Genomic DNA, 125516 nt, shown 5'->3' on the forward strand with positions numbered 1-125516 from the left:
CACCGACACTTTAAACAACAAGCCCACACCTTCACTGTCCCTTGTATTATTTTGCACAGGACTGTTTTCAGCAAGGGCGATCCATAAGGGCTGCTTTATTACAAACAATTTAACGAAGGTACCGCTGCTATGCCACATGCGTAAATGCATACATCACTCTCTCAATTTAAAGATGCACTTATCGTTTCCGCAGCTGTGTGATGCTGCAGGTATTTATTAAAGTCAAAGGAAAGAATCTACCACACATCAGCTGTGAGCAACAAACAGAACACCAGTACTGATGTTTCTGCGAAATCCCGGATACATTCAATGACCCCTGAATGACATCAATGTAAAATTCAGACAATCTAACACGTTTCAGACCTGCCAGTCACATTAATAGCTGTAGCCTATTCTGACAGACATTTCAGGAGATTACGTTATAGAAGCAAAATACATGAAAGTTGGTTTGTGATGGTGTAGAGCTGTGTATGTGCGCACCTCTGCTAATTAAAGCCAAGCACTTTGAGGCTTTTTGTGCTCTCTGCAGTTTTCGTTATGGACCAATCTGTATCCAAATATTCCAAAAAAGAAAATGTGCATCATGTAGCAGGTGGATGTGACTCTCGTTGAGACCTGCTAATAGACTTAACAGTGGAGCAGAGGAGAGAGACTGAGATAGCGATGTAACCGACCTGTGCACTGGTATTTCACATGGGGTTTTTTTTCTTATCAAAAACAAATAATTTTTAAAATATTTCTATAAAGCAAACATTTGTAAAAAAAAAAAAAAAAAAACAAAAAAAAAAAAAACATGATTTGTGCTTTTCCAAATAACGTATTTGTATTCGGGCATACCCCTAGTGCAGCACCATATTTCTTCTCCTTCCCCTGTCACTCCACTCTATTACATTAAAATACCAGTTTTGAGGAGCAGAAACATGTGAGGCTCGACTAAAACCATTCGGGGCAGTGGCACCCCGGACCCAAAGAGAGAGAGACATGATCGATCAGCCACTCCTCTGAGAGCAGAGAAAAGCTTCAAAGGTGCAACAACAGTGAGCTTTGTCTCCATTGTTTTGGCTTTGGGATCATAAGAAACAAGCAATGTCACGGTTTTCTACAAACAATAAATATCCTGATCATAACTGGGCATTTTTGTTTTGTTTTGTTTTGTTTTTGTTTTTTGCAGCATGAGCATTTAAGTAAGGTTTTGCTTGTTTTGACAGACAGAGGTGCATACAATCAGCTTATTTCACCTGCCATCCAATTTCTATTGAGTTATTGTGACAGCAAATGGTACACAGACTTTACTCCATCAAGCAACTCATTCAACAAGGACAGACTCATGCAATATTAATGAGAACAAAAGGCTCACACATTGTATCGTGAGGGACGTGCGGGGTCTGACTGAAAACTGGTCATAAGTGGAGCAGTGTATCAAATACCATTCATAACATCAGCATTTACCCAGAATCCTTAAATCAACTCATGTAAGAGATGAATTTCAGAGATAATTTTGATTTAGTGTGGTTAATGGTGCATTTACTGAGAATTCATTCACCACCAAAGGAAGTAAGTAAGTGTTTTCTCACATCCGATCATCCTGTGCTGTGGTTATCATCATTGGGAAAGCACCAAAAACACCAAACATCCTCTGGTGTCTTTGTTTTCTGTCCAGGATTGGCTGAGCAGGTATGGCTACCTTCCACCTCCTGACCCACGCACAAGTAAGCTGCAAACCAAGAAGGGAATTGAGAAAGCCATTCGTGTCATGCAGAGATTTGCATGCAGGTAACTTCTCATATTGGATCTGTCAAGTTGATATCTTCCATCTTATGTCCTGCATATCATGAGCACCCAAACTTCCTGTAATCTGCTCTTTTGTTTCGACATACTGTGTGTAATCGCTTCTCTTCCAGACAGCGAAACTCTCAAACTCATGGTTATGCCACGATGCTCTCTCCCTGATATTGTTGGAAGTGAGGACATGCTGAAAAGGAGGAGGAAGAAAAGATATCCTCTGACAGGTGATAAGTGGCCTAAGACAGACCTCACATGGAGGTGCGTTTCCTGTCATGTTACACTGTGGTTTTGTCTCTTCACAGAGCTTTGCTGGGGATCTGGTGGCTCTGTTATGCTGTTTCTCACACATCCGATCATCCTGTGCTGTGGTTATCATTATTGGGAAAGCACTGATTGGCCCCGATTATACTTGGCCCCCCTACTTCCGGCGCCAGTGCATAAATGTAACTAAATTTGCGTTTAGTGGCAATAAGTGGCAATAGAGTATGTTTAATCCTAGTTTATTTATATATTTGCAGGATTTTGAGTTTATTTTTTAAGTTAGCTGACTTTTTATTGCTGCTAGCCACAAGCTGTAGGCTAACAGAGGCGCAGCTTTAATTTATTTTCCTTCTTTTGTTTGTTTGTGCACAAAACACAAATAAGCAACTTTAGATCACCTCTCAAGGCTTTCCTTTATTTAACTGGGATTGCTGCTGTGTCCAAGAGGTGGTAGATTACATGATGATCCCAAATTATACCCACATTTTAAACAGTCTATGGTTCAAATAAAAATATATAAAAACACAGAATTGGTACCACTTTCTGATAAGTTAATATGGTTAATAAGTCATTTATAATGCATGACCAATGCAGGATTTTTAGGCTGATACTATATTGACATTGAGAGTTTAAAAATCTGATCTTTTTTTTAAAAATTGACACCTTCCTTGTTTTTTTGTATTAAGTCATCATTAAGTCAGCACAAGACATTTGATGGTTGAAAAACAAAAAATAAACTGACATCCCTTCTTACTTATCAGCCAACATACACCAATCCACATATATCTGCAATAAGTTATATCCATTGATATATCATCCTGGCTAATTATGGCACTTGCTTTGTCCTGTAATTGTAAAATTTATCAGAAAGATTCCTTCAAAGTCACTTTGACCACTTACTCTCTGGAAAATGGCTGAAAAGTGTCCGGACCTCTTACCTGTACCTGCACCAACGCGCACCACTGCACCTGTTCTGAAACATGTTTTACGCGCGTATGCAGATGCTGTTGCGTGACTAAAGACAGACACTTACAGAGACCAAGAGAGAGAGATGACTGAAGAATGATCGATAAACCCAGCCTACTCCTCTGAGAGCAGACAGATGCTTCAGAAGAGCAACAACGGTGAGCTTTGTCTCTGTTATCTTGGCTTTGGGATAATAAGAAACAAGCAAGAAGAAACAAGAAATGTCACGGTTTTCTACAAACAATAAGTATCCTAATGATAACGGAGGGTTTTGTTTTGTTTTGTGTTTTTTTTGAGATGGAGTTGGTGCCTCTGCTGTGGATGGTTTTAACCGTAACAGGAAGCACATCCCCAGTGCCTGATCAGTATAGTAGAGCTGTGGTGAGTAGCATTAATGAGATAAAATGTAATTTTATTCAAAGTTTTACATGTGTGTGGTTTGCCTTTAGCTGACATTTGATTATGTATTAATTCTGCAAGCCTATAATGTATGATTCAGTGTAATATCGAAATGGCATCATATTGTCTCATTTTCTATTTGTAAGCTAATTTTTGCTTAAACTCAGTCTAAGTCTGTAATTATAGGCTATATCAATGTATGGATATTTTTTCTTACTTCTATGCCAATTAATCATTTACTGTAAAATCCTAATTATGTCAATTTAATCATAAATATTTATACACCAATTGAGGGTGATTTCTCCAAACCACCAGCAGTTTTTGCTGAAGGCAAGGCAAGTTTATCTGTATAACACATTTCAACAACAAGGCAATTCAAAGTGCTTTACATAGAGCATAAAAGGCATCAAGACAGAATATAAAGGCAACACAAGTAAAAAGACATTTAAATACAATTAAAAAGAGTCAAATTTGGAAATAAAAAGAAGCTAAAAAAGAATAAGACAGATAAAACAGGAGAATAAAAGTGTGTAAAATATTAACCCTCAAATTTGGTTTAATAAAAGGCAGCGGCAAACAGAAAAGTCTTCACCTGTGATTTAAAAGAACTGAGAGTTGCAGCAGACCTGCAGTTTTCTGTGAGTTTGTTTCAGATATGTGGAGCATAAAAACTGAACGCTGTCTCTCCATGTTTAGTTTTTACTGTGGGGACAGAAAGCAGACCTGTCCCAGACGACCTGAGAGGTCTGGATGGTTCATGATGTAGCAGCAGATGAGAAATGTATTTTGGCCCTAAACCATTCAGTGCTTTATAAACCAACAGCAGTACTTTAAAATCAATCCTTTGACAGACAGGAAGCCAGTGTAAGGATCTGAGAACTGGAGTTATATGATCCACTTTCTTGGTCTTAGCGAGGACTCGAGCAGCAGCGTTCTTTTAAATCAGAAGCACAGTTTCGAAATCTCTGAGCTTCTCTTATTCCCATTTCCAGCTGACATATGCGCTTCCCCAAAATGACATAAAACAGTCATTCTTTTGCGCAGCCACATATTTATGAGCGTTAGTATGTCGTGTATATGAAAAAAAGAGTAAAATTTCCCTTCTTTCATGTAAGTCATCATGTCAAGTGTGCATCAGCAGGATGCTGCTGGTTTCTGGGCCTCCAGATGCATAAAAATCTGAGTGGAGTGAAAAAAGTCTACAGATTGTTTTACTTAAAAATAAGGTAACCTGCCTATTTCAAAATATTATCAGTCAAACAAAATAAATTTTAAAAAAAACAAAAAAACAATTGAATTTGCTGGAAAAAAAAATATTCTTTTTACTTGTTGGAAATATAATGCAGGGACTAAAGCTACACTGCTTACTGTAAGGTAAACATTTTTGTGGTGTAAAAACCCACAGAAAGACAACTGTTGATGGAGCCAACACCTTTCCCTTTCAACTCTAAGTATATGGGTGGAGGCGACAATCAGAGGAAGTAGAGCATGTTTAAATCACTGTTAAGTAAGGTTTTGCTTGTTTTGACAGACAGAGGTGCATGTAATCAGTTTATTTCACCTGCCATCCAATCTCTATTGACTTACTGTGACAGCAAATGGTACACAGACTTTACTCCATCATGCAACTCACTCAACAAGGACAGACTCATGCAATATTAATTAGAACAAAAGGCTGACACACTGTATTGTGAGGGACGTGCGGGGTCTGACTGAAAACTGGTCATAAGTGGAGCAGTGTATCAAATACCATTCATAACATCAGCATTTACCCAGAATCCTTAAATCGACTCATGTAAGAGATGAATTTCAGAGATAATTTTGGATTAGTGTGGTTAATGGTGCATTTACTGATAATTCATTCACCACCAAAGGAAGTAAGTAAGTGTTTTCTCACATCCGATCATCCTGTGCTGTGGTTATCATCATTGGGAACGCACCAAAAACACCGATTACCAAACATCCTCTGGTGTCTTTGTTTTCTGTCCAGGATTGGCTGAGCAGGTATGGCTACCTTCCTCCTCCTGACCCACGCACAAGTAAGCTGCAAACCAAGGAGGGAATTCAGAAAGCCATTCGTGTCATGCAGAGATTTGGTGGGATCCAGGAAACCGGAGTGCTTGGTAACTTCTCATATTGGATCTGTCAAGTTGATATCTTCCATCTTATGTCCTGCATATCATGAGCACCCAAACTTCCTGTAATCTGCTCTTTTGTTTCGACATACTGTGTGTAATCGCTTCTCTTCCAGACAGCGAAACTCTCAAACTCATGGTTATGCCACGATGCTCTCTCCCTGATATTGTTGGAAGTGAGGACATGCTGAAAAGGAGGAGGAAGAAAAGATATGCTCTGACAGGCCTTAAGTGGCATAAGACAGACCTCACATGGAGGTGCGTTTCCGGTCATGTTACACTGTGGTTTTATCGCTTCCCTATATGAGTCACAGAGCTTTGCTGGGGATCTGGTGGCTCTGTCATGCTGTTGGGGGTGTTTTGCTGGCATGTTTTGTGTCCACTTGTCCCATTGGAGGGAAGGGTCACTGCAAATCAATACAAAGCTGTTCTGAGTCATCACCTTTATGGTGTTCCTCAGCCTTGGCATTGATTCTACAAGCCTCTTGAACTCTTCTGGAGGGATGAACACCATTCTTCAAAAAGATATTCCCTCATTTGATGTTTTGATGATGGTGGTGGAGAGTGCTGTCTAACATGTCAGTCCACAATCTCCCATAGCTGTTCAACTGGGTTGAGATCTGGTGACTGTGAAGGCCATAGTATATGATTCACATCATTTTCATACTCATCAAACCATTTAGTGACCCCTCGTGCCCTATGAATTGTCATTCTGGAAGAGACCACTCCCATCAGGATAGAAATGTTTCATCATAGGATAAAGGTGATCACTCAGAACAACTTTGTATTGATTTGCAGTGACCCTTCCCTCTAAGGGGACTAGTGGACCCAAACCATGTCAGCAAAATGCCCCCAAAAGCATAACAGAGCCACCAGATCCCCTCACTGTAGGGGTCAAGCATTCAGACCTGCACCGGTTTTTCCTTAAATTTGTCACCCGTCTGTATGTAAAGCTGACCAGGGGGCACAATCATGAAATCAGAGAATTTAAAATTCAAATAAAGATATAGAATATCACCAGACATATCCTCAAACTTTGGGTTAAGCTGGAAAAGTAGCAAGGCTCCTGTAAACCAAAATATCCATATCCAAAATATACCAAAATTCTTTGAAAGACACAATCTACTGTAGATAAACTTTTGATCCTGTGTTATGAATTTAAATACAACTTTGTTTTAATACAAATTGTATTCCTGTTTGCAGTGTCCACAGCTATCCATCGCCTTCCATCTCACCCACCTTGCCTGACCATTTGGTGGACACCATCCTGACTCACGCCTTCAAAGCCTGGAGTGACGCGGCCCCCTTGAGTTTCCGTCGTCTGCCGAGTGACAACAGGAGGGCGGTAGCTGGAGGGGACATCAGAGTGTCTTTTTCCCGCTTGCTGCATGACGATGGGTACCCTTTTGACGGGCAGGGTGGCACCCTGGCCCACGCCTTTTTCCCTGGGAGGGATGAGGTGTCGGGTGACACACACTTTGATGATGATGAGATATGGAGCTATGGAGGTATTTACTGATTGAAATCATGGTGGATAGATGATGGCTGGAGAACCTGTTCTCAGGAAATGTGTGATAGTCTGCCTTAGAAAAGTGTAATGAGAGAGTGATCTGTAGTAATCAAAAAAGAAAACAGTCCTCATCTAATGAACTGGTTTTAAAAGTCAGAAAAGCAGAAAATACATCTGCATATTGAGTACCATCAAAACCCCAATTTAGTTGTTTATGTGGCCCAGTAACACTTTTACTTCACATTTCCTCAGGTAACAGCGGAAGCACAGACTTGTTCACAGTTGCAGTGCACACGTTCGGCCATGCGCTGGGCCTGGGCCATTCTTCATCTGACCCATCCATCATGAGGCCGTACTACCAGGGTCCTGTGGAAGACATTCGCCAATTCAAGCTAGCCCAGGACGACAGACAGGCCATCCAGCAGCTTTACGGTCAGTGACCAGTCGAACTAACTGCATTTTGAATCATAGAGTACATCTCAAACTGATGTCTCTGACATTTATTAGATCCAACTTACAGTATGTGTTGTGTGTTTTTCATGTCTGTCTTAAAGATTGAAACATGAAACTTGAGGAAACAGGAGGGCAACCATAAACTCTTCTTTGGGACTTAAAATGGCTTACTGGATATTTTGGCGGCTGTCTATTATGTTGCAGTGGTTTTATTCTGGTAAATTACATCACTGACATGAAACCTCCCACAAGGAACATATTAAAACGGGTGGGAGGCAAAAGTAGACTTGCAAGTTTATAAAATGCGGGGAAACAAGACAAAGAGTCTACAGCCATGCTAGCGGCCCTGTAAGGCTGTACTTCTAGTAGACACAGTGGTGCTTTGAGCTAAATGCTAACAGTGACTATACTAACATGCTGATGTTTAGCAGGTAATATTTACCAGGTTTACAATCTCAGTTTACTGTGCTCTAGTAGCATGCTAACATTTCTTAACTTGAACATAGTTTTGCAGGACTTAAGTCATGCAACAAAGTAATGAACAAAGTCAAATTTTGACTTGAAAAGTCAGGGGACCACCAAAGTCTGTAGGTTTCATCTTCTAGGGAACATGAATGTATGGAACCAAATTTCATGGCAATCCATCCAGTCGTTGTTGAGATATTTTAGTCTGGATAAAAGTGGTCCAGATTGGCAGACGGAGCGACAGACCGACATTGAAATCCCCGGTCCCAGAAATCTCCTTAAATCATTTTTTACCAGTTTATCCTGTCCAGAATTCTCATATTACTTGATTAATTGAGCTATAAAATAAAATAGTAACTGTTCATTTTAACTGCTAGTGGTTTATGATAGGCCCTGACCCTGTAATATTCTCAAAAATGGAGAAGTCGTGGCCATAAACTAGTAGGAAATGTTTCTGATTGTTTGGTTGGTTTATGTGATGAGCTTATATAATAAGTAAACAAAAAAAACATCTTTATTTTCCATTGCAAGTGTATTGTTTTATAGCTTAATAAAACATTCCACAAAGGATACAGATGTTCATAAAACCAAATGAAGAGGCAAAACCTGCTCTCTGATATGTATGTGAAAGTGCACTCATGCAACCGTGCAGCTTGCCTGTCTTAAAAAAGGAACATTGTGTGTTTGCGTCCTGTGTGTCAAACTCCTCTGGCTACTGAGAAGAATGTGGGTTGCTTGCAAAATTTGTGCTGTCATCAGCTTTCACCACCTCTTCAACGTTATCTGCTGTCACCTTTCCGTCGCAGGTGTGAAGGACGGCGGGCCACCAGGTGGTGTTGATCCTGACCTCCCACGCCTGCCGAGTCCACCTCCGCCAAGACCAACAAAGGAGTGAGTTGAGCCAGAGCAAGCAGGGTGATAAAAGTACTGCACATCCAGACAATACAAACTATGAATATCACATTGAGGCACTCAGTTTAGGATGGGCAAATGAGTGATGAGGAGTAATTTAAGACCAGTGGATGCTGATAAAAGCCTTCTGATCGATCCTCACTGTGACAGTTTGGTCTTGTTGCACCCTCTGGTGAATCTCTATCATACTACATCCTACGAAAATACAATTTCAACCAATTTTTGGCTAAACTTCTGCTGTCTCAGGTATGACCCCTCATTCCTCGAGCGCTGTCAGGGAGGTTTTGACGCAGTGGCCAATATCAGGGGAGAGGTCTTCTTTTTTAAAGGTAAGGAAAAACTATCTGGGATGCTCAAAACAGATTAATGTGGGAATCCTTAGACTCCAAAATAATTGTAATTGTCTGAATTGCTTAAAGATATTCAGAATTTGCTGGTATTTTATATGTGATCTATGGAGTGTACAGTCACACATGTTGGTGTCATGTTCACTGTCTTTTCCTGGAAAGGTGATCACTTCTGGAGGACCAAGCAAGACGGGTCTTTGGTCTCCTTAAATCCGGCTCAGATCAAAAACTTCTGGATCGGCCTTCCTCCAGGAACAAACAAGATCGATGCTGTGTATGAGAGGAAGAGTGACAGTCATATCATCTTCTTCATCGGTGAGAAGCAAAATCCTGTGCTTCTGCACGGCTGTGGTTTGAATCTAAGTTTGGCGATCACAGTTTTGAGTCTTGGTTCTTGGATGTTATTTTGAAGGCAGTGGATTTGAACACTAGAGTTTCATCGGACTAATAAAACCGTCAGCAGAAACACAGATAAAATTTGATTTGATTTGATTTGATTTGATTTGATTTGATTTGATTTGATTTGATTTGATTTGATTTGATTTGATTTGATTTGATTTGATTTGATTTGAACAGAAAGAATAAAAAATCCAGACCAAAAAACAAAGACTCAATCCAATAGGAGACATGATTGTATGAGGCCTCTTTAGTAAAAATAAATTAAATAAATCAAAATAAAGGTCTACAATAAACAAGTTATTACTTTTTATACTTAACCTGTTAACCATCAGTTGTTCATGATAAAAATGTGTGAACATTACAAACTTCTATTTCAGTCTAACTTACACAAGAAAATTATGAAATACTTTCTCTCATACTTTCTTATGTCTGTCAGGATCTCAGTACTGGGTCTTCAAGGACACGGTGGCCATGAGCGGTTACCCACAGCCCCTGTCTGAATGGGGAATGAGGACAAAGAGTGGGGTACCAGTGAACAGGGTGGATGCAGCCTTCATCTGGGCCCATAACGGCAAGACCTACCTGTTCAGCGGTGATGAGTTTTGGAGGTTGGACGAGAGCCGTAAAAATGAAAAGGTGACCCGACAGCTGGAGCCAGACTACCCGCGGGACATCAGCCTCTGGGAAGGAGTGCCCTCCCCCATAGATGACGTCATCAGCTGGAAAGGTAATATTGTTTTGTGGATAAATATGTGATAAGTTTCTGACACCATCACTAGATAAATAAACAAGGCCATAGAGAAGCTTATTTTAGGGTGATGACATTTTTCAACAGACACGCGCAAGCAGCTGAAAGGCATGAAAGCAACAGCAAACAACTGATCTATGTCGAGATAAGATGTTCAAACACCATAAGTCTACTATCTGGCTGGAATATTACCTTGCTATGCAGTCAACTTTAAAAACCATGAGCGTCCTGAGCAAATAGAGGACAAGTTCTGTATGTGCACAGAAAATGGCCACATCAAATAAATATCAAATGAAGATCAAATATATATATATATATATATATATATATATATATATATATATATATATATATATAGCATGCGCCCCCCTTTACTCTCACTGCCAGAGGGGGGAGACAAAAGTCCTGCACTCCAGCTTTAAAAGGGGCAATACCACAATGTAAGTATTATCAGCTAAATGTACTAGCAGTACCAAAACTAAAAGAACTCATTATACCTAATATCCCCTTCAGGGTGTTATATTGTTGTATTTATTATATTATTGTATTATTATTGATACATTAACATGTAAGCAGCATTTTAATTTAGGGTTTAATCTACAGTGTATCATTTGTCATAAACTAATTAGATGTTTTGAATGAAATATAACCTGGAAGTTGTAACTATGACTGTCAGATCAAATGTAATTAAGTAAAAAGTCCAATAGTTCCCCCTAGTGGAGTAATAATGTAGAATGTACTTTTATAAACTAGAACATCTAATGATAAAATAATGAAATGATATAATAATAAAAAATAAATAAATAAATTGAATTGAATTGAATTTCTATTCTGGTAAATAAATAGGCTAATGTTTTATTCAATATGTGATGAAAAAGACAAAAGGATGAGAATAACACTGCTGCTGCTGCTCTTTAGGAGACACCTACTTCTTCAAGGACAAACTGTACTGGGTGCTGAAGAACGGAGGACTGAACGAAGGTCATGTTTCTCCTAAATCTACCGGTGAAGACTGGCTCAAATGTCCAGCTCCTCCAGTCAATCCTCGAACCCCAAAGGATTGCATCTGCGACATAAAGGGATCATCTCCATCTCCATTAAGGAGCAGCTGGCTTGTCCTGATCTCTTTTTTATTGGTAATCAATCAGTTTAATAGAAAATAGAAACCTGAGTTTGAGATTTGTCTGATGTCTGTTCAAACCAAGAGGGTGTTTTTGTACTTGTGCTCTCATTCCACTGGAGCATAATAAAGGTTCTTTACATCTGCATTTATCACAACCCAAAAGCTGGCTTCAAATTACATACTGGTGTTATGAAAAGCCAGGGTTAAATACTTCATATGTTACTGTAAATATGTTGCCTTATCAGAACATATTACTCACTGTCCTCCCTTCACCCTGCTAGAGTTACAGCCCTCCTTTTTCTAGAGTAAGTATTGGATTACAGGCAGCCTGTATAGGAGAATGTATGGAAATTCAACACTGAAATCCAGCACTCTGGCTACTCTCTCATAATGAAGCCTTATACAACCACCTTACTGTATGTTTGGACAGTAAGTATCCCAACAGGTAACACAAACATACTAAAGTGCAATGGTCTGGCAATGCCTTTATCAAAGCTCATTTCTTAGAATTCAGAGAAGATTTGTTTATGTACAAAACAGACTATTCTTAAAAAGTAAATAAAAACTGTAGACTAACTCAGAAGGGCCAGGAGGTTTACTGTTGTCCCATTTTTATATTTTTGAGTTTCATGCTGGTTGTTATATGTGTAAATACATTTCAGAGGAAATAAGGACAATTTCAAAACATGGACATAGGAATGATCACAGTGTAAAAATACCCTTTTGTTTAATAATGAATGAAAAGTTCATGCTTGACAGTATTTTATACATTTGAGCTTTATTTTCCAAAGTTATAGTTCTTTTATACCAACTTTTAAACTGTTAAACATGACCATTTTATTTTTTATGTGATTATTCAAATTTGCTGGGGGCACGTTTTTAACTATCGGGTCCATCTGTCCACTGTAATGCTTTTGAAATGGAGCTGCTTTTTAAGTGGAGCTAAGCTTTGCAGATGTAATGCAGTTCAGTGACGATTCCTCCTGCAGATCCGTCTGCAGGGCAACTCGACATCGTCTCTAAAATAACCTTTGTTACCCTACTTCACTGTTACATTAATCATTCTTTGCTGTAAGTTAATGGAGTTTAGGGATTTTGATTGGCATGTCATGTTTTTCTCAGGTCAGGCCAGAGGTAGTTAAGCAAGAAATCAACAAATAGATCAATTTCTAAGCAAATGCTAGAAAATATCATTAAAATGTCACAAATTAAAATCTTCATATTAGTTTCTTTTTTGCGTTGTATCTTTTGTCCTTGACTAACCTCTTTAGTTTAGAAAATTATCTCTTGATCTCACCTCCTCCAGGCTGAAACTGCTCACATGATATGTGACGAGCACATGCTTGTCATTCTCCAGTAACGGTTCCCTATGTCTCAGCCTGGACAACTGATTTGTATGTTAATTAGGAACACCCCTCCTGGGCTTTGACATGCTTATCTCAGTGACAACAAGTCTTTTATATAGTGGAAGTAAAGCACAATGATAAGAATGTCTGATTGTCGTTTAGCCAGATGAACTAGTGTGCATTTTTCCTCATTCTTGCTTCACATGTTGGTTCAGACTCTCTTCAGATGGCTCAATATGACAACCATCAACTCTGATAACTCAAAATCAAAATCAGATTACATGTAAAGCCTGTTTAATCACGTGTTATATCATGTAAAATTAAGTCCTTAGTAAATAAAGAAGACTGATGCACAGGTGCATACTCTACCTTGATTTATGCAAACCTCTCCAAAAGGCCTTCATCTTTTCTTTTTAACTTGGAACACTTCATTAATAATACATCTAGTTAACCATTGAATCTATAATGCATAGCACATTCAAGATATACAAGGAAGTTTGCACAGGAATATTTATTCAGTTCCTGAAGTGGAAAATATTTCAGTACAGTGTAAATGGGACAGTTTATCTGCCTAGGTCAAACGATTGTGCTTGGCAAAAGCGCAATGAGGAACAATTGCATCCTGACAGGCACCAAGTATAAAAAAGCAAAGCAGCTTGGAATTAAATGAGCTTTGAAATAAAGTACGCCACTATGATAAGTATAGCAGGCTTTTATGTAATCTAATGTTTTGTCAACTATAATAGTAAGCACTCAAAAGCCAGGTTTCAAGTGTCCATCTCAGGTTGAGTACAAGTGCAACAATAGAGATTAAATTTGATGCTCTTATACTGTGCCATTCTTAAAAGAAATAGGTAACAGTAGTTTTTTTTGTTTGTTTGTTTTTTGAAATACATTTTACAACATTCCTTTATAACATGTTTTAAGTGCATTTGTTCCACATTATTGAAGTAAAACCAGGACTGCAGAAGAAAGTAATTGACAAATAATTTTAATTTACAGACATTTAACAAGATCAACAGTTCACAGTTCTGTTTCATGTGCAAATAGTGTAACACAGGACTAAACTGATAAATAATGGTGTTCATTCGATTGAGTGACAATCCTTCACTACACCAACTGCAAGAGGTAGCACAAGTTCCATTTTGAGTGTCCAGCTTGGCAATGAGTATCTGCACCGATGTACACGTCAGGGAATGAGCACAAATAAAAGCTAATCAGGTACTATACAATCTAAAAATACAAAAATATAACATTACCATATTCTGCAACAACTATTGGTAGAAACTCTTCAGACAGGTACATGCCAACATTAAGGCAGATTTTAATGTAACTAAACACTGTCACACTGAGATTATTGCTGGATGGATTTCTAAACTAGTGTTGCTACAAGTGATCAGTAAACCTAGTGCAAAGTACATCACCTTCTTCCAGGCACCTCAACCCAAAGACATGAGCTGTGCCTGAATTGTTCATACTACCAACAAAAGGCAAAATTCTAGTTAGTATGCAAATAGTGCAAGCATACGCATAAACATGGATAAAAATCTGATTATGGATAAATATTTCTTTATAACTTATCACACCCCTGAAAACAATATGATTGATATTAGAGCAGAGGCAGCCATCATTATGATTAATATGCATTTTAAGCATGTCATGATATGATGTTAATATATAGAGAGAGAGAGCTACATTGGGAGCAGCAAAGTTCTTATGGTGTTGAGGCTCAGTTTTGCAACATGTGAAAAGACTGATGTAATACACTGTGCATACTGAACTGAAGGCACTAATGACATGTAGTATTCAGCGCATACAGGTACATTTGATCATTAATAATTTGGAGATGGCTAAAGTCATATAAATCATGTGGAAAAGGCGATGAATGATGGTGGTGAAAAAAGTGTATTCCCATTACTAAACAGATTAATCTGCACCATAAGTTGCTGAGATACCACAACAATGCTTTTTTCCCCCCTTTGTGGCTCTAACCTCTCACCAGTGCAAGGCTCAGGGCAATCAGCCCTAGAGAGTAGCAGGTTGTGGAAGCCTGTGACGTAGACGTACCCTGTGTTCTGACTGGCTGGGCTGGCTGGATGTTTCTGTAGACATTTATCATAAGAGGTGATGTGCTGTTGGAGACGTGCGGTGTTGTGCTGAAGAGGTCAATCTGGAGATGAGACATTGAGCCAGTTAGCTGCATGAAGCAATGTTAAAGCATTTGTGCCCACTATACTGGCCATTTTAGTTAATATGAAAAAATATACTTTAAGACATTGCCAGAAAAACTCACCAAATCTTTGCTGACTTTGATTGTATCCTTAAACACTGTCCAGACCACAGCTTCATTGCAAGTTGGGGTTGTCAAGGAGCCAAGGTAACGATAATACTTGGTGCGATCCACTCCAACCAGGAGATCATCCAGTGAAATTCCAGATGCAATTGTAGCAGTCTGGCCTGAGAACAGAAACACAACCTATGAAGGACTGTAGCTGACACACTATAGTGATTCCAAAACATTACGTCAAATTCTCTGCTAGAAAACATGTAAAACATCGTCTCACCGCTTTCTGTGATGTTGGCCAGGTAGGAGGTCAGTGTGCGCCAGCTTTCAGGTTGTCCAGTTGCATCACCTGCCATTTCCTAAAAAGTGTGCACATTGTTTCATTAGACTTTAATAAATAGGAGTATTCTTTATTCAAAATGTGTTAACAACCCTTTAGCTCCCTTTAGCTTTTTTACCTTTAGACTAATTTGTACTTGTAGAGAAGGAGATTAGCATTGGGTTACCCTATGATTACAGAATGCCTAGAGAAAGAAAATTGAAGACGATACTAAGGGATCTTCAAAAAGCAGCTAAAGGCAGCAAGGGAGAAGATGAGATAAAAGGTATGTTTGCATTAGCAATGACCAGCAATGTCCAAGCTATGCTTATGTCCTTTAAAGAAAATATGGACACAGTCTCAGTCAAAACAGAGGTGTTATTTTCCTTATCACCCTATAAAATGTTAATCTTAATTGGGGATGTAGCTTTTTTTTTTTTTTTTTTAAAACAAAAATGAATCATTGTTCTTTGCTAATCAGGTGCCCTTTATGTATTTTTTCACCCCTGCCCCTCAGACAGCCCGAGTCTACCACTGTTGTGACATTTAAATGCATAAATTCTAACCTCAATGAAGAAACCAAGAGCAGCAAGTCCTGTTGAGTCCGCAATGGCTTGAGTCGTGTTCCCATGATAGGATGACTTGCTGTTAACAATGTGCAGCTGTGGGAGTGAAGTAAAAGCATTTTAATATGGATTTACTGAAGAAACACCCCATTCATAGCTCAACGTAAAACAAACTGTGTACTATACCTCCATGGGATATCGCTTCCCATTCACAGTGTGCTCGGAACCGGGAAAAGCGCTGCCATTACCCCAGTGCAAGTGGAACTGCAGGCTGTCATAGGCCTCGGTCAGGGCTCCTCCTGAGATCCCAACACCGCTTCCTAAGGCAACTTTGACTGAAAGAGGGTAAAAAATAAATTAAAAAAAACCACTTGTCACTTTTTACCCTGCAAGTCACTTGCAAGGTAAAACATAAAAACTAAAGTTCCATTATGATCACTTTGTGTTTAAAAAAAAACAAAACAAAAAACAAAAAAAACACAAAAAGTACATTCCTGACAACACCCCTGACCTAAAAAAAAAAAAAAAAAAAAAAAAAAAAAGGGAAACCTAATTCTATTGTAATGAGAAGGTAAATCCTACCTGCAAGGCTGCATAAGATATAGGCTAACAGAAGCGTCTAGCGCAATTTGAGAAGGTTCTACCCACACCCACTACTCACTTGTCTTGCCGGTGTTTTCGATCTTTTTTAGGGCGGAGGTGCTGCTGTAATTATTAAAGGTGAATGCAACCAGGCTGGAGTCAGGTTCGGCAGATGATGAGACGATGTTAATGGGCGACTGTCGAGTGCCGTTGCAATAATTAGCAGCAATGACTGGCCAGGTAGTGTCATCTATAAACAGAAACAAGATGAGTATCTGCAGAGGAGCAGCAGTGACAAGGATGTAGGCTGTTAGAGATAGGAGGGTTAGGATACTCACTGCAGCTTGGCTGATCATAACACCAGGCTGGAGAAGGAAATGAGATAAGTGATTCATTTATTTATATAGAGACGCATTGTTTGCTGTAAAAGTCACTAAATCCAAGATAACGCAAAGATGAATAATACCTACCGATAGCGTCTGAGGCGCAGTGGACACTGGGCACAAGAGCGCACACAGCAAACGCAACTATAAGCCAGTTCATCTAAAATTAAAGAAAGAAGAAAAACTCACCGTTTGTTCACCAAAAACAAACAACCATCAATATTAAATGCCGGGCAAGAGAATGCACCTGCAGCCATCCAAATGAATGAATGAGAGAGTGAATTCATCAGTTTACTAGACGTACATTTTTTTCTAGTGGATTCCAATTTGACTCATTGAAAGCGGCACTGAACAGTTAGGTTGCGCAAGAAAGCGGTGCACACTTAAATGTCAACTTATAAACATAAATTGTTTTTTGTTTTTTTTTAAATGAAATACTAGGCTTACATCTAATACTAAATTTCACAATGTTACACTCTAAAAACGACTAATCCTCTCAATTAAAAAATAATAATACAGGGTCCCTTTCAGTTAATTAAAGCAAGACTTTTCTGCTGCAGCTGAATTCAATTGTCCTGAGCAGCTGAGTGTCTTACCTTTGACGCACCTGTCCTCCTCTCTGTCGGGTAACAGCTGTGCAGCCTCATCCTCCCTCTTTTTATTGGCTCAGCACACCCAGCAGCGGGACTGAAACCGCCTCTATGTGGCATTTGGGTAGATTTTATTTCCCCGCAAGAATTCTCTTGGGCTGATGAGCAGAGATCAGTGTTTTTGATAATTTGTTCAGACTTTTTTGAAAGACATTCCAGACAAACAGTTATGTCTGGATTCCTACCATTTAATGTTGATTGATAGGAAGTATAAATATGCCTGTACAAGTTTTTTTTTTTTAATGAATTACAATTAAGTTTGTAGACTATTTAAAAATAAGATAAACATTTAGCAGCCTTTAAATTTGAAGCTTTTGTCACAAATATAAATGTTTACATCCTCTCAAAAAGTGTCTTTAATTTTAAAAACAAATCTGTAGATTATGTATTTCCACATCCACATAATGCAGGCTATTGTTGCTTTATTTACAAGGAGGAAAAAACATTTTGTAAGAAGAATGAGGGGAAAAATGGAAATTCAAAATCTTTTTTTGGCACCAGGAAATATGGCTGCGTTCGACTTGGTTGGTCATGTAAAACACATTCATAGTTCCTGGTGCCAAAAAAAATCTGCTAACAGTGCTGTATGTTTTGGCATGTAAGGTACATTTAATTCCTGGTTATTTCCAGAGAAGAGGTGGTTCCATTGTTCCAGACCTGTTTTTCTGTTCTCTGTCTGATGTGAATATGCATAGACATCAGACGATAGTTCTGCAAATTACATTTACATGAGCAAATTTTGTTTACATGAACCTGTTTTTTTTTTTTGTTTTTTTTGCAACGTGTTCATGAAAAGTGGTCCTAATATTTTGCCACTTAATTAGGAAGGTGACTAAAAAATTAAGCTCTCAAAACTAGATTTTGATATAGATCCTGACAGGGTCACAAAATTAGCTAATAATGCAGGACTCACCTTAGGGACTTTGCTTTATAAGAACAATCTCGGTATGAAAGGATAGGTTTTTCAAGTTTATTTTAAAACAAAACTGACATGCCCATACATTGGAAGGGATATTGGTTGCTGTTATTGTTTCCTCTGTGCACACTGTCCCGCAAAGAGATCCCTTCCTAAAACCATTTTAATGTAAGTGATGTGGAACAAAATCCACAGTCCTTGTTCTATGTAAAAATCAATTATTAAGTTCATCTGAAGCGAATATGAGGCCCCAGCGGTCTGAAATAGACATGGGCATCTTCCAAACCTACAGTCTCTTCAGTGAGTAAATTAACAGACATGTACATGCTGCTTTTTGTCCTCACCAAAAAGCAGCATCTGTCATTTGTTTAAATGCTTAAAATGCTTAAATTGACAAGCAACCTCTTGCAGATAATGACTGTTCTGTGTCAGTAGCAAAGGTTAAAGTGGGTTGATGTGTTCCATTGCACAGTTTCTTAAGAAGGAGGTTGGGGTGGATGACTGGGCTACAAAGAATGCGATATCATTGTTTCAAATGATTACATAAATGTACATACATACAGACAGGCAGGTAGATAGATGGCTAGATTGATAGACAGCAGACAGGCAGAGACAGATAGATCTGAGGCAGATATTCTGTATATTTTTCTTTAAAACCAGTTTCACTGGCTGTGTAATTACATGTCAAAATTTTCTTTGTTTCCAACACATTTCTTAGTGAGCCTACAATAACATAAAAATTATACTAGACTTAATGTACCAGCTCCATCCAGTGATGTTTATATAAAGGCTTACTGACTACACTGCTTTCAAGAATCCCATTGATCTGACAGGTCCTCGTTGAGAAGCAAAAGAAAAAAGTAGTAACTAAAAGCATTTTTCTTCTTCTACTTCTACGGATCGTCAACCACCAGGTATACTATATGTAAGTATGTCTGAGTTGGAAAAATGTGTTGTGTGTGTGTGTTACAGTAAATGTGATTTATTGTCCCTCTTATTGTATATAGTGTCATGTTAGATAAAGTTTCCAGTCACCTGTTTTCCTCAGAAATATTAGTCATGCCTTCTTTAATTGTGAGCAATAGAAACTGTCTCAACGAATCAGTCAAGTAATTAAAAGAGCACTCCCCAGATTTAGCAACACACTCTTATAACATTGTCAGAAAAACGATGGACAATGCAGTCACACATCATTCCTTGCATTCTTCTTCCAGGTGCTTACGTTACCCACAATGTAACACAACTACGGACAGTTCACTTGGAGATTTGGGTTCAAGCTGTGTCCCTATTCCATACAACACAATAGTTGTATACAGTATGTACTATGTACCAGTTGATATACAAGAACTCAATGTACTCTCTCATGTTGTACTAACAGGAATCAATCAAACTGACTTTGGAAAACTACTGCCAATTAAATTTCCAAAATGACACCAGATTTAATTTTGTTATTGTTGTTTGTTTGTTTGTTTTGTTTATTTTATTTTCTGAGGTGTTCCTGGGGTTGTTTCACCACCATTGACAATTAAGTTACAGTAAATTTTATCCAGCTGTGAGCTACTCCTCAACCTCATTTATGCAATGTAAAGTGGGACAATAGTGTATATCAAGAGCACCCACGCTTTTTTGAGCAGACATACTACAACTACATACTAAAAACCTGCTTAGAATTAAGTAGTATGGAATTGGGACACAACTTAAAGGGGCCTAAACAAACATTATGTTTGTGTAACGGCATGTGAGTGTTATTTACCAAAGTGATGAACCCACAGAGAATTATTACCTGACTCAGCAGTTTCCCTCAGCTCTACGGGCAGTTTTATCTCACACTTTTGGCATTCTTTCACTTTAGTTGAAACCTACTATATTGTGTGTGACTGATAAATTCAAAATGTGTTTCTGAACAGACCAAATGAGGTTCTTGAGGAATTCAAGAGCCTGATCTGGGTGTGCCTTAAGGTTTACTGAAACTTGCACAAATTATGCTAATATGCCTTCCCCCTGTTTTTCCACTTCAGCCTCAGTCAAACCACAAAAAACATCTTTACAACATCATGCTTGCATTCCTTCACCATGCAGTTATATAGTAATCAATACTTCCTGAAAATGCAGCCAAGGCTGTTTGGACGTGGAAGAATCTCACTCTGTCACATTTTACCTTTTGTCAACTTTTTGCCTGCAAAATATCAGCCGGAGTGAGTGTTCTGACATCTTGAGCTGCTCTCTCAGGAAAAATTACCACAGAAGTGGGAGCTTGAGGTGAGGAGGCTCTGTCAGGCAGTCACCTTTATGTTTATGGTTGTTTCCAACCTGACAAAATTAGCTATTAGCTGTTTTCAAAGCCAACTCATGGTACTATATCATTATATGTTGTATATTAGTAGCTTGTTCTTGCTTGATAGAATGATCTACCTCTTTTTTATGCATATGTTCTACTACATTTGATAGATATTTCCCACCAAAGAGAACTGGTCAGTGTTACCTCACTTTAACCCTCTGGAACCTATCGAGTCCACGCCCAGCAATGAGAGACATTTGTCAGTATGACTGCATTTTTTAGCAGATTCTATGTAAGCTAATGCACATTGCTAAAGGGGAGGGTGGGGTGTGTGTGTCACGCCTGAATGTACATTTATTTCATGCATATGAGAGCAATTTCAGCATATGGTAATGTAATAGTGCAATAGTAAGAGTAATGCACATCCCACTCAAGCCATTGAAGCAAGCAAGCAAAGTTTATTTATATAGCACCTTTCATTGACACCAGTCACAAAGTGCTTCGCAATCAAAGAAATGCATCCCCATTATTCAATTATAGGGAGCAAAGTTATGGTTTTGCTACCCCACTTTTTGTCTTTTTAAAAATAAATGTATCAACATACAAACCCTGCAGGTGATTACATCAATGATCATTTTACTATTTTCAGCAACTGACAAAAACAAGTAATAAAAAAATCACACATTTTTGGACCACCCTTTGAGTTGGTTCAGTTGAACCTGTCGCTGATTGTTTGCCACAGCATGCCTTGGCTGTCAGTCACGGTCTGTCAATCCACACAGGAGTCTGACTGTTTACACAGCTAAGAAACATGCCGGCTTAACTGCAATCATTGACTGAAAATAGAACATAGGAAAATATAGGCTAGTGTATGTTGAATGAACCTGCTTGGACCACTGACTCCAGCCAAACTTCAAATTAGCTAAAAGTTGTTGCTGTTGTTGCTGTTGCTGAAATACTTTCCGATTTGTGAGTCAACATTAGCTAACTTTGACAGCCCGCCCACCTAACATTAGCTGGCTGATCAGACAGGATTTGGCTGTGGAGATGAGACGTTTGTGAAGGAGCCGAATCAGAGTCAGCCCTTTTAAGTGTAATGTGGCTATTAACAGGGTTGCTGACTCTCACTTTCCAATTCTCAGGTGCACACTGTATGCTAAACACGCTGTACCACTATCCATTTGCATACAGAGAAGTCTGCACTCCATTAAGACAGAGACAAAGCCAGAGGTGGAAAACCCAACAGCAAAAGCCAGGCCAAGAATCTCTTTTAGCTGACATTTGGGCTTTTAAACTACTGTACTCCTTTTATGCCCTGAAACTAAAGGACCCAAATTGGTGATGTGAAACAACACAAAGGAAAGTCATTTTAAATATTAAAATATTTTTTAAATATTAAACATTGTTATATTATTACAATATAACATTATCTATTATATAGAAGAAAAATAATGTTTACACTGTATGTACCTATAAAAAATATTTTTTTATTGATATTTGTGTCTAACATTTTGTAACAGCAGGAAAGTTATAAGACATTTCTTAGGACATTTTCAGACTATGAACACCCACTTACCCAACACCCACTCAACCCTATATCTCTATGGCTGAATAAGTGAAACAAACAACATTGATAATAATTAGCAGTACAGTACAAAAAGGTAGGTTTATCAGTATACATTCAAAGAGTAAATACAATAAAAGGAATACATAACAATATCAAAAGAAAAAAATAATAATTAAAAAAATAATACATTAAAAAAAATGATCAGAAATAATAAGTTGGGTACATATATTGACAGTGGGCTTTATCTGTTGACATTTACTGTGCGTAATGTGTGATGTGAGAACAGTTCATAGACATTGTCTTTTGTTGATGCAGTGGGCTCCATGTTTTCAGGAACAGGTCTTGGTGTCTTGAGAGTCTGAATATGACTCGTTCATAACCTGCTATGTTGGCCATTAGTTTGATCCAGTGCTCAAATGATGAGGGTGTGACCAATTTCCATTGTCGCACAATAATTCTACACCCTGTAAACATGGCCAGTCGGCACCACAGCTTACTGAAATCACTTCTACTCTATCTATCTACAGTTTTTTAGGGAAAATACCCAACATACATAAGGCTGGGCACATTGAACAGATCATTTATCAAAGATATCATTTTCCCCCATAGATCCTTAACCATGTCACAGTCATATAGCATGTGTACCCTTGTTCTAACGTCTTTATGAAGGCAACATAAATATATCATCTCTTAATTTGAGTCTATCCATTCTGCTTGGGGTCCAGTAGCAATTAATAAGGATCTTATATTTGGTGAACTATGTCTGGACTTCTTGGCAGGGGAATGCCAGCCTGATACACCTTTATTCCATTGTCATTGTTCAATATATTCCCTAATGTCTCTCTCCAGCCCATCAAGTTTAGGTGCACTTGGATCTCTGATGGGGTCATAGAAAACTGATGCACCATAATTTTTAAGGCAGATATGTTGTAATATGGCTTTGAATTTCAGTGACTGGGTCAGGACCAGATCTCAGCACTGAAAGGAGGCAATGCCTGAGCTGGAGATATTTTCAGAAATGTGTATTTGCCAGATTGTAATATTGTTTCAGATATTCAAAGGTAACCATATGATCATCTACATATAGGTCCCTTGGATGCAGGATTCCTGCTCTATCCCACTGAAACAAGCAGAATGGCTTGCTGGCTAGCCTAATATTAGAAAATGTTAACACTGGGTTATGAACTGGCAAAGACCAACTTGTCTGTGTCCTTGCTTCAATCTGAAAGGATTGCAAGCAATGATACCAATCTAACCTAGGAAGGCAGAGTCCCCCACTATCTTTGAACACATTCATTATATTCTTCTAGGAGCTGTGCAGGAAGATAGAGTGGTATCATATAGGCTAGGTTATGTAGTTGACCTTTGGTATTATAATCATTTTTATTAAGTAAGCTCTACCCAATAGCGATGTATTCAGTTTACTCCGGTTATGTAAAAGGGACTCAATATTTCATATAAATTGGAGATTAGCCTGCGTTATTTTCCTAATGTTGTCCATAAGTTTGATGCCCAGGGGATCCATCTGAATGGCCGCCCACTGATTCTCAATGGAAAGTTACCTCAAATGACCTACTACCTTCTGTCTCAAGCCTTGCCCTGGGGACTGAGAGCAACAGCTGGTCTGCAGATCTGAGAGTACAGGCAGGGATTTAAGCAGCTATTCAAAACAAGCAATAACATTTTAAAACCAATACTGAACACCATGGGTAACCAATGCAACAGGTGCAACCAGTGAGGCAAGAATAGGAGAAATGTGCTCATATTTTCGAGTTGTTGTAAGAACCCTAGCTGCAATATTTGGAGGAGGAGGTGGTTGATGGATTTCTGGGGCAGTCCGGCAAATAATTAGTTACAGTAATCTTTCTCCAGTAGACTTGTCTGAACTAACTTCAATGATTTGTTCAGCTAAACCATCAACCTGTCTCTTAGATCCCATCCCAACTAGGCTGCTTAAGGAAGCCTTACCCTTAGTGAGCACTTCTTTACTAGATATGATCAATTTGTCTTTAGTAACAGGCTATGTACCACAGCCCTTTAAAGTAGCTGTAATTAAACCTCTTCTTAAGAAGCCTACTCTTGATTCAGGTGTTTTAGCCAATTATAGACCTATATCTAACCTTCCATTTCTATCTAAGATCCTTGAGAAAGCAGTCTCTAATCAGTTATGTGACTTTCTACATAACAATAGTTTATTTGAGGATTTTCAGTCAGGATTTAGAGCGCATCATAGCACAGAGACAGTCACAAATGAGATATGTGACAGTCACAAAGTCACAAATGACCTCCTAACTGCATCGGACAAAGGATTTGTCTCTATACTTGTCCTGTTAGATCTCAGTGCTGCATTCGACACAATTGACCATCAAATCCTTTTGCAGAGACTGGAACATTTAATTGGCATTAAAGGAACTGCATTAAGCTGATATGCTTCCTTTAGGTAATATTATTAGGAAACACTCCATAAATTTTCATTGTTACGCAGATGACACCCAATTATATTTATCAGTGAAGCCAGATGAACCCAATCAGTTAAACAAACTCCAAACATGCCTTAACGACATAAAGACCTGGATGACCTGCAATTTTCTACTACTAAATTCAGATAAAACTGAAGTTATTGTGCTTGGCCCTAAACACCTTAGAAACACATTATCTAATGATATAGCTACACTGGATGGCATTACCCTGGCCTCCAGCACCACCGTAAGGAATCTGGGAGTTATCTTTGATCAAGATATGTCCTTTAACTCCCACATAAATCAAATTTCAAGGACTGCCTTTTTTCACTTACGTAATATCACAAAAATCAGGCACATCCTGTCCCTAAAAGATGCAGAAAAACTAGTTCACGCATTTGTTACTTCTAGGCTGGATTATTGCAATTCCTTATTATCAGGCTGCCCTAACAAGTCTCTAAAGACTCTCCAGCTGGTCCAGAATGCAGCTGCACGTGTATTGACTAAAACTAGAAAAAGAGACCACATTTCTCCCATTTTAGCTTCACTACATTGGCTTCCTGTAAAATCTAGAATAGAATTTAAAATCCTTCTCCTAACTTACAAAGCCCTTAATGGTCAGGCACCATCATATCTTGAAGAGCTCATAATACCGTATTATCCCACTAGAACACTGCGCTCCCAGTATGCAGGCTTACTGGTGGTCCCTACAGTCTTTAAAAGTAGAATGGGAGGCAGAGCCTTCAGCTATCAGGCTCCTCTTCTATGGAACCATCTACCGGATTCAGTCCGGGGTGCAGACACCCTCTCTATGTTTAAGAGTAGGCTTAAAACTTTCCTTCTTGATAAAGCTTATAGTTAGGGCCGACCAGGCTCGCCTTCGATCAGCCCTTAGTTATGCTGCTATAGGCCTAGACTGCTGGGGGACTTCACATGATGCACTGAGCTCCTCTCTCCTCCTCCTCCTCTCCATCTGTATGCATTCATGTAACATCAATGCATGTCACTAACTTTGCTTCTTCCCCAGAGTTTTTTGTGCTTTCTCATCTCACAGGAAAACCTGAGTCCCGGGCCGAGCCTTCGCGGTCCTCCACAGTCCTGATGGCATCCTTCCCTGTCTATTGATGCTTGTGCTTGTTGTTGTTGTTGTGATTGTTGCTCTCCTGTCCCCCCTCCCCCTTTCCCTCTCTCTTTCTCTCTCTCAACCCAACCGGTCAAAGCAGATGGCCGCCCACCAAGAGCCGGGGTCTGCTTGAAGTTTCTACCCGTTAAAGGGGAGTTTTTCCTTACCGCTGTCGCCAAGTGCTTGCTCATGGGGGAATTGTTGGGTCTCTGTAAATTAAAGAGTACGGTCTTGACCTGCTCTATGTGAAAAGTGCCTTGAGATGACTTCTGTTGTGATATGGCGCTATATAAATAAAAAATTGATTGATTGAATTGATTGATTGATAGATGGCTAAAGTCTGGCTTACACAATCCCTGTGTGCTTTGGGTCCAAACACCATCGCTTCAGTTTTGTCATTGATCAGCATTAGGAAGTTACTGGACATCCAGGTGGTGAGGTGAGGTCTGATGGATTTATGGACAAATAGATTTGTATATTGTCGGCATAAAAATGTGAAGAAAAGAATTAAGAGGGGATCGGATAATATTTTGTGTATTGAGTTGTTTAACCCTGTATGCCAGCAATTTTCCTGCTCTCTCACCCTGTTAGTGTTGTTTAGTGTAAAACAGGCTAAATTCAGCTTTCTTTTGGAGGATACGAGTCATTTCAAATCTCAATATATTCATATTTTTCAAGTTGTTTTGATCTGGTTTTTGAACATATATAATGTAAGATGTGTCAAGTTCTCTAAATTAACCAATTTTTCATGCTCCTTCCTCTTTTGGTATGAGCAATGCCCAGGTCAGAGACAGAGCCTTCGTTATGTAACCAGTATTCTTCTATGACTGATTTTACTAAAGTACATGATGCATCATTTTGTACCAGTGAATTATTGAATTGCCAATGCATCATTTTCTCCTCATTATCTAAACTAGTTATCATTAGATCAACTGGTGCATGATCAGAGAGAACAATATTCCCAATTGAAGCATTCTGGATGTGATTAACAAGGCTCTCGGACACTCATATGGTCAATTCTGGAGTGTAATTGGTGTGGATGGGAAAAGAAATTGAAATTTGTCCGTATGGGGTGAAGAATATGCCAGATGTCTACTAAACTCACCTCAACATAATAACTAGGGTTCCTGCCCCTTTGGTGCTTGGACCCCTAATAAAAATCCAAACAAAACAATAGGGTTCCAACATCGTTGATGCTTGGACCCCTAATGATAAAACACAAGACATGGATCAAAGTGAATAAGAGTGCTTCATATGCTCTTTTGACAACAAAGTGTGCAGTTAATTTAGTTTGTTCCTCCATGTTTTGAGGCAAGTAAAATCAAATCATACTGTTCCCACATTGTTTTCTGTAATTACTGAGTAAGTACAATATATGCTGGCTGTAATATGTAATATGTTTCACTTAATTACAGTGTCATTACAATATATGCAGACTGTAATATAAAGTGTATATTGTACATCTTGTATCATTTAAAAAACAAAATCTGACATCCTTAACTTTGACTTAGAACCTTTATTTAACACACTTCTTATTTCAAAACAAATTTTAAAAAAACCTTGCATAGAAAATAGCATTTCGAAATAGCATTTCGAAAAAAAATTTTCTTGCTTTGCTTCCTCTTTTTGTACTGTTTTCCCTTTCCCTTCCCTTTCACCTCTGATGAGGATGACACGGTCAAGGTTGAGGCGTAGGAGAAGAAACAAACTATTACAAATACCTAATATGGTAGTTTCTTGTTTTGGTTAGTTATTTTAGTTAGAACCTCTTCAAAGGCCTTCATCTTTTCTTTTTAAGTTGGAACATTTCAACAGTAATGTTTCTAGTTAACCACTGAATCTGTGGTTCAGAGCACAGTTCAGATATACAAGGAAGTTTGCACAGGAATATTTATTCAGGTGTAAAACGTAATTCGCTAAGGTCAAACCATTGTGCTTTTATCAAGCACAATGGAGGAACAATTGCATCCTGACAGGGAACAGGTATGAACAAGTAAAGTGACTTTGAATTGCGGTGAAGGGTGATCTTTGAAATAAGGTACACCAATGTGAGTAACAGGCTTTTATGTAATCTAATATTTTGTGAACTAAAGGGTAAGCTCTCAAAAGCCAGGTTTCACATGTCTGGCTAAGGAGTCCAAGTGTAACAATAGAGATTAAATTTGATGCCATAACACAATAATAAATAATAATAATAATAATAATAATAATAATAAAGGAAAAAGATAACTCTGAAATTCATAGCATTCCTTTAAAACATGTTTTAAGTATATTTGTTCCAAATATTAAAGTAAAACCAGGACTATAGAAGAAAATAATTGACACAAAATAATTTTAATTTAGAGACATTTAAAAGATCAAGAGGTCTGTTACTTGTGCAAGTAGTGCAACGCAGGGCTAAAGGTATAAATGTAGTATATATCACTGTGATAAAAAAAAAAAAAGTGGGGTTCATTTCATTGAGTGACACTTCAATCCATTACACCAACTGAAAGAGGTAGCACAGGCTTCATTCTGAGTGTTCAGCTTGGCAATGTGCAAACATTGAATTTACTAACAGCATCTGCACTGATGTACAAGTTAGGGAATGAGCTAAAAATAAAAACTAAGTTTACAAAATAAACATCAAAGAAATGAGGAAACATCGAAAAATTTATTATTTTTTTAATCATTTTTAGGGGAATTTTAGATATATACAGTATCTTTATCCTTTCTGTTGTTGTTGCACTGCTGTGGGCTGGGAAGAACAGCATTTCAGTGCTTCATTTTAAGCACTTTTATACTACTGGTTGTGCAATTATTTATTGTTAGTTAATCATTCCTACCTGACAGTAAAACACATTTAAAGCACATGCTACTGGTTGTGTTTCCAACCTGAGAAAATTAGCTTCCTGTTTTCAAAGCCAATTCATGTTACTATCACATGTAGTCTATTTTAGAAGCTTGTTCTTGCTTGATGGAATGAGCTACATCCTTTTTTATGCATATTTTCTATTACATTATAATCCATAATTAATTAGTTTCCATCTTCATGACATTATAAATCTGTGTAAAGCTTAATATACACTCACCGGCCACTTACTTAGGTACACTTGTGCAATCTAATGCAATCCAATGCAACAGCTCTGCCATAAATTCTACATTTATGAAGCTTCTACAATTTCAGTTTTTGTTGGCATTGTCAGAAAGGTGATAATTCTCCTTTATGTTTATTATTGAGGTCGTAGTGGGTGATGGTGGTGTACTGGAGTGCGTTATATTGAATGGTGTTCCTAATATATTGTCCACTCCATTAACATACATGAGGAGGGCAAAATATTAAGAACACTTTTCCACAAGCCTTCCTGCAAATCTCATGTGATTGTATGGATATTTCCTCTATAATTATTATCTGACTTTTTAGATTTTATTTTCGATTTGATATTGGGCAGATAAAATAAACAACTGTCTGCCACTCAGTGCTGGGCAGGTCGTGTACAGTGGACTTATCAGAGCTTGTTGCCTAAGGGGGTACAGGATGGTAGCTGGGACTGAAGTATACTCTCTGTATGCAGGAACTGTAAAATCAAAAACAATGAGCTGAAAGTGGTGGAACTGTTGAGTTGGGTGGTAATTCTGTGTTATAAGTCCTAAGCAAACAAGGGTGGGGTGGGTCTTGTCACAGATTTTGTCCTAGTGGATTTACATGTGATTATATTCTTACATGTGTTTGGATTTCAATGTATTTTCCCATGGTGCAGCTTCCTGAGTAGCCTGTTAGGGCCTCTTAGTGACAGGAGTCTTTTTATGACCTCTTACACAGTTTAGGCTGATCCTGATTATTAATTGTTGTGTATTTTGATCATACAGGGTGTGATAGTGTTTACCAGTTGTAATGGTGTTTTATTAGCTTGCATTGATGTTCTCAGGTCAGAGGAAGGTTAACATCTGGTCGACCATGAGATGTTCTCTGCCCTCAGGTGCTTTTTACCATAAAGTGTCAAAGATTTTTCTAATACACATCTGGCTGTGTAACAGTAGTTCTCCAGTCAGGTTAACAAATGTTGTGGTAGCATAAAGGTTTGATCACATTACACTTTCCTCCAAATGTTTCCTCTGTTTCCCATTAATTTCTATTTAAGCCTGTCCGACGGATCAAACAAGTGTACGTTTCCTGTTTCGGTGCAATCTCGGGTGGGTTCGCAGGTCAGAGTTCACCTTTGTTCAACTTTGACCACATTGATGTGTTCAGTTGGCCAATAGAGACACTGCTGCACTGTATTTGGGGAAGTTTCTATACTAGTGTGTTTCATCAACATTTTAGTATATTATCACACAACCAGACCACAAACTGTAGAATTGCTCTCATACACTGTTTACAGTTTGTGATCTCTCTGATCAATATTTATTCATATACCCACCTCAAAAACATCACATCACGTCCTTTTTCAGTGCCAAGTGCAGAGGAAATTTAGTTGAACAGAAATGTAATGTAGCCATACTGTATCTTTACACTTATCGTAGTTCCATCTCAAACTAAAAAAACACCTTTAGGTAACCTATTATTTTTTCAGAGTTAAACACTCAAAACCTCAGATAATCACCAGGACTGTGTGGGTTTGGTTTGATCAGATTCGATTGACAGTTGCCTGGCAACAGTAGCAAACAACCCCACAACTGTCACATTTTAATTCAACTGTTGCTAAATCCTGACTGGTGCAAAGTAGAACATGACATCACATTTTGACAACTAAGCCCTGCCCACTTCAAACCACTGAGAAGAGCAAGCAAAAGCACAAATACAGAAAACTCATGTGAAATAAGCAAAACTCTTCTACCTTTGGCAGGAAATTGTGATCACATGGTATACATGAGTTATTCATGCTTTGTAATGTGTAATAAAAAATTACTGTAGCCTCAGTTCCAGTTCAAAGTGCAGTGAACGTTAAAGCTGCATAACTTATACTGAAAACTAATCTCTAATTATTAAAACTAGATCCCTCGACATTTTGATTTATAGTCACGTTATAGCCCCTCAACATCTAATACATGATATAATGGAGAAATTAGGGTCTAAAACTATTAGGCCAATAAGTGTGACCATATATGTAGTGGACTTTGGAGTTAAGCCCTTAAAAGACTGATTTAGGCCTGTGTGCTAACAACAATGACTATTTTGCTTGTCATTGCATTGATAGTTTTAACAATTAAGGTCTGTGAGGTAGACATCTTCTGAAACCTAATAGATAAAGTTTCCAACCTGCACCTGGGTGCCAGATTAACAGTAAATGACAACTTTAAGGAAGCATATAACTTTTAAACAGCATCAATACAATTTATTAAGATTTTAAGTGGTCTCAAAAATACATTCCAGCCGATAAAGTGCACAGAAACATTCATTGCAATAATAAATTACACTTGTTCCTTCCATGTCAATGTTCAAACAGCAGTCATTATTCTTCCTTCTATGGTCGACAGTCTCCAATATAAGAAATGATCAACAATACTAAACAACATTGATACTTGCAATTAGGGGGTTAGCAGAGTGGACTGATTGTTTTGTTTCATATTAAACTGTACCTGCTTGCTACAAATATGGAGGGACAATGTCTACGATTAATAGTCTTGCAATTTTTAGTACATTCTATTATAGTTGAAGTTTGAATGCCAGTCAGAACAGTACTAGTCAAAAACATTAAGATTGTTAAGTTCACTCTCTAGTCCAAACTACTAACATGCTGCACAATGAATAGAGCAGAAGGCCCAGTAACACCCTGGAGTTTACTAAACCAGATTTTTCCTTTTTAAATAAAGCCATTTTTCAGCAAGTATCCTGATTGTCTGATACATGTCCACGCTAAAGATATCCACATAAATGCCTCTTTTGATAATAAATATTGAAATTATAATCTGAAAAGTGCAGGACAGATGATTACTGCAAGATATTCTTTAAAGCACTTCCTGTTTAGCCAACCTTCTCACAGATGCAAGTTAGACAAAAAAATTACACAAACAGGCCAGCAGCAGAAAGGGTATGATGGGTCCAGGGACAGCGGATGCTGCTGTGGTGTAGATTGTCCTGCCATGAAGAGACTGCGTGGGTCGAAACACGTTCTGATTTTTGGTGTGAGTTGGGAACATCATCATCTGGTGGGGTTAAAAAAAAAGTTTTAATTTAGACAGTCTGAGGTATTTGTTTCAATATTTTTACTTATGTACATCTGTTTAAAGGTAATGTTTTATTCCTGGTCAAATGGAATAAACTGTTAAATTCATACCTTGAACCAGCTCTTGGTGAAAGCTGTAATGCACACTTAATTTGTCTTGACATTATCCGTCAAGAAAAACACCCATAACCAGGAACCAGGAACGAAAAAAAGATGCTGTTTGACTGTTTGATCGCACATTTTGGGTATACAGTTGCTTTCAACATATGTGTTTACCCACTGATTATGTAAATTTCTGTATAAGTTTGCAACATTTCATTTTCAGGAAGTTGTGGCTGACGAAATTCCTTTTTGCCTATCAAAGATTGTGCAAAATTCTCTTGTAGAGATGTCAACATTGAGCAAGCTTGATTTAATAGTGAGTCACACAATGGTCAACCACAGCCTGCAAGGAGAGGATCATGTGACCAATGGAGAAAGTTAATTTATGCATTATAGTTTTATTAACAGAAATTTCCATCAGATTCTTTAAAGTGTGAATCTGTTGCCCAGCAAAAGACTTCCACCAACTCTGATCAGAATATCTGTTCAGAGAAATAGATATTAAGAGGACATAACATGTACATTTACAGGTCCATATTTGTATTCTAGGGCTCTACTGGAATATCTTTTCATTATTTACAGTTAAAAAAAAAAAAAAAAATCTGTACTTATTTTATATGAGCCCTTTATGCAGCCCCTCGGTTCAGCCTCTGTCTGAACCAGCCCGTTTCAGTTCCTGTCTCTTTAAGGCCCCCCCTCCCGGGAAGCCCACTCTGTTCCAATTGGTTAGTTCCCAGAAGCTGCCCCTTGGCAGACTTCTGGAGGTTGGCTTGGAGAATACATAAAACAAACAGAAGTAGTAGGATCTCAAGTCTTTCTTCTTTACTCAAGATGGAAACTTCTCAAATACACTCATGTATGTTCAAGCCTGAATCCGATCTGAAATGTGAGAGTGGGCAACGTGAGGAACCATGAAACAAACCTCAGCAACAATGGCTACAGAACAGACAGCCATTTGTGGGCATGCACGAACTATCTAACGTCGTCATGAGTAGGAAGTAGAGGTAACATTGTAAAAGAAGCTTTCAGAGCAGCATGAAGCCTGGCTTTTGACTTGCAGGGAGCATTTTATGTACGTTCACCTCAAGTTTTGGAATTTTGACCATGTTTAACAGACATCCAACATCATAACAGTATAAAAGTAAGAAAATCACAAAAAGCATGTTCTGTCTCCTTTAAAGAGGGCAGTTCGATGCCAATGTAGAAATTACACTTGTAAAAACCTCTACTGCTACAATTTGTATTTTGATTCAACAGATACATTGACAAGGAACAGATTTGAAATGGAAGATTCAGTTTGGAGACACTTTTTTTTCATAAATATTGCTTTATACTGTCCCCACTTACGGTACAAATGAGGTCAATGCCTCATCACCATTTAGCCAGTCAAAGTTGTCAAAACCATACATTGTGTGAGGCATTTAATTCATCTTTTAAATATGTGCATAATAGGGTGTGGTCATTACTTAGATTGTCATCATTAGTCATTATTCTCAATTTTTCTTAGATGAATTATGGTGAACTAGTGGGTGGACACCAGTGCCATTGTTTAATTATAAAGATGTCATATGCTTCACTGCTTTGCATTACCAGCATTCATTCAATAATCCAAAAAAACATGAAGGCACTGTGACATGTCACTGAGGCACATCAACACAATCAGTTCGATGGAAATACTGGAGGCGATGCGTCATACTGACATACGGGCACTGACACGTTTTCACTACAGCTGACAGCAGCTGATTACACTGATTACCACAATTGAATGAAACAAGGACTGACGTTAAAGTGCTGACTTCACATCCATATTGGCTTAGTGCCTAACCAATTTTAAGACAAAGGGGACACACAATGATTCTTAGACTACATATAAGACAACTGAGGAGTTTTCATGAGACCTAACAGTTGAACCTTCATGACTCATCTGATGTGTTGAAGACTAGAGAGAAGCCAAAAAATCCCCTAAAGTAGGCAAGAAGCGAAGACGGGTGTAGTACAACCTGGCACAGCATCTATGTGTCAGACTTAAGCCATCGGATGTCATTCACTACAATTACTAGATTAACTTTTCTTATTACTATGTGTCCAGGCCTGTGTGTAAAAGTCTTACAGTTAATACACTGTTCATTTGATGCGGATGTAACAGCTCTAAAATTACAGCTGAGTCCACAATTTAATCTCATGATTGTTTGATATCAAATCCTTCCCATATCAGTGCTGTGGAGCCACGTGTGCATTACAGAAATACCAAACAAATTGTACCATCAGAAAAGAATCTGACAACACTGCATTGTAGTATAATCTACCCTTAAATTGACTGTAGTCAACAAACTGTTATATTGTCCTAATCTCAAACAGGATAATGCAAAGTCATTACAGATACTTTAACACTACTTCTACTTATCGCCAGTTGTTAAGGATGATTTCTGGTAAATATGCATAAAAACACTAATATAATTCCCAGTGGAAACTCTCATTTGAACTATTGTATATAAGAATGATTTTTTTTTTTTTTTTTAACTCAAGGCCATCCTTCTCTAACTGTACTATATGGAGACTTCTGATCATTAAAAGTCCACCTGTTTGATATATCTTCAGCACCAAGATGATGTGTAAACACGTACCAGGTTTTGTTCCACCTTGACAGACTCTTTAAAGACCGTCCAAACCACTGCTTCATTGCATGTAGGGGTCGTTAATGAGCCATTGTAGCGGAAGTATGCACCGCGGTTCACATTGCCAAGCAAGTCATTAATGGAGATCTCTTTTGTGACTTCAACTGTTGAGCCTACATGCAAAAAAACAAAAATAAATAAGATGTAGTGGCACGTTCAAGTGTCTGCTCAGTGTTTAAAATTATATGCAACAAAACAAATGTCACTCACTTGTGTTTTGAATCTCTGACAGGTAGCTGGTGAGTTTATACCAGGCGTCCATATCTGATGTGGGAGTTGACGGGGTACTTGTCTACAGAGACAAACATTGTGAATGATGGATTATTTTTTCTGAACACTAAATTTCATTATGAAGCAACACAGTCTGCTGGGCAATGAAACTCAGTAGTCAACATTTAGGCCTCATTTTAAAAAAAAAAAAAAAAGAAAAAGCTCGCCCACTTACCCCGTGATGTTCTGAACCACCACTACTTCTGCTAGCACCAGGAGCCTAAAAAGTAGACAAAAAGCCATTTACACAATAGACTACATCAAAATGTATATTGAGAGGGAAAATTTAGAGACTGGAGAGAGAAAGCACAGCCCAATTTTCTCTGATAATACACACTGTAAAAACTCAACACAATTTGCAAAGGAAACATTTTTTTTTTTTTTTTTTTTTTTACTTGCATGAGTATGGCCCCATGTAAGATACAGGTTTGTATCTGAAGTGTCTACAAGACATTTTAAAATCACATATTCTTGACCTTTCAATTTCACACTGGAATCATGATAAGGAAACAATACATCAGACATGAACCATAGTGTAAATCGGACAACTGAAAGAATGGCACACACAGTACAGGACATTTAGTGTCTAGCTGTTAACCTCATAACTCCGTTCAGGTATGCAGACTAAATTGTCAGAGCAACGAGAACAGGTACGAGACGAGAGCACGAGATCCTAACATCCTGGTCCCCCATTAGATAAAATACTGGTATGTGGTGATGTCACCTGTTGATTGATGAAACTTGACCAGTCAGGCTAAACTTGTTGATCTTTTTTTACCCCTATTCACATTGTGTAACAGTGCTACTTTAAGTTTTCAGTACAGTCTGGATTTTGCAGCATTTAAATCTTTTATACTGACAGAAAACAATATAATACTCGTACCATTGGACATCAAACTGCGAGTCAAACAGAGACTTTAATTTGCCACTGTCAATTACAATTAAGACACAGTGAAATGTTTTTCCAAAAATGTAATAGTTGTTTTGAGGTGTTGCTGGAGCTGTTTCACCACAATCCACAATTAGTTTTTGTTTGTTTTTTTCTCTGAAATCAGGAGTATATTAGTGTGCACACTGACCATTTTGAGTATACTTTGTTGTGTAACTTTCAAGCATGAGCACATACTGTACATACTCGTAGTCTGGATTTGACCACAGCTATTGGCTCACTACATAACTGTAGTCTAATGCACTGAACATTACCTCGATAAAGAATCCCAGCACTGCCAGGCCATCTGGAGTCTGTATGGCCTCTTGCAGGGTTAAATCCTTCCTCTTGTTCACTATGTGCATCTGAACAAATGCAGTTAATGACAGTTAGTGTGCAATGGCAACAGCAGAACCTTAGAAAACAATGAACTGCAGCAACACTAGTTAAATTCTTTTAACTACCTCCATTGGGTATCTTTTTGAATTCACTGTATGCTCGGAGCCCACAGAGTCGTGTGATACGGTGCCCCAGTGGAAGTGGAACTGAAGGGTGGAGTAGACATATCCTAAACCGCCCCCCGACACCTCCACCATGTCCTCCTTCAGTACACACTTGACTAGAAGTTGAGTGAGAACACATGGAAAAAGTGAAAAAAAAAAAAAAAGTTCATTTTTACTCTAGGTGTCACTGTCATTTTGGACACCACTGTCAAATCACAATCATAAAACTAACAAACGTTAAATTGAACCTTAGTTATGTTTTAGAGTAGTATCAGTTCTTATGAAAGTCAATCACTAAAATGTAGACAAAAAGAAAACTTTCATACCTGAATGGCCTGTGTTAGTGATGGACGTGATGGCATGTTTGTCGTCAAACTTTGTAAAGGTGAAGCTATCAAGATGTAGGTCTGTCACAGCACTCTTTGTCTCAATGTTGATGGGTGACTGGCGTTCTGCACCACAGTAGGACTGAGGCAGAAGGTGCCAATGCGAAGGATTGAGCTCTGAAGTAAAGACAGGATGTTTTCACATCAAGTCCATCAAATCCTTTTCCAATAGTATCAACACTTTTAAACTGTCCACATCATCAGATTTGTATACACACACACACTGATACATACCACAGTGATCATCATAGCACCATGGATGACCTGAAGAACAGAAAAATAGTCACACTCAGTGTTTCAATTCTTCCAGTCATAATATTATATATAATAAATAATGACTCCATTATGGACTTGGTTTAAAGTTGAGTGTTATGTTAAGGTTAGGCAAGTAGTGGTTATAGTTAAGGTTAGGATAAGTCTCCAAGAAATTAATGTAAGTTAATGTAATGTCCTCTGAAGTGATAGAAACACAACTCTGAGAGTGAGAGAATGAGAAAGAGAGAGAGAGAGAGAGAGAGAGAGAGAGAGCTTTCAACCCACTGGGAGGTAGAGGAGTTGCAGGGGAAGCAGACACATGACGTCCATTGAGGCTTTGTGCAGGGCGGTAGACATGAGTGAGTCCTGTCTCCGTGACAAACTTTTGAATCTAAAAACATAACAAAACAGATCCACCAGTTATGATATGAGCAAAAATAAAGTTTTTTATGTTGTAAATGAATACTTAGTGGCACCATTTTGTAGCAGCATGGACAGAGGAGTTGACTGGCCCGTGAGCATAGATGTCTAAAGGCCCCACCATACGCCTGATGTTTAACTTCAAGGTGTCCTTTCTTCCAGCAGGGTCAGAGGACCATGAATGCTTTGCTTTGGTATACACAAGGTCTGTTCTTGTGACAGGTTAGTGTTACGTGTACAACTATTTTCCCTATACTATGTGTGAAGTCACTTCAGTTAGATTTCTTACTGCAGCCCCCTCAGCCTGTTCATGCCTAGCAGCAGTGCTGCCAGATATTGTCAATCAGGGTGCATTCTCAAAGAAATTAGACAAAAGCGTGGTTTTGGATAAGAAGAGGCATGCAACAAGCCATCAGCCCATCCAAAACACTCACTACATAAACTGAGGTGCCATCTGGAAATACCAGATACCATGTACTAGTCAGCAGATGTATGTATGTATGACCTGTTTTACAGACTGACCTCAACACCAAGCATACCAAACAGTCAGGCACCTGCTGAGCTACCACACGTAGGCAAGAAAACACCACATGCAAGTGACATGTGCATCTTACTATCTATCTGCAAAGTGACGATGGCTGCCAGGTAGATAAGATGGAGAGGCAGATTACATATGTCCTTCTGCAACATACAAATGTAATATATACAAATTATCTGATTTTTCAGTCACATGCAGATTGCCAAACATTTTCAATTGTTCAGAAAAACAAACCAGATTGTCAAAACCGATACCAAAGCAGACACCAGCATGTACCAGTATGTCTGGCACTTGTCTATGTTAACTTATGACGCTTGTGTGCATGCATCATTAGTTGCTTGTGTAAGAGATGTGTTAGATTCCACTTGCCAGAGTTCATTGCAATTTTTTACTAGATCACCTGCATCATCTGAGCAATGAATAAATTCTGGTCTCATCCAGAAAAGTCTTGTGGTGGTGAAGGATGTTTAAACCGCAAGAAAATATCGCTGTCATGTGATTGCCTTGAGGTAAAAACACACTAAATACAACAAGGCTGCCAGGAACAACACCACCAACACCCTCTCTTGACTGATTGATTGTGCTGTCAATTCAGTGACAGATGAGTTTACTGCTTGTTTTCACTGCTGTGCAGGTTCACAAGTTCAGTAAATCAATGCAACTTAATGGACAGCCATAAAATAGGCTGAAATGAATATTTAAAATTAGTATTCAGGTGTGATTGATTACTCTGCCAATCCTTTACATTTCTACCTGGGCACAGGTTTTAATTTTGTAATCCACTCTTCTTGCCTAGAGGGATTAGCCATGTTCGGTGTGCAATACATCATCAATCTGACTATTTATGTGGTTGAAACTGGGTTTTTAAAACAGATTTTCCATACAGGAGATTAATGTTTGGCTCTTACATTCTCTCTGCTAGGGGGCATGTGTTGACGAAACATTTCCTCCTTTTACCCTGTCAAAGAAAAGTTTCCAGTCTGCCCAACTTACCAGATTTTTGTTAATGTTGATTGGCTCTTGAAAGATGGTCCAAACGACAACTTCATTGCATAAAGGGGTGGTCAGGGAGCCCATGTATCGATAGAATTTTGTAAGGTCTACATTTCCAATCAGGTCACTGATAGAGATGTTATGGGTTATATTAACTTTGGGTTCTGTGGAAAGATGTAAGAAACAAATAAGGCTGTATAATTATAATTTGACCTTGAAAAAAAAAGACTGTAAGAAGTACAAGAGCATAATTTTCATCAGTACCACAGATAGATACTCATAGGTTTATGACTAAGTACAATAATTACAGACACTCCTACACTTGAAGAATTGTGACTCCTAACATTTAAGTTGTTATTCATATTCTGACACTTCTTCTCAGGAAGAACGCGCTGGCCTGGTACCAGACTCCAATACTACAGTCCGCCTCTGCCAACTCAAGCAGTACAACCTGCTGTACTGCAATAACATACAGGAAATCATAGAGACATAAAGGACAACCCTTACCTTTAGTATCCATCAGATAAGATGTGAGGTTGCTCCATGGTCCTGACATATCATCATCATCTGTTGCCTTTAGGGAGGAGACATTATGATGATTATACTTGCAATAATAGTTTGATCGTGTGTAAAATGAACATTTTTACATTGTGCATGTATTTTTGTAACTTTGCTATGATGCAACTATCAGAGAGCCAATGCCTGACCTGTTATGTCACAGTGTAAAAATCTAGGTGAGCATTTTTGTTGAAAGGTTAGCAAATCTATGATTTTTCTTTTGAGTAAATTGAAGTGCAGGACATACGTTAATGAAAAACCCAAGAACGGCAATTCCCTCTGGGTCCACGATGGCCTCTGACACAGTGAGACCTTTCTTCAGACTGACTATGTGCATCTACAAGAAATTACATGAACTTAAAGACAAAGCTGTGGTAAAGTTAGGCACACAGAATATTAAAAGCAAAGGAATGTTGTCTAGTGAACGCCAAACAATACTCTACCTCCATTGGATATCTGTGCCCATCAATCAGGTGCTCTGAACCTGGGTGGTGTTGTGTATCGCCCCAGTGAAAGTGGAACTGAATTGTAGAGTACGTGTCTTTGAGTCCTCCTCCGCTCACTTCAACCTCATTTTCCTTCAGTGTGCATTTTACTATGGAAGGAAAAGATGAAGCATGTTTATGTAGTTACACTCAGAAGTTCACATTTTAATGATCATATGCTTTGTGTCACAAATATGTATGTATAGTGTTTTTTTCCTTTTATTTATTCAGGGAAGTTTCACTGAGAGGAATGACTTTTTTGCAGGAACACCCTAATCACATGGACACAGTGAGTACTGTCTGTTGCACAACTTAGTCAAGTAAAAATACCAAACATTTGTGTACCTGTATGTCCGTTGTTCTCAATTGTGTTGAGGACATGTGGAGAGGAGAAGTTGACGAAAGTAAAGTTCACCAGGTTATGGTCTGTCTGAACATGGCTAGTGACTATATCAATAGGAGACTGCCTTTTGTTTCCGCAGAAAGAACCGGAGATTTCATTCCAGTGATTCGGGGTGTGAGCTGTGAAAGATAGAGGTGCCCTTAATACCACTAACCAATGTAAACTAATGACATTTTAATCCAAATAATCAAGTAAATCAGACATCTGTGCTAACTTACTACAGCCAGTATAGCACCATTCACTTCCAGCACCTGAAACACAAAAACAGAGAACATACTGTGAATATAGTAGGATCCAATTATTACAAAAAACATAATTTTGCAATAAAATACAATATTCCTCAGGCAGGGGCAGGGCAAGACCACAATTTAGGTTGTGTTAAAACTTGGGCTTAAATTTGAATTTCACATTCTAAATAAATTGCACCCTTTCTGAAAAATGGAAATATAGAAGAGATGTATCCTGCCCTTGCCAATCTATTCACTTTATTGTATGTATAATACCTCAAGAGGCAGAAATGGGTAAAGCTCATCAACACGAGTGTAAAATGATGTATTTTACTCACCGTATTTTGCCAAAGCTCCCAAACTCAGGCACAGCAGAAGAGATGAGAGAGACATCTTCAGAAGGAAGTGAAAACCAGTTAATTACGCGTTCTTGAATTGGAGTAGATATGCAGTTGGCGTAAAATTCACTTCAGTTTTTGTGGCTCAAGTAACATAATATTGAGAAACAGGAAAAAGCTCGACATCAGCTGCTGAGATGTCTAACTAACACATTAATTGGTTAAGGCCTGTGCCACATTGTGTAAGGCAAAGAGCATCACTTGTAACTCTATGCTTTCCATGCATGAATTTGGATAAATGTCAATTGTGGAGCAAGCAGAAAGGCATGCTAATTGACAATTCACTCGTTAAAATTTTAAATCTTACCTTACCTTACCTTTCAGGCCTCAAGTCCCTAAGATTAAAAAGAATGATGTTAGTATGATGTGTCACATTAAAAACAGTCCAAATAAGTCCATCAGTGAGTAGGTGAAAAGGTGTCCCGGTATGTGTCAAGTCAGTGATATAGAGTAGGAGGACGTGCTATGGGATGGGGCCCACTGTGTATACCATATTAAACCTGTATGGGGGAGATGCGTAACATGACAACAGGGTTCCTGTCAGGACATTTCAGTCAAAACACAGGTGTCAAGAGCGAGCTAATAATCTGTAGGGGTCTTACTCAGCAAAGTTATCAAGCTAAATGAATCCTACTTTGTGACACAGGACCCTGGTTTGCATAGTTGACTCATAAGGGTGAATTAGTTTAACAAGTTTAATAAAGACCTTTCTTTAAATGCATTAATTCATTTATTTCCTGCAAACAGCTGTGACATTAAACAGTAATGCAAATCCTCAGAATACACTTTAAAAATGGACTTTAGCAATCGTTCTTGCAAAACCTTGAAACATGAGCAATTTCAAATTGTATTCCAGAGAAAGGAAGTGACACTTAATGCTTCCTTCCTCTTCAACACTGGTCTTGCACCACACATACACAAGAGCACAATCCTGCTAAAAGGATATAAATTGAACTATAACTACAGCATTGGATCCCTTTTTTTTTTTTTAAACATAGGTTAGACAAGGGCAGACTAAGCTTTTGATTTCCAGGTAGTTCTGCAAACTGACACCCGAGAAGCTAAATGAGGCATTGGATTATTTCAAGCTTCAAGTATACACAAACCATTGTCAGGATGTTGACTATAAACTGCAGTAACATGAGACACTGTAGGTGTTTTGGGACGGTGCCACTTGTATCATTATACATATAAATTCAGTTTCAGCTGCTCAACTTGTTACATTTTTCAGTCCACTTTATTTGGATGATTATATGATTTTGTACAATTTGCATCTTATTTTAGACTTCAAACTGCACTGGGAATTGTTTACTTGTGCATATGCAATGAACACTCAGCATGTTAAAGTTGAGGTATGATTAAGAGCAGCTAGTCTGCCAAAAATAGGAGGTCCAAAATTGATCTAGCATTTTAAATTGATGACTGACTATACATGATATTGATTCTATATTGACAGATGATTGACAAATTAAAATGTTTGTTGTTATTGCTCGTGTGTTGTGTGTGTGTGTGTGTGTGTGTATATATATATATATACACACACACACACACACAAACATACATACATAAACACACACACAAACACACACAAACCACTCCTCTTTATGAACACATCACTCCTCTTAATGACCCTACACAACAGGTTTTTTGTCCTTCTCTATGTCCTCACACACGCCTCATTACACCGGGCCCTATCTGTGTTCATCCTTCACAAATAAAACCTTTTCCAAAACAATAAATACCTTATGGTAAGGTGAACTGGAATGGGGAAACAAAAGTTTGATGTTTTACACTACCAGTCCAGAATATATGACTCTCAAAAGACTTTCAAGGGAAATATGGCGAAAATGAAAGCCACAGAGACTGATATATATATATATATATATATATATATATACACACATACTGGTGTTTAGTCAGGAGTTTGTCTCTGGTAATGTAAAAACTCTTAAAATGTCACAAAAATATATAAATAGGCCTAAATAACACATCTGTACATAGCTCTGTAATTATTTCATTATTTAATTAAATCTAAAAAGGTACCAAACAAAGTTACAAGCCAAGAGTCGCCAGTGAAGATATTTCTTAATTTTAAATATTCCAAAAGTTTAAAAGGTTAATTATGAGAGGCATCTCACTTAATGGCTCAGAAAAAAGGGCACACTTTGTTGCTGTACTATGACTCAGAAGGCTGTAGCCTTTTGACATTAAAAGGTCAATAGTGCCGCAGTACAATGCCCTGTCTCTGTCTGTGTTGATTCAACGATACACTCATTTTTTCCTCCTCCTTTCTGCCAAGAGGTAAACAAGGAAATAAGCACTTCTTGTTCCATGACTAAGAACAGGACCTCACCTGAAAATCCTGCAGCAGCACAGACTACCAGCAGGTAGGAAAATTCAAAAAGAGCTCAGTTGAAACTCTGGGGAGAACCTGAGCCACCAGCTGGACCTCGTTTATTAATCAGTGTGTGACTGGTTGGACAATTAGCCTCATTATTTGTGTGCCATTAAGTTGTGGCAGTCACAAGTCTTTGTACCAATAAGTAATTAATTAATTATGACCACAGACAAAAAGTAGGTGAAAAGTGAATGTTGATTACTTTAAAAATGGCAGTATGCTACTGATAGGTGTTCACATCTAGGTGCTGAGTCCAAATGTAGGTACTTTACCCAGGAAATGCAACAGATGAGACACTGCATATGTTGTTTTAGTATTAACGTGTGTATAAAACTGTACTATAACTTGTGTCGAGGTAAATGTACATCTGTGTGTTACATGAGCAACATAGCAAACCTTATCTTCATCTTTCTAGTGCAAGATAAACATTTTTGCTCAGCTAAAACTGTTTTACAATAATGCTCCAACAAAACAAAATCTGAACAAATCACATTATAGCCTAAGCAAAATATATTATTAAGCCATTTTGCATTGAAAATGTACAGTAGGCAGTTCATTAAATTAAAGAAAAAGAATTGAGACTCTACAAATCTTTTCTAGACATGTTAAAACATAAATATACTTTTTTTTGTCAGCTTCATTAAAAAAACTGTGATGTTGAATCCTCATGTTGCTGGTGAGGTCTGAGCAGGCGGACAGCGCCAATCTTGAGCGCAGGTATCCGATGCAGCCACAGGGTGGCGATAAAGGACATAGTCTCCAGGGTGTTCAGAGTAAAGAGGCAACAGTCCTGCAAAAAAAGGGGACCATTAGTGAACTGAACACTAAACCTGCTATAATATCATGTGTCAATGTGTAGTGAGAAGTGAAGTTACTGAAAGATGGTCCCAGTCAGCTCATCAACAAAACCGCCTGAAAAAAGCAATACATTCAAAAGTTACAACATGTCAAAATTCACTGAATATATAGTAGGAAATTGGTATAAAGACAGTATGAATCATTTGCACAAATATCTACCTGGTGTGCAAATTGTGTCACACAGTATAGGGCAGAGGTAGCAGGATGAGCATTCCTGGTAGACAGAAAACGGTTCACATGAGGAGGCCGCTCTACTTGTTCCACTGTTAATGTGTATTATTTACAATATTTGGGGGAAACAGAAGATGCTCTTACTTCGCAGTGCTCACAGTGATCCGACTCATCTTCCTCCTCACAGGGGCACTTGTCACAGTTAGTGGAACAGTGCTAACAGAGAGAAGGGACACATAATGTGGCAGTTGTGTTTGTTAATTCATGTAGTACCAGTGTGATTGAAGCAAAGTGAGACTTCTAAATAAACAATGAAGACTAAAAAGTTGTGAAAGTAGGTTATCACTCTTAAAGGGCAGCAAATCATCAAGAACTAAATGAGACACAGTGGTAACTTTTAGACAGTTTATGAGGGTTCATTTTGAAGTTGGGAGTCACTTGATAGTTGAAAACATTACATAGTTGATTTATTTTTTACCTCACAGATGGAGCAAACACTACATAAAGAGCCAGAGCGGAAGTGCTGCATGTCATCAACGGCCTCCTCCTCACTTATGTCGCCACTTTCAGGTTCATCTGTAAAAAAAAAAAAAAAAATCAATCATCAGAATCATTTAAAAATGAAGCTTCTGTTTAATGTAAAACTTCCCTTGACCCACATGGAATTCTATTGTTTGTGTTTGTAGACACAAAAACACTACAGTCATGGTTTTTCAGGCAATGATAAAAGCTACCTACATGTAATTATTGCATGTGATGCAGATGTGAGTAGGGCAGCCTTTAAGTGAGAAGGCCAAATGCACAGATGTGTAACCAGAGTGAGAGGAAAGGTCAAAATGAGTAAATTATCACCACAACAAATCAGCAGTAATCACATTGTGCAGGCTGCTTATTCAGTCAGTTAACAATCAGTTAAGAAGCATTGTGTAATTTTCCTATTTTCTTTAGTGCCGCCATTTGTGTTCAGAATATTGCTTCTATCTGAATGTTTTACCCATTGTAAACGCCTCAACAGTACCGGTTTTGGGGTCTCAAAATAGTCCTGCTGGTTCAACAAAAGGCATGGATGGTTTCGAGTGCTTGGTGCCAGCGACCGCACAGATAAGCCGGTTTATTTTAGAACTAATATGTGTGGCGGCGTTCCTACTGTAGCTGGACAGGAGACAGGATTCACTCATAGGGTTCAGAAAAGTACCTGTTTGTCATATTTTATATTGAATCACTGTGTAGATACTTTAGTAATTTGATAACCCAAAAAATGAAAAGAAATGCTACCTTCATCTTCCTCATCTTCAGCTATATCAGCATCTTCTGCCTCTTCCTCGGCATCCTCCTGCTCTTCATCAGCTTCCTCCTCTCCTCCAGCTGCCTCATCATCCTCTTCAGAGGCCTCCTCTTCTTCCTCCTCAGTTGTCTCCTCGTCCTCCTCTGCCTCCTCATTTTCAGCTGTGGCCTCTGCTTCCTCATCAGCATCCTCCTCCTCCACATCTTCCTCTGTTGCTTCTGCCTCATCAGCCTCCTCTTCTTCTTCTTCTTCTTCAGCAGCGTGCTCCTCCTCTTCCTCATCAGCACTCTCTTCCTCATCAGCAGCTTCTTCTTCTTCTTCTGCCTCTTCCTCATCCTCAGAGGCCTCTTCCTCTTCTTCTTCCTCTACCGCCTCCTCCTCCTCAGCCTCATCTTCCTCGGCAGCTTCCTCCTCCTCCGCTTCCTCATCAGCACTCTCCTCTACCTCCTCCTCTTCTTCTTCTGCCTCCTCCTCAGCATCCTCATCCACCTGAGCAGTCTCCTCTGCCTCCTCCTCTTCCTCGGCCTCCTCAGCGGTCTCATCTGCCTCCTCCTCCTCCTCCTCCTCAGCAGTCTCCTCTTCCTCCTCCTCAGTAGTCTCCTCTTCTTCCTCCTCAGCCTCCCTGTCTTCCTCTTCCACTTCCTGTTCATCACTTTCAGCCTCATCATCTGATTCTTCCTCCGCTCCCCCCTCTGCTACCTCTTCTTCGCCTGCGCCATCATCACCCTCAGCATTTTCGGTCTCTTCTGCTGCGGCCTCCTCTACAATTCTGGCGTGGACATCTTCCTCTGCGTTGGCCACGTCCTGGGCACTCACTACACCAGAAAGTGGGGCCTGGGATGGGCACAGTAGCACCAGCAGGAGCCCCACCATCCAGCCTTTTACAGGTGCCATCTTGGAAGACTTACACAGCTCTGCTAAATTACAAATCCTCACTGGATGAGTGGTTCTACCCGGTTTTTCCACCAAAAACCAAGACAATCGTTGGGTTTTCAACACTTGAAAGAGCAATTAATCCACAGAAGAGGTTTCTGTTTTGGGAGGTCTTGAACGCGACTCAGGGATCAGGTTGTTGCTCCAGTCAGTGACAGAGCAGTGTGCCAGCCTTGTGCTACACAGAGGACACAGTGGAAACACAACTGGGGGTGTGGTGCATGAGTGACAGAGGCACATGTCCGGGAAGAATGCTCCTGATGCCCTTAACCCAGTGTGTTAGAGAGGTGGGCGTGTGTGTATGGCATGACATGGGGAGGGGGTTTCACTGCAAGAGGGTGGGGAAAAGCAGGGTCGAAGAACATATGGAAATGAGAGGGAGGGGGAAGTTCAGTTACTGACATTAAATAATTCAAGTTAAAGGTGAAATTTTATTGTCATAGTGCCAAACTTGTTACACCTTATATATTATTGTTGTAAACAGGTACATATGTACATGTCATATATAAACATTTATGTCCACACTTGTATGTTTGAACTTGTTTTATAAACATTTATGTAACTGCGACTGCAAAGTGGTCACATGTCTGTCCATCCAAGAACAGAGAAGAAATTATCCAATAAAAACTTAAGTCACATGAAAAAGAAAATCTAATTGACAACTCAACAGCAAAGAGGTTATAAATGAGACACATAAAGAAAAGCACATGGTATCCACACATTCCCACACTTTGATTTTTGCTGTTTATTCTTAGCCAACTAAAGTTGTTGGAAGTGTAATCAAGTGCATGACACATTCCTTGTTTCGCTCTCTCTTTTTCCTTTTTTGATTTAATTCAATTTAACATTAAACAGAGTTACAAAAATCACAACCTATAACCTTTGTTGCCTACCCTCATATACCATCTGGAACAGCTTAAGAAAGAAAAACAAGAGGAAAAAATATATAAATAATAGTAATAATAATGATGGAATAAAACAAAACAACCCAAAAAAAAACATAAAATGTGAGAATATATCATATCGCAGAACCACATACTTTTTGCATCTTAATCTACCTGGCCTTCAAGACTGGATATGCCCACAATCCTACTGCACATTTGAATGCAGACTCATGTGAACAAAGGCCTCACAGGAAGTAAATATTATAATGCAAAATATTATGAACACCTTGCAGTTTAAGGTAATGCACCCATTAACATACTGCTTATAAAATGACTGCTGGGTTAAGCTTAACATGTCTCTGACACAGACTCAACAGTGTTTCCTTCACTATATTGGCTTGCCAGTCCCAAAGCAGAGGAGCACATGTCAGAATGATGTATGGAATGGATGTAAATAGACAGAAATGGAGATGATGGCGGTCTACACATGTGCAGTGTGTTAAGATGCAGACTTGGGCAGCTGACATTCCTGAGAAATACTTTACATTTGAGGTACAGATACAGGATTTTTAATATGAAGTGGGGAGCAGGAGGTGTTTGCAGTTAGGATTAGCAGCATTGCAGTAAAATTAGGACAAATTACATTAAAATGACTGAGATACAGAGTGAGGCACACATGCTGACTCACATGGATACATGTTTTCACATGCAGCCGTCATGCAGGGACATGACAGTGAGACAGAAAGTGATGACACCGCCTCTCTCAGTGTGAGCCGCGGGTACGATTGACAGGAGGCCCCAGCTGGCTATTTACAGTAAAGGCTCCTTCAATAGCTCTGCTCCACTATGTGACCTTCAATAGAGCTTTGGCATACTGAAACTCAGCACCATTGGACACCTTTCACACTCTCCATACCCCCTTCTCTCTCCCTCATTCCCATGTTTTAGTCACATTTACTGTTCAGTTTTATTTCATGTCTTTGAATCAAGTTATCACCTGCTTTACACTTTGGTGTCTTTTTTCTCTAGGTAATGTTACTCTTGACAGCACAGCTCCATTCATCATTTCTTTCTTGCCTTCAGTATTTTAAGTATGTTAAAAGAGAGAAAGGGACTGACACCTGAGAATACTGATTATATCTTATTGTACATGCAAACTCGTGATTCAAGATGTGAATCAACACCAGGAATCCAGTCATTATATAGTATATATAATTTAATTAATAGATTAAAATGATAGAAACCCAAATACATGATATAACATTTAGTCTTTTAACCATTTAGACACAAAATGTGCACTGAATGTAACCCCTGTAAACAATATTATAGTATCCATATATCAGTAAAAACCTGAAAAAATACAAAACGTAGAGCTGTCAGCTCTAAACTACAGCAATAAAGACATACCATTGGCCTGTAAAATAAAGAAAATATATATCGTGCAACATCATAAATACATATATGTGTCTTTGGCTTTTGAATAAGATTGCACACTTAAAATATCAGCATTTGCATTTACTCAATACTGTAACAAGAACTAATGGCTGCTTTTCTTTCTGAGACTATTTAGTAAATGAGTCCAGTGATGGGAGGCGTGGGAGCAGCCAAAGTGAAAACGCTTCATTCTTGTTTTTTAGTGACCCTGAGCAAGTGAAGGCATCACCAATGCTGTATCAGGCAGAGTTGGATGAAGAAGGGAACGCATCTGTGTAGGAGAAATGGTAAAGTCATGTAAGTGAGGGGACAATTTAATGAACTCGTCAAACAAGCTCTGTGAATGCAACCTGTGACATTCCACTATATAGACTGTTTGGCTTGTTTCTATAGGTATAGTATGTGAGGACATATGTAGGTTCAGGTTTCGTAACTTTCTAGAAGTACCTCTTAGTGTTGGTGGTGGCCGAGGAGGTTTGAATGTGCTGCCTTGTGCCAAAGTATCCACAATCCAGCTGAGAGCATTTGAGCAATACTCCATCTGAGGAGGATCAAACAAGCCGTTTATTGACATATAGTAAGGAAAGGCAAGTTTATTTGTATAGCACATTTCATACACAAGGGCAATTCAAGGTTACAGTGAGGGAAAGATTATTATTTTAGGAATAGCCTGCATTAGGCCAGGACTACATGTTGACATTTCCTGTTGATAGTATGTCTTTGCAATCACACTGTGGATTTTTTTGTCTAAGTTAACACTACAAGCAGATGATTTTGAAAATGTTTGAGAATGGGGCTGATAATGAGAATATCATGCAGTCTCATTAGAACATCTACTTAAAGAATAGTTTGGGAAATATGAGTGTTGGCAGAGTTAGATGAGAAGATTGATACCACTGTCCTATCTGACTGTTAAATGTGAGGCTACTGTGAACTTCCAGTTAGCTTAGCTTAGCATCAACAATGGAAACAGGCGGAAACAGCTAGCCTGGCTCTGTCCAACAGTTATAAAATCTGCCTACCAGCACCTTTAAAGCTCACAAACTAAAGGTTCCCTGTGAAGTTTTTGACCTCTGGTAGCTCTTTGGAGCAGTTTTTCATGCACATTGCAAATGTTTTGTGAGGAAGGATATTGATGCAACACATTTGTAGATCATAAGGATACAGACAATGAGTTTTGGTGAGTAACAGTGAATGGAAACATAACTTTTGTCTGTTTACAATAAAAAACTCCACAGGGCACCTTTAACACAATGTCTCATTTTTAATCTTACAGGTAACTAACTGTGTGCTGGACTTTTTCTTGGCTCTGAGCTGTTGCCAGGCAACCAGCAGAGACTCTAGGAAGTTACCGGTGCCAGCCAATAAATAGTCCAGCACCTAACGGCCATTTCCCCCATTTCCACTTTTTGTACTAACCTAAACTAACCAGCTGCTGGCTGTAGCTTCATATTTACCATACAGACATGAGAGTGGAATAAATCTCATTTAACTCTGCAAGAAAGCAAATAAGTGTATTTCCCTGAATAGTGAACAATTCCTGTAACAAATATTTGTGACTGTCCACAGAGTTCTAGTTGTCATGATATACATATACCACTCAACCTCATAAAAGCCTATATGTAGATTGGTGACATTTATTTAACCTTTATGCAGGATAGGTTGGTTGACCATACATGCTATTTTACAACAGTGCCATGTATATACCAAGAACAGACATTGAAATTCCCCAGAATGCGAAACAGACTGTAAGCTATAGTTAAAAAAGTATGAATAAAGCTCTTTAGTTTTACCTCGGCCTCCAAAGCCCTCAGTCTGTGGTCAAAGTCTCTGGTTTCAGTCAGATGTTTAACCACACCGTCCACTCTATAAAACAAAAACATTCACCTCAACATAATGTACAAATATATATATATTGTGCAGGTGGAAGAAGGTGTGGGAATGTGTGCTCACTTGACAGACATCCGTTTGAGCCTCTCTGAGTCACTGCTTTTCTGGATCTTGTTCTGAGCAGTTAGGAAGTCTTCTTTCTGAATGGTTTCCCAGGTCATTAGCCTGTTAGCTGCTTTCCCTTTTAACTGCAACACTGATAACAAAGACAAAGGTCATTGTAATCATGACTAAACATGAGTGGAAGCCAACAAGGACATGAACAATGATCCAACTGCTGTAATTAAAGGAAATGAATGGTCAGGGGGAAAAAAGGCAGCTACAAATTAAAACACTGATAAAGGCCAACCAGCTGGCACCTGAGCAAATATTTTTAAATTTCCTTGTTTCTTTGTTCCTCGTCCAACATTCAATTTGCATTAAGCAATAACTTTATTACATTAATTAGAATCACTCAAGACACTTAAAAAGACTAAAATACTGACCAAAGTGGTGGATCTTGACAGAGGGCACTTTGCGGATGGTCCTCTTGATGAAGAGGTTGATGTGAGAGAAGATGATTAAAGGTGGGGCCAGGGAGGGACGGGAGTGGTACTGAACAATGAGGGTGTAACGCTGGAACTTCCAGTAGATGTCACTGTTTGCCTGCACTTCAGAGAAGGTGTAGCTGGATGGACAGATAAGAAGCAGATATGGTAAAAGTTGAGAATCCTTCGTATAGATCAGCATACGTCATTATAGACATCAAGACTAAGAGATAAATGATCTCATCATTCTTTACCTGAACATGGCGATGAGAAGATTGATGAGCAGGATGTTGGTGACCAGTAGATAAATGACCAGCAGAATTACCACCAGCCAGTTACTATACAGAGTTCTGCACGGCTCCGCACCACCCTGAATCAATGTCTCGTTGCTTGTGCACGCCATGTCCCACTTCTTCCCCACTGGAAGAGACACAACATGTAAGAAAGATTAAACTATGTCCTGTCTTATGCTATAATTAGAGTAATAGTGAATTCGTATTGCTGTGTTGACTTTAAAGGCATACTATGCAGGATTTGTCAGTTGGTGTTTGTAAACATGACATTCAAAGTTAAATAAAACGTTACTTTCTGATTGTTTCATAGCAGTTACCTTCTAAAGCACAAATAAACATGCCCACACCTCCACACAACCCTGTGGGAAGATGCCGCATTGCAAGATTTTGTGGGAATACAGAGGAGAGAGAGAGGGAGAGAGAGAGGGAGAGAGAGATGGAGACAGCGATGTAACCTGCTCAAAGGCTAACACCCAGGAACATCCTGAACACAGCAAAATAATAAGAAAACACACAGAAAATACACCATCACACACTTCTAGTAAGTGATGATTCAGAGGGATTATTTTTGTATGAGTCTATACATTGTCAAGGAAAATTCTGCATAGTATGCCTTTAAAAAGCTGCGATGGATGTACAAAAATGTCTAGAATGGACTGCAGAAAAGTACACTTTTTCTCTAAACATGCATCACGCACACAAACAGTTATACCATCTATCTCTTCCACAGGAATCTGTCCAAAGATGTGCAAGTATGGCCTGTAGAAAACCCGCCGGAAGATGCGATCAAGTTGGGGGTCATACGAGTAAAGCAAAGCCTGGTTGGCTACTCCGTATGCCATTAGCCACACCCCCAGGAAGAAGAGGAAGAAGAAGACATCCTTCATCTGATCAAGAGAAAATAATTGTCTTGTCATCATTATAAAGCCAACATCCAGCTTCACAATTTCGTTGTGATGTCAACGTATGGAAGTTCTGATATTTCTCACCATCTTGCCAACAATGATGATTTTTGGTCCCAGCTGCTTGTGAATGGCAAAGATGTGAATGAGACGGAGGGTGAATACCATGTAGTCCACACACAGGACATCTCGTCCAAATCCATATGACCATTTGAACATCCTAAAACACGAGCAGAGTAAAGCATCAACTCTGTGGTAACAGCACCACCCAGTGGTCAACTTGTAAAATAACTGCACTTAAAAGAGTCAAGTGAAATTTGGTTACTAGGGATGAGAAGTGAGGGGCATGATGTACAGACTTTGAATTTAGCAGTATTTATCAGGTGATCTAAAGGACACTTAAGACATTCCTGTGACAAAATAATTTACTTTCATGTTGTTGTTGTTACCTGCAGACTAGTCCTATGATGAACAGAATGATGGCAATGAGGTCACACTTGTTCCACACATCCTGAATGTACACTCTGACCCTCTGACGCCAAGTCATTGTCCCCAAAAAGAACGTCTGTGAAAAGAAACATCAATCAACTTCATTGATCGGATGAACTTTAAACTGTGTTAGTTAGTAAAATGAGTTGTTTAATCAACCGTATGAATACAAAGCATTATATCCTACATTAAGGATTATACATAAGCCCATAGATGAAACATCAGATATACAGTGCATGCTGCCAAAGACGGGAAAGCACCTTCAGAGGTCATCTGTGCAAGCTCACTTTCAATGGCAAATCTACTTTTGCTATTGCTAAATAGAGTATGAAGTACATGCATTAGTCATCAAATATGATGATTAAGATATCACTTCTCACTCACTTCACGGATCTCCTCACACACAATGGTGAACACCCAGAAGTACAGCACATACTCCGTAATGGCTGGACCAGAGGGCGGTGGAGGCATGAAATCCACCAGCAGCACATAGGCAAAAAGCAGGAGGAAGAGGAAGTACATGAGGACATTGCCCATAAATGAGGTAACGGGCGCAAACCAGAACTGACGCCACCTTGACACTATGAATGGGCGCTTGGGTGGTCTGGGAGAGTGGGGTATGCCTGTAAGGATTAGCAGATGATTAGTAGATGATGACAGTCAAAAAAGGCTGCTGAACATAATTATTTCTGCTACAAAGGACTCACCTTTTATGGTAGCTGTCCTGGGCGTATTCGCTCCTTGTGCATCCGCTTCACTGGTACGACAATGACACATTTTTAGTGAATCAACACACAACAACAAACATTAATTCTAAATTATGAAAGAGAACAACTTTGAGACCAATGCATCCCATTCACTTACATTGATATAAAATATGTAGTAAAAGGAAAAAATGTCACTCGACAAACTGATGCTCTATGGGATATCATTGAGTAGTACATGCAGGATTATTACATGTGCTTGATGTCTGAGAAAGAGAAGATGGTGGTGCCGTAGAGGCTGTCGCTGTCTCTGCCCAGTCCATCCTCATTAGGCTTCGCCTGTTCCTCTTGCTGCTGGTCATCTTGTTTTCTGTGAGGTTGAGTGTGTTGCAAAATGTTAAATGAAATTACAAGCAGTTCTGAAATCTGCATCTTCTAAATGCCAATGACAAAAATAATAAAATCACAGTTGGCAGAAAATGTGAAATTAATGGACTTCACCTGAAGGAGATGAGGTTGGTATAGCAGAGGACGGGGCAGAAGAAGGTGAGCAGGAGCTTCCACACCTCTGTGTTCCTCTTCATGTCACCCCACCAGATCTGGGACAACAGAGACTGAGGGAGAAGAAATTAGACTATTAACTGAAGAATGATCGATAAAAAGAAACAAGATGATTTAAGCCAATTATTAAGTCAACCGTGGGAAATATTTCAATACAAGAGGACAATACTAATTCAAATGTATTTTTTTCCTGGATACAAATAAATTTAAGCTTTAACCTGAAAATCTAGATAAGCAACCTTGTGATTCAGCAGTTTTAAACACATATTTAGCATAAATATAACTGGTAAAACTGAAATGATTAACATCTTTTGTGACACACCTGTACTCCGTCATGGCTGAAGAAAAGTCGTGCGTCAGCGCCCATGCCCATCTGGAGACAGGTGGTGCCACCCCATACTGGAGATTTCCTTATCAGTAGGGTGAAAGAGCGACTCTCGTTGCTCCGATAGCAAGAGCTGAAGACATCTAAGGAGAGGGACAGACAAGTGCAGAAAGAGTTACCATGGTTACCATTTAGAGAACAAAAATGAAAAGATACTAGAGTGTCAAGCATCACACAGGGGTCATTTGTTAAAGTAGTGTTATAGTGAACAACATCTTTCTGTAGGTGAAGCTCTTCTTTTCAGTCATATTACATAGAACCAAAACGTTTAATGTGAAACCAAGTCATTTGATTGTATTTACATGTTTGTATCAGTCACTGTTTAATTGAACATTAATTGATGATGGATTCAGTCTCACCATGTGCCAGGTTCTCAAACCTCTGGGCCAGCTCTTTCATGGAGAGTTTGGTTTCAGTCTCAACCTCCAGTTTGGACAGTTCCCTAAGCATCTTACAGCCACTCAGAGCACTCAGCACTGACTCCCCTGCCTGGAAGAGACAATGGAGGGAAAAATGGAAATGCCATAATATTAAGACGTCATGTATATGCTCTTTTCATACAAATTTGAACACCATCAGAACATATTTAGCTTTCTCAGAGTCTCAGAAGCCCTACCATCTCCCAGAAGAAAGTGGCCATCTCGCTGCGGTTCTGGAGGACGGCCCAGATGAAGAGCGAAGCCCAGGGAAAGAGGCAGCGTTTCTCCCGATACAAGCAGTCTCCACGCAGCAGCTTGCTGGCGCTCTGGGATGTATGAGAAGAGATGGGGTCATTCATTCCGTCCTCTAAAACCTCACATTAGTAATTTAAAAGCTTCAATACATAACTACAGGATAAATAAACAATAATTAAGAGATAAACCAATTTGACATATTTCACAAAGGTTAAGAGTACCCTAAGTGCCCTCCTCTTGGACGATATCTGTTGTAAGCCCAAAGCATCATAGTAAAATGGTTGGCAGATGTCGCCCATTAACAGTTCCAAGACCCCTGACACCTGAGGAAACAGAATAGAGCAACAAACACAAGAAAGAGGGTTAACTTAAGCTTTCTCCATATTGTTTTCTGATGTCACAAAACCATAACTACACCAGAGGCATGGACGTCTCTTGTCAGAAAAGCCCACCTCAAAAAGGCTGATCTCTGTCACTGGCCCACTCTGTATGTTCTCAGCTGTTACTTTGGAGGAAGAGTCCTGCAGGTTAGATCGTGTTGGCACAGAGGCCGTAGTTCCAAGTCGCTCCACAAGGCGACGCTGAAGTAAATAGTAGAGAAGAGTCCCATCAGCCACTGAGCGGTAGAGACTCTCAAGCCGGCTGTAAGTTAGGTAGTCCAGGATGTTCAGGCCATTTTCAATGAAGAGGCGCACAAACTGCGGCTTGTCGTTGATCAGGGCGTCTGTCATGGAGTCTTCCAAGTCTTCATACTATTTGATTGGATGAAAGTGACACATTTTATGAAGGCATTTTCATTTATTTCATATCAACAAAGCCACTACGCAGAAGGGCTAAAAGTGCTCTATTTTATACAAATAGTACATTATAATACACAGACTGCATCTGCTGTGTAGTGGTAGTATTGCACTGATGTGATGTCTTTTCCCTCTCACCCTCCATTGGATGTCTCCATTAAAGAGTTCACTCTTGGCAATGTCGACCCTGTTCCAGGTGACCGCCAGCTTCAGCTCTTCATTGTAAGGGCTGGCATCCACTGACGCACGCTGCTTACTAGCTGAAAAGCACAGAATCACACCGAAATAAGGACATGTTGCCACCTGGAACATGGGATATCTTCATAATATGGATTAGTTACCTCCCACCAAAGCTTTGAGCAGAACTGTATCAAAGTCATTCGGACCCTCCTGCTCTCCATGGTAGATTGTAATGAAGTCTCTGTTCTGGTAGATGCTCAGAGCCTGGAGACCCGGAACAAGGAGACAGAAGTTTTGAATATACGAGCACAAAACTTGGTGAGATTGACACAGAGATTAAAAAACAAATAGATAGTGATAAGAAGAGATTTTGTGACAAAAGGTATCATGAGACACATAATATCGTTAAGTACGAGTCACACCCATGCTAAGTGAGACTGAGTCTGACATTTAAAGACTTTATCAGGTCCTTTGAAGTTAAACACCAACATGCAATAGGTGACTAACAAGTAGAAGAGAATAAGATTAAGAGTGTATGTCCAATCAATCACCTACTCAACAAATAGTTAATCACAATACAATGAATTGGATTTCAGGCACTGATTACTGATTCAATAAACATTAGGACAATGATGAGTCAATCGCCTGCCATACACTTCCAAGGTAGCATGTGATATCTTCTGTAAGTTGACAGGCTGCATACTGTAGCTGTGTTACATTTGCTTTTCAATGGACCCTTTCAACAGAAGCATCATAGCATGGAAAGCACAGCTGGAGCTAGTAAACTTGATAACGGGCAGGGTTAATCAAGTTGAGCTGATGAGCAAGCATTATCAATAGTCAGTGTTCTTGTTGATGACTACAGATGTCCTCAGGAGATCTGCAAGAATGGCATTATAGCCATTTATAAATTGATTGTTATTGGCTATACACTGAACAACCACTCTTGTGTTGAGAAAAATAGACCTTCCATGCCATATTAAAACTGAAACGGACATCCAAACCATAGCTTGTGTGTGTGAGTCATCTGTGGAGTGGCAAGAACAAAGAAAATGAAAAGCTTCCTCAAGTTTCATTAGCTTGAGAGGCCGCTGGACTCGCAAGATCACGACATTACAAGATCACGTGAGAATCCATCTTGTCAGACTTCAAGTTAGGCGCTTGTGTCTGAACCATCAGTGGTTAAGACCAATCAGTGTTGCGAGTCCAGCTGCCTTGCAAGGTAAGATGGTGATAGACAACAATCAACAGATGGTGAATCCAATCACCTGCCAAGTATTTTTTTGAAAGTGCCTGCCCTTTTCCAAACAGTTTCCATGGATGAGTTCTCAGATGGTTCTGTGTAACAAACCATCTGACAATTTACAAGTTTCAGGGATAAAAGGCTTGATCAGTTCATCCCAAATGTTGACAGAAAGACACAGTAGAAAATAATTGATTCTCTGGGCAGTTCACTGCCTACTAAGATAGGAAGTAGTAGGAAGAGAAACAGCCTAAACTCAAAAAATGTTTATTACATCCAACAATTATGAAATGTTGGATGAAATGAGCAACATACTGATAATTTTGCTGTTCTTAGAGCCTTAGCAGCAAAGGGTCTAAAAATGTCCTGAAGGTTGCACTAGAGAAAAAGGCCATCAGGTCATTAAAATCAAAACATTTCATCCCCTTGGGAGCATGGATATGCGCAATACATGTCCTGGCAATCTGCCAAATATATAATGAAATATCCTGTGTGCACAGTGTTGGGAGTTTGACCCGATTGCATTAAAAGAAAGGTCAAGGTGCCACCAAAAACATTAGGAAACCTCTGAGATGGTGAATATTCAAATTTCATGGCAATCTAGACTGTAGTTGTCCAGATGTCTTGCTATGGATAAGTGTCGTCATCCTTGGGCAGGTAACAAAACATGCCTGCTGTTAAAATAGATATAGAGGATATATAAACCTCTCAGGGACTTCCTCTTCCTGTTCTGCACATCATAAAGCACACAGGTAGGATGATGCATTTCTCTGTTCACAGCACTTACCCGTTCAACAAGTTTGTCTGTCTCCACTTCAGCAGGAAAGTACTTCTTAACCCGTTCTGCCACTCTGTCTTTCAGATCGACACTGGGAACTGCCTCACCGTCACCCTCGCTGGAGGACTGGACTACTGGGGCCGATGACAGGTTCTCCAAGAGGTCACTCAAGAAGTCAGCCATGCCTCCTGAGCCAGCCAACACCAACCAGGGCATAGAGGTTTTCAGAGAAAGATCCACTCTCTGACAAAAAAGGAAGGTAGAGAGAGCAAGAGAAAGACTAGATTTATTTACCAAATACCTCTCTGTGAGACATAATAAAGAAGGACATTTTTACAACTGCCTTATAAACAATGTCAATCTCTTTGTGGCCAAATATTGACATCAAAAGCTGCAAATTTACCTCCAGCATGCTTGCCTCCCCTGAAACCAACATACAAATGACGGGGATGTCAATGCTGCCACTACCTGAAAAAACAAACAACATTTTCACAATTTCATCCATGGTTTTGGATTATACTGATTTCACAGTTTTTGCAGACTTACAAACAGTAAAACTACATATTTTTCTTGTAATGTGAGAGCTGAAACACAGCATCTGAAAAAAGCACCCTGTTGAACCCTGTTTTTGACAAATCTCTGCTTGACTTAACATGTTGAAGAGCCATATCTCAACTTCATGCAGTGGCATGCAATGGCTTTCATCCAGTGGATACCAAAGGATCATCTTATCACCACCTGCTATAATACAGAATCACCACAAGAGGGCAAAATGGCTTGAAATCAAGGCTGAAAGCCAAAGAATATGTTCATGATTGTAAATGCAATGCATTGTTTAGAAATGTCTGTTTTCTTTACATTTGGTTTGCATACATTAAAGAATACTTGGAATAAAAAAAAACAGATCAAAGCAGCAGAATAAATTAAACATCTGTTAAGTCATTTTGCATTGCGGTTTCATTCAGGTTGAATGCGTCTCATAACATATCCAGTTCTACTAGAAATTCCAACAAAGCATCATGAAGGACAAAAAGAGGCAAGGCGGTTTAAGCTTAACCTCCTTCAGGGAAGTGGAAGCCAATATTTGTGAGTAAATAATATTTCATTATCCAATCTCTCACCCCAGATGCCTGTGCGCTGGTGGGAGATGTAGTCTTCCAGTTTGGCCCTGAAGCCTGTCGCTCCGCCTCTGCGTCCCACACTCCCATCATCCACCAGCAGGAAGGCCTGGTAGTTGTTGTCCAGGCAGCAGGAGTCCCGGGACGTGTTCTGGACATAATACTTAGCGGGGAAACTGCCCTGCAAGGTGAAGAATCAAGGGATAGGTTATAGCAGGTGTTCTTCAACTAAAGTTCAAGACAAAAAGTGTTTAAATTGAGACCCTTTTGCTACAATTTGAATAACTTGCAACTAAAAAACTGCATTCTAAAAAGGCAGATAAAAACACTCAAAATTTTAAAACTATAACTACATCGAGACTGTTGCTCAATAAAAGTGAAAAGATACTTTTTAATGGGTAAAGAAATGTATAAATGTTAAGTGCCTGTACAACCTGAGGGTTGACCAGCTGCTGTCTGTTGTGCACGAGGCCCCAGGGAGCGATGCCCAGCGCCACCACCTTGTTGAGGGAGACCGAGGAGGCCGCGGTGGCGTGATCCCTCACCGCCTCTCCAACACACCTTCCTACGCCTTCACGCAGGCCAGCTGTCAGGATCCACGCTCCTGGGTGGAACAGTGACACAATGAATTTGAGAGGAAAAGAAACATCGGTTGTGGGTTTTCTCTTTAGGTACAAATATATACATCCATATTTGAATTTCTGAATGTATTTGTCATTCATTGATGAAACAAAACTGAAACAGAGTGGAAATAAAATTAAATAAAATGAAAGGAATCTGAACTGATCAGATCAGAAAGTAACAAAACAGAAACCAAGGGAAAAGGAAGGAAAGGCTGCACTGATTTCAAAGAGGGAAATGAAAGTGTTGTAGCAGTGCAGATGGCAAATCATAGAGGTAGACAGAGATGCATACCGATCTATAAAAGAAGTAGTTAAGAAAAATGTGTATTCAATACCATAGTAATTCACCTAAATACATATGTCTGAATGTGCAACAACAGATTTTAGCATGTTTAGTAGGATTAATCCATCTCCAATCACGTTTATACAGTAGCAGTAGCAACATGTCAGTAACAACCTGTGTATACAGTATTGCATGTTTGCACCTTGTACTTAATGTGTCAGTGTGTTTGCCTGATTGTTTCTGTGTGTGTATTTTTATCTTTGCTTTGATCTGGGGCCTCTGAGAGGATGACTGGTCAAAGTGACCTCAGATGACAGGAGATCAGTATTGCCTTGTGCCACCTGCACTTGGCACAGTAGTCAGGAGGAAGCAGCTATTGTAGTACTAAATTAGGATCCAACCCCAGGGAGTCACATAGTGTGATTGCGCTACATTTTGTAACAGCTGGAATTTTCCCACCCAGACCGACATGAGTAGGTTATGTGTCTTCCAAGAAGTTGTTGATTCATTGTTTTATATTATTAGTCAGTCCTTTACAGATGCTGACTACTTTGAGAGGGAATTGAGTTCATGAGGACCACCTGTGAAAAATCCAGCATACGCAAAAAGATGCCAAACTGAACAGTACTTTAGTCTTTAGGCTCTGATCTATATACAGAATTACCAGGGTTGAAAAGCGTTTTATTTATGGAAAAAATATTGCTTATTCTGTTGTCTTGGTGTCAAATGAAAACATAGAAGAGGTAGACAAAATATAATATATAATCAACTTAAGTAAAATAACTTGATAATTAACTTAATATGATTATTTTCAATTGCAAATACTGCTATAAGAGTAGGGTCATATTAGGCTTAGAAGCCAGTTAAGAAGTCAGCACTTTGATACAGTGCAACTAACACAACTTTAAAAGAGGAAAAGGATGTGTAACCAAATTGCATGTCAATAAAAACAATCATTTGTCATGTCAAAGGGAACTGTCTGGAAAATCATGAAAATATATGCTGATCATATTCAAACTGCAGCAACACAGAGAAACAGCAACCATATTGATGTTAACCGATATTACAGATATACTGTCACCAGTACACATGGTTTAATAATGCAGGTCATTAGTATGCAACCTACAGTATGGCCCACCTTTGTAGTAGTGATGGCAGTGGTGATTTAGTTACTTCACAGTTACAGTTTCCTTTTAATGATGTGTTTACCTGTGCTTTGTGAGGCTTTCACCAGACCCTGCCTGAGGACCTCTCGCACCCAGGTCTTCACCTTTGTCCTGCCTTCTCCACCAACAACAGACACCACCAGGTTAGGCGCAGGCAGGCCCCAATGGGCCGTCATCAGGGTGTAGACCATAGACGGGGGTGTGTCCCATGACAGACGCAGGAACTGAGGTTCCCATATGAGACAACAAAGACTGATTGATTAAAAAGGAACAAACATTTCAAAAGAAGACAACCTCAGACTTAAAAAAAAAAAAAAAAGAATAATGATCAAATAGTTATAGAAGTGCCTCCGATTACCTATTTTAATGTAAACGAACTGCTCAGGAAAGTGATCTCACTCATTGCACTGTGTTTGTTTACTCAGGGGCAGCAGTAAGTTGAAGGTTGGAAAGACAAAAGTACAGACTACTGCAGCTCTTGATTGGATAATTATTAGCCTCACCTATGGAAGTATTTGCCCTTAAAACACTGCCCAAACATGATTTGAACTGACACTACATGGGTATGATGAAGCATTCAGTGAGTATTTATGAAGCTGACAGTAAAGCACCCACATAGCTATGCCTCTTGCTGGCTCCTGCGAACTGCAACTCTCCGAAGGCATCAGTCGGGTATTCAGAAGAGTGCTGGGCGCTGTCCCAGTGGTTGACAATTGCCGTGCTGAAATAGTCACCGAGGGCCACAGAGGCATGGGTATCTCTTGCACCCCCACACTGGCACAGTGCGCCATTACTGAGAGAGAAGGGAGGAGAACATGTCAATGTGAGATCAACTTTTGATGCATGGCCACAGTCATTAGAGAGACATTACTACCACAGAGGAATGTGCTCTGCAGAGTTCACAGTACCTGAAAGAATCTTCTACAAAGGTGGTGCACACTCTTTTCTTGATGATTTTGGGGATCCAGCTCTGAAAACATAATAAATTGAATTAAAATACAGGCTGTTTCAATTTTACAGAGTTAAATTCTGAATGGTCGCACCAAGGAAACTCTGTTGAAATGAAAGATGTTGACTTTTGCTTATAATAATACCCGCTGATACATTGGTGAGATATGCTTTGTATGAACACCTGACTGTGACTTCTGGCATGGTGCTGTAGTTTCAGTGTCAGTTCGTGTGTGTGTTCAGGTGGGCTGACGGACACAAAGTTTACTACAGCACATAGGGATCCAAAGTGCATACAGTACATTCTGCAGTGCAACTACAAACATACTTGTCAAACAAAGGAGCCCCACTGGACTCTTTCCATGCTTTGAAATTGGACTACTTCTTCAAACTTAGACTATAAAGAGTTTCTTTTCTTGTAAAGAAATCAGTTTCTGTTCCACTACAGACCTTCCTCAAAGGACATTTTGACTTGTAAAAACAGGAAAAACACTTTGTGAAACTATTAACGTGATGGCTCTGTTCCATTTGTTTTGCCAGTAAGCAGCACTAACCAGTGAGCCTGCGAGCACAATACACAGACTATATATTAATATGGACAACGCGTCTCCACTTCCTACTGCTATGCAAAAGTGAAGCCAAGATATTTTGTTTCCGGGAGCTGCCATCTCCCTTGTGTGATGTCATTTAGAAACGGAGTCTGTGCAGTAGAGTTGGGTGGTGGGATGACAACCCACAAGACACGTCCCCTCAGCCGTCCCGCCGCCCGACAGAGGATTGAGAGAGGCTGTCACAGCTGTCAAAATGAGGTCACCCCCCTTCCTATATCGTCAAATAACTAATTAAAAACAAACATATCAGAAAAATGAGCTCTTCAACATACATCAGCATGATCAGAACTACCTAAAATGACAGAAACCATCTTGGGAAAGATTTATTTGACATGACGGGGCTTGCCTCTTGGGTTGCACCAGCTATGTGTAAGTTCTCTCCTACGTTCCTAAGGTATAGCCTAATATCAACACTGGAGGCTTAGCAACTACTAGTTACTGTAGTTTGTAAGTAAATCAGCTACTAAAATTGGTTGCACCACAATTATTTGGGGCATAACCTAACTAGTTTGGACATAAAGTCATAACTAAAATGATCAAAGATAGAGTTCCACGTTCAATGGACCAATCATCAGCCAGAGTTGTGAATTAGTTGTGAATGTGTGTACCTAATGACCAATCATTGATCCTCATTGTTTTTATTCTAAATGATTTAACTTTACTATCTTAGTTTGATCTTTTTTTTTTTTTTAAGTAGACAGAGTTAACAATAGTGAATTTATTCCAGTGCATGATCATCTCTCTATTCATGATACTTCATTTAGAGTTAATACAACAGCCTACATAAATATTATTATTAGAGGTACATTTGGATGCACATTGAGAAGCTGCTTGAAAAGGAAATAGCTAGTTACAGTCAGCTTAACTTCATTTTCTTTAATTTGTTAAAAATCTTGTATGTATGTATGTATGTATGTATGTAATTACGTCATGACGTAATAGATATGCAAATTGGCACATGACGTCAACTACCGACATTGACAACTTTTCCTGCAAGCTTTAGCTAACTTTCTTTTCACTGGAAATAGTTAGCAACACTGCTGGCATGAGCAACTTGGCATCGTAGCACATGGCAGTAAGCTAGATCGATATTGAAATATCATATCAATAAATTAGGTCTCTACCGGATTGCTGTGTTGCAAAATGGTATGTAGTTAATGAAAAAATGATGCTGTGTAGCAGAAAAACTGCTGTTTTATCATTAGTGAGTATAATTCTGACATTTTATGATTTACACCTACCCTGGGGGCATATGTAACCATTTAGTTGTTAATTAGAGTTATGTTGTAACTTATCTCTGTGGTGCAACCGCTTTTATTTTAGTAATACATAAATCCCAACTTAGTAATAATTTATGTTATAACTAGGCTAAAGTTGAACTTACACACAGCTGGTGAAACAGGCTGCAGGGCTCAGGACCTGGCACACCTACACGGGATGCAGCCACTAACACTGTTATTAGTTACACCTGTGTTGGTGAGTGAAAATATGTGAACAGTGTCAACGTTTAAATCCGATTTTGTCCTTTTACCCTTTGGATGTTGGTTTTATGGTATCAACGCTGACTGTTTGCTTCAAGTATAACATTGAAAAAAGTAAAGTTAGCTAGTGAAACGCTGGGCACTGAGCAGCATATTCAATAGCTTATAATGGGCGTGCTGTCGTATTTGTTATGATAGTTAACGCTAAGTGACTGTTAAGTTATAAAATGGCTCAACTGCGTTTTTTCAGTTATTACTATGACTGTTGAGCATCTAATTAGCCGTTAAAGTTGTACCTTATAAAACAACTGAATGTGTCGTTAACTCACCGAAGCTAACTTCCGTCGGTTTACTGCAACTGCACACAATGTACGTTACCGTATATTGAGGGGAAACTAGCTTGCTTTAGCAACAGTTGGCAGAAAATGCTAGTCTGTTTACACACTTAGAATGACACGGTGGCTTTGGGTTTTCAGGAGAAAACCGTAGATTGTGAGTATTATTCACTACTAGCTGTTAAATGACTGTTTGATACGTGCTGTCCGAAGCAGTCGGACGTTTGTCCATTGCTCGTCATCGTGACTCAGAAACCTCAGGGAATAACAGCCAGCCACAACTTTTCATCACAACGTCCATGCGTAGATTCATTTCCTTATTAATCAGTTTCGCAACTGTCGCCTTTGCCAAATCGGCCCCATTAAAAATGACATAATCACAATGATGTGAGGGAAATCCTACTCACCTGGTCCTTCTCAGATTTAACGTTACCATCTGTGTCTCCGCCGCCTCCTCCTCCTTCTCCTGTGTCTCTCATGTTGTAGTTTTTTTCCTCTCTTTTTTTTTTTGTTCGACTCAGTGAGAAATACCAGGGACGGAAAAACACTTCAGGAGGGGAAAAACACTTTTCTTTTTGACCATCTTCCAAAGAGTAGACCAATTTACTGGACTGCTACAGACGTATTTGCTCGACACTTCAGTAATGCCATTCCCAAATGTCTCTGAGCAGTCAAAAAGGGAACTAGGTGCAGAAACCACACAGGTGAGGGTGTGGTTATATCATTTGCAAACTTTGAAGAAAATAGGAGGGGCCATTCAAAACCTCAGACATTTCATACCTTGGGTGTGAGCCGGGTCTGTATACTGATTATAATCATAATACAATATGATTTAATTTCACTGTTTATCTTCCCTTACAAGTGGTATCAGAGACAGTGAAATTGGATCTACAGCGCTCTTGGCCACTAATGATACATTTTCACACCACTGTATCAGACAGACAATACAAGACACTCAGACTTTAGCAGCGAGCAATTTGCTGCTGTCATGTGAGCCTAAAAATATCACACACTCAGGCCTGGATTATCCACCAGGACAAGTAGGGCAGATGTCTCTCACTGCACAATCAATACACAGGACGTGAAAATGTTATGCAATGCATTTTCAGCATTAAACTTTATTTAAAATTTAAATATTTATTGTGCAATATGTTTAAATATATAAGGCTTTCTAAGTTATTATAAAAAAAAGTAATAGGATTAAGCTTTTCACACAGTATCCAAACACCCACATTCTTTGTTCTTACAAAGCATACATCCATAATAAGTACCAGTCAGTCAGAACATATACAGATATATTTGGTTTTAAATAAATGGAGGCTATTGTTGAGAACTCTCCGCCTTCTTAGTCCATAACTGTTATTCTCTTATTCCTCTCAGCCCTATCTGCCGAATCCCTGTGGGCTGTGGGCTGTTTTCGACTCATCTTTTCCATTTTTTTTGCCGATAATGTATAAATCATTGGCCAGGTTGTGGAGCTGGCATGTCCCGAGCTGGCATCCACGATTCTGTGCACGTCTTGGACGTAACTTCACTTCCATGTTGTCAGTGATGCTGTCAGTGATGAAAAAGAAAAAGAAATTTTTAGGATTTCAAAAACTAATCTCCAATTTCCAAATAAATAACCCTACAATTGAGGTTGTTCCATTAGCAATAATTAGCACATAGAAATGAATAAACATTTTAATTGTCCAAAACAGTGAAAGCTGAGTTTAATTAGATGACAGTATTTATTTCTGCATTGATGCTGCATCAGTAGACTACTGCAGACGGTTTCCTCGGATCCACAATTACAGTAAGACATGTCATAACACAAGCAGGCTAGGCAGGCAGGTATTCACTTGCCTGCCAGTACAAAGAACCTTCCGTTCCTTTTTATCACTATAGCAGTGTTGTTTTGTATTTACAGCCTCTCACAGTGGTGAATTTTCTTACCTGTGTTTCACAACATCTGTGTCTAGATGTTTGTCTTCTGAAGAATATGGGATGATCTTCAGCAATGGAGCATGCTGCTCTTGTGTATCCTCTGACCTTTTCACCCCTGAAACCTGGACAGTATCTCCTGCAAGGACAGTGTCTGAGTCTGACCTGTGGGTCCAACAGAAAAAGGTACTGATTAAAATGCAGATAATGAACCAAAAACTTCTGATTTATATTAATATAAGGTGTAGATACATTATTATATAATCCAGTTGTTTATTTCTAAATTGTAATATTACTTTTAAGGCAAAAATGTTTTGCTATTCCATTTACAGATTAGTAAATGGCACAACAAAGTGGTTAGTGTGAGTATTTCTTTTCTCTCGTTAGCTGTATGTTTACTTAAGCTTTTCACTGACCTGTGAGTTGGTCTCAGTGGGGAGGCAGCAGTCAAAGACACAGTCAGCAGCAGCAGAACAGCTATCTCCATATCGCACTGACCTGTGGCAGAGAAAGAACGAGTGATGCTGAGGAAAAACATACTATCGTCTTCACAACTCATAAGATTTTGTTAAAAGAAGAGTCAATGAAGAAGTAAATTATGTTCTTCAAAATAGCATAAATTGAAGCCAGGATGAAACTTACCACCAAGAAAATGTAAAAATCCTCTGCAGCTTTTTGAATAAACCATCAATCCAGAGGTTCAGGCGTAGTCTCTTGCCGATTGTTGGATGTCTGTCATCCTTCACCACCTCAGGTCCTTTATAGGGTTATGGCAGGGTGAGGGGGCGTGTCTGTAACATAGTCATTATTTTGCTAGACCAACTCCCACGCTTGCAATTAATCAGTTATGGTGGCAGTTTTGTCCTCTATTTACAAGAGCTGCTTTCTCAATGTAAACAAGATTATAACCACAGTTTCCAAACACAACATTGTGCTTATACTTGAAGCGACCTTGTGCTTTAAGTGATGTTTACATTGATTCTTATGTTCACTCTTTGACCCCCTCCCCATCCACATCCTCTATCCATCCCTCTCCTCTCCCACTCCACTTGCAGCAGAGCAATTGTTCCAGAAATCGTTCTTTCATTTCCATCACCTGCAGGAAGCCCGCAGAGCCCAAAATAACCCCGATTCTCCTCCAGGCTTTTCTTTATCGCCCCATTTTTCCTGTGCCTTTTTCCCTTGAGTCACTTTTGCCGTCACCATGTTTATTCCTGAAATGTCCTTCACTCACCCCCTCCCCCTATATACAGTGTTTCAAAAACAACTTGTTTTCAAAGATGATAAATCCTATTTTAGAGATATTCAGATTTAATTTTAGCAGAATAGGTTTATAGCTTTATTAGCTCACTTACAAATATTCACAGAAATTGTGAAATAATCAAGCACTTTTACAGCCACATATTAATATCTCTCTAGGAAATTATGACAAATTTGTTAATCTTTTAATAACACAGTAAGTCCATGGGGAGCCAGTGTCACGTTTAATGTTTTCAAGTCTCCACACTCTTTCTCCCAGCCCCTCTCCGTCTCTCTAAATCACAACTTCCACCACCCCTCATGAGTCTATTGTGTACCTTTCCTGTGAACATCTGGACTGGTTGTGTGATCTGAGTAGTGCACTGAGTCATCACTGGCGCGCGTGCACCCAAGAGCATTAGCAGTCAAATGATAAGGCAATCTTGTGTTTTCACATGATTAAGTGTGGATTACACAGAGTGTTGTTATATGAATAATTTCCCCTGAAACGTTACAACCAGCATGAAGGCAGGGACGACGTGACAAAAGAAAGCATACCCTTTACACCTGCTGCTGCCTGGCTTTGAGCAAATTGCTTATTTTCCACAAAAACAACATTTTAATCCTAAATTAATGCATATTAAGCAAACTGTCACAAATGTTGTAATATACTGATTCCAGTCTGTAGCTTGTAATAGCAAGAAATATCATACTTTGTTATGGCCTTTGATTAAGGTCAGTGCAATTTGAAACTACTGCTATGGTATCTGAAAGAAATTTTGAACCTGGAGAGAATGTGTGATTACCACATATGTCATTTAAGACGAAAATAACGAATTAGGGATGCACGATATTATTGACACATCATCGGTATCGGCCGATATAAGCTCTAAAATGAAATATCAGCATTGGCCCAAAATGAACATTTTCTGCCGATTATGAGAGGCCGATTTGTTGCCTTCTCCTTCGCCGCCTGACTGTGCTTCCCTCCACGGACTGTTTCACCCTGACGGTCCTGGTGCTTCCTCCGCAGGCTCCATTTTACTCAAGCTGCCCGCCAGACCTGCTGCTTCTTCCCACTTTAAAGGAGCAGCGGGTCTGACTAGCAGCTCAGTGAAGTGGAGCCTGTGGAGGAAACACCAGAACCGTCAGGGTGAAACAGTCCGCGGAGCTGTTATGTTCGGCTGCACATATAGGAAAAGCTTCGGCTGACAGAATGTACCACTCTGTTTGGAAAAAAAAATCTTCTTCTTTTTGGTTTATGACGGTGGTTGGCAACCAGCGTATCAGGTGCATTACCGCCACTTTCTGCTCTGGAGTGTGGACCAAAGATTAATCCTACACATTAATCCTGTCTGTCTAATAAACTCAAAGAAAACTCTACTGCTCCACCCACTTGGCAGGTTCATTAAAGTTTTAATGCTGAACTCCAGTCTTCCTAAGTTCTTCCTTCATATATTGTCTTTCTTGATCATACTTAGTACAAAATATGCTTGCATGCATAATAGCCTCCTCAGCCAGCTGGAAAAAAATATGTGCATATATCAGTATCGGCATCGGCAATCGGCCACAATGAGTTGGAAATATCGGCATATCGGATATTGGCAAAAAATCCAATATCGTGCATCCCTATAACAAATACATCAGCAAAACATAGAAAACTGCTAATTATGACTTCATATTAATTAGTATACTGTAAAAAACACAATATATTAACAAACAAGACTAAAAGCCAACAGCAATGCCAGCAGCTCTGTGTGGCCCGTGGATGTATAGTGTGGCCTAGCAAAGCGGTGCTAGCATGGCAACTTGCTATCTGCCATCTAGCGCATAGACTGTATATAAATATGACGACGCGATGCCACCATGGGTGTATAATAAGAGCAATAAGAGCTCTTATAATACATCAGTAGAGTCGGGCGGCGGCATGACGGCCCGCGGAACACGCCCCCTCAGCCGTCCCACTGCCTGACGGAGGTTTGAGAGCGGCTGTCACCGCTGTCAATCATGACGTCAGACTCCCTTTCTGTATCGTCAAATAACTAATTAAAAACAAACTTACAAGAAAAATGAGCACTTGAACAAACATCAGCATGATAAGAACTACCTGAAAAGACAGAAACCGTCTTTTAGAAATAATTATTTGACGTGTACTTTGATTTTTTAGTTTGGCTCATGTCCCATCCACTAACATGGAGGGGGCGGGAATAACCTGTACTGCAGCCAGCCACCGGGGGGCGATCGAGACGTTTTGGCTTCACGTTTGGGGCGCTGTCATGACGTCCATCTTTATATACAGTCTATGATCTAGCGTGTTAACATTTGCAAATTGGCACTTAATACAAAGTAGGCTGAGGCTGATGGGAATGTATTTGGTTTTAGAGGTATTTGGTCACAAACCAAAGTGTTGGCCAAATTTAAATTTTGACATGATGATGACGCCACATGAGATGACTAAGGAACTAAAGCTGAAGTAAATCAGAAAAACCACAATTGTCAACCTTATGGTGGCACTAGAAGAAGTCGGGGATCACCAGTCATTATGATTCATTATCTGGGAGCAATGGAAGCCTGTACAAATTTATCTAATGGTTGAGATATTTCAGTCATGACCAACCAACCATAGAGCCGTATTGCTAGCATGCCTAGAAATAAGAGTGAAAGAAAAGAAATATATAAATTAGCACCTGGGAACAATAGTGCCATGTCTTACAAACAGTCATACTATCAGGGGCAAAATAAACAGACATGCACTAACTAAAACACAGAGAGCCATGCTCCATAACAGAATCTCATTACAGTAGATTGACTCTTGAAAGCTTTCTAGAGGTCAGTGGAGTTTAGGCTACATGCAGCATGTTGCGTCCCAAGTGTTACAGCTAGTGATGATGTTAGTCTGTTTCTGAAAGTGAACAGTCATGGATTGCGTACGTCAGTGACAACGGTTGCTTCCCTCCACTTCCTTCAAAGGTCGCAAAGGGTCATCAGTCTGATGCAACTCTTGACTTGTCGACATCTTACATCTCAAGTATGTAATTCATCTTGAAGGAATATGCGTTTACTTCCATAAGAGCACTTTATCAGCACTCCTCTGACTTTTCTCCTGCTATCGCTGACGTAGTGTGCATCCTGTTGTTGTAACCCTGCAGCCACCAGCCGGCCACTCCAGCCCCATGGCCCTGTTTCCTCTACCCACTGGGCACAAGAGTGAGCATCCTGCCAGGAAAGGCTGTCATTCATTCACACATCATCTTCTCACAGATTTCGCCTCTCAGGGCATGCAAGGCACTTTGCAACAGGTGTGTTAACTTCTTTTTTTTCCCCCCTTCCCGGTACACGTGAGTATGACAGTGGAAAACTGGTGAAAACAAACACGGTTGATTTACTGAAACATATTGCAGCTGTTCTGGTGTAGATTATCACCAGAAGTAGCACATGGTCATAGTTAAATTTTATAGTTAACTTCCACTAGAAATAGAGGATACGAACTAGAGGATATGAAAATAGCACCATCTTGTGGGAGCAGACACAAACAGCATCATCATACATTAAGCACATTATATAACTCAGTTCTCATTTTGGAATGATTTTTCTAACTAAAAAAACATATTTTGAGTTGTAAAAAAAATACCAATGTCATCTTAGGTGACTCTACAGATGCATTTCGCAGGAATGTTTTTCACATTGAATTCAGCACAGTTATGCAACAGCAAGAGAGGGGAGGTACAAACAAAATCTTAATGGTTATTTTAGTTATTCTCAAGCTATTAGGAGATTTGAGGGAAAGCTTGTGTTCAAGCTGGAAAGAGAGTGAGAGAGAGAGAGAGAGAGATGTGCAGTACAAGTCTACGAAACCTGTAAAAGGTTAGAGGGTCAGCATTGAGAGATATAAGCTTAGAGTCCATTAGTGGATTATAAACTCCATGGCCCCTGCATCTCTCTTGGATTATAGAGAGAGAGAGAGAGAGAGAGAGAGAGAGTTAGGCTTAGTGCATGAGGGCGACTGGAAAGAAAGTGAATTGAGCAAATTGCAAGGCAGAACACTGTGCATATGTGGACAAAGATACACTGGGAAGCAAGCTGAAGTAGAGTTGAAGCTGTGACAGCACTTTGAGTTGGCAAGGTGATTTTGGCACACTTTCAGTATACCACCTGGCTGTAAAAGTGAACCGCACAAGGTAAGTTTCCACAAACAAGGAGTTAAACTCCTGTAATCTGCCTGCAATCATTTTAATGTGAGTGTAGAATGCATCTCAATATGGATAACTGTCATGTAAAAGATACAGATTTAGCTTTCATTACCCAAGAAGCATTTATCAGTGTTGTGTAATTGTAATGTTGGTAGAATGAGTAGTTTACTAAATGTTTATCATTTCTCCTCTTTAATTTCATATTTAATGGATTTTATTTTCATATTCTGAGTGCATTACAGACCAGATATACTGTAGATGATGTGTTTTTTGTCTCTATGTGTTTATTAATGCATAAGCCCTTTTACCACCATCCTCATCATTATTGTTGTGTAACTTTAATATTGTTACAGCCTAAATGATTATTCCTTTTTGTGCGTGTGTGTGTGTGTGTGCGCGCAGGAGGCATGGACATAGACGTGGAGGGGATTATCCAGTGCATCAGGCAGGGGGATGAGAACGGTGTTCAGACACAACTGCAAGAGTTCAACAAAGAGGTAACACCACACATATACCCACTCATCTTTGTTTCTGGATGATATGTTGCTGTTTGTGACAGTTTCAGACTGTTTTGTCGTCGTTTCTCTCCTCCAGTATGCCCAGTGCTTCTTCTTTGATGCAGAGGAGAGGGACAGAAGGAAAGTAAGTTTGTTTTATGCAGCCGCATCCACCAAATGAGAGAAAGTTTACTGTCACGCCAATGTCTTACCTGTGTTCTCTAAATCTCACCTTTCTTTCCATATCACCCTATATCCACCCCTCCTCCTCCTCCTCACTCTACCCCTCCCCACACCTCCTCCACAGTCTGTCTCTGATTAGTAATTCTGCTGTATCAGTTGTCCCTGATCCTCTCTCCTTGTATGCTCAGGCAGATTGAGCCCAGGCAAAGCGATACCAAGCATACTGCATGATAATCTATTTAACACTTTCAGCTCTGTCATTTGCAGCCATTGAACAGCCTTACAAAGGCGTACTGATAGTGTTTTCTCTCTTTTTTCCTGAACTGCTCACTGAAACTCACTGTCCGCCTCCTTTAGCAAAGAAAACTAGAAGAGGTACAGAACGTTTAAGTCTAATATTGCACCCCTAAACTAATTCATAATGTTGGAATTGAAGTATGAATTATTTAATCACATTTAATCTTTGCCCTGCTGTACCAGTTCAGGAAGAATAAAGTGAGGGAGTACGCTGATTCTGACTCCGACTGTGATGAGTATGACCAGGAGGATCGAGGCCTCATCCTCAGACAGGTATCCGACACCCATCACTTTCTGCTTGGCACGAATTATTTGAAGAATGCTGTTAAACTATACGTCTGTTTTTCTGTCCCTGTCCTCAGAGTTTAGCTGTTGTCCTTGTGAGATTCATAAGAACAGGAGTTAAATGTCGTCTGTTGAGAGTATGTCTGCGCACCCTGAGGATCCTCTCCAGAGACCAAAAGGTCCTAGGCCCCTTGGTGACCGACAGCGCTCTCCTCACTCTGGCCAAACTGGCCGGGCTGACCACAACTGACGCGTGCGACGAAGCCAGCGACCCCGACTCTGAATTCTACGATAACGTCATCGCCTCTCTCGCTGAGGCCAAAGTGTTCCACTGTCGCACCGAGGAAGACGACGGTGACGTTGAAGCCAACGACCAGAGTGATGAATACCCTGCCTTTGAGGATGACACCAAGAGCGACATCAGCATCGCCAACAGCGGAGATCTGGACAGCATCAGCTGGCTTGGGAGCCACAGGACCAGCATTAACGAAATGCACAGAGGCACCGTCCATCACAAGGTGCTGGAGCGAGGGAGGAGGGACCGCAGGGAGAGCAAGATGGACGGGGAGGAAGAGGAGGAGGAGGACGGGGAGTCGGGAGAGGAGGCGCAGAGAAAAGAGGCCATGAAGGTGTTGTGTAACGTGGTGTACAACAGCACCTGGGCACAGGAAAGGTTCAGCGCTCTCAGGTGGGCTTTGAGAGACACACACACACACACATACAGCCATTTGCTTTGTAACTTGCATTTCTGCATTTTTTTCCTGCAGATAATGGTCAAATTTAGACAGTTCTAAGTCATTTTAGGGTGTTTCCAGTGAAGTTACAATCGAGTTAAGTATCAGAAAATCATCTTGTAAATGAAACCATATTATACATTAATGGTATACATCAATCTTTGGTGTCAGTCCCTAAGAATCCAAGAGCGAAGGCTTATTTTCTCATAGTGGAAAAAACAGAGACATGCCCCAGGATTCACAAACTATTTGCTTGACTGGCTTATTATGCACATACACCCACATTTGATTGAAAGCAGCAAGTTCATGCCTGAACTCTGAGGGGTTGTTTAAGGTCATTATGAGAATTGAAAAAAAAAAACAGATCACAGTGGCACTATTGTGACTATTGTGAATGTTTCCACACAGCTAATCTCCTGTTTTTTAATTGTTTTGTTTTGTTTTGTTTTGTTGTTGTCAGGCTCATGTGTGGTCTTACAGAGCGTCTGTCCTCAGGTGTTAGCGGTTCATCTCCCTCCAGTGTTCAGTTTTATGAATTACGACTCATGTTCCTCATTACTGCACTGCGGTCAGAGCTCAGCACTCAGCTTCAACAGGTAACATAAAATTATCACTCACTTACTTATGGGATGTGGAAAAATACAGTATGTAGTGCTGTATTTACACTTCCTCTCGGAGTGAACCAGTTGCATCCTGCCCTCATACTCAATATTTTCCACTTCCAGGAAGGAGGTGTATCCATCCTCACTGCAGCCCTGGAGAACTGCCTGGAGGTTCAGTGGAAGGAGCAGTATGAGTGTGTGCTGGATCCGGCAGCACCACCTATTTCTCTGGAGGCCTCTCAGCGCATCATAGAGATCCTCAAAATCCTCTTCAACATCACCCACAGCATCCACAGGCAGGAGCCGAGTGAGGTCAGTGAATATGAGTCCACACTAAACCAGGCAACCTTCAGGTGCAACAGCAAAAAGATAAGACTGTTATCAGTCTTCTGTCTCTCTTTGAGGAAATACATAACATTTAAGTGCACTAAAGAATAGATTCAATCCAAATCTCCCCTTCCCTCAACTGTTTCTTATACATTATCAGCCCAAATTAACTGTTCCAAGAGAAATGGGCTGTACAGTATGTTTGAACTCTCTTCAGGATGATGCAGCTCTTTACCGACACCTGGTGGCGATCCTGCGTCTCTGCCTGATGAGGAAGTGTTTACTGACAGATGATACTGATGAACTGCAGGGGTGAGCATGAACCAAACCATAGTAGGATAACTTAGAAATCACAGTAACAGTCATCTTTAATTGCAATGATGTAGATGCAGCTGAAGTTAATGTACAGTATATTTTTAAAAATGTTGGATTAATGATGAATTCTTCCAAGAACTGTGAAATGTTTAATTTCGATCACACTTTTATTTTTGGTACATATGAATAATGTTAAATGTTTACTGCTTATTGTGTTTTTCAGTTTATTCACACTAAACTGAACCAAATCACTCTTTTATCAACTCTCTCTCTTTGCGTTCCTCTATTCTTTTCTCTGATCCCGCAGTCACACAGTCAACCTGTTGTCAGCGCTGCCTCTTCAGTGTCTCGACGTGCTGCTGATGGTGCCCCTGCAGCCCAACTCAGAGCAGTGCCAGGGGGTCAACATGGACTGTGTCCACACCCTGCTGATGTTCATGGAGAGACGTCTGGAGTTGGTAAAAGCAGAAGAAGGGTCAAGGGGTTTTGGAAATGCTTAGAAGTCAAGCTAGAATTAAGATTTAAGGATGTTGAAGTTTTTGAATTTAAAAGAGAGACCATCAGCTAATACTGACATAACCTGAGAGAGTCTTTGTCGTGTTTCTGCTTCTCAGGGCGATAAGATCAAAGAGAAGCTGACACCAATCCTCAATCTGCTGACAGAGAGCTGCCGGGCCCACAAAGAAACACGCCACTACATCAGGAAACATGTAATACCCCTCAAAAACATGACACCCACAAGAAAAATATGTGCCACATTGTCGGTCCTTAAAATATTCAAGTCTACTGAAATAACTCGTCCCCTTTATTAGATCCTGCCTCCTCTGAAAGACGTCTCACACAGGCCAGAGGAAGGCTCCACAGTGAAGAGTCGTCTGATACGTCTCATGACCCACCTGGACACAGATGTCAAACACTGTGCCGCTGATCTCATTTTTGTCCTCTGCAAGGAAAATGGTAAGATCAGATACTATCATCTAATTACAAAGTCTAGTCAGAAAATACAACACTGTACTGTGTTAAAATGATCAGATCAAGACAGTGGATAACGTACTGTGCTTTTGTCTTGATTTGATTTTTTTAAATTAGAGGATAGGAGAAGAAGGATGAGGATGCAAAAATCTCAACAATATTGCTGCTCTACACCTCTTTTTCCCCTTTTTCCTGTTTTTTCTCTTAAATGGCTTGAAAAAAGTTGCCAAAATTTGACAAAATTATTTATTTAATACCTTGTTCCAACAGTTCACTGAATTTGTGCAAAGTTTTCTGAAATATTAAAACCTAACAAGCTATCTTTTGAATAGCTGATGTTATAACTGCTGCCAAGGGGGCTTCTACAAAGTACTGAATTAAGGATCTGAATACTCAGTTTTTACATTTACATTTGCTAAAAACCTTTGAGCATGAGCACATGCAAAAATGGCAGTTTTACCCATTTAAAATCAAATCTGCAACATAATAAAGTGTGCAAAAAGTGAAGGAGTCTGAGTATTTTCTGAATCCACTGTACATTTCTTGAAAATTCAACCTGACAGATTTAGAAACTCTGTGTGTCAGTGTGGTGTTAAAAATGGTTTGTACCAGTACACAGTTTACACACCTGATTGAAAATGACGTCATAACATTTTAGCGTATATACTGCTTTGTCTGCACCATTCACCGCCTATCACCTCCACATCTTCTTCTTCCAGTGAGGCGTTTTGTCAAGTACACAGGCTACGGGAACGCAGCGGGCCTGCTCGCCACCAGAGGCTTGCTGGGCGGCCAGGGGTCCAGGACCTCCAGCTCTGACGCCCAGTACTCCAGCGACTCCGACTCGGACACAGAGGAGTACCGGCAGGTGAAAGATCGCATCAATCCTGTGACGGGGCGGGTGGAGGTAGAACAGCCGGACCCCATGGAGGGCATGACGGAGGAGGAGAAGGAGGAGGAGGCCAAGAGGCTGATCATGCTCTTCAACAAGCTGTCCAGGTCAGTGACACTACAAAAAACTTGTTGACTCTTACAGGGATGTGTGTAAAAGCATAATTGTAGTAATAAACATATTTCTGTTAAAAGACTCAAACATTTTTTTAGTTTGAATGAGAACTAATCTCCTTTAAAATGATTTAAATGGTGATAAGATAGTTGAAGATATTGTTTGAAAAGAGGCTCAAGTACATGATAGATATTGATATTTACATTTCTCTGTTTTACCTTCTATCTGTAAGTCTAATATCAATCCATATCAAATTTCTCTGTATAATGAAGTTAGCATTTCCTTTTAACAATTGCAGAGAAGAGGCCTCATGATATAGGCGACATTATCAGAAACGTAACTCAGTTTATTACAATAGGTTGAACCAAGAAAAAGAAAAGAAAAAACACAAAGAAAAAAAAACCTCTTCACAAACGTCCAGCAGGCTGAGAGCAGACAAACATTAAATGAGTCAGATAAGAACTATGTTGTTGTTGATCATTAAATCGTCCATGCTTTTGACACCTCATTTGTTTTGCAGAGATAATATTATCCAGCCGATGGGAGTGGATGCAGAGGGGAAGCTGGTCCCGATGTCAGGACTGAGGGAGAACTCGATCACTGAAGAGGGGAAGTCTGGCTCAGAGAATGACGGAGAAGCAGACCAAGGAGAGAAGGACTAACATCGATCCTAAAGTCTGACAGTGCATAAATATTTGTTGTACGTGTATGGACGAAAAAACAACACGATGTAGTTCTCACCCAGTCCCTAATTTTTGATTTTTTCTTCTTCCTCTTTGGATTCAGGATAATAATTTATTTAGAGTAAAAATATCACAATGGATGGAATGAATGAAATTCTCAATTGGTAGTAGAATGAACTGATGTCAATGTAATAACATAATATTCTTAAATATTTTAATAAAGTCTTGAAATCTTACGCTGTGTACTGATTCTTTTACTTCAGTATATAGTTAGTTAATCCTCTCTAGAGCCTTGCATTGTAACTGATGGTAAACAGGCCACACCTGATACTCACTGTTACCCTTAAATAAAACAAGACGAACTAAACATCTGCACTGCATGTTTACTTCATTCTGTACAGTCTGTATAGTGTGTTGTGGTACATAACTGTCTTGGATTGTGCTCAGTTGTATACTTAGCCAAAAACTGTCTCATGTGACAAAACATTAAAAAATATTTTGATTGATTCCAGATGCTCTTATCACATCTGTGCTGTTGAATTGACTGGAATTTCATACTCCAGTGTGACTGTAACCTTTGACTGAACTGCTGTGTTTTTGTGTTTTAGGTGTGGTTACAGCATTCATTTTACTGTATACACAGTATTTCAGTTTTACTAAAGGATCTTTATTAAGCTGAAGGTGGAGTCCTTTTTCTGATTATTGATGTTACTACATGTGGAAATGTATGTAAATCATTGCCACATTGATTCTGAAATATTTGCATGATTACTATTCATAAATAAACACATAAGATCATCAACAGGATGACTGACAGCCTCTAGATGGAATTTCACATTTAATGCCACTGGGTCAGTTTAGAAGAAAATCTGCTGTTTTTCTTTAAAGCACAAGACAGGACGAAGGCACTTTTTTCCACACTAACACATTTGTTCAAATGGAAGACAGTAAGTGAAAAGCCCGCGAAGTGACAGGACTCTTTTCTTATGCTCAGTCTCTTTGCAACAGAAAGTGACTGGGTATCTTGAAAATGTGGTCTTGATGTGAGAAAGATTAAATCACACAGACCATTGCTTCAGTATTTTATTAAAAATATCAAGGTATAAATTAATTTGAAATATCAATGTTTAAATGTACAGGTAAATCCAACACCATTGCATTTTTTTTATATTATTAATGTTATTATTAACTGCACCATTCACTTTGGTGTTGAATCACAATATAAAATGTTCATAAAACATGTAAACAAGCATTTCTGAGATGTTCTTGTCAAGGATTATAACGTTGACTTTCTTCTAGTGCAGCAAAGCGCATCAGCACATCTCCATCATCTCTTCGAGGGACATCTGCAGCTCTACAGACTGCAAGGAGGAGGCGCCGCCTACAACAGCCATATTCTTCAGTAACTCCAGTGAAGTCAGGACCACCTGAGACCGAAAAAGCAGGGAGCAAAAGTCACATGCAATGACAAGAATGACAAGAGCGAGAGTGGCTAAGGTGAACTTAACAAAGGCCATGAAATTTAAGAAAAAACGTGTCACGCTGGTTTCTTTGAAGTGACTTTTTGTATAAGCTTTTCACTTCTCAGCATGAACACCTCTGTAGAGGCACAACAGCAGATAAACCTTTTACACCTGAGTGAGCAGCTGTCACCACCGGTATTCAGGCTTTGCTCCCTTGGTGCTATTAATCAATACTGAGACAAAATTGACAGTCATAGTCAATAGTCACTGCTTTTCAAGTGCTGCTGACTATGGCTGCCTTGAGTGGCCAATTTAGGGGGGTTGATCACTCCTTTACCAAACAAGTACTGCTTTAAGTTCAGTCTCAGCGCAACACTGGGTCTGCGTTTTAATCATTTAAAGGTTCTCTCACCTCCACTGTGATGAGTTTCTTCTCCCAAGGCCTGTTGTCAGGGTCAGGCCACTTCTCCCCGAGGCAGAAGAACAAGGAGCAGGGATAGCTCTCTTTCCCCTCAATAAACTCCATTATTCCTGCAGCGATAGGACAATCAATCACTATATCAAGCCAACATGCCAGATGTTGCACATGTATTTACAGGTAACAAAAAGTTAAGTTGTGATTCTATTCGCCCACCTCGCAAAAAGTCCTTGAACAGGTAGAGCGGTTGCGGCTGCAGTTTAGAAATCTCTTGGGGCTGCCCGCTCTGGTCAAACTTAGAGAAGCTCCAAAAAGCTTTGATCTCACCACGTCGCTGGCCGTAGACCACATGACCAGACACCCCCACATCCAAACCATCGCCCAGCTTGTCCAGGATGCGTTGGGTCAGATTGGCTTGGGTTTGATCCAGCATGGCTCCAGGACTTGGCAGCGAGAGCACAGACAGGCCTGACTCGTGGTCAAAAATTTGCCCGGTGAGTTCAGGCCTAAAGTGACGACAACATAATTGCATTTATTAATTTCAAGATGAACAGCAGGTCATATGAATGTCAGAGCCACAGACTTTAAAAGACATTTTGGAAAAAAACACTTATTTGCTTTCGTGCCAAGAAGATTGATACCACTCATCAAACTATTCCGTTAACTATGACAGCTGTGTTGAAGCTAAACTGGCCATATTTAACATCGGCTAGACATGTTTCCTTTAATCAAACCTTCATTTTGATGTTACCTGTAAACTAAGCGGACTCCAGCTTCATTCTCAACCACCTGCTCAGACACCTTCACACCTCTGTAGAACACAGATACCCTGAACTGAGTCTCTGAGGATACAGAAAGAGAAAATATGTAAGAGAAAGTGTGTTTCTGTTAAAAAAAACAACAACCGAAATACAAGTTTATTATGCACTCTCATCATTCATATTGTTTATAACAGTCTTATGAAAGATATTTAATTTGATTTTTATGGGAGGGACATCGTTTTGTATGTGATTTTGTGTAAATTCCTCATTTGCTTCAACTTACTGAAATGGTCTCTGTCATTGGTCTTGTTCATGGTATCTATGAACTGCTCCACGAACTGCCCACCACAGGCCTCTCCCACAGCTCCCACCATTGGATGTGCTGGTTGCTCAGGCAACCCAGCTTCACTGACTGCAACCTCAAACGTTACTGGACACTGCTGTTGCCCAGGCAACATGTGTGCACCAATCAAAACCTGATTTTCCAGCTGCTGTTGCCCAGGAGGAGCGTTGAAGCCTGCCGTGTCCTCTGTGGAAAAGTTGGTAGAAACTGAAAAAGGTGTTTCTAGGAAAAGTATCTCGGATACTGTTGTTTTCTGCTCGTACTGCGGCAACACAGGGAGGAAATGATAAGCAGTGCGCATAAGTCTACCTGTTTCAGGCCCAATGTTCAGCCCCTTGAGACACTCCTGGAGAATATCCTGGTTGACAGTGGATTCTGCAGGCAAATATTCAAGTTTAGCAATATTTACACAGTGATTAACTATCAAATTAATGACCATTTCTAAGAATATTTAAGTAAATTTCCCTTCTAAGATACCAATTCATGCCAGGAGGAAATGAATAACAAGTGATGAGCTGCCTTACCTAAATATATAGCTTCTTCTGGAAGAAAGAGACAGTCTTCAAGTTTCTTCAAGTTTGGAACAACCTGGCTCTAAGATATCACAGACACATACCCGAATGAGTTAATATGCAATGACATTATTATACAGCATCTTTATTTCACTTCCTGTGTTTCTACAAGTGAAACCCACATACACAGTCGCTTACTTCTTGTACAGGAAGGACAAATTCCAACAAATCAGCCTCATCTTGGTCTTGGGATCCAGCAGAAGAGTTTGCTTTGAAAGTGGAATTAAAGAGCTCAGTTAATACCTGCTGCTTACTATCTTTTCATCATTTATGCTGCGCTTCAATCTTATAATCCCCTTTACAAAATGGTATTGACTTGCATCTTTCACATTTGCATATTAGCTTGATAAATCTCAACCACAGACACATAAATCTAGACATAGATGTAAGCAAGATGGAGAGTAATGTGATCATCCAAACCAGGTGAGGAGGTGTTTGGGGGATTTAGAGTATGTGGTCACGCTGATAGGAATCTGCTTTGTCATTTCAAATCCAAACCTAACTCACATTTGAGCAGACATGAGCAGTTTCTGTGCTACACTTGCTGTATAACCTGACTTTTGTATTAATCTCATTTGCAATAAAAAATATATTTCTTGATATTTCATGACAACATGGAGAAACAGCGGATTCCTTATTCATCAAATGGTTTAAAGCAAAAGACTCATTCAACACTACAACCTCCCGCCTGTCTGGGATTATAGTTAAAACACACGAGCTGAATAATTTTGCATGAATAAAGCTGCAAGAGAAATGAATGTGCTCTGATTTTGCAAAGGAGAGAGCAGTCTGTTTTTTTTTTACTTTTTCTGTGCATTTTTTGTGACCCTGTACTGTCTGGTTCATCTTAAAATAGTCCAAACAGTGTGTGTGATCACAAGCATATTCACGTATAAAAAAAAAAGTCTTTTTTTAACTCGCTTGTTATCCACTATAATTAAAGACAGACGGTTCCTCACCTCCTGATGCTGACTCCTCTGGCCAGGAGTACACTTTGTGTGGGTTTGCGGAGTCGTTCTTCTTGTCAGCGAGCATTTTGAAGCCTTTGGCTCGAAGGGCGCTGCGGAAGTTCCTCTTCCAGACTGAGGGGTCTCCCTGAGCTGGGCCATTGCCACTGGCCTCTGCCCAGGCCTACAGGGAAGAAACAGGTTGAAGGCAGGAATAATTACACTATATGAACAGAAATACATGATGTACAGTACAAGCCTGTGGATTGGATTCTTTAAATTCTATTTGCTGATGTCTTTGCATGACAGTCAGTGCACCTTAAAGATGAGGATGTCACTGTCGGAGGAATCCTGTCTCAAACCGTGTTTCCAGGGGATGCAGAACTCTGTTCGCTCCTGGTTCGTCCAGTGGACACCGTGATAGCTGCCGCTGTCAATCTGGGCCCGCAGCCACGGGATGAGCAGTGGTTTAGAATGAGACATTTCTACAAGAGCGAGAAAAATATGCCATATCAGTGTTAGCATGAATCCCTCATCATGTGTCATTGCTTTGGCTTGCTGTCATATAACTTCATGGGTGTGAGCCTGTTCATTGAATAGTCACATGATCTTCAGCTGACCTACAATAGAAAGTACACATTCTGATGTGGCCTCTAAATGAAGATTTGTTTTGTAATATTTGAATAATAACTATTAAACCTAAATTTCAAATGCCTGATCTTAATACTGGATTCTAGTAGCCATCAGTATTCAGATTACCTTGCACACGATGCAAAAGCAAAAAAGATCTAAGGATTACTTGAATTCTTCACTGAAATGAAAGGTGTAACACCACACTACACTGAGTCACGGTGACTATTTATTCAATTGGTTAGTACAATTTTCAGGTTCACCTTTCAAGGGACATTTTGCCTGTAGATGGCGCTATTTTGTCATTTTCAAGGGAAAAGGTAACCAATAAATACCATTAAGTATAAGAAAATACAATAAACAGCATCTTAGATTTCATTAAAACATAAAACACTTATTTTTAATTTTGAATGAGGTGTGACTTCTATCATTTTGCACTTCCACTGATAGATCAAATGTTTAAGAAGAGATCAACAGCACAACACAGTATCAATAGCCTTATACCTGCTGCACTCTCTAGTAACTGGGAACATCTGCTTGGCCTGTATTTTGCAGTTTCTGAATCGTAGAAAGAGGAAGCAGGCCAATAAGGGGTCTGGTTCAGCCTACTCAATGAGTCAGTATCACTAAATGTCAGTCTCCTGCACTCAAAATGCCACTGAAAGGTACTGTGAATAGTAGCTACAATGTATTTATGAATGTAAAGTGAAGATACTGATTGTGCGGAATACTGGCAGAGCAGTATGCATTGATTTAATGTTTTGTCACTGTTTCATTTGTCTGTATTGTTTGTAGGCTTTAAAGTTGCATATAGTTAAAATACTGGAGTAAAGATTGAATTTAAACACAGTATTTGATAGTTACTGTCCGTCTCTGGCCATATATAGTGTTGTTAAATATTCCAATTGCCTGCTTGACTGTGCAGGAGTTACTGTACATGTTCATAGGCTTAATATTAATATGATAGTATCAGCTTTCATAACAAACAACTCTCCTACCTGCTGTGACAGGCTTCACTGGTCGGTGTGCGAGTTTAGTTCAAGTGTCGTCGTTTCCAGGGTCCGAAGTCAGAAATATTGTTCAGGACAATAACTGCTGTACGAGCTGAAGCTGCGTGACAACACGGCCCCGACTCCCGACTCCTTTATATATCGAGGAGAGTGCTTTGTAGTCTGTAGGCTTTCTCGGGAAACTCCGATCCTCAGTTTCGTTTTCCAGATATGACGTCACCAGAGTTTCACACCAGCTGAGCCCGCTAGGTGGGGTCAAACACGCAACTTCTTTATACTTGTGAGGACCCTTAAAGGCATCATAGCCCAGTGATCCCCAACATGGGGGTCACAATTTATGGAACAGCAAGGAAGAAACACTAAATGTTGCGGTGCAGTTTATTTATTTACCCGCTCTGGGTTTAAACACTTATTCAAATGTCCTAATCTGAGAAATTTAGGAAATTCCTCTTAGAGATTTCTTAATTGGGAACCAGCTACCATAAAGGTCACTGTTATAACTCCAAACCTTGCTCTAAACGTAATCATAACCTTAAAGGATAGGTTAATTCTTTTTTCAAGTTTGTCCTAAATCAAGTCAGGTTTTTATTGCTGTAATTATTCCTCCTGTTCACACTGACCATTAAGAGATCCCTTTATAATGCATTTACAATATAAGTGATGGGAGCCAAAATCTACAAGCCTCCTGCTGTGCAAAAATGTATTTAAAAGTCTATTTGAAGCTTATATGAGGCTGCAGCTGCCAGATTACTCAAGTGAAGTCAGTATCTTTCAAGGTTACAGTCTGTTTAGTGCCAAGTCCCTCTTTTTTATTATGATCCTTTCACTGCAGCTGAACAGGAAAACACAGTCCATCGAGACACAAAATAATTTTTCACTAAAAAGACTGTAAAAGTGGCAGATATCCACTCTAACACTGATGGCTGAAGCCTCTACTTGGAAGTACAGCTTTGCTAAAAATGAGGACTGGGTTTTGACAGACTTGAGAAATTGTGAACTTGCCCTTTAACCTTAAAAGCATAATGAGGAGCAGCTAAAATGTCATTACAAAGACGCACGTGTGGAAACTCCTACACGCATGTACACTGTAGGGAAATGAAACACAGTTTGTTCTTTGCAGATTTTATTTGTTTCTCAAATACAGGAGAGTTAATGTACAGAAGGACAAAGAATTTCATCAAGAACTGTACAATATTTACACGCCTTTTTTTCCTTTTTTATGGAAAATTAGATTGTTTTCAAAATAAGTCATAGTATGCACAAACATCAAAATGATAAAAATGAAATGACTATTTCCTCTTTAAATATTACTTATTTATACTCCTTCTTCCCACATGGGAAACGGATAGTTTACTTCTTTTTCTTTGCACCTGCATGACTGATGATTGAACTGAAGCACAACAATGTAAAGTTTCAAATAGATTTTCCCATTCTCTTCTTTTTTTTTCCTTTTCTTCTGGTTTTTTTTTTTTGTTGTTATTTTACACCCACTGTATTTGATACATTATTCCTGTCTCAGCGTCTGTTCTTTTCATATAGAGGGGGAAGACGACTTGGATATGTGGGTTACGATTGTATACTGAACCTGTGGAAAATAAAAAGGTATTTAAAATGTTAGGGCAGCAACGCAGCGCTTGTGAGAGTTTAAGTTAAAAACCTCCTCATATAAATAATAAAAATGTGTTTATATATTATCACACAGCTGACTGGTGCTGCCCCTTTCACGTAGCACAGGATGAGACAGAGAGAGCGTTTATTAACACGTTTCATGTTTCTGTCCGTGGACGAGTCCATGTTCACACTGCTCACGGCACACTCTACACGCAGTTTAAAAAGCATTCTCACCCTCTTCCATTCTTTTCAAAAGCCAACAGCTGATGTTAGTCTTTTCAAAAAAATAATTTATGTAAAAACTAAGCGGTAATAGTTTCTCTTTGAACTATTGTCTTAATGACACACAGTTAACAAGATGTTAGTGGCTCCTCCGTTGACTTGGCGTTACAGCTCCTCCTTTTTTGTCCTTCCACCTCTCGTCTCTCCCTTTTCACCGACGGTCAATTCTCTCTTGACCCGCCGGTGACCCCTGATCTGGGTGGGGTCCCCCCTTCTCACAAAGTAAGACATTTCTTTAGTCATTGATCAACAACAAGAAAAAGACAAGAGGCCAGTGTCTGAGGTCACATGAACAGACCCCTTGTGTCCGTCAAGAGCCTTGAAAATTCATCCTCAGAAATTCATCCTCAGATCTCAGAGATTTGAAGAGGGTTGTAGGGGGGGGGGGGCTGTACAGTGGGATCCATCTCTTTCAGTTTTTTTGTTTTTTTTCTTTGTCTTTTTAATCCTCTCGGCTTTAATGAATTTCCCTCCCCCTCCGCGGTCGACTCAGGCTTTGGTGCTGAGTGTGAGCAGCTCGATGAAGGAGCTGAAGAGGGTGTCCAGCCAGCTCTGGTTGGCCATGCACTGCTGCACCACTTCCTCTTGGCCCGGGTCCTCAGCTGCCTGTTCGATGGTGTTGGTCTGGAAAAGTGGGGACAGAGACACAGACTGTGACGCTGGGACTGAAATCAGGGGTTTCACACTTAAAAAGGAAAGAATATGTAAGCTGGCTCTGTGTAGCCAATCGTGCTTCAACATAAATTTGAGGAAAACACGATGAAATGTGCGTGCTTACCTCTTTCTTGCACTGTAAGAAGGTGTGGTACTTATAGTGATGCAGGGAGTGGTACAGACTGTAGATCCGATATGACTCGCCTGACAGTTTAAGGTCCTAAAAGAAGGAAATCAGATGAAGATTTGGTCAATTTTACAAGCTTAATTGATCAGAAACATCCTTAAAACCACAGTCCATATTAATCTGAAAGTTTTGTGTAAGACAGAGTGAAAGTGGAGCAGTTGTGGAAACTTGCAGCAGGTGTTACAGGGGAAACTGATGTTGTTTTGCCCGTTCTGCCCCCAAGTGATCCATCTGTTACCAGCCTTTAACTGTTTTTAGCTTTTTACAGAAATGGTTAATTTTGTTGTAGTGGTTTCACTATGTTTTCTCCTCATCCTGTTGCATAGTGAAACAGCTTGTACTATTTTTTTTTTTTTGCTTCATTTTTCTCACTCAGAAACCACAGAGAATCACCTGGTCATAGGCTAAATATATACTACAATGGTCCATAGAGGTCCCGTTAATGTATGAACTCCTTAGCTGAGTATTTTATAATCATTACATTTTTAAAAATGCTATTGATTAAACTATAAAAGGCCTCCAATGACTCCTGACCCTCTATAAACACACACACACACACACACTGCTACCTGTGGTTTAGGCAGGGTCTTCTTGACTCTGTTGAGGGTCTTGCGGTTGTAAGCGTCGCCGCTGAGCCGCACCCTCACAACTCCTGAATCCAGGGGGTCTACAATGATCTGGGGGTACGCATGCAGGACCTCCTGTTGAGGACGAGGCAGAAAACGGAGGGAACAAGTCAGAAACACACTCATACAAAAGACAAATGTAACAAGTTTGATTGAGCTGCATAAATGTGATTACAAATTAGCTGCAACTCACGATTATTTTCAATACTAATGAGATAGTTGATTATTTTTAGTTTTGTCCAACCAACGGTCAAAAACCTAAACATATTCCAACTAGTCATGAAATAAAAACAAATAATAAAAAAACCCAGCAAAACGTCATATTTCAGAGACTGGTAGTGAATGTTTGCCATTTGTGCTTAATTGATGATGAACGGGTTTAGGATTGTTTTTAATGGCGCACCAGTTTGTCATTTAGTAGTCTATATTCTACTGAATGAAATCAAGGAGTTCAAATGAAAATTAAGAAAATAAAAATGGAAAAGAAAATCAAAGATATTATTAAAATCATGAAGGACAGAGAGAGAGAGAAGCTGGTACATTCAGGGCAGATTACCTGGTGCTGAGAGCTCATGCTAACTCTCCTCAACAACCTCCTCTTCTGTTCGCTGAGGATGCTGTCAATCTTCCTCATAGGAGGGAGGTACAGCTCATCTGGTGGCCAATCACGGTAAAGGAAGTTACATTAGTCATCATAAATGTACCTGTCAATCATTTTAATACCAAGGACAGATTCAAAGCAGCTCTTTCTGGTTGCTGATCTTATCGGCATTCCTGGGGTTTCCCTTACAACCTGTCCCACCTCGTTTATCTTACTTTAAACAGTTAAAATATTAATCTAAATAAGCAGCCACAGAATAGTCTAACATTTCACCTGGCATCATAAGGGTAGTTTGTCCAGCTGGATGGCTTGACCTGAAATTTGGCAGCTTGTCAATGGTGGTGATGTTTATTCAACCTGGCCAAACTGCTTGGGAATTTTTGTAAATACCATCAAAATTCCTCAATCCAACTGTTCCAATGCAGATATTTTAAGCCTCAGAAAACATGCTACCAGACAGGCAGGAAGGTCTGGTTAGGTTAGAGATCTGTTCTAACACACAATACAGGCTGCATCTGAGCTTCTCACTCTATTTCTGTCTCCTACACGTCAGTGTACTTTTAAAAAGGAAGCTCAAATTGCAAATCTGCTGAGGAGGCAGTGTGAGCTGTGTGCAGTTCTCACCGTCTGTGTCCTCCAGGGCTTGGATCATGTCGGGGTCCAGGGCTGTGCTGACCAGCATCTCCACGTAGCTCCTGAACATCTCCCTCATGGCACGGTTGTTCACTCCGCCTTTCACTGGCACTGGAGTGGATAAAAGTCAGAGTTGAAAACCCTCCAAGAAAACAACTTTCTTACCATCATACATGGCATAAATAACAAAACAGCTTTGTTATTATGGCCTGGCAGAACAAGCGACATCCACACAAAAGCTATGATCGGCTTCTAAATTTAAATGGGATTAACTTTTTAAATAGCAAAATGGCATCTCACTTTCATTCTCACTAGCTGCTTCATCCGATGAGTCTGAGTCAGATGATGAGGGTACTTCCTTCAGCCACTTCTTCCTCTTCTTGGGCGGTGGCTCTGCCTTCACTTTGGCCGGCTTAGATTTGGGAGGGCGCTCAGCCTTTTCCTTCTCCTTCCTCTCCACCGCTTTCCTCTCCTCCCTCGCCCTTCCTCGTTCCGCTGCGGCAGCCCGTTTCTCCGCTTTCTCCTGTGACGGCTGTACTCGCTTCTCCTTCTCGGGCTCCCTGTCTTTCTCCCTCTCCTTGGCTTTGGGCACGACGGCTGGAACCTCCTTCTTCTCACGTTGTTCTTTTGTTGTTGTTGTTCTCGTTTTCTCCCGCTGTTCGCGCTGGATGGGTGGAGACACTCTCTCCTCTTTTTCCACCGCTTTCTGTGGCACCTGGGTAGCAGGAGGGGAAGCCATCCTGGGGAGGGACTGGCGTCTGAGGTACATGAAGAAATTGTATTAGAGATGGACACAACTGAGTTTAACAGAATGTATATGTACAGAAAAACAAACTTATAAACAGCCCTTAGAAAAACACTGAGGAGATCTGCTCTAAAACAGCCCTATTCCAGGCCTGGTATTCATTCATCCATGCAAGATAATCTACTAAATCAACAGGACTTTTGGGGTGGCAAGTACTGATACCTGAGAGCAGGTGTGGCTCTGCGCCAAGGTCTTCGAGAGCAGACCCTGACATAGTCCTTCTTGTTGACATTCTCCAAAAACTTGACATAGATTCGCTGGTAACGCCTCTTGGCATCTCCAAAGTAGCCAAGATACTGAGCAAGAAACAGATTAAACAGATTTTATTGTTCAATATTGTTCACTTTGACTGATGATAATGTGACAATAACGTGTGTGTGAGTCAATTTATCTATGTGTTTATATGCACATACTACAGTACAAACTGCAGTATCTTTATAGCATGCTGTACTGTGAAAAGTGTACAATCAATATGGGTGTTTACCGATGTGGTTAGACTACTGAGGGTTTGAGGTGAACTCACGTTGCTTGTGGCGCAGAACTGTCTCTGCCCATCTTTGATCTCTGGGCTGAACTTCTGCAGCAGGGCTTTCTGCACTCTCCAGATGGGTGGAGGCTCACGGCCCGTCTGCAGGGCCAGCTGTGGCCAAACATAACACACAGGTAAATATAAAATGTGTCTGTTCTTTGGCAGCTACTGAAGGATTCAAATCTCAACGCATTTTACTCATTTGAAAAGGAGCACCAAGTGATTTTCCCATGAATGAGTAACTTAGATTATACCATTTTTGGTCTGTACTGACACCAATTTTGGCATCACTCATAACTCCTCTGGTGATTGAGGTTTGCAGCTTAAGAGGGCCATACCAAAATACATCCTCATTTTCATCCAGCATGTTCAATAGAATTGCTCGTTCTAAAATCTACAAATAATTGAGTATTTATCTAACATGAGTAGACATTATATTTATATTTTGGTTTCACAAATCTCTTTGTGGTCCTTTAACTGTCAAACACACACACACAACTAAGAGCACATTTCCACACATTCACACACAAATACCTTGAGAGTTCGAATGTCTTCCACCCGCACCACAAACTCATCCCTCTCTCTGAAGATGCCCTCCCCGCCACTCTCGCTCTCATCCTCCTCGCTCTCTCCGACGATGGCTGCGTCTTCTTGTTTCTGAGCCAAGTGCAGGGAGGTGATCTTGGGAGGTGGGGGCTCTTCGGGAGAGGCAGGGGACTCCGGAGAGGGCATGGGAGACTCCTCCTTCTGAGTTGAAGACGGGGGAGGAGGGGAGGTCGGAGGGGGAGGGGGAGGAGGTGGAGGAGGAGGAGGAGGAGTGGTGGCGGGTGGAGGGAGAGTGGCAGACGGGGGAGGTGACGGAGACGGGGATGTGGGAGCGACGGGGCTCGAAGGCTGGGAACTCTCCAGTTGTTCCTCTGGTTGAGGCAGGGGTGAGGGGAGCGAGAGGGGAGGGAGGGGGGAATGAGAGGGAGAGGAGGATGAGGCAGGAGAGGGAGGGGCAGAGGGAGGCTCGGGGGTTGCTGGCGCTGGAGGGATCTCAGGGAGGGACACTGGAAGGAAAGAGATTAAGTTTCGGGTCAATTTTACAGATCGATGTACCACTATATTAATACAGCCACAAGAATTTAATCTAATTATTTTGAACAAAAACATAATGGGACATTGTATTGGACTAGAAGTACAGTAATAGCTCAGCCTGAGTAGAAAAAAAAAAAATCTTAATTTTCTCAAGCTGAGCTGCAGAAAATCAATGGGATGCAAGATAAATAAAAAGCCGGCCTTACTTTCAAGCTTAGGAGCACCCAGAGTTTCCAGCTGTGGTTCTCTCTCCTCTGTCATATCACTCTCTCCATCCTCTCCTGTGCTCCTCTCCTCCTCGTTCTCCTCCTCCTTGTTCTCATCCATGTCTCCGTCTTCCGGCTGGAGCACGTCAGGTTCGTTGGACTGGGGTTGGGCGTGGGGTGTATGCATGGCGGGCTGAGGGCTAAGCGTCGGGGGCTGCAGCGTGGGTGTAAGAGGGGCCTGCGTTGGCTGAGGCTGGGGAGGTGGAGGAGGTAGCGGGGGTTGGATGTTAGATGTTAGCTGAGGAGTGTCGTACAGAGCAGAAATGGCTGAGGAGATGCTCTTCTGGAGGTCCTGGTTCTTTCCGACTGAGTCCTCCTCATCGGAGGAGAATGACGGCAAAGTCTCCAGGTTCCTCTTCAGCTCGTCCTCCACGCGCTTGGGGCTGGGGCAGTTGCCCAGAGCCAGACCCCCGTTCCCTTCACCGTCCCCGAACGGAGGTGGTGGTGGTGGAGGAGGAGGTGCAGGAGACAGCGGGCGCAGTCCCCCGGATTTACAGGGTGAGGTTTCACCATTGTCATGTTCCATTCCTGGTGAGATGTCCAAGCCCGGAGGTCTCTTCCCGGTCTTTAGGAAGTCCAAGAATGAAGCAACGAAGCCGGCCTTGGACTCAGAGTCCTTCTCATCACCCTAGGAGAGACACAAAGGAGAGAGGGACTTTTACTCAGCTCAATACCACAATTAAACAGCAATAAGTTTTAATGAAACTTGTTTAGTTTCTGCTTAATACATTCATTTTCTCCATTTAACACAGCAAGGAATACAATTCTCTAGCTCTTACCCTTTCCTCCAGCCCTTCTTCATCCACTCCTTCACTCATCATCTGGCTTTTATGTTTGTTCTTGTCCTGACTCCTGTTGCTTTCAGTGCTGCAAGGAGGTCCGGGGCTTAAACCAAGTGAGGGAGCTGAGCCCACTGAGCCGTCTGACAAAGCAGGGTCTGTGCCAGACAAAGAGTCCGTCCTCAGCAAGGCATCCGAGGAGGACAGGGTACCAATCGGTAACTTGATCTAAAAGAAAAGAAGAAAACAGTAAGATTTTAAGTGTTTTTTCCTGAATGTACTCGACTTATAGATCATATATTATACATTTATTTATTTATGCTATCTGAGCCTAACCCTAATTGTAAAAATGAAAAAAATAAATAGCAAGGGAGGGAGCAAGAAACAGAGACAAAAAACAAAAGAAAGAGATTGTTTGGATACACTTTCTCATTCAAGGGAATAGGAAAGTGTGTCTAAACTTTTGACTGTTACTGTATGTGACCATAGTAAGTAGCAGCTATACTCAGATCACACAAACTCCAAAATCTGCACGTATTTGTGGCCTCTCCTTTCAACCACACAAGAAGATCCTCACTAATTCAAAGATGGGGCCCATTTGTGAACCACATCCTTCATTTTTGTTTTTGTAAAGGCTAACCATCTTACCAATTTTAGGCTGGTTTTTCACACTGATTTGGATTGCATGTACTTAAATGAAGTTGTTTAAAAATTCCCTTTTCTAGACAGAATGGCACTGACCTTCAAAGGTGGAATAGGCTCATGTTGCTGTTGGGGCTGGTGTTGAAGCTGCTGTGACTGCTGCTGATGGAGATGATGGTGGTGCATCTGCTCCTGCTCTTTCCCGCTCATTTCCATGTACATATCCTCCCTCCTCCCTCCTCTACCTCGGCTTCCACGGCCCCTGCCCCTACCTCGCCCCTCCACACTGAATCCCCCTCCCCCTCCTACCGTTGTTCCACCCATTTCCCCCATCATTCCTCGTGGGGTGTAGGGCTCAGGCATAGGGCGGATGCGAGGCCTGCCTCTAGGCCTAGGGGGACCTTCTCTCTTAGGCCTAGTGGGCTTTCGGCCCCTCTTCTTGGGGCCTTCCTGAGGCAGGAGAGAGTGTGAACCCATAGATGAGTAGCCTGAGGAGTGGTAGAAGTCAATGTCACCCATCAAAGGGCTGAGAGATCCACTGCCTCCTCCTCCCTTTCTGCAGCTGGATACCAAGTCTGGCAGAAGGTCTGGGAGCCTCCGGCTGTTCAACCGAATGTCAGCTGGCTGGTCGGCTTTATCCTCATCATCTTCAAACTCGTATTCTTGAGCGTAACTTTTCTTAGGCAGTGTGTTGGGGTCCCGGCGCTCCTTTAAAAGGTGGAAAGAACTAGACTTGAGGAGCTTCTTGGGACGAGATGAGCAGAAAATGGGAGACTGGAGGCCTCCAGAACCCGCTCCCGCACTAGTTCCTCCAGGCCCAGCGGACAGTTTAGCTCCAGAATTGTTAGGGCCAGCATTATTGGAGCCCATACCCATAGCTGGGGCCTGGGACTGAATCAAACCAAGCTGTTCAGTGTTGACAGTGGAAGGCAGCTCATGGGTTTTAAGGGAGTCTAGGTCCAGAGTCATGGTGTTGTTGCTGGGTTCTTCCAGGCCATGACAGTACTGCTCATAACCCTGATCTCCACCGTGGTGACCCATTATGTCATAGCTAGCTCCACTACTTCCCCCTGCTCCACCTCCACTCTGTCCAGCTTTCATGGAATCCATTCCCTCTTGCCCAGTGTGGCTTTCATTCATCTCCTCCTGCCCTGGTCCTCCACCACCGGCACAGCTTGACTTGTAGTCATCTGCACAAAACATGTCTTCCATTCCTGGAAAAAAGGAGCGGTCCTCATCCTGAAGGAGGGAGTCGGGGAAGCAGATGGACGTTAGGGGCACAAAGCGGTTACTTTGTTGATTCTGGTCTGCTTTCTCCACTGGGCTGACTGTGTCAAACTGGTGCTGCTCTGAGCGCTGTTGGTCCAGCTGGCTCTGCTGAGGGGTGAGCTGGGATGAGAGTGGCTGCTGAGGGTCAGGCTGAGGCTGTGAGTGGGCTGAGGCAGAAGGTGGGGGTATATGGTGAGGGTGTGGGGTCTGTGGCTGAGGGTGGGCTTGGGTGTGAGGGTGGTGAGAATGGGTTTGTTGGTGCTGAGAGCTGGGGTGTTGTTGTTGTTGCTGTTGCTGTGGGTGGTGCTGTGAAAGATGGTGCATGTGAGAGGGAGTGGACAAACCGATGTCAGGCTCGGAGAGGAAGGAGTGGAGTTCAGAGGCGGAGTGTTGCTGTGAGTGGTGGCTTTGCTGTGGCTGATGGTGGGATGGATGCTGCCTCTGCTGCTGCTCCTGCTGTTGCTGTCTGAGGCGCTCATTGTTAGCTCCGCTCCTTCCCCCACTACCTCCTCCACCACGTCTGTCCTCTGCAACAGCTACGTCTGTGCTAGAGGTCTGAGAAAGAGAGCGCTCCAGCATGTCCAAAGAAGAGACCACTGAGCTTTGTTTAACCTGGCTTTGCTCGTGCGGATGTGTAGGGGGCCCATGGTTGTAATGAGCTGCTGCCACCTCCAAAGCCTGGGACTGGAGTTGGAGCTGGAGCTGGGTAGTTTGGGACTGAGACTGAGCCTGATGTTTACTTGAGCCAAGTCTCCCACCAGCACTGTCCATTACAGCTTGCTGTTGGCTGATGGAGTGCTGTTGCTGTTGGGGATGAGAGTCCATTTTATGGTGCTGTTGATGCTGTGAGTGAGAATCAATTTTATGGTGTTGCTGATGCTGATGGGTGTCCATCTTCTGGTGCTGTTGATGCTGAGGGTGGGAGTCCATTTTCGGGTGTTGCTGATGTGGTTGGTGTTGCCGATGAGAGTCCATCTTGTGGTGCTGTTGTTGATGTTGTTGGTGAGAGTCCATCTTGTGATGCTGTTGATGAGGCTCCAGTTTGTTGCGGGTTGTGTGGGACAGCACTGACTGGAGCAGGTGTGGTGGCTGGCGGGATTGATCAGTGGGGGAGTCCATGAGGGAGCCAGCAGCTTGAGACTGGGAATGCTGTTGCTGGACTTCTGGCGTTTTCCGAGCGTAAGGGATTTCTGCACGCTCCTGTGGCTTCTTTTGGAGTTCCATTTGGGTGCGGGACGGTATCTGTGAGTGTGAGGACACGTGTTGACTATGTGACGAGTGTTGGGGAGCAAGGGAGTGTTGTGTGTATGGGTCACCCCGCCCATAGTGAACTACCGAGCCTAAGTTGTCATGGTGATGGAGGTGGGAATGCACTTGTTCAGCACTGCCTCGCCCTCCACTGCTCCTGCTGCTTCCAACAGATCTCTCGTTCCTTTGCTGCTGTTGTTGCTGTTGATGATGGTGTTGTTGTTGATGTTGTTGCTGTTGTTTCTTTAGTGACATCTCCAGCTGATTTTCGAGCCCTGGGATGGACCCTCCAGACCCTGCATTACCTACTCCAGCAGAGGATGTGGCACTGTGGGTACGTATGACACTTTGAGGGTGGTACCTTTCCTCAGAGGACTTTCCCATATCATAGCTCAGCCCTTTGCCTGCATCGGTGGTTGGTGGCACTGACTGGGGCTGAGGCTGTGTTTGTTGGGATGTCTGTTGTGACTGTTGAGGATGGTGATGGGCAGCCTGAGGACCAGGACTTGCTTGGGCTTGCAGCAGGTGCTGGATCAAGAACTCATCATCATCATCTACTTCTTCTTGGGATCTCTGAGAGCCAACTCCTAGCATGGAAGTGTCAGCTTTTGTTTTGGAGGAGGTGGAATGGTAGGACTGAGGTTGGGAACTGGGGCCTCTGGTGTCGGGATATCCCTGTGGGGAGGCTAGGAAGGTGGGGGAGAGAACTGAGGAAATGTATTTATTAGAACCAGCACCTCCTGGAGACTGTGTGGGGCAGGTGGGCACTGGCGAGTGCAACCCTGGACGGATAATGCCTGAGTTGCCTGAAGGGGAGGGGCTAGAGTCTGGAATATGATAAGACCCTCCTCCACTACCTCCTCCACCTCTCTCATTGGTCATACTATTTCCCGCTCCTCCTCCTGACCCAGAGTTTCCACTTCCTGTACCACTGCTGCTTCCTCCCCCTGATGCTCCACTACCTGATGAACCACTTGATCTTAAAAGGGCTGGGGAATGACCTGGGGCTCCGTAGCCTAGTGAAGGGCTTCCAGCTCCACCCAGAGAGGATGGAAGTGATCCATACGCAGAATCAGCTCCATATATATCAGTGGAGTACGACTGACTTCGCCCTCCTAAACTCCCATAACCTTTCCCACCAGTACCTGAGCTCAGGTCCTGGGCTTGTGGGGAACTGAAGCCTCCGTAGGACTGAGCCAGGTGGGAAGTGGGGGGTTGATTGGGGGAATATGACTGGGTCTGCTGCTGGGGTGGGGTCTGGCCAGTAAGAGCAGAGGTGGGGGTTTTCACTGGGGGCACAGGAGAACCATAGCCTGAGAGGCAGGATTTGGGGAGAGACTGAGGGGCTGAGGTGGAGGTGGGAGGGGGCTGCTGCTGCTGAGGGGCCGGAGGGGGTGGAGCTGGCTGAGGGGGTGGCTGCTGCCTGGAAGGGGCTGCGGTGGAGCTGGAGGTGGGGATTGAGTTTGAAGGATGAGCCCCAGAGGTGGCAGAAGAAGAGGAGGAAGAAGAGGAGGTAGAGGAAGCAGAAGGGGGTGTGTGAGGAGTTCTTGATGATGACGCTGAACTGGCAGAAGAGTAGCCGCTGCTGGAGCTGCTTTTGGTACCTTTCCCGGCTGAAGAAGAAGAGGAGGAGGAGGATGAAGAATAGGGAGGCTGAATAATTGGCCGATACTGCTCAGTGCGAGAGGTGGCCTTATGGTCAGATGAGGGGCTCTGGTCACCCAGCGGGCTGCAAGAAAGGCCAGCATGTCTGTGATGGGTGGCTATCTGCTGGTATCCCGCCCCTCCACAGCTGAGGTAGTGCTGGAGGGAGTGGGCAGCAGAGGACGAGAGTTGCGACTGGGCAGGCGTGGGCCGCTGATAGTGCTTGATGACGCTGTCCTGCCGGGGCACAGCCCGCTCCTGAGCAGAGTTGGACTGGGACTGGGACTGAGGCTGGGGCTGGGCTGAGGAGAAGACGGAGGCGTTGTATAGCTGGGAGGACTGGTCCTGGAGCTGTGATGACAGCAGGTTGAACTGGTGGGACTGCAGATGCCTGGCAGAGGACGCCTGGGCTGATGTGGCACCCGTGGGATCTTGGCTGCCCCTATAGGCAGCTGCAGCAGCACCCTGCGAGGACAGGAGTCTATCAAAACCCAGGCTAGACTGGGAAGGAGCCTTGATGTGTAGTAGGGGGTCATGTGGGGAGAGCAGGCCATTGGATGTGGGGCTAAACGTGGGCGTATCCTGGAGGGAAAGGGAGGCAGTGGGGAAAGAGCGACTGGAAAAGGATGCTGGGTGCTGATAGGCTGAGAGAGCTGAGGAGGAGGGGAAGGAGCCAGAACCAGGAAGGGCTCCAGAGATGAATAGTTCTGGAGGAGCAGGCGTGTGCATCGCTGTTAGGAAAAGGAGACAAATGGCAAAATATTTAGTATTCAACAAGTTATCAATTTAATGAAAACAAGAAAATACTCATTTGTTAATAACATAATAACTTCTCACATTAGAGTGTAAGACCATCAACATGTACAGCAAAAAATGCTTACATTTTAAATGAAAATGCTCACAGAATAATGTCAGACGAATGATAATGCAGCCAAACATTGGCAGGTTCTTTTAAATGTCATATTGACAGTGGGGCCTGAATGTCAACACATGAAGGAAGATCTAACAGAGCCCCACCTGTCTGCCAGGATGGCGTGCGGAACTGGGAGAGAAGGGAGGAGGCTGAGGGCGGAGGCTGGGGACCCCGGGACTCCAGGGCTGAGATCAGATTCATCACAGAGGCATCGGGGGCAGAGGGGCTGGCATGGTGCAGGCCAGTGTCGAAGAGCCCCGACAGACCTTTGAGGAGGAAAGACAGAACCATGAAAATTGATTAATTGATCAAGAATGTAATTATTAATAGGTAGTTGCACACATGTAGATGGAGGCGTAATAGGTAATCAGAAAAAATATATAAATTAAAGCATTTTTTAATCTAGATTTATTCTCAAATATATCAAAGCTGATTTGCAGAGGCCGTTGTCACACATACTGACTCAGAATGTCAGTAGTTCTAAGTGAACCTCTAAGTACATCAAGACATTGGAATGAGAATGAGTGCTGTGACTACAGGCTTTTCTCTGAAATCAGCCTCTAACATATTGGGCTTCAACTAAATTGAGCTATGCTGTGCACATTTTTCAATGACAATTCTCTACCAGGGCCTGCTTGGACAGACACAATAATTCATTGCCGGGGCCCCTTATGGTGGTGACATGGAAGGTATGACATTTATCTCACCCAGACTCCGTCCAGCTGCTCCCCAAGCTCCGCCTTGGCCAGAGCTCCCTGGGTGGTGATTGGTGGCATAACCCTGCAGAGGGTGTGGGGTGGCGTAGGCTTGTCGGTGAAGGAGCTCAGACTCAGGGTGGGATGATCTGGAACTCCCATATACAAGACTGGGGAGGAAGGGGAGCGGGGGATTGTGAAGTGTCATTAATTTCAGAGAACATTTACATAAACCTCATCTGTCCCTTAAATGTGACCCCTGAGAAAAGACATCCTAGGTTTGGGTCACTGGTATAATAAACAAAACCTCATGTTATTTAATTGTTCTACAATTAAAAATCCAAAGTCAACTTGAAGCTGTTCATCATTTTAGTTTCCATTTTAACTTCAAGCAACTCAACAGTTGCATACCTGTGAAAATCAAAATCAACCATTAGTCTAGTTCATATCTGATCTAAGATGGAAGGAAAATGCATCCTATAAATATATAAATGAAATGTTAGTGACAGAATTACAAACTTAAGTATTACACCTAAGTTTTACAGTAGATGCAAATTTGTCAATCAGCAATTTAAGTGATCATGCCAAAATAATGGGATAGCTAATTAGCAATTATTATAATGGATCCACGAGACCCAACAATGACACAATTTAAAAATTTACAAACTAAATAAGCTTCTTATTCAAGGTTGAAGACGAGCCAGCTGCAGAACTTTGCTTTACAAAAGACAGCTGAAATGCGTGGCTGGCTGGCCAGATAACATGCTAGCATTTGTGGCTGCTGGTAGCACCGCCTAGCAGCAATGCACAGCAGCTAAGGTAGAAATGCAGAGACTAGGCCCAAAGTGCAAGGTCGGTATTTTATGTGTAAATAAACCACAGGTGACCGATGTGCAGATTCAGACCGAGTGGAAAATACATACATATAAATCTAGATTAATAGCAAAGACAAACGATTAATTTATCTGCTGGCACTGATTATGTTGATGTAGCTAACAGCTGGATGGTGCAAGTCGACGCAAATGCATGCTAAGCTGCATGCAAATAGCAACAACTAAGCAGGTTTCTTTAACCAAATATCACATCCCAAAGGAACATAGTGGCTTTCGAGTATAGCCGGGCAGCTACCTCTGGGTCAAAATATCTCAAATATGTGCAGCTAAACAAGAGGCAGTGATGCTTGCGTGCACAGGCCTCAACTGACTCCCATGCATTACAACGCTAGCTTTCATGCTAACGTGAAGCTACAACACAGAGCTATCTTGCACAGACCAGGCAATTTACATCTTCATCATCATCATCGTCTGGTAAATTCACCCTGGCATTTTTTAAAATTTTATTTATTTTAGACAAACAGCAAATTGCAAGTAGGATGTGGTGGGAAAATGGCAACATTTCATTATGCAAATGACCATAAACCATCCAAAACCCACCACTAATTATCTAGATAACACTTGGGCAAAATGCACCAGAAAGCTTGATTTGGTATGTCATCTACCCTACTTCAAGGTTTTTATTTTCTACATAATTTACAATGTCTAATTAATATGTTTCCTTAAATGCATTTTCCTGGTTAATGTATCAATGCTTCTTGTTGATGTCTGTCAGGGGGCTGCTGTGAGGGGTTTGCTGCGTCTGCACTCCTCACAGTTCCTATCAAAAATGTATCTATCAGGGTCTGTGTCCAGGCCTGCATGCACACAGGGAACAATAATTCCTATGGATGCTCCAGACATACCCCCACCTCCTCCACACCGCCAGGTCTACCTAAAAACCCCGGTCTGTCAATCACAATCAATTCATATCCCCAACCTTTCCTTTCTCTACCCCGCCCACCCCCACGACACGCACACTGCTCGATTCCTGCTTATAATATTATTACTATGCAACTGTTTGGATGACAATGCACTACACATAATGGCAAGGCATGCCACTATGTATGAAGCCAATGGCGACAATTTGTTTACATGGGGTCACACCGTGCCCTGCAAAGTACCAAGTGATGCATGCACATTGTCTGAATCCAATGCATACCTTGCTTTTGCCGATCTCTCGTAACTCCATCCTGCTCCAGCGCCCAAATCGCCAAATCCTGTTCCCGGGTAATTTCTATCCATTTATGTGGCGTATAATGTGTGCGATGGGGACGAAAGCAACAAGAAAGTCGCAGAGCAGATTACGGAAAAAAATCCAGTCTTTCCCGTGCTCGGTTTCAGGCTATTTTCCCCGGTTTCATAAGCAAGTCCTCAGGAGTGGAAAACAGCATATTGAAAGAGAAATGGAGGGGAGGAGGAGAAAGCTGGATGAAAAAAAGAGGGGGGTCTACGGGGTTATAATCCAACCACCTCCAAAAAAAGCCAGTCTTTCTCCTTTTCCTTCGCCTCTCACGTTTATCATTTCCACGAATGCAGATTTACTCCAAAATCAGTGGCGGTCATGATGAAGATGCCGCGGGTTTGGCCGGTGATGGGGCGAAATGCTGATAAACATTTGATTTGAATGCGTCCTTTTTCCTCCGTCTCTCCTCCCCTTTCTTTAGGCTAGTTTTTGCTATGCTGCTAGCGCTAGAAAAGATTGCAATCGACAGGCCACGTTGGTCGCAATCATTCCCCATAGACAGAGCAAAGAAATCCCCAATTTCAAAATCTTTTTTTTTTCTCTCTCTCTCTCTCACTCCCTCTTTGCATGCAAATCGTTCCCACCCCCCCTCCGGAGCAGAGCTGTAAAAGCTAGCAGCAGATGCTAGCTGTCAGCAACGACGCATCAAAATATAACAGGGCTGCCTTTATGTCCACAAATGCTAACTTAGCTCCCCATTTTTCTGCTTTCTCCGGCCACTGAAGAAAAAGCAACGACGGCTCTGCTCACGCTGGAGCAAATGCAGCCAGAGTATGAAAAAAACAAAAAACAAAATGAACGAGGAAGTATAAAGAAAGCAGGCCGCGTTTTAATATTTTTCACTCATTTTCCTCCGGAGACGCCATTTTTGAAGGCGGCTGGCCGCTGTCCGTCCTCCCTCTCTCTCTCAGCGCTGAGACTCACTCTGTGTCTGCGGTGACCTCCATTCACCGGACCCTGAGTCTGCCAACCTGCCTTACATGTTGTTCCACATTTTCATCTTATTGTTAGGCTAACTCTGTTTTTTTAAGACTACATTTTTACAACAAGAACAAAACAAAAAAAAACAAAAAACAGTCAGCTGTTTATCCTGAACGATGCGATTGGCTGAGACACATTGGAGTAACATATTTCCAGCAATAACCAGATTTATACAGGCCTTCTGCAACCACTTTGCACATTCACATCTAAATTGTGAGGCCTGTTTTGGGAGAATGTGGCGTTTCCTGCCTCCAATCAGATGCTTGATTGATTAAAAAAGATGCAGTTTCACTAGAATCAATGGTATACCACTATGAGACTGGAGGTTTCTTCTTTCACATATGCCAAATTCTTAAAAGATACCAAAATCTGCTTTCAAACTGACCACTGCTAATTTTATTATTAGGACAACCTGTCTGCCAGACCCCACATGCACTTGATTTGTACGCCAGCAGATGGCACACTGGATTTTTATGGTCATAATAAAGGAGGAGAGAGAGGCAGTGCTTTGCTTTTGCACATATATCATATTTTTGGTGATTTGACACTGGGTCTGACAAAGATTTTTATTTTATTTTACTTTATTTTTTGAGAAACTCTTTCTGACCTGACCATCATATCATCATATCTTTATCTTCCATTACACAAAGCACCCAGGACAATTGGTATTAGAAAATTAGGTAATTGGAAAAATGTCAAAACAGATGAACAAACGGACATTTAAACTAGTTAGTGATAATAAGTGTAATAATATAAATGTAATTCTTTTGTTTACAGGAAATAATAAATCACACTAGAATTTGTCCAGATATTCAGCATTGTGTAGAGTTTATGAGCATTTGTTGCCCTCTCCTGGTTAAATATTGTAACTAAAATATATTTTAAAAATCAGCAATGACAACATTTTATTGATTTGAACTACCTATAGACATAGTGTCAGTATCATGCAGCCTATCATTTCTATAGCACACAGTGGATACATCTCATCTGTACTTCCTGTATTATGATGACTAAAATATCCAAAATACTTTAGTGTCTGGATCAACTCATATCTTTGAGTCATCATAAATGAGCGGTGACTGTTGACTAAAGTGATGCAGTGTCATGTTTTGTTGATTCAGGCAAACTTTACTCAAATATATACATTTAAAATCTATCTAAATCTTGGCTCAACTTAAGGTAACGTTAATCTAATTACTGCATGTTTTCACAAAATAATGGGGCTCTTCTTGAGACTGCCATCTTAAAAAATGAAAGTAGTTGTAAATTAATTATTATCTTACATACTCTATTGGGAGTATTTCACTGTTGGGAGTTTTTCTCCAGTTTTCTGTTGAATATACAATATAATCATTAAACAGGATACAATAGATGTTGTCATTTTTCTGATCTGCTGTAGTTTCACTCTTTAAATGATTGTTATTCTTGTCTCTATAAATGTCCACAATATTTTCATTATTTACTTTCTTGAAATTAACAGCAGAGGATGTTTTTATAAGTTTTCTCGGTTTTTGGTACATATTCTGATTCACAGATATTTAAAGTGATTTTCTGTGGAAAAATATTGATATTCTCTTGATGCGTCCAGAATTAGGTAAATGTTCCACATTATGTGTAAAGAAAATTAAGTGCCTATTCATCTAAAGTCCTGCAATTATATGATAGTAGTGCAGTAATTTACAGCTTTTTGTCTTCATTAAAAAAAAAAAAGATACATGCATGTAAATGAACCAGCAGATGTTTACTAATGACATGACAGAAAAGCTTTAGTGGGACAAAAAAATAACCCAATGTCTGATAAACCTCAGAATGCTCTAATACAGCGTGTCAGTGTGTATATGGGTGTAACTACACAATTAGGTCAGGACGAGTTGAATGTTAAAAATAAGAAACAAACGTGTGGGATTAAACTCTAATGCTGCCCACATCTGCTTTTATTTTTATCTTTAAAAATCTCAGAACTCTGGGTTATTTTCAGACTATTAGTTGCATCAATTGGTTAAACAAATGCTACAGCTCGACCTCTTAAGCCAACAAAACAATGTAACAACAAAATCACGCTCTCCAGTCTCTTTTCAGGAAAAGGCTCTCTGCCAGCTCCCCTGTAGTGACTATTTTAGATGCATTATGAGGTCTTTGTAATGCATAATAGTTGACTCAAAGGTCAGCTATCTGCATATTCATTGGAAAGACAATAAAACAAAGGACAGGGATGAAAGAATTTAAGAATCCCTAAATTATATAGGTGGATGTACATAAATAGGACAGAGAAAAGGGGGAACAAAAGAAAGAACAGACATATTTCAATAAATAATAACACTTGTACTTTGAAATCAAACTGGGTTCCTCCTGAGTAATCTCTTGCATCTGATTAATTCCTACCAGATTCTTTGACTTGTCCCAGTTCATCATACATGGTCACTGTCATGCCTCATCCCTCCCTTCCTCCCTCCCTCCCTCCCTCCCTACTCTACCGTCTTTCCCTCCATCTCTGTAACCAATCTGTAACCATACTTGACTTACAGCCATTGCAGCAGCGGACCTCCACAAAACCCCAGCTCCTCTGTCAAAATGCCAGACTCTAACGAAGCAGTGCCAGCGCCATGCCAGGTCATCAAAGAGGACGTTGACAAATGGTGAGTTTTGACGGGAGTGATGTAAAATTTTAGATGTTGAAACTCCAAATATACATGTACTTATAATATCAATTTCGCTCCAACCAATGTGACAGTCTCTGGTGAGTGTACGTGTCTGTACAGAGTGTCTTTGCATAACTTTGTGCCCTCAAGGAACATTCATTAACTTTGTTTGGGTTCCCGCTAAATACCATTCCCTTTCCATTACATCCTTTTGGCCATTTTCAGCCGTCGCTGATTGAATTCTACGCATCGGATATGACGTATTCATATTAATTTGTCATCTGGGCTCAACTTGTGGGGAGATAATTAGTTCTAATTGGAGTTCATGGAGAATACTTGCTCACAACGTCCAGCAAATCTTCTCTACTGTACACTATGACATTTACAGAGGGCTCTTACAGTAACATAAATGTCTTGAGAAGCATTAATAGACCTGAGTTTTAAAATAGGCTTCAACACCTATGACCTATTGCAAAGGACTTGCGCATTCCAGGCTGTTGGTTCATGTTACGTGCACGCAAGAAGCGACAGACATTTGGTGTATGTCCACGTGCTGTGGTGATTAGTGTTAGCGGAGCTGCGGCACAGATTACTCACTCATGTTCTTGTACACAACTAGATGCAGATAAGTGCAGCTGTGGATGCTCGAGTTGGAATGCATGATTATCAGGCTATGCTGTAATAATCCCTGATGCACATGTGTAGACACAGTTGAGAGATATTCCTCTGTGAAGTTTCAGGAGATACAATGTCTCAGGTGTGAAATCTTGTTACATGCTGTGGAGAGTTACTCAGCTTCATGTGTAGAGATGTGATGTGTGTAGATTGTAAAATGTGGTTTTGTGTTTCAGTGTCAGAGAGAAAGGAGCAGAGAACTGTAAAGATCTGATAGATGCCTTCCAGGCTTGCATAAAGACCCTGTCTGAGGGATCGTGATACACAAGGAAATATGTCTCAATAACATGTAAGTTCAAAATGGATCAACACAAACTATTATCATTCAAGTTTTTCATTTCCCCCCCCTTAATAAAGAGTTAAAAACCACTGTAGAGCCTCTGTACACAGATTATCAGAACAACAATCTTTCAAAGCTACACATAAGATAACAAAGATGCTAATCAACCACAGAAGAATGGGTGTTTATCAAGCTTTTGACAAAGACGTCAAACGCACTGTTCTTGGTTTGCAACACCTTTTTGCACATAGCACAAGGTGTTGCAGTTGACTCTGGGATGTTGCTTCTGTGTGATTTTTCTATATCAAAAGGTTCTTTTCTTTTTTCTTTTTCACCCAGAATCCCTACTCTGAAGAATAACATTTGGTTGACCTGTCACACCATCATACAAACTACACTATAATATAAAAATAATAATAAAGCATATCAAAATCTGAGATTTTTACAGACAAAGTGTTTTACAAGGACAAAATGAAAAAGAAACAGAAAAAAAACAAACTCAACCAACCACATGCAGACAAATTTATCCAAATTGAATAAGAGAATAAGATAAAAATACTAACAGATAACTATGGATGCAGTCAATGAGCTCTATAGGAGGTAAACTATGCACAGTAAAGCTGCTCCATTTACATGATTTGGGGGGTTTGACCTTTTTGTGTCAAACTTATCAGGCACTAACACTTATAAAGTTCCAATAATTCTGTCAAATCACACTTGGATTCTGTTCTTTATAATCCTATAGAAGCAATAATTTCTGAGTGGTGTGAATTTCTGTTATAAGGTGATTGTACCATTAATGCCTTTTTTTTTTTTTTACTGTATTCTGTGTGTATTTTCATGTTTTTGATTTGTTCTAATGTGGTCTTGTAACTTTTGCCATGTTTGACTCTTTTTTTTTTTCATCACAGCTTCATTTGATCAAAATCCTCCACCTTCCCAGCATTCCCTTCCTTGCTTAATTGCACTGGACCGAACAATCTGAACAACTGGAGAGGGGCTGATGATGGATGCTGCTGATACTGTGCAATTCTGTCAATGTGAAATATTTTTTTGTAAATTTTATAATTCTATTATGGACTGAATATCAATGCACTGCAACCTTTTTATGCACAAAATACACACATTTTACAATAAATATGAAACCTGACCATTTTATATACACAGTATATTGTTTTTACATTTGTTTTAATAATGAAAGATGTTAATATATCAGCATTTGTTGTTATAGTCTTAAATTATCATATTTTGATGTACTGGCTGTTGGACCATCTCCACTGGCCGAGCATATAGGCTTTTACACAGAGCAGTTACTCTTAATGGAATTAAGAAGAGCTTGTTAATCTCTGCTTAATCCTCACATTAGTACCTGCACTGAGCAGTCTAATGTCACTTTTCCAGTCTGAGCTCTGGCCGTGGGGATTGTGGGAATGTCCAGAGATTAGAGTAGAGAAAGGACCTGGAAGAGACATTTTTCTCTGTCAGAGTTTCAGGATCAAGCTGCAAAAATATCTGCTTGAATGTTAGAAAGACAGAATTACGCTGACTTTGTGATAGAAAATTACAGTATATATTTTCAGATTTATGGATAAGGCAAAGTTAACTCTGCCTGAAAAACCTTACAACTAGACTGAGAAGTTCTGTCCTACTTTTTTCCCCCTCAATTGTGCTCCATGGACTCCCTTGTTGCCTCCATTCTTTTATTTCAAATCCTGCTGGTAGAAAAATCAAACAATGTTTTTTTTCTACAAAGCATGATTTAAAAAAAAAAGTATCTATATTAAATGTAGAGCTATTTGATGTGTTCCCCTTGTGTTGGTCGCCTTTATCCATTTTCTTGAGCAAGATGTGACATATTATTCTGATCTCAAAAGATCATTTCTGTCCCATCAGAACAAACCAGAAAATAGCATGATGAGTATCTTTCCCGTTCTATTTCTGCTCCATGGTTGGAGACAAATCCTTCTGGCTGCGTGAAAATCAACCAGCTAGGCGCAGATGAAGATGGGCTTTGGGGAATTATCCACCCACACACAACATTTCAAATTGAGATTTTAGAGATTTTTCACTTTACAGATGATACATTCAAATGTCCTACTTATTCTTCTTCTTTTTTTTTCTTTTATAAATCTGTTTTCTCTGTGTGATTCATTTGAATCAGCACCCAGCACTTTTCAGTCTCCTCTCCAGATGTGGAGGTGTGATGGGTCACTTTTCTTTAAGGAAATAAAAATATTCTCTTTTAGCACTGTAAAGGTTTCAGTGAGGTTTAAACGTCCCATGGTCTGTGCTGCTGTAAAGGCTTTGTATGGTATTTTTTTCATAATTTGGTGATTGATCAGATCTTGTTGAAGAACAGAGTGACAGTTGGTACTATTTTTATAATCATTATTATGTGAATGTACACTAAACATAACCCCCCAAAAACCAACTAAACATGTCTCATAAGATTTTGGTAGTTAATATACAAAAAAATACAAATTTATAAGGATATTATGCAAAATGGAGCAGCCAATTTATGTAGAAGTCACCACACAATATGTGCTTTTCATATGGACCACTATGAGAATGTGTTCAAGTAAACTAATGAGTCTGTCTCACAGCAGACTTTTTGACTTGTCATTGTGGGAACAGCACAGGTGTTACTAATAACACTAATGATGGCTCCAGTAAACCATGACAGACAGTGAGTCAGCAGGCACAATATCAGGACAACTATCAGGAAAACTGAAGCAGCCAAAGAGAATTCAGCCATGATTCCTTTCACAATTTACACCGTGCTTTCCCTACTATGACATGTTATGAAGGTTATCAACAATCATAAAACAAAATGAACATAATATTAATGAAGCAGTTTAAGATACGTTTACATACCATCAGTGGTTGAAAGTAACTAAGTACATTTACTTGAGTACTGCCCTAAAGTATAATGTTGAGGTACATATGTACTTCACTTGAGTATTTCTAATTTATGCTACTTTATACTTCTACTCCATTACATTTCACAGGTAAATCATTCACTTTTTACTCCACTACATTTATCTGCCAGCTATTACCAGTTACTTACATACTTTACATACATCACAAAACACCATCTAATGAATACTTTTTTATTTTTGACATACAGACATTTTAATGTTCTGTTACTCTGCTTGAGTAAAAATGATTATGAATGTGTTTTACTTGAAATGAACAGCAATGGAAGAGGTAGTCAGATCCTTTACTGGAGTAAAAGTAGCAATGCCACAATGTAAAAGTCCTGAATTCAAAAATTTTAAAGTAAAATAACTATTAAAAAAAGTATTATCAACAAAATATAAAAGTACTATAAAAAGTATTATCAACAAAATGTTCTTAAATGATCAAAACTAAAATTACTCATGCAAAATAGCCCCTTTCAGAGTATTATAGCTACATTTAATGTAGTATTGTATCATTATTATTGATGCATTATTAAGCAGTATTTTAAATGCTGCAGCTGGTTGAGGTGAAGCTAATTTAGTAGTTTCATCTATAATAATGCATCATATTTTATAAGGTGATTTTGATTTGTATGTAAAATCTTAATGAAAAATAATTATAGTCATCAAATAAATGTAGTGGAGGAGAATAAATTAGTAGTGCAAAGTGGAATATTTCCCACTGTAGTTGAGAAGTAAAAAGTGGCATAAAATGGAAACACTACATTACTTCCACCACTGATAATGGGGTGTTTTTACATTAATGCAATCAAATTTTCTGTGTTAAAGTGCTACACCTCAAATTTCCCCCCTCATGTTATATCTAATAGAAAAAATACCACCACAAAATAGCAGCTATGGGACACCGGTGATTCTGAAGGGCCAGAGCCATGCAAAAGCACCCCAGCAGCCCCTAACTAACAGCGTCCCATCCGCTGCCTCTGGAGATGTTTACAAATGTCTTTCATAATAATAACAGTCCGCAGGAGCACACCGGGCCCACAGAGCTGAGGTGAATGCAGAGATAAGCGTATTTTGAGGAAGATGATCAGGAGGAGGAGGAGGAGGAGAGGGGAGAGGGGAGAGGATGGAGAGGGAGTGGGACCCGGATGCTGATGCGAGTGAGACGAAGGAAGGAAGAGGAGAGAGAAAATATCGATTTACGGCAAGAAAACCGAAGGGAGTATAATACAGGGGGCCTTTACCCTGCGTGAACTATAATCGGGAGTGAGGAGGGGAATAGGGCAGTCGATATTAGTGCGGGTTTATCTGCGGATATCTGTGTTTTTTTTCACCTGTGTATCCGCCGGTGAGGGAGGAGGACACGCCAAAGGAGAGAGGAGAAGATGCTGTGATCCGCTACTTGCAGGGATGTAGAGAGGGAGAGACGGGGGGGGATAGACAGGGAGGGGGAGGACTACGCTACGTTAAAGATGGTTGTTTTGCGAGGAATACGCGTTTCACCTCGAAATATTGCGGGAGTGTGGCGGCCGTGTGACAAATCCTACCGTTTCTCGATGCCCAAAAACTTCAGGAGGTGTCGGTTTTTTTGACAGGCGGCGCAAGCGAGACGGCCGTTGGTCAAGGCGTTGAAGCTAAAGCTAGCCTCGCTCGCTGCTGTGTGGGAGAGCGGCGGCGAGGCTAAAATAGCATGTTGTTGCACCTGTAAAACAGGCCTGACTGAGACATTTAAATTGATTTAATTTACCGGTGCTAGCGTCCACTTGACGTATTTGACGTTTTGTTGGTGGACTCAACTAGCAAATGATATAAATCTTCGCAGCGGACGTGTAAAAGCCCTGCTCGTTTTAAGGCTATATAACGTTAACGTTACAATGCGTTAATTTTCTTACTAACCGTTAGATAACGTCATATATGAGACAAGGTGTAAGTTATACAAATAAGCTAATGTACAGAGGTGAAACCCATTAGTTTGCCTACATTGTTATGTTTACCTTTAGGGTAGTGGTCGGTATTTAACGCATAAAATAGCCTAGTAATTTCCTTGTCATCATTCTCTGCTTTTATCTACCACTAACAAGCTGTTTTGTTAAATATTATACATGTTTACCGTGCTTCATAACAAAAAAAACGCATTTAGCTTTGTTTATTAACCAGGTTTAATTGAGGAATGTTATTTATCATCCAGATGTTGTAAGTCAACTCCAGTTGGACTTTAAAAAAAACAAAAAAAAACATGTTCACCCAGTAACTACAGAGTAGCAGTGTTATCACTGAAATAAAAAGGTAGTCCTTCTGAGTTTACCACTGTCTTGTATCCACACAACAACTTCTGTATAAGCTGTATAATATCACAGTAATTGCAATAATCACAGTGCAGTAGTAGTAGTAGTAGTGCATTAGCATCCAGTAAGAGCAGTATGAGTAAGGAACTGTCTTTAAGTCAGTCCGCTCAATATGTTGGGCCATATCGACTGGAAAAAACACTGGGAAAGGGACAGACAGGTGAGTACATCAAACTCCTTTTTTTTTTTTTTTTTTTTTACTATAAAATGATGGCAAAACTTGGAATGGAGAGTGCTGCAACTTTAAGTAGAATTAAATACAGTTCATGATGCCTCTTTCTATATTTCATGTCTGTCTCTACATCTCTGTCTGTCTTCCAGGACTGGTCAAGCTCGGGGTCCATTGTATTACGGGTCAGAAGGTAGCGATCAAAATAGTCAACAGAGAGAAGCTGTCTGAGTCAGTCTTGATGAAGGTACAGTATGACGTGGATGAGGTTGTTGCTCACAGTGACGATAACGATGCTAATTTTGTATCTAGCGATATGTATTACGCTGCACACAACACTGCTCCATGTTGTCTATGTTTAACTTCTGTATTAGTTAATCAATTAACCACAGCTCTGTTGCTTCAAAGTGACACCGACTGCCTTGTGTGTTTCTGCCATTTGATTACATCTTAGCATCTCTCTCTTTCTCTCTGTCTGTCTCCTTTTTATATCTCTCTCTCTGACCAGGTTGAGAGGGAGATTGCCATTCTGAAACTGATTGAGCATCCGCATGTGTTGAAGCTGCATGATGTTTACGAGAATAACAAATATCTGTGAGTTCACTCTGCGTTCAAAGGAGTTGCCTAACAGGGTTCAATACAGTCTGCATGGGGTTTTTTTCTTGTTCAGTACTAAACTTTGGTGTAGGATTGACAAATATTATTCTAAGAACTATAATAATCCGCTGTCGTCGCTCTCATTCTCACTTTTTCCCTCCACTCCTACAATTATTCTGTTTTTGATCTATCGTAAGGAAAAACAATGTTTTATAAAGCAGCTATTGGAGTAGACAGGCAGGTTGGCTGGCTGGCTGAAAGTGAATACATGAAAAAGATGAATTACAAGATTTCATCTCAATACCATGGTCCTAGAATCAACTGAACATCACAATTTGATTATCTATCAGTTTAAAAGTGTCTGAGTTAAGATTTTTCATAAATTGTTTCCTTCTAACTTTATTCTTTTTGTCCTCCTGTAACCTCTCTCAAGACTTAAGATTTAAAATCACACTGTTGTGCCTGTATGTCGGCAGATACCTGGTGTTGGAGCATGTGTCAGGAGGAGAGCTGTTTGACTACCTGGTAAAGAAGGGCCGGCTAACTCCGAAAGAGGCCAGGAAGTTCTTCAGGCAGATCATCTCTGCTTTGGATTTCTGCCACAGTCACTCCATCTGGTTAGTTTTTTTGCATAAAGCAGTGGCACTTTAATTGATTGGGGTTCGGGTCATGTGTAGGGTGATGATTTGGGCTCCTCTGCTAACTTAACTTAATTTGTTTTGAGGCCTTTGGTCTGAAAATAAAACCCCTTTGGCTCTAGTGTTGTTTATTCATAGTTTTCTCTTTAAACAATAAAGAATCAATGCCAATATGATGTGTCATAGTAAATAAGTCACAGGTTCGTGCTAGCTTAAGCAGTAGCATTAAAATGTATCTTATAATGATATGATAAATAATACATCTTTAATAATATTAGTAATAGTGAGATGTTCACAAAATTCTCTTATATCAAGCCATAAACTGCACAGGAGTGATATTTACTATTAATAAAAGGCCATTTGTTTAAACTCATGCACTCACAATATGAGCACTAATAAAGTTTCTGTTGTACGCATGCAGTCACAGAGACCTGAAGCCTGAGAACCTGCTCCTGGATGAGAAAAACAACATCCGTATTGCTGACTTTGGCATGGCCTCCCTACAGGTGGGAGACAGTCTGTTAGAGACCAGCTGTGGGTGAGTACCAACTGTGTGTGTGTATGTGTGTGTGTGTTCAGAAATAACGTGCATAAAAAATAGTAATATTTTGATTCTGAGCAACTTGCAATGCAAGTCTATGCATCTTACATAATATTATGTAATGTGCCTACATACATACATACATACACACACACAGAGTCTTTACAGTAGTACTAGCACTACTGCCCATTCTTCCAGACTAATAAGCATAGTAATGTTGCCTGTAACATAATTCTCTTTCATTTCAGATCACCACATTACGCTTGCCCTGAAGTCATTCGGGTAAGAGTTCAGCTCCTGTACAACAATCTTCCTCAAATGTTGCTGTAATGAAAATAAGCAAAGGATTTTAGTCAACTATTCGTCCAGAGGGGCATACATATTTCAAGGTTATATGAGCCAAACAAAAATATATCACCTATTGCTTCTAAATCATTAAAAAAATACCCTAAAAAGCCTTAATGGAGAATGGAGTGTGTGACTTGTGCTGTTTTAGTAGCAGATTCTGGAGAGCACTCACAGTCTGAGGAGATAATCCGGTTCTACGGTATCAATGAAAAGATGGTTTCACTGTGTTTTTGACTGAGATGGACTAAGTGCAATTAAAATGGAATAAAATGTTTCTTTTGCCGGAGATCTCTTCAGAATTAAATTGTATTGTCTTGGATAAGCCTTAAATCATCTGAAATAATCTCAGTGAATTAAATCAAGTAATGTGGCTCATTTGCATTTTTAAATAGTCAGTGGTGAATGGATTCATGGGGATTCTGTCTTTGGCAGGGAGAGAAATATGATGGACGGAGAGCAGATGTGTGGAGCTGTGGGGTCATTCTTTTTGCTCTGCTGGTGGTAAGACCTTAAGTTCTCAAGAGTTGAGATTGATCCCATTGTGAATACACCCTTAGTTTACTGTTCTTATGTATTCTCCCCTTTTGTCTATCTTATTTTACTACATCTGTTTTTCCCTTTGTCTCTCTTTTCCCCTCTTCCTTTCTCATTCTTCCCCAGGGTGCCCTGCCGTTTGACCATGACAATTTACGCCAGCTCCTGGAGAAAGTGAAGAGCGGGGTGTTCCACATGCCACACTTCATCCCGCCGGACTGCCAGTCCCTGCTCAAGGGCATGATTGAGGTCAACCCTGAAAAGAGGCTCACGGTACGGGACTGTGCTCATACACAGGGGGTTTGAATGGATGGCCCCAAAACACCTGGAAGTCTCATATGTAGACTGTACTCATGATGACACCTACAGTTTTACAATTTGTTTCTTGTATCCAAGTAAAATCCCAAATATTCTACATATTTGAGACAATGTTCACCACAAGTACCGAAATTTACAATTGGCTAAACTGGTTTGATAACATATTTCCAGCACACTTAGTGATGCATAATTTTCTGTTATATTGTCAAAATCAATCAACATAGCAAACTAAAAAATGTTGATTTTAATATACAATTTCATAACTGATGAGGTGTCATTTTGTGCACGTAAACAAGGGATCTGGTGTGAACTGTTTACACAGTGCAGCTCTCTGACCATCTGGCTGTTAGCAGACAGTAGAAACTAATGGCCCCATCTGCCCTGTCACCCCTTACAGCTAGAGACCATCCAGAAACACGCCTGGTATCTGTGAGTATATATTCATTCTTACGTACTCGACTGTTGAATGGAATACTGATTTCAAGTGATGTTACGTCATATTTAATCACACATATTCATATTCATGTCACTCAAGTGTGTGTTTCTGTGTGTGTGTGTGTGTGTGCGCGTGGCTCCCAGGGGTGGTCGTAATGAGCCGTGTCCCGAGCAGCCTCCTCCCAGGAGAGTGTGTGTGAGGCGAATCTTGTCCCTGACTGAGCTGGACCCAGATGTGTTGGACAGCATGCACTCGCTGGGCTGTTTCAGAGACCGAGTCAAGCTCACACGTGATTTGCAATGTGAAGAGTAAGCAAATTTTTTTTCAAGTCTAAATGAAGTGTTTCTGAGCACCTGATTGTACACTGATTGATCAGAAAAATAGAAATGTTTGTACAACATAATACAATGGAATAGCCATGTAATAAATACACTACTCCCTTACTTGAAATGTTCATTTTTTTGTAGACCACTACTTTAATTTGTGTGTTGACAGGACAGGAGTTATTATTCTGGTTACTCAGGCCTCCGTGTATTGTGGACAGACATTTTGAGTGCTGGTGGAAAGCGAAGAAGGGATATGGTTTCCTGTTCTCAGGTTGTGTCAAGTTGTGTTAAAAGACACCAGATTGCGAATAGACTGAAGCTGTGACCAAATTCAAGGACTAGATTTGACAAAGGACGAGGCCTGTGGCGACGGGCTTTCACACCTTGCCTAATAATAAGATCTTGCCTCACAAGGATCAAAGTGACGGTGCAGCCAGGGACTCCTTGTCAACTTTAAAAGTAAAGAAAAAAAATCAAGTTTTTCACCAGAAAGAGGGTTTCAAATTTACACTGTTTCGTGCTTATAAAAGGCTGAGTTTTGAATGACTTCTTATGACGTATTCAGTTTAGGAATGCTGCCTTTGGAGGATCTCTGAATATACAGGAGTATGACTAGTACGATGAGGAGTAAGAGGGAGTTCAGGTGCAAAGGTGACAATTCTGCTGTGTCTGTTTCATTAAATATATGCTTCAGTGGAGAGTATTGGATAAACATGTCATCAGTTAAATCGGGTGAGCTGTTCTGTAAAGATCATCCGACATATGAAATCCATGTGTGTGTATCCATAAATGGACGGGCTGCACTGTTAAAAGCCACTCTCGCGGCTGTATGGTGAGGTCACTTGCCACAACCTGCTTATCCTCTACGCAGGCTTTTTAGCAGCATTATCTACTCGAGTAAAATGTTGCCCCTTTCTACATCCACTTCTGCTTCTTTCTGAATTTTAACTTGATTCTTTTCATTTTGTTTTCCTCAGAGAAAACCAGGAGAAGATGATCTATTACCTACTGCTGGACAGGAAAGAGCGCTACCCCAGCTATGAGGATGAGGACTTGCCTCCGCGCAATGACGTAGGTCAGTCATTAGGGGGCAGGAGGGATCCACTCAAGGGACAGAGTTGATTTCTCAGCTTCAGTTTCTGAGTAGGAATTGTACTGCAGCCTGTGAGTCTGTTGCCTTACACAGCCACTTCTGCTACTACTACACAGCAATATCTGACCATGAATGTGAGATTTCTTTTTGTTTATTTTTTTAAAAAGATATTTCAAGAGATATGGATGAAATATTTTTAACTGACAGTCATCAGCTGACATACAGTTACTGTGATTTCCATCATTTTTTTAAGATGACAGATGTTTGGATTTTTTTTTTGGCAAGAAGCCTCTTTAATTTTGTCTAAAAATAATATTAATGATGGCATTTTTATGGAATTATGTGTAAGATTTTAGTCACCACTACATTTTCTTTTACTAACTAGACTTCACAGGGCATCTGCTGGATTTCTCTATGGGACAAAATTGGGAGAGGGCAGCTACTCTGCCAGTGCAAATGGAGCTAAGTTTATCACAGTGACAGATGGTGCAGTGAGCAAAAGGCCTGTGGAAAAATCATTTTCAACATGATCATACTTTTCAGAGCTGCAAAGGAGAAAATAAATGCATAGTGACAAAGTGACAACAGGGAGCAACGTCTCCATCAAACAGGAAGCAATAGGGTTTATTACCGGGGAAACACTTAAACTAACAAAACTACTGTCATGGGATTAAAAAAAAGAAAAACAATCTTTTTGAGAGTGGTCTTATTTGGTTATGGCATTTCCACAAGGTATCATGTAATGTTGCTCAACATGCTTTAACATCTACATACTGTATAGCCAAACTGCTGAAATTGATGTAAATCCTGTGTTAACATTTCCGTAATGTTCATCAGCAGACCCTCCTCGAAAGCGCGTGGACTCTCCGATGCTGACGCGCCATGGACGCTGCCGCCCTGAGAGGAAGAGCCTGGAGGTGCTGAGTGTTACTGAACAGGGGTCTCCCACCCCACCTCGCAGGGCCCTGGACACAGCTGCACACAGCCAGAGGTACAGTACATTATACTTACACATAACAGTACGCACACACTCTAAAAGTTGCATATGAAATATACAGAGCGTTTCTTGCTGGTTATACTCAATATAATGTCTGTTTCGATGATCTTTAAATCTCTGGTGTTCTTGTCAGGTCTCGCTCAGTCAGTGGAGCGTCCACTGGTCTTTCCTCCAGCCCTCTCAGCAGTCCCAGGGTAAGGGCCTGTCGGCCAGCTTTCAACAATCTGTACACACAGAAACTGTTGCTAGAATGTGCACTATCTATGAACATGATACAAGCGTGCATTATGAAATGTTGAATTTCTAACATTATGAATTTGTATTACTTATCTCCCTCTTGTAACCTACTTCTACAATTAAAGCCTCAATCGCCAATTCATGTGCTGCACAGTTTCCCAACAGTCAGAGTTCACATGGTTTGCATTCCCATTGCGGCTCATGCAGCAGTGTTTACATTGGCTGTGATCAAATTTGGACCATGTAGATTTTGACTGCTGGGTGAAAACAGCATTGTACACCAGTTGTGGCTTGGGATTTTAAGGTATAAACCATCTCTCCATATGTTGTGTGATAATATTCCCAATACAACGTATACAAATATAACATAACATATTGGAAAATTGTTGTTTTTTTTAAACTATAAAATGCATAAGATTCAGTGGTATGGACATGTTTAATTTAAAATTGTAATGATGTATGCTTTACTGAATATATTATACCACCCACCCCTACATTAAACTGCTTAAAAATTCTAACTGCACTTCACAACCCCATGAAACATCCATTTACCAAGCTCTTCTAGTCATTTTTACACATGATCACAACACCAGTTCCTCAGAATAAATCTCACCTACCAGGTTTGTGTGGCATTTTCATAGTTTCTCTATTGTCTTCACGTCACTTCTCTTCTACATCATGCATGAACTAGTTGTTTTCACAATAGTTTTAAAAGTGAATATAGAACCTTGAAATCGCATGGTTTATTTTGGGTTTACAGGATAGTTTGCTCTCCTGGTTTGATCATGTTCAAACCTGTATGAAAACCACCAGTAATTAGTAATGTAAGGAAACATTTACTGCCAGAAATTACAGTAATGCCTTCACTGCCACTGTCCTCTGTCACTGCATACTTAACCCTGTCATTACCACAGCTATCACCATAAGATATGAATGGCACTAGTAAAAAAAAAGATCCAAAATTAAAGCTTTTATAGTCAGCGGTAGAATTGCATTTGACACTTTCACTACTCACAAAATGCACTCTTTTGTCATGAAGCATGTTATTCATTTCCATCCTTCTTTCTCCATGTTCCATCCCCTCTCTTTCTTGTTTTCCATCTCTCCTACCCCCCCCTCACCCCACAAACCCACTCCCCAGTCCTATCAAAGCCCCGTCTTCACTTTCAGCCAATCAGACGTCACCTCTGCCACCGCTACGCCCCTCACAAAGGAGCCCAAACAGGGAAGCACCACTACTCCTCGCTCAGCACGGGCTCATGACAAGCCCAAAGCTCCCCCCCATCCAAAGACCCAGACCCTGCCCACCAAGGGACCTGCCGACCGACCCCATCTGCAGCCCATCAAATCCCTGCCTCTGCACAACCCATCCTCCCGCTCACCCTCCCCTTCTCCGCTCCTTTCACCTATACCCCGTTTCTTCTTCCCTTCGTCCTCTGTCCTTAAGTCAGTGACTAAGAGCTTCTACCCAAACTCTGCCCACTCTGTGCCGCAGGTCACTCCCCAGGGCTCTCCGTTGCCCACACCCTTGGGCACCCCTGTCCACCACCCTCACCACCCTTCCTCCACCCCGCCCTCTTCTTCCTCGTCCTCGTCCTCCTCGCGGGCGGAGGGAGGGGGAGGGGTGGGCTCATTGTCGCTGACACCGCCCTCCAGCCCAGGTGGGGGAAGCGGCATGGCGGCCAGCAGCTCTGCCCACTGGAGGACTCGCCTCAATTCTTTCAAGAATAATCTGCTGGGCTCACCCCGATTCCATCGCCGTAAACTGCAAGGTGAGCAGTGCTGTACGTTTCACTTGTTATTGTATGGGAGTTTTGAGAGTTTACACTGGCAATCACTCATTTTCTGTTTAAAGGGGACATATCATGCACATTTACAGGTCTATATTTTTATTCTGGGGCTCTACTGGAAAATCATAATTTACAGTTCAAAAAACTCCTTATATAAGTCATACTGACCCTTTACGTAGCACCTCAGTTCAGCCTCTGTCTGAAACAGGCCGTTTTAGCTCCTGTCTCTTTAAGCCCCCTTGATGAGCCCACTTTGTTTTGGTTTGCCAGCTCTTGGAAGCTGCCCCTCCATTTCCCCTGGCTCCGGAGCAAACCATGAAATAAACCATAGTAGTAGGATCTCAGTACCAAAATATGCGAGTAGACAACACAAACAACACATGGAAAATCCATAGCAACAAAGACTACAGAACGGACAGCTGTTGATGGGCAACTGTGGTAGGAAAAAAAATGTCTCAAATGAAGCATTCAGGGCAGGTTGAAGCCTGGGGTTTTGACTTGCATGGAGAATTTCTACATATGTTAACCTCAAATTTTGAAACTTTGACCATGTTTAGCATAGATATCCAACATCATAACAGTATATACATAACAGAAAATCACAAAAAGTATTTGTCCCCTTTAAATGCACAGCGTTCCATACCTCTCTAATGTTGAAAAATGTATTATATCTCAATTATATGTGTCCTCTGGCTTCCAATTAAAGATCTAATATTGTACACCGAATTAAATAATAGTGATTTGTCTCTTTTAGTTCCCACATCAGAAGACATGTCTAGTCTAACACCAGAATCCAGCCCTGAGTAAGTCATCATTCATGCACAGACAAAACCTCTTAAGATAAATTACCGCTGACAAGTGGTTGTCATCTTGTGTGCTTTTTCAATTAGTTTGCTTATTGCATTTTCTGTCTGTCTACCAGGCTGGCTAAGAAGTCGTGGTTTGGGAACTTCATCGGCCTGGAGAAAGAGGAGCAGATCTTTGTGGTGATCAGAGACAAACCTCTGAGTTCTGTCAAAGCTGACATTGTCCACGCCTTCCTGTCTGTGAGTATCTGATGCCGTCTGTCTTTCACGCCTCTCAAAGCTCAAAGTATCGAAGCTCACCAGCTCGTTTGCAGAAAGCATGGCCCTCACTGGCAAAGCTGTAGGGAATTCACGTTCACTCTCATACTGTACGCACTTCATTTCTGTCACTATTTCAGTTTTCTCTTTATTTCAGTCTTGCTCACTCTTGGCATGTTGATGGCTCACTTTGCTTTCACCAATGGCTCACTCTTTCTCTCTTCTCCTCACCCTCACCCTTTGTCTCCCTATACTCACGTTGGTCCCCATACCTCTCCCGCCTCGTAAGTCTGTCGGTCTCTCTGCTTCTTCTCTGTCTCCCCACCACACAGATCCCGTCACTCAGTCACAGCGTCCTCTCCCAGACCAGCTTCCGGGCCGAGTACAAGTCCTCCGGCGGCCCTTCCGTCTTCCAGAAGCCCGTCAAGTTCCAGGTGGACATTGCCTTCTCCGAGGGCGAGAGGGAGCGGGACAGGGAGAGGACCGAGAGGGAGGGAAGGAGGGAGACGGGAATCTACAGCGTGACATTCACCCTCATATCAGGCAAGTTGGGAATGGAACTACTTTTGGGTTTTTTTTACTGTACGTCCTCATAAATATTAACATTTTGGATTGGGTTTTGGTTGTACTTACTGAAATTTAAAGAAATACCTAAAAATTAAAATTAGGCCTATTTGAGGCATGAAAGTTGCTACTAAAAGCTTGGATGTGACTCAGATTCTTAGTCTTGTTTACTTATTTTTTGGATCAGATATTTCCTGGATTAAATCAAAATGTTGTTACTTTTACCAATTCTTTCAAGCATTGATGTATTTGAGAAATCTTGAAAGGTTTCTGTCAAAAACTATCTTTAATATCAGTAAAATAAGGCCTTAAAATAGTCAAGTTTTGGTTTTGTTAATGAAACCATATCAATCAATCATATTAGCACGGGTGTCAAATATTTTTTGCATGATATCCAGCTCTGGTTATGTTTGTGTGTCCATGTGCATTTATCCATCTCTAGGTCCAAGTCGCAGGTTCAGACGAGTGGTGGAAACGATTCAAGCCCAGCTTCTCAGCTCCCATGATCAACCCATGGTGCAAGCCCTATCTGGTGAGACTGCTTACACACGAACAAACACAAACCAGAGTAAGAAATTAACCTTTTTCCCCTTTGATTTTATCCATTTAGGTTCTTCCAGGGGCAGCCTTATTATTGGGAAAATTTTCAAATGGGCCAATAAATCTTCAGGTCACCCACAATTTAGCATTAAACTCAAAACTTATAAGAGAAAGACTCAAAGAAATACACTGGAAGCTGGTAGAGTTCAATGTGAATAGGTTTACTCTGCATAAAGAGCAATACAAAGCAAACCGAGGCCTTGATCCCGGGATGAAGAACTTAATGCAAAATCATAAAACATAAAGTTATATACCTCTCATAACCCCTCCTAATGCGGAGCTTATTTCCTAAACTCCACTTCACTTGACCTTGACACCGGTAATAATCCAGACATGATTCATCTAAAAAAAAATAAAGGTGTCTCAAACTTCTCTAACATGTATCAGTTGTACCTGGCAGTTGTCACATTTCTCACAATACACATGGCCTAGCGGCCTTTAATCATTGCACACAGAAAATCAAAATGTGACATTACTGATCATCCCCTTTCAAATTCCCTTGGGAACTGTCTCTTATTGATGTAAATGTTATCTTTGCACAGATACTAACATGTTGCACAGTTACTAGCATAACTGATTATTGAGGACATTTGTCTTCACCACTAACCCATCTTCTTTTGTGTATTAATCACTCTTTGAAGTTTGTAACACTGAAATATATTTTATTCTATGTAATAAAGAACATGACATATACTTCTTTCCTTGTGCTGGAAAACTTTCAGGATTTATAGCAGAAGATGCTGCTGCTTTCAGCATTGTCTGTCCAAAACAGCTCTATCTACTAACCCTTGGCTGTTGAGCTTTCTGATTATATGCTATTGTTATTTACTTTTTTGTTCAGTTTTTAATTTGTGGAATCAGCATTAATTGCCATTGTTGTCTGCTTAAATATCCTTTTATAGAGGCTACGGACATGTTGAGAATACTCATGAAAGATCATAGGTCCCATCATCTACAGTGGAGACAGTAGTTGCCACCTCTGACTGTCAGCTGTCACCTCTTTCTTTCTGAAGCACTTTGAGCAGTTTTTTGTGTATGAAAGGCCGTATATAAATAAAGTTTATCATTCTTATTATTAACTGAACATCTGTGAACATGCATTGTATAAGCTTTAAAGGTAATTTTTTTCTCAAGTGCCTGTTTACTTCCGGCCCTGACCAGAGACACTCTAGCACATGTACGTAAGAGTGACTTTCTTGTCCTCTTCTCCTGATCCCTTCCCAGATGAGAAGAACGGCCGGCCCCACGGGACCCCCACCCGCCAAAACTCGAGGCGCTCCGAGGGTGGGGGCGACAGGTGTGAGTGGGGCGACCGAGCAGATGGCGGAGGCATAGGAGGCAGCGGGGGAGTTCTGCAGCGCAGAGGCTCGGCAAAAGAGAGAACCCGACTGCTGTCCTCCAATGGAACCCAATCTCAACCATAGGATAGAAAGTGAGAGCACGCAGCAGGATGCCTGAACTACACCGGAAAGAAGACAGTAGTATAACTTCATCTCCAAGTATCCCTGCAAGCCATGAGCTATTCCTATTCTTCCTTGACTAAGTTATTGAAGGTGCTTGACCATAGCAAGAATTGAGCCTTTTCCCCGTCATGCTTTTTTTTTCTCAACATTGTCTTGATCCTTTCTGGATCACCAGGATTCCCTTAAATGAGAACGAAGTGTTTAAGGAATCACCCTTCAATGAAAAAAAATTATATGTTAATGAGCCGTTTGGTATCCATCATAGATACAGCTTCACAAATCAAACTAGGAATTTTGAAGTGCTAATGTGCATGCCAGTTAGCAAATCAGCCTGCTAAAGGATGCTGACATGATCAGATAGGCTAGTCTACCATATCATTGTAATACAGTATCTGACACCAAAAAGAAATAACACTCTTGTGATGGTTCTCAAGATTACTCTTAAAATTAACCAGTGCGCTCATATCACTATCAAGCAACATGCAATTACCAATCCATACTGAAAGAAATATAGATGTATCTCAGCAGATGAACCCTAAGAGTTAGCACCCTGCTACCACTTCAGTGAGTGGTGATGAGCTGAATAAAAGGTCCTGATTTTCTCAGGAGAAACTACATCCTGGAAATGAGAATTCCAGCAGTGTCTTCTCCTGAGGTAAAGAAAACCAACAAAGTAAGCTAAGTAAGTGAATGTGAAAAAAAAATATTTTTTTATTTAGTTTTTATTTAGGTTTACATATTTCTTTTGAGGATGTCAGTAGCACAGTGATAGCAGTGAAGACAGAGAACACGTCAAGTGTTGGTAAGGAGAAGCCGACCAGTTGCTTCTTGGCGGGCATTCGTTTCAAGTTAAATGTTTTGATTCTTTTGTATTTTCTTTTGACTCAGAGACAATATGAACTAATGCATCTACGATTTTTGCATTGGACCCCTGTTGCTCTGAAGAAAAGTATTTTTGATTTGAACAGAAATATGAACATTACTATATGGAGAAAAAAAAAAAAAACACTATGCGTGAATAGTTCCATGAACCTCATCACAGCTGTTTGTGCCCACATTGAATGAGAAGAGCATTCCTGGCCTGTGGATCAGACAGAAGCCACCTTTCTTGTCAAGCTTGTCTTCTATTGCCATAGTATTCACGCACTGACTCTGAAAAAAAGAAAAAAAAAAAGAAAAAGAAAAAAAAAAAAACCCACCAAGGAAATTCATCAGTGGACATTTTCATGATGCCGGACTCACAACTCTTGCGATGTCAATTCCTTGTTGAACAGGACTTCAAAATGGGAAGCAAGCTAAGAGTCACCTAACCCCCCTCCCCCCCATATGCGCCTCACGTCAGTGTTCACCAACAAGCCAAGTAGTCCATCACTGCACCCACGCTCATCACTGAAGAGTCGCCGCATTCTGCAAGCAGAAGTAGCAACTCGAGACAGTCATGTAGTATTACTCCAGTACTCTATCAGACTAGCCGATGTTCATCACCAGTCTTCCATACAGCACAATATGCAACAAAAGAGCAGAATGTTTTCAGAGAGATACACAGTGCTACAGTTCAGTTTGTTTGATAACTTTTTTTTTTTTTTTTTTTGGTTTACATATTTGTTCACTTATCTATCCATCTATTTATTTATTAATTTATATTTATTTATGTATTTATTTATTAAGTTATTTGGTCATGTGGTTGTTCGTGTCATGTACGATTTCTAGTTTACAAGCTAGATTTTATGCCAACAAAAATATATATCAAGAGCTAATTCAAGAAACCCGTTGTATATCATTTCTCATTACTATTTCTTTGAGCGCTTCTTTCCACTCAAAAGAACGACTTTGATAGCAGTACTGACAAGTTGCTCTCATCTTACTTCTCCAATGATCTTTGTTTATATCTCACATCTCTTTTATCACGCTTATCTCTGCTACCGGGAAATGTGTGTGGGAGATGGGTGGATGGATGGCTGAGTGAGAGTGAGCTGAAGACTTTGTAGCAGATACATTTTGAGCTGGTTCATGTGCGGAGCCTTCGTCAGGTGTTCTGTCGAGATGTGTGGCTGACCCAGGAATATTAAATGGATTAACACAGCCAATCCCTAACAGGCACATCATTTCTCTCACACACATTGAATGCTTGCTAATTAGCTTCTTCATCTCTTTGCTTTTATGCCTTGTCCCTTTGACCTGTCTGTCTGCCTTCACCTGTCGTGTAGCCATCATCAGCACAAGAGAAACTGTTTCAAAGTTGTTTGCCTCACTGTCCGTACACACTTTATGATTGCTCACCGTCATCAGTTTCATCTTTCTCATCACCACATCACCTTCACTTTCATCTTTCATTGACCCAACTCTGGCTAAGATTGTAAACTATTCTCCATCCATAAGGGTCAGTAGAATAAGGTGTTTAAAAAAAGAAATGTCTGTATCATAATTTAAATATAAAAAGTGCACTATTATAACTATTGCCTGTGATAAAAAGAACAATTATGATTGAATTGATGGTCAAAATAAAGAGAGATCCACCTTATTGTTATGGTTACAATAATAAACCCTAAATTCATGTGTGTGTCTATTTAGTTTCTGAGTTAAAATGGTGTCTGTTCATTTTATGCAGCTGTTTCTTTTACATTATTTGTAATAATTGCTGTTACAGCAAATTCATTATATTAACCCAAATGGTCATTACTTCTCACGCAAGATAAAAGTGTCAAAATAGCACAGAAAATGACACATGAAAGTCCGTTAATGACTATAGTAATCTGGCAAAACCTTA

General features: G+C 40.5%; 9 protein-coding genes and 1 long non-coding RNA gene across 33 annotated transcripts; 4 read left to right on the forward strand and 6 right to left on the reverse strand.

Moving 5' to 3' along the window:
• Positions 1-2968: 2968 nt before the first annotated feature.
• Positions 2969-12727, forward strand: mmp25b (matrix metallopeptidase 25b). 2 transcript variants are annotated; one of them, XM_042396563.1, is made up of 11 exons: positions 2969-3170; positions 3310-3393; positions 5402-5534; positions 5663-5804; positions 6750-7054; positions 7309-7488; positions 8781-8865; positions 9133-9215; positions 9396-9548; positions 10069-10359; positions 11299-12727. In XM_042396563.1, exons 2-11 carry the CDS (start codon positions 3310-3312, stop codon positions 11541-11543), a joined length of 1701 nt encoding a protein of 566 aa, XP_042252497.1. In that variant the 5' UTR covers positions 2969-3170; the 3' UTR covers positions 11544-12727. The 2 variants fall into 2 exon arrangements, with proteins under 2 accessions (XP_042252497.1, XP_042252496.1); XM_042396562.1 differs by having other exon boundaries at positions 2969-3393.
• Positions 12728-13824: 1097 nt separating this feature from the next.
• On the reverse strand, positions 13825-17645 carry LOC121886907 (carbonic anhydrase 4-like). Of its 4 annotated transcripts, XM_042397311.1 has the most exons (10): positions 17580-17645; positions 17071-17143; positions 16939-16965; positions 16680-16850; positions 16205-16353; positions 16019-16114; positions 15414-15492; positions 15143-15306; positions 14917-15019; positions 13825-14021 (listed from the first exon to the last, which is right to left on the reverse strand). In XM_042397311.1, the coding sequence occupies exons 1-10, from the start codon at positions 17628-17630 to the stop codon at positions 13960-13962; spliced, it is 975 nt and encodes a 324-aa protein (XP_042253245.1). In that variant the 5' UTR covers positions 17631-17645; the 3' UTR covers positions 13825-13959. The 4 variants fall into 4 exon arrangements, with proteins under 4 accessions (XP_042253245.1, XP_042253244.1, XP_042253246.1 ...); XM_042397310.1 differs by having other exon boundaries at positions 13825-15019; XM_042397312.1 differs by lacking the exon at positions 17580-17645 and adding an exon at positions 17288-17555 and having other exon boundaries at positions 13825-15019.
• Positions 17646-31265: 13620 nt separating this feature from the next.
• Positions 31266-43707, reverse strand: LOC121887610 (carbonic anhydrase 4-like). 4 transcript variants are annotated; one of them, XM_042398522.1, is made up of 18 exons: positions 43617-43699; positions 41576-41598; positions 41204-41258; positions 40857-40889; positions 40581-40757; positions 40194-40345; positions 39998-40087; positions 39700-39766; positions 39193-39356; positions 37527-37632; positions 37221-37250; positions 36927-37103; positions 36562-36716; positions 36373-36462; positions 35345-35389; positions 35110-35191; positions 34849-35012; positions 31266-32102 (listed from the first exon to the last, which is right to left on the reverse strand). In XM_042398522.1, the coding sequence occupies exons 3-18, from the start codon at positions 41256-41258 to the stop codon at positions 31947-31949; spliced, it is 1743 nt and encodes a 580-aa protein (XP_042254456.1). In that variant the 5' UTR covers positions 41576-41598; positions 43617-43699; the 3' UTR covers positions 31266-31946. The 4 variants fall into 4 exon arrangements, with proteins under 4 accessions (XP_042254456.1, XP_042254458.1, XP_042254457.1 ...); XM_042398524.1 differs by having other exon boundaries at positions 41581-41598; positions 43617-43694; XM_042398523.1 differs by having other exon boundaries at positions 41571-41598; positions 43617-43689.
• An 825-nt stretch (positions 43708-44532) lies between these two features.
• LOC121886388 (cilia- and flagella-associated protein 251) lies at positions 44533-46869 on the reverse strand. The gene is made up of 6 exons (XM_042396312.1): positions 46522-46869; positions 45961-46455; positions 45169-45210; positions 44835-44906; positions 44679-44733; positions 44533-44573 (listed from the first exon to the last, which is right to left on the reverse strand). Exons 1-6 carry the CDS (start codon positions 46867-46869, stop codon positions 44533-44535), a joined length of 1053 nt encoding a protein of 350 aa, XP_042252246.1.
• Positions 46870-47319: 450 nt separating this feature from the next.
• LOC121886427 (transient receptor potential cation channel subfamily M member 4-like) lies at positions 47320-65916 on the reverse strand. Of its 2 annotated transcripts, none has more exons than XM_042396378.1 (28): positions 65622-65916; positions 62748-62809; positions 62455-62632; positions 61883-62063; positions 60202-60371; positions 59771-59948; positions 59053-59117; positions 58659-58892; positions 56790-56892; positions 56587-56708; positions 56104-56403; positions 55873-55974; positions 55594-55722; positions 55337-55466; positions 54915-55060; positions 54533-54645; positions 54285-54401; positions 54035-54084; positions 53712-53773; positions 53288-53403; positions 52926-53058; positions 52649-52823; positions 51898-52063; positions 51602-51783; positions 51180-51312; positions 51020-51092; positions 49674-49767; positions 47320-49497 (listed from the first exon to the last, which is right to left on the reverse strand). In XM_042396378.1, exons 1-28 carry the CDS (start codon positions 65691-65693, stop codon positions 49466-49468), a joined length of 3618 nt encoding a protein of 1205 aa, XP_042252312.1. In that variant the 5' UTR covers positions 65694-65916; the 3' UTR covers positions 47320-49465. The 2 variants fall into 2 exon arrangements, with proteins under 2 accessions (XP_042252312.1, XP_042252311.1); XM_042396377.1 differs by having other exon boundaries at positions 53712-53950.
• Positions 64369-78703, forward strand: LOC121886428 (synembryn-A). 8 transcript variants are annotated; one of them, XM_042396382.1, is made up of 18 exons: positions 65210-65371; positions 66974-67009; positions 67176-67323; positions 71347-71404; positions 71526-71675; positions 72969-73063; positions 73161-73208; positions 73604-73621; positions 73727-73816; positions 73906-74516; positions 75023-75158; positions 75288-75476; positions 75709-75803; positions 76114-76264; positions 76421-76516; positions 76619-76763; positions 77498-77777; positions 78305-78703. In XM_042396382.1, the coding sequence occupies exons 6-18, from the start codon at positions 72974-72976 to the stop codon at positions 78444-78446; spliced, it is 2091 nt and encodes a 696-aa protein (XP_042252316.1). In that variant the 5' UTR covers positions 65210-65371; positions 66974-67009; positions 67176-67323; positions 71347-71404; positions 71526-71675; positions 72969-72973; the 3' UTR covers positions 78447-78703. The 8 variants fall into 8 exon arrangements, with proteins under 8 accessions (XP_042252314.1, XP_042252315.1, XP_042252316.1 ...); XM_042396380.1 differs by lacking the exons at positions 65210-65371; positions 66974-67009 and adding an exon at positions 64369-64544; XM_042396381.1 differs by lacking the exons at positions 65210-65371; positions 66974-67009 and adding an exon at positions 64784-64874.
• An 836-nt stretch (positions 78704-79539) lies between these two features.
• Positions 79540-84811, reverse strand: irf3 (interferon regulatory factor 3). The gene is made up of 11 exons (XM_042396387.1): positions 84600-84811; positions 83290-83456; positions 82984-83155; positions 82163-82233; positions 81977-82046; positions 81762-81827; positions 81393-81638; positions 81100-81190; positions 80565-80854; positions 80343-80461; positions 79540-79894 (listed from the first exon to the last, which is right to left on the reverse strand). The coding sequence occupies exons 2-11, from the start codon at positions 83452-83454 to the stop codon at positions 79781-79783; spliced, it is 1404 nt and encodes a 467-aa protein (XP_042252321.1). The 5' UTR covers positions 83455-83456; positions 84600-84811; the 3' UTR covers positions 79540-79780.
• Positions 84812-85717: 906 nt separating this feature from the next.
• On the reverse strand, positions 85718-110416 carry prr12a (proline rich 12a). Of its 2 annotated transcripts, none has more exons than XM_042396574.1 (15): positions 110237-110416; positions 99088-99245; positions 98485-98646; positions 93406-98198; positions 92665-92892; positions 91826-92513; positions 91074-91591; positions 90534-90650; positions 90173-90306; positions 89506-89963; positions 89197-89316; positions 88528-88625; positions 87915-88046; positions 87283-87378; positions 85718-87128 (listed from the first exon to the last, which is right to left on the reverse strand). In XM_042396574.1, exons 3-15 carry the CDS (start codon positions 98579-98581, stop codon positions 86994-86996), a joined length of 7614 nt encoding a protein of 2537 aa, XP_042252508.1. In that variant the 5' UTR covers positions 98582-98646; positions 99088-99245; positions 110237-110416; the 3' UTR covers positions 85718-86993. The 2 variants fall into 2 exon arrangements, with proteins under 2 accessions (XP_042252508.1, XP_042252507.1); XM_042396573.1 differs by lacking the exon at positions 110237-110416 and adding an exon at positions 101110-104637.
• Positions 99277-108654, forward strand: LOC121886534. Of its 2 annotated transcripts, none has more exons than XR_006092767.1 (4): positions 99277-99927; positions 104700-104810; positions 105665-105777; positions 106680-108654. It is a non-coding gene; the product is annotated as an uncharacterized LOC121886534 (long non-coding RNA). The 2 variants fall into 2 exon arrangements; XR_006092766.1 differs by lacking the exon at positions 99277-99927 and adding an exon at positions 99998-100382 and having other exon boundaries at positions 106680-108653.
• brsk1a (BR serine/threonine kinase 1a) lies at positions 110330-125303 on the forward strand. 7 transcript variants are annotated; one of them, XM_042396575.1, is made up of 19 exons: positions 110330-111194; positions 111356-111450; positions 111712-111797; positions 112277-112417; positions 112860-112976; positions 113228-113261; positions 113760-113828; positions 113988-114134; positions 114577-114608; positions 114759-114923; positions 115919-116016; positions 116872-117025; positions 117165-117225; positions 118410-119040; positions 119813-119861; positions 119981-120104; positions 120455-120665; positions 121129-121254; positions 122511-125303. In XM_042396575.1, the coding sequence occupies exons 1-19, from the start codon at positions 111110-111112 to the stop codon at positions 122708-122710; spliced, it is 2625 nt and encodes an 874-aa protein (XP_042252509.1). In that variant the 5' UTR covers positions 110330-111109; the 3' UTR covers positions 122711-125303. The 7 variants fall into 7 exon arrangements, with proteins under 7 accessions (XP_042252509.1, XP_042252511.1, XP_042252512.1 ...); XM_042396577.1 differs by having other exon boundaries at positions 121129-121218; positions 122499-125303; XM_042396578.1 differs by having other exon boundaries at positions 121129-121218.
• Positions 125304-125516: the final 213 nt, after the last annotated feature.

Source organism: Thunnus maccoyii, chromosome 20, assembly GCF_910596095.1.
Source record: "Thunnus maccoyii chromosome 20, fThuMac1.1, whole genome shotgun sequence".
Taxonomy (NCBI): domain Eukaryota; kingdom Metazoa; phylum Chordata; class Actinopteri; order Scombriformes; family Scombridae; genus Thunnus; species Thunnus maccoyii.

Coding starts and splice junctions, on each gene's coding strand:
- mmp25b (XM_042396562.1), top strand. CDS start 3,268: ATGATAACGGAGGGTTTTGTTTTGTTTTGTGTTTTTTTTGAGATGGAG. Junction 9,216..9,395: donor AGAGGTCTTCTTTTTTAAAG/GTAAGGAAAAAC, acceptor TTTCCTGGAAAG/GTGATCACTTCTGGAGGACC. Junction 10,360..11,298: donor TGACGTCATCAGCTGGAAAG/GTAATATTGTTT, acceptor GCTGCTCTTTAG/GAGACACCTACTTCTTCAAG.
- LOC121886907 (XM_042397310.1), bottom strand. CDS start 17,630: ATGAGGCTGCACAGCTGTTACCCGACAGAGAGGAGGACAGGTGCGTCA. Junction 16,966..17,070: donor CTGCGCCTCAGACGCTATCG/GTAGGTATTATT, acceptor TTCCTTCTCCAG/CCTGGTGTTATGATCAGCCA. Junction 15,307..15,413: donor GGCCAACATCACAGAAAGCG/GTGAGACGATGT, acceptor TTCTGTTCTCAG/GCCAGACTGCTACAATTGCA.
- LOC121887610 (XM_042398525.1), bottom strand. CDS start 41,258: ATGTCTCTCTCATCTCTTCTGCTGTGCCTGAGTTTGGGAGCTTTGGCA. Junction 40,758..40,856: donor ATGGTGCTATACTGGCTGTA/GTAAGTTAGCAC, acceptor TATCTTTCACAG/CTCACACCCCGAATCACTGG. Junction 37,251..37,526: donor TGCAACTCCTCTACCTCCCA/GTGGGTTGAAAG, acceptor TCTGTTCTTCAG/GTCATCCATGGTGCTATGAT.
- LOC121886388 (XM_042396312.1), bottom strand. CDS start 46,869: ATGGCACCTGTAAAAGGCTGGATGGTGGGGCTCCTGCTGGTGCTACTG. Junction 44,907..45,168: donor GTGTTTGCTCCATCTGTGAG/GTAAAAAATAAA, acceptor TCTCTCTGTTAG/CACTGTTCCACTAACTGTGA. Junction 44,734..44,834: donor ATCACTGTGAGCACTGCGAA/GTAAGAGCATCT, acceptor TCTGTCTACCAG/GAATGCTCATCCTGCTACCT.
- LOC121886427 (XM_042396377.1), bottom strand. CDS start 65,693: ATGAGAGACACAGGAGAAGGAGGAGGAGGCGGCGGAGACACAGATGGT. Junction 55,467..55,593: donor CCACTTTCTTCTGGGAGATG/GTAGGGCTTCTG, acceptor TGTCTCTTCCAG/GCAGGGGAGTCAGTGCTGAG. Junction 53,059..53,287: donor ATCATAGGACTAGTCTGCAG/GTAACAACAACA, acceptor CTCGTGTTTTAG/GATGTTCAAATGGTCATATG.
- LOC121886428 (XM_042396380.1), top strand. CDS start 72,974: ATGGACATAGACGTGGAGGGGATTATCCAGTGCATCAGGCAGGGGGAT. Junction 73,817..73,905: donor GAGGCCTCATCCTCAGACAG/GTATCCGACACC, acceptor CCCTGTCCTCAG/AGTTTAGCTGTTGTCCTTGT. Junction 74,517..75,022: donor GAAAGGTTCAGCGCTCTCAG/GTGGGCTTTGAG, acceptor TGTTGTTGTCAG/GCTCATGTGTGGTCTTACAG.
- irf3 (XM_042396387.1), bottom strand. CDS start 83,454: ATGTCTCATTCTAAACCACTGCTCATCCCGTGGCTGCGGGCCCAGATT. Junction 82,047..82,162: donor TTGTCCTTCCTGTACAAGAA/GTAAGCGACTGT, acceptor GTGATATCTTAG/AGCCAGGTTGTTCCAAACTT. Junction 79,895..80,342: donor AGAAACTCATCACAGTGGAG/GTGAGAGAACCT, acceptor TTTCGGTCTCAG/GTGGTCCTGACTTCACTGGA.
- prr12a (XM_042396573.1), bottom strand. CDS start 101,192: ATGGATAGAAATTACCCGGGAACAGGATTTGGCGATTTGGGCGCTGGA. Junction 92,893..93,405: donor AGCCTATTCCACCTTTGAAG/GTCAGTGCCATT, acceptor CTTTTCTTTTAG/ATCAAGTTACCGATTGGTAC. Junction 89,317..89,505: donor AGCAGCTAGTGAGAATGAAA/GTGAGATGCCAT, acceptor TATCCACTCCAG/TGCCAGTGAAAGGCGGAGTG.
- brsk1a (XM_042396575.1), top strand. CDS start 111,110: ATGAGTAAGGAACTGTCTTTAAGTCAGTCCGCTCAATATGTTGGGCCA. Junction 113,262..113,759: donor CTTGCCCTGAAGTCATTCGG/GTAAGAGTTCAG, acceptor TGTCTTTGGCAG/GGAGAGAAATATGATGGACG. Junction 113,829..113,987: donor TTCTTTTTGCTCTGCTGGTG/GTAAGACCTTAA, acceptor ATTCTTCCCCAG/GGTGCCCTGCCGTTTGACCA.